The following is a 121,896-nucleotide window of genomic DNA, read 5'->3' on the forward strand; positions in this document are numbered from 1 at the left end:
TTAGTAAATTTATATGTTATAACATTTTTCCTTATTGCTGAGTTCCACCCAAGATTGTCCCTAGCAAGTTACATGACAAGATGCAAATGTTTGGAACAGGCCACTTCACTGTGCAAATGAATCACACTCACTACAGAGTTTTTGCTTCAACAGCTTAGCCATTGCTAGATACTGCTGAGGCCATATCCTAGGTATGACTGAAGAATACCTACTCCATTTTCTGTTTTCCTTTTTAATCAATAATCAGCACAAATCAGCACAAATGCTAAACCTTTAGATAGAGGAAGGTGAACACCATAGATTTTGAAGTTTTGTTCCTAATCCTAAACTGGAAACCTCACTGGTAATATTTGCATCATTGCTTATACCATCCTGAATTTTATAGGTTCCACTTCACTGGCTTTAACAAAGAACCAAATAAAGAAAGCTCCAAATTGGCAATTTGTTGAGTTCTTTTCCCACCACTTCTTAAACTGAGCTGAAAGATTGCATTTTGTTTGAAATGTGAGAAAAGATGCAGAAGTCATTATGTAACTGATGCCAGTACCAAAACATCCATTTGTTTCAATAGGCCCGGGATTCACATGAAGTCTGATTTTCGTTCATAGGTATTTCACTATTCATCACAAATCATGGACTCACAAGCCCAAGGTCCTGCTGTTTTTGATGTTGTACAAATGCAAAAGATCTGTTCACTTTCTGTCTCTCTCCAGAACTTCACTTCATAATTATATGTAAGATACAAGTCTACGTAAAAGAGAACTCGGTGTCGTGTGAGTCAGTTGTAAGAGAGAGATGGGGCCATGTTTACAGCCAGGTAAATTCTTTGTTGTTAGGAAACTTACAGTATATTTAACAAGTTTCACAGAAGCATTCAAGGTAAAAAAAAGGCCTCCACCTCCAGTTGTTTAGGAGCCTGTGTGTAACAAATAAAATGCTGTACTTCTTGTGCCTCGGTGCAGATCTGCCCAGAGCATTGCAGTGCCAATCGTGGACAGCTGAGCTGCCTCAGGTGCCAAAAGGAGAAAGGCCACGATGGCTCAGTGCTGCCCTAAGGTGGACAAGCAGGCTGAAAATAAGTCACTTGTATGCTCTGTGTGACAGGAGTACTCAGAGAGACATCAGTGCCACGCAGCACATGCAACCATTTTGTCCATATTTTTTCTTGTAAAAAAGCAAAGTCACATCAAGCTTGAGGGCTGTCCTGTGCAGGGCCAGGAGCTGGACTTGGTGATATTTGTGGGTTGCTTCCAAATCAGGATATTCTACAATTCTGTGATGCTCCACAGAAACCCTGTTCTAAAGGGTAAATTTGAAACTTATATCAAAAGCCCTCATTTTCTAGAAAAGTTATTTAAATTAATTAACAAGAGACATAAAACCAAACTCAGCCCCTGAGCTGCCAAACACTGTGACAGGGGCATTTCCTTGCAGAGCTGAATCTTAGGGAACTTGGAGAACAGTCAGGAAAACCCATCAAAGAGTATTTAATTTAATTCTTACTAATGAATCGACAGGGGTTTCACTAGAAGACTGTGTGTGGAATTATTTTATTCCTAGCTTCACTATCCATGTTTTCTGTCCAGCAACACTCACTTTTTTGAGGCCTTGTGATTAAATCTGACCTGCCAATTGCCTGGAAATTTCCTCTCCTGTTTCTGCTCAGCCTCTTTGATGCCATGTCTGTCACAGCAGCCACTTGGTGCACCTAGAGAGAGAATATTCCTCATCTTGACAGAGTATGTGGATAGCCCTACACCAACACACTATTATGTTGAAATTTGTCCTTTTTTAACCTTACTGTTGCTATTTAAAGAGCAATTTTCATTTTTACAAATTAGACCTAGTGAAGCATGCAAATATCAAATAAATGTGAACTCATGGAAATTTCTCCTTGCTGAACAGCAGCATTTGAGCAATTCAGAAGATTTGTATTTCCTGTTCATAAATAAAAAATATCTAATTTTATGTTTTTCCATAGTCTATTTTAATTTTCTGTTCTTCATTTTCATTCAAAATATTTATCCTCATAAGACAGCTTGAAGTGGACATTAACTATAAAATGTACCAAATGCTTGGTATGGAAAGACTGTCTCAGACCAGATTAAGACAATGCCACTACCTTTATTTGCTTCCAGTGTTTTCTGGCATTTTTTAAATATTCTAAGAGTAAAAAGAAGGGTAATAATTTAGACAGGAGCTTGCTGCCTCTGCCCCTTGTCTGTCACAGTCATTTTGGCATCAGCAGATTTCTCTTTAACAAGAGAAGAGAATTAAATGAGATCTGTTTGCTGGTAGGATTAGAATTCTTAGATCAAAGCCACTCAGAGGATCTTGACGTCATGCTATACAGCCACAAGAGGTTCAGAGTTGTATAAGGTAGAAAATAAGGTCTTCCCCAGGCAGTTATTTCCTGAAACTAGTATGTAGTCTGTGTATTACTCCTTGGAAAAAGGAGTGGGTACTTTTTGTTTCCTCGATGTTTGCATCTGCTATTTGTGTCATTTACACTGTTTAAGAGGAAGGAAATTCAAGACATGTAATGTGGTGCAAATGCCCCAAGGAAAGTAGCAGACATGGATGTAGACCTGAGTCACAGAATCACAGAATAGGTAAGGTTGGAAGGGACCACTAGTCCAACCTCCCTGCTCAAGAAGGGGGCATGTTGCTCAGGATTGTGTCCAGACAGCTTTTTAACACCTCCAGGGAAGGAGACTCCGCAATCACTCTGGGCAGCCTGTTCCCGTGCTCAGCTGCCCACACACTAAAGTAGTTCTTCCACATTTTTCAATGTTTAGAGACACATTCTACCTGCTCACAACACACCTGTTACTCCTCTATTAACCCCAAAAAGTTACTGTCATATGTATCTTAAAATATGGCTTATTTAATTTTCTGGATTATTTCATTGTTTGGTAGTATTTGGCAGTAACACTCTGATAGATTTTCTTTAAATTGAAAATTTCTGAAAATATGTTAATTTGGACTAAACTTTTATTGAGAACCAGGAGAAAATTACAAAGGTAAGTCTCTCTGCCTTGCTTGCAGAGGACAGACCACAACACAGTAACTGGAGTGCTCTTTAGGATATCAGAAACCACTGAAGTGGTTATTTGTTAGTGTAAGAAGGGCAGGAGATAAGAAGATATATTAATGGAGAGAATTTCATTTCAGGGAGAAATTGTGTGGCCAAGGCTTGTACAAAGCTCTAATCTCTTAACCTGGGCTTTCTTCCAAACACATTGCAGTAAAGCATTCTTGACATTATCATTCTGAGTAACAGCCTCAGCAGCTGAAGCAGAGGATGAAGAATTTTTTTATTAATGCAGATAAACTTTTACACCTTGATCCTATTTGTTCAGTGTCAGGCATGCACCTACGAGCCCTTTGCTGACTGCAGCATCTCTGAAAGTGTATTTTCAACGCAGATAGCGAGAGTAAAGGGCAGTGTTCCTTTCTTTTCCTAAATAATTTATTTAGTAGTTTATTGTTACAAATCTTTGGGAATACACTTGAACACTGAAAACTATTAAAAGCTGAGTAAGTAGCAGTATGAGTGGTTTCCCTCCTAGTTACAGTGTAGTTTCTGGTCTAGAAACTCTAGAAGTAAATACTCTACAACTAAGAAGCATTTAATTTTATATATGGTCTATTAAGGTGGGCTGTGAGAATTCACACCAAATTATTTTCCTCACACTGTGTTAAATTATCACATTTCTGAACCTGATTTTAAAAGGTTATGATCTGGGTTGGTGACAGCTCTTCACCAAGAATCTGGGGTCTGCTTGCAGTAGAAAGTGAGAGAAGTGTTTCTCCAGTCTCCAATGCTAGTTCTTGATATGTGCTGTGGCCTGTTCCATTAACTGCGAACTGGCTATGCTCAGAAAATTTTCTTGCATTCCCTTGCCTAGAAGTTGGATTTGGGGAAAAAGAAGAGCAGCTCTCAGGAAGGAAATTCTTATCCTGAACTTGAATACAGAGCCAGGCAAAGCATCTCACAGATTACTGCTGTCTTGGTCCCTAGAGCAGTTTACTGTTGCCACCTGATTTGCAGTAATATCTGTTCACCTTTGTACTTTTCCCTGCTCCCCGAGTTCTCCTTCAAGCCCCATAAGAGCCCCATTCAGTGATACTGCTGCCTCAGCCACAGTGAAACACTACTCCTACTACAGGAAAAAAATTATTAACAATTGCATCATGACAAAGTACCTGAATTTTCAGGAGTTGGCATAAATCAGAAAAAAAATTATTTTTACCCTCAGAAGAGGCCTTAGAGCAATAGGATATTATCAAGATATGGACAAAGGAAGTAGATGTTAAAAAAGAAAGGAGCACATCTTGCAGAGGAAGAATTTGCTGAGAGAGAATAAAAATAGCCTCAGTTTTCATCTGCAGAATTCAAATTATTGACTGAGTCCTACAGCTTCTGGCCAATTACTTTGACTTCATCTGACTCTAAAAATATCAAGATAAAAATTTAAGGGATTTAGGAACAGAATAAAAATAATAAAGATGGCTTGGTTTTCAGCCAGACAAAAGTTCAGTGGAGAATTAAGCTGTGCTTACAGCAACCTGATAAAGGAGTGGGGCCTGGCTTTTCTGAGCTTCTAAAAAGGAATCAGATGTGAAGGGTGAACAGAAAGATCATTGTGTTTTGGAAAGGGGACCATTTCTAACTGATCTTTACTTTCTTGTTCCTATCCTGAGAATAAAAAAAATAATAATAGAATATTAAAACTCCATCTGAAGACTGTCTGCTCATCTGCTGGTTTATATCCATCATCTCTAAACTCAGGATCATCAGTAAAATTCAGACTTTACAGAGCACTGTGTCAGTTTGAGGGGTCGCTCAGGATGGGTAATTGGCTCAAGGACTCTCGCGCCTCAGCTGGAAACTGGAGACAGGATTGCTGTTTGGGAAAACAAGTGCTCGCAGCCCTGGGGGGCCTGACATTTTCTGAATAGTTGGTGGTAGTATCTTCTTAAGGAATATTCAGCTGGGAAGTTCATCCAGAATATTGAAATGGTTACCTGGAGAGCTGACGTAACAACACTCTCCTTGCATTATTTTCCATGACTTGGAGAAATGTTTCACTGTCCCATAAGGCTGAAAAGTATAGTTAACTTTGTTCCTAAATCCCTTTCATTTCTATCTTGATATTTTTAGAGTTAAAATAAAGTTAAAATAATTGGCAGGAAACTGTAGAACTCAGACAATGATTTGAGTTCTGCAGATGAAATCTAAAGTTATATTTCACAAAATAAAGTTAAATTTCCCAAAATATATTTCCCATTTATACAATGCAATATATAAAAATGCCTTTTATAATGTAATACATAAGTGAATTATGTATTTTAATATTGATTGGCCTTGCAACACATGTTTGCAATTATCTATTAAAATATATAATTTTTTGTCATACAAAATATAGCAATATATTAAGCCATTGAAAATTATAAGTCTAGAGAATCTGAAATGCTAACATGCTGTACCCAACTTCCACAATTTGCAGGCTATTCCACAAGTGATCTTTTCAGACCTTACTTGAGAAAAATTCAGTGAGAATGAATTTGATACTTTATTAATCAGTGGTTTTTGTCTAGCAGGAAAGTCTGTTATTCACTATTTAATATGATCTTGATGATAACTGTGGCCTCCATGGAGCTCCAGTCCAAAAACACTCACAAAGTTCTGGTATCTTCCACCAAAGCTGAATGAGTGTGCTTAGTTTTAATCTGGGAGTAGGAGATGAAGTTCAGCTGCAATCTGCATTTGTTATCTCATGGAAAAGTACAAATGAGGAATAACTTTTTATGAAGTGGAAGCTCAAGTGTTATGTGAGTGTATGGTTGTTGATGCCAAAGGGAAGAATTTCATATAAAAGAAAGTCATGACACTGCAAGCAAAGTTTATGATTTCACTATCTATAAAAGGGGGCTGAAATATTGATATAAAAACAAAACACTAACTTTTTTTATATGTATTGCAATGTATAAGTGTTGTCATTTCCTACTTTTCTCTTCTTGAGCTCTATTACATGACTGTTTTATTGGGCAATTTATGGTCTGGCAAAATCTGTTGATCCCACAACAAGCAACAATCAGTCATACACCTTGTATCTTAACCTGTAATCTAGAATATTTTGTCTACTAATAGGTGTGTGTTGGGGGTTAGGTGTTGAGACATTGTGTTTGGAAAACTGTTACCAGAGGGACAATGGATAATATAGAAGTCCAGCTTTATACAAAAAACGTGTATGTTATTCTTGTTATGCAACAACAGCAAGCAAGACTTGACTCAAAATGGGTCATGTTTTGCATGCATGGTGACTATAATTCTGAAGTGATACATTTGATGATTAAAGAGCTGGAAAATCTGCCCTGTGAGGAAAGACTGAAGGAGTTAGGTCTTTTCTCCCTGGAAAAGAGAAGATTCAGGGAAGAGCTTCACCACAGAATTTCAGGTTTTAAGGCATGGCTACAAAGAGGGCAGAGGCTCTCCCATCTCAAGGAGCCAAATAAAGAAGGGGCAAGGGATACCAGTTGTCCCAGGGGAGGTTTCCCTATAAGAAAGAAATCTTTCACAGTGAGTACAATCAATAATGGGAATAACCTCCCCATGTGGTAGAGCTCCCACCATTGGCAGTTTTCAAGGTGCAAAGGAACAGGATGCTAGTCAATCTCACCTGGGCTCCATTTCAACATGAAAGGCTGTATCAGTCTTCTCATGTCCCTTCTAACCCAGGCTGTTCTGTGATTCTCAAAAATTACCTTTTTGTAAAAAAAACCCTCCTGGCGTTCAAGAATTTAATTTTGGATGTGTTTGAAAGTTTCTGGGCAATATGGGTAAATGATATATATCTACAGGTATTTTTATTTCCAAAATTTTAATTCACAAAAATATAACAGATTAAAAGATCAGGGATTCATACAGGCAAAATAATGAATAAAGACATATTAAGACAACAAATACAAGGCCAAGACTGGTGGGAAGAATGAATATCTGTACTGTAGAATTGAAGCAGTATATGATTTTACAGTTACAGACTAAAGCACAATACATATATAAAAAGATCATCCAGGAATGTAAGTGGTACATCCAACATTAACTTCTGAGTCTGAGTAACTGAGTATCTTACCATGCAATCATAAGGTACAGGTGAGGTGAGGGAGAGCATGGACAATCCTTATTTTTCTACATCAACTCCTCTTTGGTTTGGGCAATTTCTTCCAAATCCATACATTTATCTTCCAGTGAAGGGAAGAGGGACAGAGTGGTTCCCTTGGGCCCTTGTCCCCCTGTGCTTTTTGGACATTAAAATGGGTGAATGCACCACTAACACTGTCAGCTCTGAGTTCACCAGACAGGTAGCCCAGCCAGCCCACAGCAGCAGCACCTGGGTTTTAGGGAATTGCGGGTGTTTCCAGCCTGATAATCACGTTAACTTGTGCCTATATTTTCTTAGTCATGTCTAACACTTAAGAACAGCACAAGAACAGTTACATTTCTAGTAAACATGTTTTCTTATGTCTTTACAAATTCTGAGTCTGACTAACCAGTCTGAGTTCTAGAAGGAAGTAAATACCATGATGGATGTTCTTACAAACTGCCCTAATATCCAATGAGTCACATCTACAGATGATCAAGGGAAATTATCACCTCTCAATTGTGGCTGTTAAACACAAAAAATAGGCCACTTGGCCTGTATGGATGAGAAATGAATTTAAAGAATGAAGAAGCTGCACATGTAAGCAAGACACTGAAGCTTAAGGAAGACCATGATTTACTCATAGATGGAAGCAGACTGCAGAGACTGAAAACAGAGGTGTGTGAAGTCTAGACATTGTTTTCTGGCATAATCTTCCACAGTTTTCCTACTCTGCCTCTGTCTAAGGGAAAAATCAGATTTGTTACTCTGCATGTTGTATGAGAAGGGACAGTACCCTGGGAGATCTTTCCTTGGAACAGAAAACAGATCTTCATGAAATAGAGACACCTCTTTCTGAGAGGAAAACAAAGGAAAAAAAATAGCATGTGGGCACTGACAGCACCAGAGAAAATTAATGTGAAGTTCACAAGAGGCTGAGGAAGGATGCCAAGGATTTCTCTAGAAGCCCTGGTTTGTGCAGACACCAATACTCTCAGCCTTCAAGTGACCCTCCCAAGCTACTTTCTGACAAGCAGGAGAAATCCAACACACACAAACCAGTAGGATTTGAAAGGAGCCCAGATGAGGACTCAGAATCTGTTGTTTATTTTTTCCCATTTTAAGAGTTCATGGCTGTTTTAGTTCCACATGACACTCTTCTCAAGAGAGAAGGTGCTGGGATGGTCTTTAATGAACAGTAGACATTTATTCTGGCTTATCCTTCAAATTTGAACAAAACCCTATTTCTTAATATGAGCGTCATATTTCCACCTTTGGCTTTCACTTTGCTTTTTTCTTCACATACTCTATTTTACTTTTGTTTTGAGAGACAAACTCTGCTTTTGAGTTTGAACTTAAGTTTCTTTTTTTTTACGTGCCCAAAAGAAACACTTTGAGCTAGAAAGGCAGGAGAGGCCGGTAAGTGCTCATAGCCTTTAAACCTCTGTCCAGTTAGTCTTTGTGCAGTATGGCATGATAGTGAATATCAGAATTGTGGACTTTACAACTGCTATGCTTCAGTTTCCTCGTCTTTAAACAAGGTTTGTTGATAAAAGTACAGTTATCCATGTACTTAAATTATATGTAAATCAAACATCTAATATATGTATAATCTCTCAACCTGAAGACTTCTTGATTTTAAAAGGTACTTGAAGATCCTCTATAGGTTCATTTCTATCGGAGGGAGAAGTCTCCCTCAATTCTATATCATTCTACACAGAATCAAAATATTGCCACTGGCAAGCTGCTGGCTGAACATCACAGTGCTGGATGGTAGCTGAGACACCAGGGAGCTCAGCTGCTGTGCAATACACAGTAGAAATGAGCATTTGCAAATTCCAGAGCAGTTTGGGAATGGTAATGGAAGGAACTGAACCTCTGAAGGCAAGAAAGCTGCCTGTGGGCAGAGGGGGAAGTAAAGGGGAGATGGCTAATTAAGAACCAAGTGAGAAAGATTAAAGAGCCATGAGAGTCCTCATGAGCAGATTGCATTGGGCAGCCAAGAGGACCATCATCCCAGCTTCTTGCTTATCACAGAATCAAGTAGGGTCAAAAAGACCCTTAAGACTACTGGGGGCAAGGACAGCTGGCTATTATCATATTAGAAAGGTCAGGAATTCAATGGATAGGGCTCTTCCTAATCATGTATGATATGTTAGTGCCCAGCTTCACAGAAGGATGGATATGAAAGATATGAAAGCAGTATTAAATGTAGCTGGACTAGACAGAGAGAAGAGTAAAAACCCAAACAGCAGGAGAGAAAAGATAATGGTAAATAACTCTCCAATTGAGTAAGCTAGATAATTGCAAGAGAGGCTAGTATTAGGCTAGAAAACATCTTTACTTTCTTTCTAGGAGCTTTCTATTAGTCAAAATAACTTTTAATATGAAAAGTCTTAGTAATTTTTTTCCAACTCCAACATTCAGACTATTTCTAAACTTTTATCTCAGGCTTCATTTACAGACTACCAATGGCTGGCTTTATCTGCAGTGCAGTGAAGCTACAAAATGGAGCAGAAATAAAACATTACTTAAGGTCATGGAATCCATGTTGTGTTTAAAATTTATCAAAGACATGTCAAACACAGTCAAATGTATAGGAATTGGTAACTTTAATCTTCAGTCCCCTTTTTCCCAAACCTAATTGAGAGAAAGTTAGTTGACAGAGAATTATATTTTTGTGGTCTGTCTAATGTGGTCTGATGACCAGATAGTTCTGTCTTTTAGATTACTAAATGATATGGAATGTAATTTAAGTGTCAATTTGGAATATACATCCTGATCCTTCCTCTCCTACATTTTAAAGAGCTTTGTAGTTTAGATATATGATTGAATCAATTACTTCTAGAATAATTTTGTAAGTTGCCTGGAACTAACTCCTCAAAGTATGGACTTGATGATGTCTATGGTGGTTAAAAAAGAGTTCTGAAATTTTCACTTTGCCTCAGCAAAGTTCAAGATTAAAAGAAAATATCACCAGAAGACTATTTGTTTTAGGTGTATCATGTATGATAGAAAAAAAACCACAACAAAGGCAGAATATATTTGGAAGAATGAAATCTAGGAATAGACAACAAATCAACTATTTCTTGCAAATGTGGGAATTTCCTGTGACAGTGAGCTTTACACATGTATTAGCCAGAAACCAAACACCTCAAAGTCGAGTGGGGAATGACAAATACCCTGAAATATGCTGTGGCTGTTAATGTTTTTTCCTCAATACTGGATTTGATTTTTACACTTAATCACAAATAATTAAGATTTGCACATGTGCTATCTTCATGCTGACCACTGACTACAGATTTGGACTGGAACTACAGGAGGCAGTTGTCAGTATGACAATATCTTCATTGGTTTTAATAGTCTGACTGCTTTTTTGGTTGTTATATACAGGAAGAAACCTAAAATAAAGTGAAGTTCAACAATTAGAAAGTACTTTTGGCAGTATAATTTATTTCCTTAAGGAAATTTGTATAATTTATGTTGTCAAAGGCTTTATCTATTAGAATTGTTTTGTCATACAATCATGAAATAATTTAAATTGGAAGGGACCTCTGGGCTTCACCTAGGCCAGATTTCTGGAGTAGCAGTGTTCAGTGCTAAAGCAGTTTTCTCAGAAGCTTCTCTGGGTACCTCTTTAAATCATTGTGAACATTATCTTTTCTTATATACAACCAGAATTTCCCTTTCTGCTTCAAACAAGAGTGTGTTCATGTCCTTTCTCATCTCCCCCTACCTCATGAAGTGGAAGACAGTAATTAATTTCACTCCTAAGCCTCTGTTTCTCCAGACTGAACTCCTCCGGACTCTGCCTCTACATTCGATGTTCCAATACCCTGAGCAGCTCCTGAGCTTCCATCCATCCATCCATCCATCCATCCATCCATCCATCCATCCATCCATCCATCCATCCATCCATCTCCCTCTAGTCCCCAGGGACCAGCGCTTGACAGGTACTGCAGAGGCAGCACTGCAAATGCCAGATCCTCCATTATCATGTCCCTTTGACTCCCTGCCGAGGCTGCCATTAGTCTTTCTCCTGTAATCACTTTTTAAGACCAACACTCATTCATATAGAAATTTCTTTGAATATTGAAGAATTGAACTAATGAATTATTGAAAAGATCCCAGAGGTATAATTTTTCTTTGAGAATCTAATTTGGGAATTTCTCTAGATTGTGTGAGTTTAAAGATTTGTTTTTATATCTCAGAGTAGCTAAATCCCTACCCTAGACTAATACTGAAATATAAGAGGTATTATGAAATAAACCAGGATTAACTTACCATACATCTAAAGAAATCACAAACCATTTCTTATAGGGCTTTTTTGCCTAATTTTGCTTTGTTTGGAATCAGAGAACTTTTGAAAATACTAAATAAAAGACAAAATCTTATGCTGTTTTTTTCTTTAAATTGAATTTAATTCATATGATATTTTAATTTTTTTTTTCAAGATCAATATTCGTAGGAAAGTGCTCAAGGAAATTGTTCCATTTTTCCCAACAAAAGCGCAACCATTTCTCTCAGAGTGGGGTTGAGTTCTTCCCCTTCCAGGAACAACTGAACAGAGGAATGCAGCTCAACAGCTTTGCTTAATTAGTCAGTTTATCTGAATTAAGGATGGACTAACACTCTTAGAACAAGCTGTATAAAAGAAGGTTGGCAATGATGAAGAGGAAAAACTGAAGACGTATTGAAAGACTGAGTAAGAGAATAAATTTCATCCTGAATTAAGACCTTAGTAAGTAGAATAATATAGCTTAAAAACCCTTACTTTTACACATGTATTTGTGTATTTTACAAGTTGGGATATTGAATTGGGGCATTCTGAACTAGTTAAGAGAAGAGTGTATGTGTGCCGGGGGAGGTGGGTGGTTTGTGGCATCTTCATTTTATGCCCTCTTCACCTGTGTATAAATACAGTATATATATATATATATATATATATATATATATATATATATATATAAATCATACATTGTGATCTGTTTAAAGCTTGTATGGGCAGACTCCATATGAGCTGACTAATACTGTCTTCTTATAATCATTTGGATTTCTCCAAGTATATATTTTTGTCTTTGATTTTATTGGGTTAATTTATTGGATTTGCATATTTTTTTTTAACATATCTACTACAATTATCTTGGCACACATCAGATTCCAGGTCTTTCTTCCATTTGTATGTCCATCTTCACATCTGTTAATCCATTATCTTGTTCGAATAACTCAGGATATAACCTCAAGGTCAAAGAGAAAAACATTGTTAAGTGATGGTAAACTTTATTTGATTTGATTTGATTTGATTTGATTTGATTTGATTTGATTTGATTTGATTTCATTTCATTTCATTTCATTTCATTTCATTTCGTTTTATTTTGTTTTGTTTTATTTTGTTTTGTTTTGTTTTGTTTTGTTTTGTTTTGTTTATAAAATACCTTTAAACTGTGAAAAATTTTTGTTCCTTGACCTGCCTACAGAACTTGGGCAACTTGCAGGAAGGATATTTTCCTTTGGATATCTTTCTAATTACTATCACTGCTGAATAACTGGTATTACAGTTGTTTGAATTAGCCATGAGAACCCCAGAACTGCCATCCTTTGAGGCAGATAATTAACCACAATTTATTCTTGAATAAAACTTAGCATTTGCCATAAAATCCCAGAGGCATAGTTGTATTTCACAAAATCTTAGTTCATCACATGATGCACAATGGAGAATATTTATTAGCATAATCTAGTCTAGTACTGCTACCTCTCACATTAGCATGTATTTAACAGGATCAGAGAGGACTGCTAGAAAGGAATTTCTCATGCAAGACTAAACTCTGCTTTAGGGGTAGATACACTTCCTAGAAGAAGAAAAGACAACAAACAATGCAAATACTAATAGGAGCAGAAATATCTGTTAAACTGATGTTGCATTATGAAATAACGGATGTAGCTTGTTCTTTTTATATTTTCAAGTAAATATTTGTGCATAGTTAATATGGTTCTTGAAACAGAAACCAAGTTAATTTTAAAGGCTGGGTCCTCAACTGTTCAAAGTATAAATATTATACCCTGAAAAGAAGTTTGGGCTTTTACTTATCTTCCAGGGTTTCTAGTTATCTTCTTCTCCTTGGTGTGTGCTCCAGAATTAAGTATGGCTTGTTCTGGTTCAGCCTAAGATTCAGATATGTATGGAAAAAGATGTCCTGTGGATAATAAGAACATGTGGCTGGATTGCAAATATATTTGAGCGAATATTTAAGTCCATGAAATTTCTTCATTTCATCAAAGTTTTTTTCTCTGAATTAAGTTCTTGGGTATTTCCATAGAGAAGTCATTCTGGTACAGGAGTCATCAAGTACGTGAGCACGCTGTCTTTTGAGATCAGGGATTAATCACTGGGTTAAATACCTGACTCAGTGGTGAGGTCTCAGCTCTGGTTCTGTCCTGAGCCCTGCCCCATGTGCAGCTCTATAGGCATGGGGCTGCTGTGGGCTGCTGTGCCTAACACTGATTTTTGTCTCTGAGCCAGTTTGGAGACTCTCCACTCTAATCTCCTGTAAATCCGGCTCCAGGGTGGAATGATGATCACTTGGTGTCTGCAGATTAACAAGATTATATGGGGGTTTATTTGGCATATTAGGTTAAATTCATCACAGGACTTAGATGGAATTGGAAGATTCAAAACTGACTTTAAAGCCAAATTTTGTTTCAAAGTGAACTGGATAGCCCTAAACGCAATATACAACTCTGTAGCTTGCTGTTTCTGCAGTAGCCACAGTGCTCAGTTTGGGGTGAGGTGTCAGATTCCTACAGTATCAAGTAGGAATCTGCTCTGAGCACACTGAAAATCTCCCTAACCAAGTGCATTTACTGCATGACTCAATGCAGCAGCTAGGAGCAGACTTGACAAAAAAGAGGCAGCCATGGACATGAGCTAGAGGAGCAGCTTCAGTGACCTCTTCACTCCAGTGGCTCTCAAAGGCTTGCTCACCCCAAGACACAGGCTGTCAGCTGCTCTTGAATGGCTGAAGGGATTAGGACTGTATCACTCTGCAAAAGTCATGCCAAAAGCAGCCTTTCCTTAACTCTGTGTGGTGAGAGTTACAGCTCCAAGGCTCTCGACCTGGCTCTGTACTGGAGTGCCATGAACAGTTCTGACACAGCCTCAAGCTTTCCTTTGGCTATACTTTTTTCCCTAGTGAACCTCCTCTTCATAGCTGCACACTCGGTACCATTTTTCCAGGACAGGCTGTGGCAGTGCCTTTCCAAGTCGCCACTAGTCCAAGCCTGATCTATGGGAACTGGACTGAATCTCCTTATGCTGAGTATGAGACTGGAGCAAAGTTTCCCATTTCCTGATGTTGTTACAGGGAATTATAGTGGCATTGCTAGAAAGTTAACGCCCTAATTTTTTAGGGGAAAAACAAACAGGTGGGTGTTAGTCTGTTCCTGCAAAGAATGGCTGCTCGTATTGTTCTCACGTCAAGCTCTTAATCTCTGAAGCTCCACATATGTCCTGGTTACAAGAGACAAACTCAGCAGCACATTCAGAGACTCACTGTCCATGGAATGTGTTTGTCCCTATAACCTTTGCATAGTCTTGAGATGAAGACTCCTCAGCAAACTCCTCATGGCTCAGCCACAGTTTTGAAAATTAGCACAACTGTTCAGTACTTTCTGAAATACCTCACTGATGTTTTAGAACAATCCCATACTATGATGGTCAGAAAGTTCCAGCAGAATAAGATGAAAGTGTATTTATTGCGTGACTGACTAACTTGTCCTTTCTTCTTTTGTTTGTTTTTCTCATACTCTTTTCTTCACCCCAAGTATGGTGAACTCCCTACAAAAAAGCTCTTTATCTGTTGGATAGTGAAGCAGAATGCCAAACCTGGGGTTTGTAGTCACTACCGTGTAAATATTTAATATCAGTTATAATGGTTCTTTGGAAATAAAGGGTGTATCACCCATAATTGTTACTGGCATTGCTATTACAGTCTCCTGGATCCAAGCCAGGAGGTCTGGCAGATGCTAGAGGAAGCACACTTAGACCCTTAAGTGAGGCACTAATGTAAATACAACAGTGTGTCCTCTGTCAGTGCCTATTCAAGCACTGTGTGGTCCATTTGACTGGACTGTGCTGAGTCTGAGGAAGTTGCTGTGATAACTGTGAATCCAAGGCTGAATTCCAGTAAAGTTCAAGCAGAGAAAGATATTGGTTTGAAAAGAGTTCTGAGAAAAACAACTAGATTCTGGAGTCAGCTTTGCATTTACTAAATTTATTAGCATCCATATGACTAAAGCTGATAAATGCAGAATTTCTTAGATATGTCAATTCTTTAAATGTTCAGCTTGTGTGGTTTTCAGAAGGCTCTGTAAGATAAGATCAAATGAAAAACAGCTAGTACAGAACTGGGTATTTCAATAAATAATAATTCTGTATTAATGTATTAATGCCTAATTTTAAATGCCTGTTGTTTTTTTTTTTCTTAGCTCAAAGGCCTCCTAAGACAGGTGTTTATTGTTTTTCTAAGGCTTTTGTTATAGTGAAACAGACTGTCTGACATGAAAACTAATGAAATGAAAAAAAAAAGTCTTGTTTACTCTGAGAAATTACCTCACTGATTTTTCTTCTTTCAACTTTATTCCACTACAATTAATGGCTTAATATTAAGGCAACAGATTATCTTATCACCTGTGCATTTTTTCCCCCATCAGCTGACTTTGTTCCTTACCTATTATCCAGTTTCTTCCCTCCTGAGGAACTTAAGGTGGAGTGCTTACCATCCCAGTTCAGGGAGGGAATGCGCAGGACATAGTGAGAGCTTTCTTGGGGAGCAGGGCGGCGTGCCTTGTGATGCATTTAGTTACTGTACATAAGAGGGACAGAGTGAGCCCTGAGCAGTCTCTACCCCATTGGGAGGGCAGTCACGCCTCCCCCGCCCCCATCAGCCATGCACCGACTGAAATTCGACTTCTGGGCAGAGGGGTTGGCAGTTCAGAGCCCTTTCTGCTCACTGGAAGGGAAGGAAGAGGTTCTTCACTTTGTCATCCTTTCTCTTGAGTGCCAGCACAGCAGAGGATGCCCAGCAACCCCCCGTCTCTTTACTGATTCACTAAAGGTTTGTTTATATGGGGAATCTTCTGACTGAGAAGAGTCTGTGCATGTAATGTCACAGCTTTTATCTTCTGGAGCAACTGTTCTGTAACTATGGCATTCCTTGGAAGCAAAAAATTCTTTAGTGCTTTCTTTAATTGATGTAAGTATAGATTAATCATACGCTACCTTGGCAAGTGCCTTTATAAAAAGTAATTTCTGTCCTCAAGCAGTAGAGCTCATTATGAAAAATAGTAAAAACCTCATTATAAAAAGGAAACAAATTCATGGGGAGTTTCAGCTCCATGGCACAAATTCTGAGCTGTAAACTTGGGGTCTGACAAAAGTATTCTGATCTATTGGTTAGAAGGGAACAATCTTGCAACAATAATATCCAAAGAAAAGGTATGGTGATTTCTTGGAGTGTAGTAATTTTTGTGGAAACTCGGATAGATGGGGGACTCTTGTATCCTTGTTTGTTTGTATTTAAGAGGGATGATCAAATATTTATGTTAATGGGAATTTATTATCTCAGTCTTATGGGATTTACTCTTAGTCTAAATACATTTTGAGAAGAGTGAAGGATGCTCTCCTTGCACAATATCCTTCTTTACAAAATAAATTAAGCATTCTTTACTCAGCCAAGGGTCCTAATTCTGTTTTACATATGTTGCTTATGGTGATGCAATTTAGGGGTCAAAGATTTACACTGATCTCCTGAAAGCATTGAAAAATACTGTAGGCTCAAGTTGAGGTTGCGATCTTGTATTTTTTTTATCCATTATCTTTTTGAGTCCAAAGGTAGAAGAAAGTCATTTACAGAGAGCACCCTTTGCTTAGGCACACAGTGTGAAAGGCAAGCAAAGACCACGGTCTGCCTCAAGTCTGTCGAGCATACCAGAAGAACAAACCCATCTCTTTAACCACCTTCAGTATTAACTGATTTGGAGTATATTTTCACTTCAAGATTTTTGAGAAGAACAATACCTAACACCTGTAAAATACTTTACTCCTGCAAGCACTTTTTGGACCATCTGTCCTCAGAGGAAGGAGACATTAACTGGTAGTACCACAGACTTTCTTACCTGCTTGCTTTGAATTTTGCTTCTATGTTTCTGTTCTAATGGTCTAATGTTCTAATAGTTCTGTGATCTAATCAGCTGTCCCCAGTCTTTTGGAGTGCAACATTATGGCTAAATAATCAAAATTCTTTACTTGGAAATAGAGTCATAGAGTTCAAAACTCTGGGGCTGAAAAACTGGAAGTTAGGCAGGCCAAGAACATGGTTTGACAGTGGGTACTTCCCTCTTATACTGGTGGACTTTCCTAGTGAATGTATTTAATGCTAATCATAAGCAGGTGAATCAAAGAGAATACAAAATACGTATAAAATCCAAATCCTTTAGTCTCAAATAACTGTGGTGGTTGGTCTGACTCTCTCAGTCGCACTGTCAGGGAACAGGACAGCCAGCTGATGCCAGGGTCTGCACACTACCCTGTTTGCTCCTGAAGCAGCCTGATACCTCCCAGGCTCCTAGTCCAGACAGGACTGATTCTCTGCACCTGTTCTAGTCTCACTAACCTCATATTTGTCATTCTTCCCTTCCTCTGCTCCTCATGTGAGGAAAGGTTTTGTTCCTCTGCCTGAAGGTGAGATTTGCTCTTTGTTGCTCAGTGACAGTGCTGAGAGGGTAGGGATAGAAAAGGAGGAAGCTGATGGCTGTATGGAGAAAACAAAAAAATGGGAAAAAATCTGCTTCTCAGCTCTCATAATCTGGGGTATGTGTGCTGCTGGTGGTCTAGTGGGTTTGTTTTGTTCTGTTTTGTTTCCCAAAACAAAGCTTTCAAAATAGCACTATGCTAAAACATGGAGTAGCCCTCCCTATCCATTGCCACATCCTAAACACCTGGTTATCTCCCTGTACTTCAGAGACATGTGTTTCCCAGTCAGTCTCATGTTATAGAAACAAAAAGTCAAATTACAGGTTCTGTAATTTTTACATATAAGTACAGAATATCAATGAAGATTAATCTTCAGTCTTTCTTCACAGGAATAAAAGGGGCTGATAAGTAACAGAAATTAACTACTTATTTCTGCTGCTAATCTATGACCCAAACTGCTTAAAGACAGTTAATCTCTATTTCTGGATTTCCAATCAGACAAAACTAGTCCATGAATGAGAAGGAAGAAAATGGTCAAGTAATGGAACAAGGGGTTTCCCCTCTTTTCCCCACTACACTGAAACAAGGAATCTTACCAAGGGATGCAGCTCTCTCATGGCTTTGTTTTAGCAGACAGAAGTTGTTCCTCATTCCTAAACTGTGTGTTACAGGGGAAGGGGCAATAAAGCTTTTGGCTCTTATTAGAATTTTACTAGGAAGGTATTTTATGAACAAACATCATAGACAATGGGTAGAAGGAAATGTGGTAGAGATTTGTTTAGAAAGGGAGTTGTCAAATCAGCTTTCTTTAATTGCAAAAGGATTTTGAGGTGTGCCACAAAGTTTGGGGAAGATGTTTATTACTGTTCCATTACTTTATTACTGCTTCTTAGTTTACAAATTGGCAAGAGAATTTTGCAGTCATACAATGATACATTTTAATTTAAGCTGAAAAGGAAGAACAAATAGGTAATATTGAAAGCTACCAGGATTTCCAGCAAAAAAAACCCCAAACATTCAGATTCTGATTTAGGAAGCTATTCCAATACAAATCTTTTTGACTGGAGACTGTTTTTAAAAGGATTAAAAAAAAAAACAAACTATTTGAGCTCTTGAGCAATAAAATAAAAGTGAAGCAGATAGAACAAGATCATACCACAGAGCAAGGAAAATTTGAAGGGAGTGGTATTCAACTCTTAGTCTTGGACAAAGGGCTTGGAGTCATTCTCCACTGCTACAGAAACCGAGTCATTTGATTTCATGTAAAAACACCTTGAAGAGGAGAAACTAGTTAAAAAATGTTTTGTCTGCCAAGCTGTCAGTGTTTCAAGGCAGTACCTGCAAACATGAAAGAACATGTTGTAGAGAAGAGGGCAACTTGAAACAACCAGATTCCTCCCTCCTTGTATTTTTGAAAAAAATATTAAGCCACATGTGATCTAAAGCTGTGAGACCTTCTCTGTCTCCACAGTTGCTTGCAGTTGTCAGTTATCCCTTTTGTTGTTTTCATACCCACAAGATTCCTCACTTTGAACTCCAGGTATTTCCTTGGGAATTTGGGTAGAAGAATCTGTATCAGTAGCTCAGAACATTTTGGTTTAAAGGCAACAGTGAATTACGATAGGTTTGGATGGTGAGTGTCCAAATGCAGTTGGAATCTTCTCCATGTTTGCTTTTGTGTAAAGCTTACCACATCAGAAGGGTAAATCCGAGGAGTAAGATCCGAGAAGTAACATCACATGTAATCTGCTATCTCTAAAATCTGTGGTCAGTCAGGGACTGACAAACAAGACACAAACAAGTCTTGATTTGGCCAGAGAGGGCTGTGGCTTCCATGTAACTATGTGTAAAGGCATGAGTCAGAGCAAAGATGTGCATGTAAATGTGGTGCAATCTAACCCCTGATTTGAGAGATTATCTTGTCCTTGGTATATCCTACCCACAAAGGATACTAGACCTTAATCACCTGATGTAGGTCAGGGCAGAGGTCACTAAATGAGGCCTGAATGTCATAGGGCCTGGTATGGTACCCAGCTTTTGGCTTTGGTATCTGTTGTGGATTTTCGGGTAAAGAATCAGCATATAGTAAAGTCCCCATGAAGAGAAAAGGAACAGCAGAGCATGTATTAATTCCAGCAGGAATAAATTACTTTCACACAGAGAAATGAGTTGAAGAGTTAAAGTTAGGGTTTCAAACAAAATTTAAGCTGGGATAATTGCAGACAGCAGGATATTGAGGGAGTGCTTTGCACCTGGAGGGAAACAAATATTAATCAAAATGATCAAGAGACAAATCAAGCCACAAGGATGGGGTGATCATGAGGCAGAACCGAGCCTCAGATAGCACCATGTTATGGTCTTGCAGAAATAGGAAGAAAGGCAAGATGGAGGGAGCAGCTTCAGGAGTTTAATGAATGAATTTCATTCCTTAACTAAATCATTTGAGGGGTAGACAGGAAATTATAGTAACAGAAGAACAGGAGAATGAATGGAGAAGATCACAAAAATTTTCCAAATTTCTGTTTCAAGACAAGTGCAAGATCTCTTATATGTGAAGAATATAGTATTTCCCATACCTTGCTGCCTTGAGGACTGTTGAGAGCATATCAAACTACAGCTGACACCCGCATTTAACCATTTCAAGCAGTTAGATATATTCAGGGTGTTCCATGAAAATGGCATATATATTTGTACTCTATAAGCTTATGTGTCCACCCAATGCAGCTTTGATGGCAGGTCCTGTAAACAGAAAAGTTACTATGGTATGTCATAGTTTTCTTTCCTTTGAGACAGTAAGAATTCTTACAGGAGTAAGAGGGACTACATTAAATGTTTGCCTACCTTATTTTGGCACACCAGCTGTTTCTCGCAGGCTGGATAGAAGCTGCAAGCCTCTTTTGCAACAGCAATTACGCAAGTCAGTTTTTTGGTGTTCCTGCTTCCCTGGGTTATATTTTTGCACTCTAATGAAACAATCAGACAAGTTTCCAGCTGTTAATTAACTGCATGTGAATTGATTTTTTGAAGAAGGGGAAATATCAAACAAAGCCTTTACTAACTAGGGAAACACCATCATGAGTTTCAGTTTAGACAAATTCACGGTGTTTCCCTATTCCATGGTGATTCTTCTCTCAGCATCTGTTAAAATCTTGAGTACAAAGTTGGAAAAACTGAATGCAGTGGCATTATTATCATGTTTGCTTGCAGATTATTAGCTTTCTCTCATGCAGCTGATAAAACAGCAATGGTTCTATCTAAATGTCATACCATTTGTTGATAATCAGTTATTTAACCACAGGGTGGATATTTGCTCTCACTACTTCTGCAGAACACCATATTATGCCTATTAAACTGTTTAGTCTGAAGCTTAAATGCCACACAGAAGATTATTTCAGGGACAGGATTAATTATGTTGTCTTCATCTCTCTAATTGGTAAATGATGTATTAGGGAACATCAACAAACTGTTTTAGAATTAACCATCCATAGAGCAGACCTCACGGCTGCATTTCTGACAGTTTTATGTTCACAATTTAGCTGTCAGGAGGGTGGGGAGAAGAAGAAGAGAAAATGTGCATAAGACCAGAGAAGGATTTTACTGCACCTATTGTTAAAAGCTCTCAACCATTCCTATAAGATATATCTGTTTCTGCTGCTACAGTTACCTGCCTGGCTGAGCTCTTGTTTTTTGACCAGACCTAGTCTCACTAATCAAGAACCCACTCTATTTTATAAAATTAATTGAAGGAAAAAGGTTAATGAGTTTGCCTATTTCCCTTGTGCCCCTCCATAGAGAGATCTGTGAGTCATGGTATTGCAGCAGTTTGTGGGGCTCCAGAGCACACTCAACATTCACAAACCTTTGCTGTGCACTGCCAGTGAATAAGAACCACTCTGAAAGCCTGATGTGCACACACTCCTCTTGGAGAGGGGCTGGGCAGGGGGGAAAAGGGAGAAGGCATGCCAAACACTGGTGGTATGTAACACCCTGATGGGTTGTGTTCCTCAGCCACAAAACCAGCCAGGTATAAGAATCTCTACATTTTTATTTAATTACCATATTTCTTTTTCCAGGACTTAAGAATAGATGGTCAGAAACCTGTGCCCTCTCCTCCAAAGACACTACAAATCTGTTGTATCACAACTGAAGTAGAAAGAGCATAAGGAGCCATCAAATAAGATGAGTGTGAAGGCAAGAGAACTTTAATTAAACCTTTTCTGAAAAGGAAATAAACAACTGAGCAAGGAATTTCTTTCAGGAATGCTGAGAGAATGAAAGATACGCAGAAGAAAGAAATTAATTAAATATTGTCCTAAAGGCAAACTAGTAACTCAGAGTAGTCTGATAGAAGTCCAGTCTTCAAGATATGCTTGACTGCCTCTGCCCTTCACTTCTTATTCTCAGCCTCTTGCTGTAAGAGAGTATTTACAGTGAAGACCCTACCAGCAATAGACTGCCTCTGTAGGCTGTAGTGCTCCATTTTGTTGATGATTCTCCTTTGCTATTTTGATGCCCTGCTTTTCCCTGTCCTGGAGTATCTGGATCCAGCTCAGGTTTGCCTCTGCTCTGAGTGATCCCTTGTACCAGTTCCTGGTGCTACTGCAGCAGCTCAGAAAAAAAAAGTGAAGAATTTTACCAAAACAGAAATTTCCTGTCCAGAACAATTAATTTTTAAAATAAACACACCGCAACACTCCTGGCAGCAGAGAAATCCAAGGCTGAGGTTGCCTGTTACAGCATTAGGTGAAGGGAGATTCCTTGGCACATTGGGGAGATTATGGTGCAACCACAGTGATGTTTTTGCTTGAATTTTAGTAAACCGAGACATGTTCTGGCTTGTAAGGCAGAGTAGTCTTGGAGCATGTGAACTGGATGTCTTGTAAAGTTTAGGAAAATGAGAACTATTTCAGAGACTAATATAGATACAGCCTGTGAGGTATAACTGCTAATGTAGCACCATCGGAGTGTGCCCAGGGAACCAAGCCCATAATGTAGGAATGTGCAGGTAAACCTGCACACCTTCACTTAGGAAAGGTATGGCTGATAAGTGTCACAACACAAGAATTAGGGAAATTCCAGATGAGTAATCAGAAAAGAGGTTAAAATGGACAATCTGATGAATGGATGCTGTCAACCCATTGCCACAGGAAGCTGGAACAAACAATGTCAGTGAAGTGAGCATGTGACCCAGATGAATGGAAAGTGGATCCAAACACATATTCTAATTTAGGAAATTGTTAAGAAACCAGAATCCAGAGACAAACTTTCTTTGTTTCTCATTGCTTGAATAGCCAGTCCTAGCCATTATAGGATGTGACTACAGGGCTGATCAAAGGCAGTGCTGGCAAGTTTTATGGAAATGAGATTCTTTGTGTAATTGTCTATACCTTGTAAAGGCTCTGCAAGGAAAGGACAACCTGGGGAAAAGGACACATCTCCCTTCTAAGTTAGCATGCTTAGTCCAACATCCATGATTTCTGTCCTCTGCATCTGCTGGGAGAGTAAAGGCCTACATAACAGCATCTACTGTTGGCTACAGTCTGAAACAGTATCAGCCTAAGAACTCCTTTATTAGGATTAATTTCATTGTTTTTCTTGGGTTTTTTCTGCCTCAGACAACTCAACTGTTTCCTTTCTAAAACTATTCACAATGGTTTCGGGATCTTTAAAAAAATAGCTACATGTGAGTCCATTTCTGTGTATTTATTAAGGGTTTTTCTACATAAATATGCATGTAAAGCAATCCATTTTATCTGCCATTTAATGCATAAAGCGACTTTCTACAGCTCTTTGCAAGCAGCCTTAAATTTGAGTGTCCCTAGTACAGCTTTATGCAAACTTTCTCCTCACAATTGCTCTCCCTTTCAAAATAACTCAATGATAGGTATACAATTCTGAGATAGCCATATTCTTGTGTCTTGTTATTTCTTTTAATGGAATTAATTTGACACAGAAATAACTCAATTCAGCAGTATGACCAGGATCCAGTTTAGCATGGTGCTTTAGCACTTGTATAACATGTTTGTGTGCTTAGCAGGGGTTTACTTGCATCCCATACTGGTCTGGAACAGTGAATGACCTTTCAAGTAATGAAGCCACAGGAAGTACTTAAAACCCTGGTTTTTATTACAACCATAAATGGGAGCTAAGGGGATCTATAAGCAAAACTCTGCTGTGCAGCTACCAGTAATTTCAATAATGGATATTGGAATAAGAAGACTACTTTGAATATTCTTCTCAATGGCTTAGTATGCGCTGCCTATAGATTCCTGCTTCTGTTCTCAGGTTAATGTTTTATTAATTGCCAACATAAGTCTTAGCATGAAAGTAATGCCCCTTGAACGAACAGCATAGTAGAAGGCAATAACATAGTGTTCTTACAGGATTTTTTTGCCATACATGGCGTGAGTCATGCACTTGGACATAATTCAGCCACTATCACACCCTGTTCATATAATTGGCAATAAAACTAGGAACAATCTCACTGATAGTGACTTGCCTTATGTCAGTGTTCTTGCTTTCACATACTAGTTTATACCATGAAATTACAGTAGCTTGTTCAACTTTCAAACCTTTAATAACAAGAGTGGGCAGAGGTCAACTCCAGCTGAACTTTAAAGCCTGTACTTAAACTGAAGAGATCAAAAGGTGGCTAAAATGGGAAATGCAAAAAACAAGGGAAGCAAAAAAGCTGGAATCCAGTAGCTGATAGCAGCAAGGCAAACAGAGGATATTGGGCTATATATGATGTTACAAGAATTTATAACTTGGGGATTTCATGTTGCCTAAGAAGCTGTGCATACATCTCTCTGGATACTTGTACAGTTCCAGAGTAGGCTATCACAGAATCATAAAAGCATTTAGTTTGGAGAAGATCCAAGAGTGATAAGGTCCCTCCTGAGCCTCCTTTTCTGCAGGTTAAACAACCCCTGTTCCCACAGCTGCTCCTCATAAGAGGAGCTCCTGCCCCCTCATCAGCTCCTTTGCCCTTCTCTGAACTGGCTCCAGCACCTCAATGTCCTTCCCAAACTGAGGCTATGTGAGGCCTCACCAGTGCTGGGTACAGGGGGATGATCCCTGCTCTAGCTCTGTTCTTTCTCTCCATAGGAAAGATTGGAGCCAAAATGATGGTTTTCTGTCAATGTCTTTTTATTTCAGAAAATGAGAAAAAGGGTATTTTATTCACTTGAAATTACCGTGACATTAATTTAATTTCTAATGTTTTCCTAGGATATGCTGTTCTGCTTACATAATTATTTCTATGAATTATTAGACCATCTAAATAATTAGGTGGTTAAAAAGTATTACTTACATTCCTAAGCAAAGATTGACAATGAAGTTTACTGTAGAAATTTTTATATATGTTTATTTATGTTTTATAATTCAACTGCAACTGACACAAAGATGATCTCGTATGGAGAATTCCTTTTGCTGTCAGTAGTTCTCACCAGCTGAGAGAGTCCTGCTTTTGACAAAGATACTGTATTAAACTTTTGTGGTATCTTCTACCTCCCTGTTTGGACATCACAGTTCCAATGGCTAGCTTTCAGAGCAGAAAAGCATAGAACAGAAACACTGCTCAAAGCATTGTTTATTGTCAAAGACGAAACACACCTTAGATCTATTAAGAATTTACTGTTAACTGTGAGCCTGTTTCTATAATTGAGATTTTATGAGTCTTGATATTAGTCCAGATCTACTCACTACAGAGAAAGGAAGAACAACAATGTGTCAGCAATGCTACCCCACACTGCTCAGATCCCCTCCTCTCCCTAGCATTGCACTCATCCATCCCCTGCTCCTCCCAAAGTTGATGGTTTCACCCTCGTGGGGGGTGGCTTATGACAACTCCTACAGCACCTACAAGTCCTTTGGGGTTTTTTTTTTTGCCTACAACTCCACAGCTTCTGAATTTATGATATAAATAAATTCAGATATTTATGCATGTCTGCTACTATTTCTTTGACACTGAGTCCCAGTCACCTGGTAGCAGCGCTCAGGCTCAGCCAGAAGCCCGACCTGCCCTGGTGATGAGGCAGGTCTGGGGTTCAGGCGTGAGCTGAAGTCCCCAGGTCAGGGCAGATACAGCCCTGTCCTCACCAGGCAAGTCCACAGTGACGAGGCAGGGCTGAGTTAGCCAGGGTGAAGCTCTGGATCAGTTTCACCTGGACTGAGGACAAGGGTTGAGAATGTCCCCTAGCACGCTCTCCTGAGGGAAGTGGAGGGGAGTCTCTGCTGTTCCAGGAGGCTCTCCTCATGGCTGGCTGCTGTGAGCTGCTGAAAATGGTAATAACTAACAGACTTTGATCCCAATTTGTTTTGAAATGCAAAGCAGGCACTTCAGCCACCAGCCTTTCCAATGTTTCATAAGCCTTGGCAACATAAGGCAGTTTTGTATAGTTACGTTCATGTAATTGAAACTTACTGAGTGTGACGAAGCATTTTTTGTACCATTTTTTAAACTACAACAAAAGACATTTAAATTCCTCTGGAAATCACAGATGAAGCTTGAGAGAGGAGGACCTACCTTACTAGCTTTTCCTTTTATTCCCCAGTTCCTCAAAATGGAAGAAAAACACACGTCCAAAACACGCAGAATTTTACCATATTTTCATATCAAGATATAATTACACAAATTAAGGTAGTGATACACTGAAGCCTATTTTTGTATTAAATTACCTACCCCTACTTTTAGAGGGGAATACTTTGATAATATCTCTTAACCTTCAAGAGAATAAATGGTGAACCACTGCTTGCCAGGTTTCATGAATCTGAGAGTGGGAGAATAATTTGTTACACAAATATCTCTGATTATTTTTAGTCCCTAGATGAAGAAAAATGAAACTTCAAATCTTAAACTACAACTAGACAAACTAAAACGGTTTTGTAGCTTGAAGCAAAGCTGGTATTGGGGTTATTTAAAATAGCTGGACAGGTTGGATAGAGCAGAGTTTGGCAAAGTTTATTTTCCTAGCTTGATTTCCAGGACTGACTTTCACAAGAAAGTAACATAAGCATATATTTCTACCCTGGGCTTGCTCTGCATCCTTTTTAGGCACATTCAGCCTTGCAAGGAATGTTGTACTCCAGGCTCAAGCAGGGCTTGCTGCTCTCAGGGGACTGGAGCCTTGCAACTCAAGATTTGAGCAAGCTAGTGACTGGCTGAGGTTGCAATGCATGTGAAGGCATTTTGATTCTTCCCTCTCCACAGAGATCAAGAGTGATGTCTAAGGCTAGAATTCATTATATCAGTGAGGATGATCCTTGAGTCAGGACACACAGCTTGGTCTGTAGGGTTAGCAATTCAAGTGATCTTTCAAAAAGATGAACAGTTCTCTGAAGATTTCAAGAGAAGTAGTGAACAATTCCTGAGTGTAATAACATTGCTTAAGTGTGTTGCTCTTAGAAATTTTTAAATATTCTTTGATGTTCAGCCAAAAGGAACTTAGATGCTGGGTACTCAGCCTTCAGGATTGAGTCCTAAGAGGGCTTCATTTTGTGGCACCATCCTTCTTTATAACACAAATTACTTTGAAAGTGTTTCCTTTCCACCTGGAGTGAACCTATACAAAGCAGCAGCTCTGGTCTTACCTCAGGGCATGACCTCACAACATAAAAGCCTTCACTTGTCAATATTTAATTCAACATTTACTAAATGGTACATAGATGCTAGGCTGATTTCACTGAAAATAACTTTGTAAAGATTAAACTAGGTTTACTCTACATGGAGGGTAATGTTGAAAATAACTCTAACATAATAAAAACATTAAACTCATGGCTCATAAGATTTTTCCTAAATGATGACATACTAGACTTGCATGTGTACATAAGAAAAAATGGTTAAAACAACACTAATGGCCAACACAGCAAAGGTAATTATTAACCACTTTTTTTTTGCAAAATAGCTAGAAAATACTTTGCTGTAGCTGATCCAATAAGCTGTCATAAAAATCAGCAAAAACTATTTTAAAATATTCAATATTCTTGTTCTGTTCCCCCCAGATTTGTTTGTTCTCCTTGTACAGAAGTGTAAGTATTCAGAACTTTGAGGTTTTAAGATGGAAGGACTAAATAAAAATGGTCAGTGTCCTGTTTTTTCTCCCAAAACTGTGGTTTTAGCAGTGCAGGAAGCAGTGTTTTGCCATCAAGGACATACAGCCACAAAAAGACACCAAATTCTAGTTTTGGTGGTTAGACTATGTGAAACACTAAATATTTTCTCTTTCACTAGCAAAGTATTTATGTATATGGTTAATTTTCCTATGGAATTAGCTTAAAACTAAACTGTATGCTACTCCTTTGCTAGATCAGAACATTTTTGTAGACCCAAAATCTTAACATCAGTTTGAGCCTGCATTTCCAAGGGGACATATCTGCATACAAACCAGCTACATCTTTATGTGTGAATGAGCATTCACACACATAGTGACAGACACTGTACAATCTCTGGTTATCATATTTTCTCTAGCATTTGTGTTTCCAACTTCCTAACAATGAAAAAAGCATCACAAACATTAAAATTTCACAGCTTTATGTTTGAATAGTCACTTTGTATGTTTTTAACGTAGACGTGCTTGTAATATTCTAATTTTTCTGCTTTATGATTTCTTTCTTGTGTGGTATCTAACAAAGTAATTCATGGTTTGGTTGTGCTAGTTCTTGGTCACGTCTGTGTAAGTTGCTCTTGGGATGTTTTCTTTGTATTCTTGCTCAAAATAAAACAAGGCAAATTAATAAACCTGAATATATAGCTTGGGAAAACTTGGATCAAAGAGAAAGTTTGTTTAGTCTGAAAGGATTAGTCTTATCATAGAATGAGCTGCTCTTCAATGATCATTGAATCAATGCACTTTGAACATGCATGTGTGTCCAAAGCACACACAACTATGTAAAACTTGTTTTATAATGTAACACTGCCAGCTTTATATCCCTTCTTTCTTATTTTCCTGTCCCTATGCTAATCATGGGACATCTTGAGCAGCAAATTCTTTCCAGTAGTGACTGATGCTGCCAGGAAGTAGAGCATCTTGGTTTTAGTTTTCATAATCTAATCACCTGGGATTAATTTTAAAGTTGTAAAAATTTCAGTTAAAATGTAGATTATTTGCAATGAAAGTTAAATGTATACAATGTATACATTTGTATAAATGTATAGGAGCCAGGAAGGTATCATCTCTCACTTGTAGCTGAGATATAAGATTTGTTTGAAGCTCACCTGTGTGCTCCCTCACTCTCACTCCAGAGAATGAATCTCCTATTTTCTTTTAGCCATCATGTTACAAAGAGCTAAAGTAAAAGGTCAGAGGTGATCCGTAGGAGCTGCCAGAACAATTACAACTTGAAATACAAGTTGTAATTAATAATTGTAATACAAACCAAGAACCACATGCTCAATAATCCCACTTTACCCAAAAGAACAAAGTTATTTGAAATTCCAGCCAGAGTTTATGGGTTCAGCCAACTCACCTTTGTACAGCTGCTTCTCTACCTAACATCTCTTGGATACTTAACATCTGCAAATTTAGGTATAATCCAACTAAATTACCTATCAAGGTCCTTAGAAAAATGCTGATAAGACTGATTTAACATACATTGAACTTTCCAAGAGAGCAATATGTGTACAAGCAGGGAAAAGTCAAAGCAGACAGCGCCTTTTCAGAATGGAGTGCTCTTATCTCTCTTAGCTTTGGATGTAAGGCATTTATAACAAAGTCAGAACATCTACTCCCTTGTCCTGATCCATATTTTGTTTAATTTTTAAACTAACACTGATATGGAGCTTCTCTCTATGGCACAAAGAAGATGCTTTACAAGATAAATCTTTTTTATTAACTACTGTGAGGTTAACTACTGTACAGTGTATTCTGTACAGTACTGTCCCAGCCTTCTATAATCTTGCAAAGGGGTGACTCCTCCCACATCATCTCAGGTATTGGCCACTCTTAAAAGCTATTTATAGCTCAAGTATTGGCCCAATACATCACTGTTAAAATCTATTTATAGCACATGGAATGCTGTGGGTGTTCCTCAGTATAGTCACTTGTAATCAGGTAAAAATATAAGAATGCAAGTCCTAGCCTTAGGCACTTGCATTTCAAATGTCTAATGGCTCAAATTCAGGAAGCAAAGTTTTTTCACGGTTTGTGGTGTCTGAAACAAAGACCTCTTGTAGGGTATCACAGCCATACAAGGCAGTTTGTTTTCTATTGGGCAAAAAACAGACATTGCATGAATTCCAGCTGAAGCGTCATACTATTCTTTGTTTTTACTGTTAATTATTTATTACTTCTGAAACGGTATAAAAGAGTTAAACCTGGCTTTACATTCAATTTGACAACTTAGTTGTCCCTATTTTAGAGAAGAAGGCAGCAGCAGCAATTCTGAAGAGGGCTGCTTATGAGCTGCATTGAACTTTGCTGGAAGTGAAGAATACTTCAGATAAGTGGTGAGTAGCATCTAGAAATTGGACTTGACACTTTGCAGCAAATTTGACAATGTTCTCAAGGGGTTGACTTGGGGAGGGAAGAATAGATTTATCTTGGTATACACCAGTGTTTTGAAATTTATAAACAAATAATTTCCTGTGCTAGCCAAATATTCAGCTTCTATGTAACTAGTCATTAACTCCAAAATCTTCCTCTCCTAATGTAACACATTTCTATGGAAAATAGCTTTAATTTTCACCAGAAATTTTTAGAAGAAAATCCACCAACACCCGACAACAACCCAAAACAGGACACTTCACTTTGAGATAGAAACTCAATCTTTCCACCTCTTAGTATAAGAGATCAGATCATGACTTGTATGAAATATTGAAATGCAAATATAATAATTTATAATTTTACAAAGGCACTTTAGGGTGGATACTATGGGTACAGGAAAAAAAGACATGTTTTTTACCGCTATGTAAACTAATTACTTAAAATACAGGTATTTCTGGGAGCCGGGACGTCTACAGTATTTGAGAATAACTTCTTGTAAATAGTTCAGTACCATGGGAATGCTGTGTCTAATTAAAGTCATACCCCATCTGATTCCATCAATGGTATTTTAATATTGGGACTGCTAGACATTTTTCATAAACACTATAGGAAACATTGATTTGTACCATCTCACTAGAATCAGAATAGATCTAAATTAACAAAACTGCTTGGGAAGAAAATAATCAGTTCTTAATGGAGTTCCATTGTACCTATTTTAATCAGGTAGCTGTGTCATTTACCAGGATCTAAATAAGCTGTTACTGCTTTGAGGACACAGAAACTCAAAATGTCTTCTTCACATTGAATGTTCTAATTAATCAATCTTTCAATTAATCGATGGTGGATTTCTTCTGTGTGAGTGTGTATTTGTGCTTTAAAGTACCAGAGAGAGGAGCACATTCACACACCATAAACTAGGAGCAGAGGCATCTGTATGAAAGCACAGGCAAGTCCTCAGCTTACATCTCTTACACTGCAAGAGCAGCTCCATTTTTGAAAGGCACAAGCACTCAGCCATGGAAAACTTCTGCTATAGCCGAGTAGAAAAAAGATAGCAACACACAAGGTGTGGAATAAGAGTGAGGTGCAAAACTTTTCTCCTCCATGCTCTTTTGTCAGAGATTTAGTGGTGAATTAAAAAAAAAAAAAAAAGGAAAAAGAAAAAAAGTATTTATGAAACATGGACTTATTTCCACTACAAAGCATAGAACACCAAAGTAATTAAGTTGGGAAATTTTGTCTCCCTAAGGCAAAAATTATTAGATGTCAGTCTATCACGGACAATAAGACTTACTGAGTCTGTTTGGGTTATTTTTACACCAATGTGTTTTCCAAAGCTTTGTCATTCACACCTTACTCTGGTGTCTCTCTTGGTGTTTCTTTTTCCTGTTGTTAAAAGAAAGCAAACTATTCTGTGCTACAGTTGAGAGAAGTGTGTCCTGAGGGGTAAAAAGCCCTTTCCATCCCTAAGAGGTCATATAAGTTTATAAATACAAGTGAATTTTGTCAGCTGGAGGCTGTTCTTCCACATTTCTCCCTTCCAAAGTAGTGTAATGTTGACATAGACATTATTTTTCTATGGAGAGAGTATAATTTTGTACTTGGGAGACAGATAGGGAAGCTGTTCATGCCCATCAAGAGGAATTTGTGACAGGAGAATCTTTTATATCACAGATAAATTGCCTGAAACTTATTTGTATTTTGCTTTGGGTGGAGTGACCGAGGCCTTGGTGTTAGCCCACGCTCACCTGATGAAGATGGCAAATGGGCCCTCACTGGCCACTGAACCTTATGCTCAGACTGGACAACAATAATTGATCTAGTCTAGGTTTTATACACTTTTTAGTCTAGCTTGGTCTTGTTGGGGTTTTTTTAACATCTGTGTACTTTAACTCAGCTTTCCTGAGGTGGTCGTCTCCTTGTCGATTTTATCATTCAGCTTAGCAAATATGGCTGTTTAGAATCTTAGTTCACCTGAACTGCTCCCTTTGCATATTTGCTTTTTCTGAACATGACAGCTTTCCAACAGCTGTTCTTTTCCCTGACTTGCAGTCAGTAAATGAAAGTTGAATGTTCAATAGAAGTTCAGAATTAAACCTGGATTTCAGTAGGTTTATTCATACCTCTCCCAAGTCAGTTTGCTGTGCCAGTCATAATGTTCCATTTTTGTGAACTGCTGAGACTTCCTTGCCAAGGCTAACAATTCATAGGATTCAGTTGTATTCCTTATCCTACCAGTGAACTCAACTCATACATTGCTAAATAAACTGTTGGATAAGTAGATAAGCAAACTAAACTAGATTAGAAAAATCTAATCTGCTGTGACAAAGGAAAAATAATGAATAAATATCTTTGGATTGACAGCTTTAGCAACTTTACCTGGTACTAGCAATATGAATTTCAGAGGGAAGGAATACTTTTCCACACTATTAAAATTTTTCAGTGAGTGGTAAACAACAGCATCAGAGCAACTATGAGCTTTTCATTCCCCTAAATGGATCATCCTTAGATTTTGTTGAACTCTGCAATCTGAAGATCAGGTTTCTGCTTGCTGCAATCATGTCTCTCTTCCCTGCACATGAGCCAATAAGATGCAAAAATAACATTGACAAATCCATGCAGGATTTCCGTGGCTTCTACTCCAACCCCAGCCCAGATATCTTATTTTTTCCATCAACTAGAATGTCTGTTCTGGATATGGTAACATTCCTTTTGCTACAGTAAAGCTGATATCTCAAATAAGTAAAAGAGAGTTACCTGAAATATAGGAAGGGTAGCTCAATTTTAGCACTTATGCTGATGGTGCATTGCTAGCAGTTAAACTTTCCAGACACACCAGACATATCTTAGAATGTTTTAAAGATGTTCTGAAAAAAATTCAGCAACATAAAAATAAGTTCAGTGAGGGAAGACAGACACAAGTTATCCCTGCTAGTGGCTTAGCTGTTAGGTTATGTCTCCTTAGATGCTTAGAAGTTTCTCACTCTGTTGTTTCTGTTTCAGTGCTATGACCCATATACTCTTTATCAGCTTTTAAATTCCAGTTTGATGATGCTTTGTTTGTGCTCTGTCAGAACCTTCATTAATTTAATTATCTGTATTATTCATATATGAAATCTGTATGAGATGTGAGATCTTCAATGAATAGGTCATGATATTTTTCATATACTTGTTGAATGTGGCATGGGAAAGAACTGTTTGACGTGACTAATCCTCTATCCTATAAAGTGAAATACTTTTCCATGAAAGCCCTTTCTGAAGAACAATTTAGCAGTAATTCACTAAGGCCCCTTGAAGCAGAGGAAAAGGAGGTTTGCAGGTTGTTAGTATTAACTGCACTGGTAAGTAGAGAGAGAGGAAGGTAACTTTTCTGGCTTTAGTACTTCAAGGATGTTGTTACATCTCTGGTTTCTCTTACTTAAAAGCTTAGACTGATTGCTTGGAACCATCTGATATAATGGCCCCAGTACTGCCAATGTCTCATAGAAGTGATTTCACCCTAAAAACCTCTTGTAAGTGTCATGGCCTCAACCATCCTGTGTGCTGCTTCACCAAACTGCCTGCTACTCCCCACATCTCATAGCTCACTGTCTTGTAGACTCCTGTCTGGAAGACAACTTGTTTTCAGGACTGGATCTATCATTACCATAATGATAGTAAGCAAAAATCTTGAAATGCACTGTCATCTCAAGGTGTTGAAGCAGAACAACACAGTAATCCATGCTCCAAATTAACTGAACAAACAGGCAGACTGCCCAAGATCATACAATGAAGCACCATGTAAATATCAGATCCCCACTGAAACACCAGAAACCAGTTTCATTTCTTTATAAATTAAGATTAAAATGCCCTTTAACATTATTTAAGTACATATGATGATGTACAGGCAAGAATTTTCTTGACAGAACAGTAAATAAATGGACTCCTCCTTTGCAAATGCGCAATGACCTAGCTCACAAAAGGTCTAATAATAATTAGAATCACACCAACAATTAATCCAAATGCCTTGGCTGGAACTCAGCCATAGTAATGTAGTTCCACCTGACTAAACTTCTTTTATAGTTGCAGTGGGTCTGATGTTCCTTCTCTAATAGTGACAGCATGTCTACTAAAGAGGCTGTGTCTTTTTTTCCCTCCTGAACAGTAGCACAACTTTCCCTCTTTTCTTCCTCAGATATTATTTAACAAGGTGGAGAGCAAACAAGAATTTAGCAAGAATGGAGAACAAACAGCAAAGCAACGGCATGACAAAAGAAAATAATGAAGTCAAGAAAAAAGTGGTGAGTGAATTCCTCAAATCTTCTATCAAGGCATTTGTTTTCTGTTTGGAGACTGGAGGCAGAAAATAATTATAAAATATGTTTAGTTTCTGTAACTAACCAAGAGTGGTTGGAAAGGATCAAAAATTGTGAGTGTGTTAAGAAATTATGTACATATTAATCACATGTAGCCATGGTATTTCTATTTGAGTATGAACTGAACTACTTGCACTGCTATTTAACATGAAACAAAACAAAACACAGGTGTCTGATTCATCTTAAATACACTCCGTATATTCCATGGACTTGATTCTCCTAACTTGACTCTTTTACTGCTTATGACAATTCAAAGAGGTTATAAATGGTGTCCAGATCTTCTATCAACATGTACAATAATTGTGCACATTAATGAGCAGAATCTGGCTTTCTTTTCAACCAGTCATCTTGATCTGAGCCAGTGACACTTCAAAGTTATTGCACCATAAACTGCTTTCCAGCCTCCATTGTTCAATGGCATTACTTACTTTGTCTTTGAGAGCTCTAAGCTAGTTCTGAGATGTGCAACATATCAGAAGCTCAGATTTACACCAAAATCAGCTACAGTCTCTTGGGGACAATTCCCAGATGGACTTAATACTCATCATTGCCAACTAGAAGGTATCATTTAACTCCTAGCAGTTCAAAATTCCATGCTTGCAAGTAGCTGCTTTCAAATATAATAGCTGAAAGCTTTTATCTTCCCCAGGTGGCATGTCTAATCCCCATCCTTAACACAGCAGTAGCGTGGCGTGTCAGATCTAAACCTCCTAACGTTGTGGAAACATCCTTAACATCTTAATTGGCTACAAATTTTGTGGTATCTTCACTTTCCAGCCTCGGCAACACGGGAAAAGTCTTCCCCACCTAGGGGAAAGGTCTAGGGTCTTGCTCACAGAAGGGCTGCCCAGGTCTCCAGTCGGGACCGCGGCAGGGGCCCCTGCAAGCCGTGGTCCCCCAGCCCCAGTGTCACTCTGAGGCAGGGCCGGGATGGACAGCGGGCCGTGACATTCCCTGCCCTGCCTGGATAAATCCCCGCGGAGGGACGGGCAGCCCCAGGCGCGGCGGCGGGCGGGCACGTTCTCCTAAGTTATGTGCGAGCACGCACAGAAGTGAGCTCGTGTTCCCTCCCCATCGCTCGAGTCCTGCCCGCAGCCCCGGGCACCGGCTCTGTCCCCTCCCGGGAGCCGCGTCCTCCCACGGCTGACGCTGCACGACCGGGGCCGGGACAGGGGCTGGGACACGAGCAAGGACAGGGACAGGGGCAGAGAGAGGACCAGGGGCAGGGGCATGGCCAGGGACAGGAGCAGGGACCGGGACAGGGACAGAGACAGGGGCAGGGCAGCCGCGCCCCCGGACACCCCCGAGCTCCCGGCGCGGCCCCGCCGCCGCCCCCGCGGCCGCTCCCCCCGCGCCCCCGCTGCCCCGGAGATGCGCGGCCGCTGCGCGCCTGCGGAGGCGGCATGGACGGAGCGGCGCAGCCCGAGGCGGACACGCTGGTGGAGCGGGGAGCGGGCGGCGCCCGCCGGGGCGTAAGTAGCGCGGGGCGGCTCTCCGTGCCGCGGAATGCCCGCAGCCCTTACCGCGGAATGGCCGCAGAGAGCCCGGCGGGGCGGGAGGGGAAGCTCGGCCTGCGCTGCCCACGCCTCGAGGAGGATTAACGGGAGAGGGGGTGATTCCGATCCTCTCGGGCGCCGTGGTGGAGGATGGTGCACGGAGGCTGCGGGAGCCGGAGTAACAGCCCGGGGCTTCCCCCAGAGCCAGGCGGAGCTCGGGCTGCACAGCCCTTCCCCGCTCGGAAAGTTGTTGGTGCCGGTGCAGGGGAGGCCGGTGGTGGGCAGAGCTGAGAACACGGCAGCCGCCGAGCCGGGACCCGGAGGATGGGCGGGGGTCAGCGCGGGGCCGGTGCGTGCCCGGCCGGGGAGCGCTGCCGCGGGTGAAGCGCCGGCCGGCGAGAGTAGAGCAAGGCGAGGGCACTGCTGCTTCCTCGCTGCTCCCCAGGACCACCCGCAGGCTCTCAGGGCAAGGGCAGAGCCAGGGAGAGGGGGACGGAGGTTTCCCTCATCTCCCGCAGCCCCGAGGGCAGAGCTGCCGGACGGCGCCGGCTCCGCGAGCACCTGCCGGGAGCGCCTGGCCCCGCGGGACCTGAGTCTCAGTAAGGGTATCCCCAGTGTGGTGCTCCAGGGACCAGCCTTCCTGTGTATTGCTAATTGTAGCAATATCTATTTAAAAATATTAAACTTCCTTATGCATGTATGCAGTGTTTACCGCTAGCAATAGCGTTTAAGTTTAGTCTGACGAGGGGGCTATAACTAACCAAAGTACGATAGTCTAACCTGTGTTTTGAAAACTGAAGTGCAAACTGAAATGCAAACTGTCATGCAGTAAATGAAAAGACAGTTTGAGACTCATGGTAGCCAGCACAAATACTTCACGGCATGCTGAACAAGGACTGGAGTTGAGAAAGGCATCTGCAGACCATAGTGCCTGGGATCTGTGATTAGACCAAAAACGTGGTCTTTCATAAACAAGCAGTCCTCGGGTATCTGCAGGTCTTTGCTGTGAGCTGCCATGCAGCTTTTCTGACTGAACACTTGTTGCTGTGGTGATGGTCACACGTTCTTGCCTTCGGGCTGACAGTAGTGATGCATGGGCACATGCATGGCCGTGAGGCCAAGGAACACCTATGAAGGAGGCGTGATTGCCTTCTTGATTCCTGGCCATTGTAAAAGACACTGTGGGTTGTGTTTATCTTTCCTTTCCTTTTTCTAATGTTGCCACAGGGTAAATAGTTTTTTGAGCAACAGTTTGATTTTCTTTTACATTCTTGCTTCATTGTGCTTTTGTCTTTATCTGGTGTTACTGAAGCCTGAGCAAATATTTAAAATAGTGAATGAGGAGACAGGTCATGGAGAAGTTGAATTTCATATTCCAAGTTCCAAAACCTCTGAATTGACTGAGCCTGAGGTTTTCTGCAGCAGCCTGTATGCTTAAAAACTTCATGGTATTGAGTAAGTTTCTAAACCCAGTTATTACAGTGTGAGGCTTTCGAAGCACTTCTGCGATTTGCCCTGCATTATCTTCCACTATGCGTCATGTACATATAATTTGCCTGTACTGAAAGTTTTGTGCCTTTATTGATGTTTTTAATAGCCATTAGGCTATAAGTTCCAAGTATTTTTCATTGCAGGATTTTTCTGATGTGTCTAATGTTGTTGGAGTAGAGCCTTTTAGGAACATTGCACCAAGATTACTGCATGACACTTGGGAACTCACACTTATTGTTTGTGAACCCTTTGGGAGCAGCCTGGTAGACCACCAGAAATATTTCCTCCAGCATCATTCATTCAGAGTAGTAGCAATTTCTTCTAAGTGCAGAAATGCTTGTGCATAGCAGAGAAATAATAAGCACCTAATATGGGGTGTTATCATCAGAAGTTAAATAAAGCTGTGTCAAGTTCCTACATTTTGTTAACAAAGTAATGTGCAAACTCTGTGTGTGTGTGTGGCAGGCTCATTTTAAGAAGCTGGCTAATAATAATAAACTGTGTTTGGCTTATGTAATGATCTCAACGGGATATATTTCTTACAAGGCTTTTCACCCCCTGTACACTTCCTCCTGACCTGACCAAAACCAGGCTGGTTAATGAACTGTGTAATCTCTTAAAAGGTTCCCACATCATGTGGAAGAAGTTAAAAACACTCAGCCGTCCTACATGGTACATTTTGAACGCTCAGAGTTGGCAGCTACGAGTGCCGCAGACCCCACGTGCTGGGGTACACTGTGCTCTGTCCCCAGCACCCGGGTGTCTCATCCTCTCCCCACAGGGCACAGTCTATGCCAGCAGGGTGGCACAGGAGCTCTGGCACATGCCAAGAGCCGTGGTGTGCTCACCTGCCCTGCTGTGCCCGCAAGGCTGCTGGAGCTCGTTCCACTCCGCTGTCACTGCAGCTATGCCATATACACAAACCTCCTCCATGCTCAGCACCTGCATTTTCCATACAGCTTTGTGCAGTTGACAGAATGTATCCACTCATTAACCTGTTGTGGTGTGGTGAGTGATATAACTGAAGCTGAGTTTCTTAGTCCTGATTAAGCAGGTCTTCCTCCTTTTGAAAAGATTGAGGCTTCAGTGACTGAGGAGGCTGGGCACAAACAGCAGTGAACTGTGCCTGAAATTCTATATTCTTATCATAGCTGTTTTTAAAATTGAAACCACATTAAAAATACATCAATTTTAACACATTCAGAGTTGTGTTTCATTATCTACATAACATTATTTGCAATTGACCAGCCACCAAAACACTAATGTCTCTTGGGAATGGCTGGGAATCGTCTCTTTTGCCATAATCTGTAATCCAGCAGGAGAAGTAATACTGGGGAAGTTGGAAAGGAATGCAAATGCAAAATCTCTCAAATCAAAGCAGTTCTGCATTTTATTCAACAGCTGAGGTGGAAGCAGAAATTGCAGATTTGGGCTAAAAAGAGTATGAGGAGGATGAGGTGGGAAGACCTGAGGAGGGAGAAGTACAGGTGTGCCATTGGGAAAACGGGCACTGGAGAGTGTGTGTGGCAAAAAGTTATTGTTGGAAACTTGCATTTAGATTACAAAACCTAGTTTGTAGGCATAATTTTATTCTTTTTGGTCACAATTTCATTAATCCTTATTGTTGAGGGGTAAAGGGCAGGGTGCATGCCATCTCATGAGTTTTCATCCAAGTCAGATCTACCCCCAGACTTCTTGTATCACCTTATGTAGTAAGGTGATACAAATAGATGTAACAGTAAGTATATTATATGTTCTATGTTATATATTATAGATTATAGATATACTATGTATATATATACTATAACAGAAAGTAAGGTATGCCTTATTTCATTGTGCTAGTGATATACTGTCAACAATTTCCTTTGCTGAGATTATGCTTCCCCAGCATTTTACTTTTTGGTGTGGGAGCTGGCAGAATGCTTGCAGCAGAACTCTGTGAGGTTGAAAGAAGTTCAAATGTTCACTTATGCCTCCATAGATGTTAAGCGACATGCTGTCACTTCGAATGTAATGTGGCTCAGATTGAGCAAGGAGAAGTGTTTCAGACTATTATTCTGGAGCAAGGGCATCTGCCTGCAGGTGCTATGCAAGATAGCTAAGGGGTGTTTAAAACCCGAGGTACATTAATTTTGAGTGTGTTAACAATGGCTGCATCTTTTCTTTGTTTTTCAGAACTGGTCTGGGAGTCTTATTTTAGCCTCCTTAACTGGTGCTTTTGGGTCGTCTTTTCTTTATGGTTACAATCTGTCGGTGGTGAACGCTCCCGCCGGGGTAAGTGACTGGCTAAAGTGGAATTTAATGTCAGTAGAGGGCAGCCTTGTCCAACTATTGTGCTCCTCAGCACCCTGCCTTTCTAGTCCTCCTGATGACATAGTAGGAGGGGATTAAATCTCGTAGAGTAAGGTTCCCTTGCCCAAAACCTTCTTTCTGCTTCCCATGAGGTCTTCACGTAAATTCAGTAAGTGTCAGAGAGCTAAATGCTGCCGTTGAGGTGAGTGGGTGCACATGGTTTGCTTCTTATTCTCCCAGATCCAGGCTAATCCTGAATCTTCCTGCACACTTTTATGTGCTAAAGTATTTTTTATATCTGACTAGTGAGAGTATTCAGTAGCTGCATGCACATGTTCAGCAATTTCTGTTCATGCAATTCAATTCTAGAGGGTTACACAACATTTCATTCCCACAGCACTGATATTATAAATAATGTTTCTGGCTTCCTCTTAAATAATGAGCCTCCTCTTCTGTGTTTTGTTGTGATGCCTCAGTATACAAGAATTGTGGGGATTTCATTAAAACATCAGTTATTACAAATGAAAACCAGAACATTTTCTTTTTACACTGGCTGTCTAAAGACCCTCAACACAGTCAAGCACAGCAGGAAGCAATTCAGTGGAGTTGCAAATAACACTATTTTGAAAAGTAGTTAGTAAATATTGGGAATTAACTGTGGAAATTCCATTTCAAAATAGTTCCTTTCCAAAGCTAATCTCCTTCTTTTATGAAAATATCCTATTAAAATATGTGGCTAGATTTCCACCTAAACAGGTTTTTCATGTTAAAGCTGGATGAAATATTTATGCAAATAATGAAAGAAGCATTTTTTAAAATTTATGTTTCATATGTGGATTTTATTTGGTAAACTGTTGACCCAAAGGAGTAGGAAGAGACTCACGCTACAGAAATTTTTAATTGCTCACTTCATAACTTTTGGGAGTTTTCTTCAAGTTCCTGGTGTTTTATATACTGGTAATTGCAGGCTGGATAAATTGGATGTTAGCATGACATGTCCAGCCATCACGTCACTTTGCAGTCATCAGAGGATAAACACAGCTTAGAAAAAATCAGCAAGAAGCTCTAATTCTGTGAGCAATGGTATTGATTGTCCTGATGGAAAAATCCTTCCTGCACTGCCTTGGGGCTGTCAACAGAGCAGTGAGAGTAAGCCAGTTTCTAAACCTTGATGTACCATTTGAAAAATGGGCTGTCCTGGCAGTCAGAGCTTTCCTGTCACTTTCTGCAGGTGTAAGGGATGGAAAGGGTGTGCTCCTTGGCAGCACTCAGAAAGTTCTCTTTGAACTATGCAAGAGATTCCAGAGGTGTGGGTGGGGAGGTTGAAGATGCAACCCCGTGACAAATACTAAATTCCAGGTTTTGTACTTAATAACACTTCCAGAATTGTCTGGTTTTGTTTGAAATCTTTAGTGTGACTTTTGAGCTGAAACTGGGCACTATGCTGATGGCTTACACCATTACAGGTCTCCCTTGGCGTTTCAGTGTTTGATTTAGAATTTCGTATCTCTCTTATTCATATTAAGATGTACATTAGCTAAGGCTAAGGAGTAGTTCTACTGACAAGGAAGTTGTGTAGTTCAAGAATAAAATATCATTCTGTCCTCTGACCCTCTCTCTAGCTCCAGGATTAATTGATGTGTGTCATCCATTTGCCTGAGACAGACCACTTTACTGTCCCTGTCCCTGGGGCTGCAGTGACTGGGTTGAGGGGAAGAGCATAGGCTGAGGTCACAGCGATGGTGGGGAGCAGTGAGCCATATCAAAGCTGTGCTTCTTGCAGAAAAAGAAAAGGAACCTTATCAGTCTGCTGCAAGGTGACCCTTTGGGAATACTGTTATGACTGAGAAACACCAAAGCAGAGCATCTTGTAGCTGTAGATAAAAGCAGCCTTGTAAGAGGTTATACTGGGAGGGCAGTAATTCCTACAAGTTGTAAGCTGAGTTTCATTTATAAACCTGGTAGGACAAATAACATCTTGTGGTGACATGCAGCTTACAGCCGACATCGTAAGATTTGCCTTCTCTCCATAGGATGCTGGGTATCTTCTGCCCCTCCTTACTTCAGTACAATTCCTCTTGATGCTGAAGTCATCCAGCCTTCCAGAAGGGTTGTACGCTCCTTTGAGAAGTAGTGAAAAAAGGCTTGATAATGGCAGTTAACTAAACCCCAGAATGTTTCCAGGATCCTCAAACTGAGCGCGTAGCAGGATGTCAACAGGAGCTGATGGAGTGAAGGAAGTTAATTTAAGACTGAAATGTTGAAGAGCTATTTGTAAATTCTTGTGTCCATTCTCTTTCAGTGCCACAATTTGTGTCACAAACTTAATGAGTGACAGCTCATCAAACCACAGGGGAATTCTCCTATAGTTCTCACTGGTGGGCTTTACTTCAGGTCATCTCATGAGGGAGAGTTAGTCTAAGTTCTTGATTGTTGCAAGGATGAAATAAGCTGCACATACTCTGTTCAGAGCTGAGATTGCTTCCCACTCAGTTCCCTGTAGTTCTGTGGGAAAGAGCATGGCCCATCACAGGTATGATTCCCTGAGAAACCCAGAATTACAAGTTTCCATGGGCTTGTTCAAAGAGTTACCAGAATTTATTAAAAACATATGGGAGCATTTGCCAGTAGTAAGACAAAAGATTTAATTGAATACAAGATGAAGCTGTCTTTTTCTGAGCTGCATTTCTACAGTTCATTTCATGGACTGATTGTGGACGGTGCCTGTGAAACAATGATGTGCTTTGTGCTCTGTGCAGGAAGCAAAGTCCCTGCTACTTTCTGCTTTGTAGCCCTTGCCCTCTTCCTGCAGGAGGCTGCAGCTCTGAGTTCCTATGGCACAAACATACAGCCTGCTGTGACAGCAGTTCAGTAGTTGTCACTGTGTGAATGACCTCTGTAACTATGGGAAAGACAAGGAAAATATTTCTCTGGTTTTTAAAATATATCCATTAGATTCATACATATAAAACTTTCTATATTACTTATATCCCTCTTCTCGTTCTCATCCCAGCACCACTATCATCATGAACTGAGGCAGTTGAGAAAATAAGATACTGATACCAGCCACCATTTTTTGTAGGCTTTGTTAAGGGCCTAAAATTTTTGTATATAGGTTTATGCCTTTAGTGTTATTGAGACACCTGATCAAAATCCCAAAGGAGCTTTTACACAAAATTCAATAGATTCAGATTCAGTGGATTTATTCTACCAGGTTAGTTTTGTTTCATGTGCATCTCCTGAAAATCTCTATGTTTTATTAGCCTTCTGTTTCTTGGCAATGGGAGACCAGGGAGAGATGCGAATACATGTCAGAATATCCATCTATCTGTTACCAGTGAGTGATTTAGTTTGTACTTTATTTTCTTGAACATTTGCAGTTATTTGATGCCTCCTTGTAAATAACTAAGCTATGCTGAGAAAATTAGTCATAACACAAGGGGAGAGTAATTTGACTACCTATTTTTAGCCACTGTCATTAACAAGAAATGCTAATAATATTCTAAAAGTGTTTTCTCTTAATATTCATTACTATCAGAAATTAATTTCAAATAGACAAGAAGATGTCTGAATCTAAATATAATCTGAGTATTGGTGTTAAAGAACTAAGATGCTTTTTCTTGATTTAATGGCAGATCCATCCGGAATTTTGCTGTGAGACTTCTAAATTCTTCAAGCCCCAAATGGACTTGGTTTTTTAAAATTTTTTTTCCCTGTCTATTTAGAAACATTTAAGATAGGATGGGAGAAATAACCCAGTTCTCCTTTTAATTAAGGGCATGAGAAGTTTACTAGAAATTTTATAGATGGAAGACAGAAGATTGTATATTCTACCTTCACTTTTCTTAGGTATTTTGTAGGTAGAGAAGTGATAATTCAAACTAAAGGCCCTCAAATAGAATATTTCATGTGTTCAAGGCCAGATTTTAGGTGAAGTTTGAAGTTCCTAGTTTGAACAGGGAAAAAGTAGTGGCTTATTATGCTGCATCCTGTCCCAGGATAATTTAGGAGCTCTTACATTGTGAAGAAAATTGGAGAAGAAACTGGGAAGAAGTTCCAAGATTAAACTTTTGGTATTGTAGAGCTTGAGAGCTTTTCCCAAGTGTGTTGTGCCCTTCTGCTGTGATGACTGCAATTTCCTGGTACTGTATCCTAGCCAGAGCATCAGACACCACAGTGGCATTTCCTCAGTGCTGAAATGGGAGCAGCATAAAAACAAGGAAGCTTGACTAAATAGAATATTTAGTCACTAAACAGGTGATGTCTCTGCAGGCAATACAGAGACTATGTTTAAGTGCTGTCCTGGAGCTATGACATCTTTACCTTTTAAAAAGATGAAGAACTTAGTCTAATTAAATATTGGGGAAGGGAAGTTGTTAGAAGGCATCTTTCAAAAACCTGTAGTTGTCCTCATGTGAGGAAAGCAGATGAAGAGCATAAACTTTGACACATTAAAAGCTAAAGAGTAATCATGTCCTGCACATTCTTGTCTACCTGTGGGGCTTTTTCCCCTTCTGCTTTGGTACTGCCTTGTAGTTACAGTATAGTATATATACTAGGACAGATTTAGTTAGCTTTATTGCAGTTGTATCTATAAATGAGGCCCCATTTTTTTTGGAGGAGAGAGACAGAAGAGCAATTCCTGAAAGAAAGCTACTCTGGGTTTTCTGGGTTTTTAACTGTTTCTGTTTTGCTCAGCTGTATTCCCAAAATGTGATTTTTTTTTTTTTTCACATATTTTTATTATGTATTTTCTTACAGTATATCAAGAAGTTTTACAATGAAACCTGGGAGAGGAGGTATGGCTTCTCAGTGGATGAAGGCACGCTGACACTTCTCTGGTCCATAACTGTTTCTATTTTTGCCATCGGTGGCCTTGTGGGTGCTATTATTGTTACTCCAATTGTGAAGTTCTTTGGAAGGTAGGTGTTCTGGAAAACTTGCATTTTCTAAAGTAGTTTCTTACTTAGTCTCTCTAGAAAGTTTTACTTTTATTAAATAAAAAATAATTTTAAAAAACCCAAAAAAACTTTCAATTCTGAAAATTTACTGTGCATCATTTGAGTCACAGAAGCCATTTATCCTGAACGAGCAGTGGGTTGAGATGTCAAGGAGTGTGACTCGTCAAGTGTGACAAAGGAAAATACCCTAAAATAGAAATTATTTCACAAAGGACTGACAGAATCTTGTTTCATGAGTCTACTGAGTATCTAACTGTAAACAAAGAAAGATATCAACATATCTCATTTGCTTCTTAACAGCAATTGCTGTCATGTGATAATAAAAATTTACTTTGTTTTATATCCTTCAAATTCAATTCAATACTTCAGATTTTTTTCAATCCTTGTGTCAACTTATAATACAGTTTGAAGAACTGGCCTAGGATGAAGTTCATGTATGGCCATCCCCAAGAAGGGGTACACCATCCATTCTGTACAGTGCAGCATTTGACCAAGTCTTGACCATAGAGAATATGAGTATTTTAGGAGTGCTTGTGTTGGTGTGTGCTTGCATTTTTGCTGCAGATACTATTTCTGTCAAATTTTTGTGTCATACAGTCTTCTGAAAAGAATTTTAAACTTAATTTACTATTTATCTATATTTAGAAGGGCGTGGAAAAAAAAACCCGCTATCATAGCATTCATCATAACCGCTCATTTGGATTTTTCTTAATTGTAAATTCAGTATTATTTGATATCTTTTGGTCAGTTAAATCACAGGAGAACATCATCATGGAGGCTTAAATATAAGTGTAAACCTCCAGTGTTCTTACATTTTACATCTTACATTCATACATTTTGACAATTTCCATAGGACTGTACTTTCCTAGGTCTCTTTCACCTTCTCCCAACTTGTCCATATATCATTTTTCATCTCAAAGAGGGTATTTTCAGGTTTTTCCATTTCATGCTTACAGCAAGTCAGTATTCTTAGCTGTTATCCATTCTTCATGAATTTATTTTGTCACTTCAGCACTTGATTTTCAATTTTTAAATATTTTCCATAGTTACATTATTTAATTTTTTTAGGTTTTCAATTTCTTCTGCCAAATCATATGTTTGGCTTTAATATACTTGTTAGAAATATTTAACTGTGCCTGACTCAGACTGATTAATTGTCAGAATATTGCTGAGTCTTTATTAAAACAAATGAAGTAAAAATGGGTTCACAGAGGCTAGAATTTTCAGTGAGGAATGGAACACCGTTTGTGCAGGTTTGTTAAAATGGTGGCTGATCTGTCGTAGATACACCACTTCTACTGGAGCTGGTCACGTTTCCAGGGCAGGCCTTTACACTTGCAGACTCTGCCCCTGTTGATTATGTTTGTCTCCATTAAGCCAGGAGAACAGCTCAGTTACAGATCCAGTGGATGAGTGATGGAATAGAGATGGGAAGGGGCTGTGTGAAGAAAAGCTGCTCACCAGACTGGTTCTTGAGTTTGCTGTTCACACTGCAGTGTGTTTGTCTGGTCTAGGAGCCCAGACTGACACATCATTATGGTAATTGAGGAGCACACAGTGAAATGTTGACAGAACAATAAAATACTTTGCTGTTAAATTGCTCAAGTGTAGGTTGGAGGGCTGTAGGTATGATGAAGCTGAGCTCCATTTACACTGACAAAGAATAATGAGCTAAGGGGGATTAAAAGCACTAGTCAGAAATAATGTAGGAATTTAAAAGAACACTTTTGAATCATATTGCTGTAAGGCTAAAAACATAAATTCCAAATTTCTGGATTCATAGGCCCTATTTACTTCAAGAGACATGCAGAGTAATTTTTTTGTAAGGGAACCTTCATCCACATAAACATAATTCCCATGTTCAGATGTGGCTTTGACACTTGGTAATTTAAATTCTCCTCTTCTGATGAAGAGGGTTTGCTGCTGTTTATCCTGAGCACCCAGACCAATATGCTCAAGGAATTGTTCAGGTCACTTTTAGGGAGACATATTAGGCTGAGCATCACAACAGGCTTCTCTCCTCTTGGTACCACAGGCAATGGTCACACTCAAGTGCCTTCAGTGAGAGAAAGGACAGTGCAAGGGGTCAGGGTCAGTGTGCAGCAACTTCCCTGTGCCATTCCTTGCTCCTCACTCCTCCTGTGCTCCAGAGTGGATCCCCATGAACCACAATCCCTCTGGGGATGTCCTGGCTCAGTTCTGGATCACCCACTCTTCCACTGACCTTGCTACAGCCTCGCTCCATTTCCCCACAGAAGCCACCCCTACAGCCCCAGCACTTCCAAAGCCTTGCTACTGACACTACTTTCCATAGTAACACTCTAAATAGAGTGTTTTCTTGTTTTCCTTCCTTTTCAGCCTGCCAAAGTCTTTGTTCTTATCATGTTTAGTTAGGCTGTGCTTTTCTCAGCTGCATAGTATGAGAGTTTGCTGGCCAACTTTTTCTCAAAATATATGTATTTTATAGTTTTTGTTTAAATTAAAGGAGAACAAAGCAATGTCTTCAGATGAATGTATAAAACTTATTTGACCTGAACAAACATTTTCCCCATTTTTGTCATTACTTGTATCACTTCAGCCATCTCAGAGTATATACCCATCTGAAAAATCTGTTCCAAATAGTGTAGTCATCATTCTGACAGTTATGTTGTATAGATTTTAAATTAATTGTATCCCGTTTTTCAAACTTCAAGCCATGTTATTAATTCAGTGTTCAAAACTCACTAGAAAGGAGGAAGAGTAATTAAAAATACAAGTGTGAAAAATATTTCCTTTCAAAAAGGTATGCCTCTGTTGTGAGAAATTGGCTAAATTTTTCAACGGGTGTAGTAAGTTGATACTTACATGTTGAAAAAAATAAGAACTGGTGGGAGAGTTTTTCACCTGCTCTAGAAAGGAAAGGGGTAGACAGCCTTCCTAGTCACTCCTTTTTAATTAATCCCTCAAACTTGAACGGAAAGTTCTGAAAAATGAAGACTAAAAAGAATTAAGCTGTTGGCAAATGAGAAACTTAGATGTTTTGAAAATTTTAAAATATATTGTCGTGATTTTGTTTATACTTTTTAACAAAGTAATAATTTGCATTAAGAGCATTTATTTTATTTGAAAAAAACCCTAATGTTTTATTTAACTTAAATTAATTTAATGTTTTATTTAACTTATCTGTTATAGAATGAAATAATTTTAAAAGTGGGGAAGAAATATGTAAACCTGTATTTTGGTTAATTCCAACAATTTTTAGAAAAGGGTCGATTTTTATTACTTCAATGAGTTCAAATATTTTTCCTAACTTTACAAGTAGGAAGTAATTTTCCTCAATGTATGGTTTTAATATCAAGTATTTACAGATGAATTATAATGACATAGATGATGTCACAGCTGGGAAGTTCTTGAAGTGCCAAAAACTGTATGGAACATTAAAGTGCCTGTAGTTATATCAGCTTATTGCTATTTGAATGATATTATTTGGGTTCTCCATACAGACATCCATCCAGAGTATGCTTATTTATAGCCATGTACAGGGCCTCAGGCCTGGCACTTGTGTTTTTAGGATACATAAGTTGGCTTTTGGAGTACAGCTCTTCAGCTATCTACATTATGTTTTCTTTTAAACTGTGGTATAGGTTTGAAACTGTATCCACATGCGTATACCGCTGTTTTTCAAAACTCTACTCATCTAAGAAGCAGCGTTTGTTAGGCACTTTTTATTTATAGATATTTAAGAATAAGAGCTTAGTGTGCTTCTAATACAACTAGATTTAACTGCCATGATGCTGGTTTCTATCTAAGCCATCTTTGCCTTTCAGGAAATGCACGTTGGTGCTCAATAACGTGTTTGCAGTGGCAGCTGCGTTGTTGATGTCCCTGTCCTTGCTGGCAGGGTCGTTTGAAATGCTCATACTGGGCCGCATTATCATGGGTGTTGATGCAGGTAAGCTTTGGTCACACTCTACATGACTGAAATGCTTGTGCCATGCACACACTTTCTCCTCTTCCCCGGTTAGAATTTGCTTGACATCAAAGAGGTATTTCAGGGACTAGCTGTAGCCACACTGATTTCACTGGGACAAAATGGCACTTGAAGAGCTGGTGGATCTGCTTGGAGGAGACACTGGAATGGATGCTCACCATGGCTGTTTCCACACCTTTCCTCTTCCTGCCATGGTAGAGTGTATTTATTTGTTTCCATGCCATGAAAATCCCTTGACTAGGAGAGTGTATTCTGTTTACAAACACTGCTTTTTGCTGTGTTTACAAGTTGTTGGATCCCATGCTAATGCACCTGCAGGACTAGGGAAGGTTTGGCACCTCATCAATTGTTCCTAGCACTATGGTCTTCCCAGTCTGAAAATAAACCATGGAGGCACTGCAGCTCCAGAATAATCTTGCAGCTAGAAGGAAGGGTTTCTGCTAATCTTTGTCTCAGATACCATCAAAAAACCAAATTTCTGGAGCTGTGCAAATGTTGTCATTGCACAGACCAAGCTCATGCATTTGTTTGTTCTGCTCCTGGCTTTAAGCAGTATTCCAACTCTTATTTCATGCCTATTGTGAAGAGTTCATTGTAGCTATAAGCCTGTTTTGAGAGGAACATCTGCTAATACTGTTTACAGTAAAAATACTTCATATGTCTGCTCTCTCTGACTGATGCATTGGGCTTTTTTCCCTTTGCCACAACAGTATTAACATGATTTTGCTTGCTTTGGGATAAGCAAATTTAAAACATAAAATCTATTCTCCTGGAGATTCTCATCTCTGAGTAACCTTTGGTGCTTCACATCAAAAAGCAGCCTACACACATTGCTGTAGATCTGTAACAGATAATCACTCCCATAGATATTAAATGGTGTGAGAGTAATTAGACATACAAGGAAAATAATTCATGTTATGTGTGAATAGATACAATTCTGTTCCTTGCATGTTTTTATGCCACTCTTGTGAGTGGATTATCACTCAGGTGCCTTTCAATAGAAATTTGTTGCATACCAGGCATAATAAAAATGTTTTGACTTAATATATGGGTTTTGTTCTTCCTTTGTAGGCATTTCCTTAAGTGCTCTCCCCATGTATTTGAGTGAAATATCTCCTAAGGAAATCCGTGGTTCATTGGGTCAGGTCACAGCAATTTTCATTTGTATTGGTGTTTTCACTGGTCAAGTTTTGGGCCTTCCAGAAATATTTGGGCAAGTAAGTATTTAAGAGACCTTTTCTATCAAAGAACACAAGCATGTTCTAAGTGTCCTATTTTCATGTTTTGATTAGATTATTTGCAAAAGTGGAAAACAGAAATATTTCTTTTTTGTTTTGAAGCACTTTGAAAAGTAGTTTCCTCCATGTCTTCTAGAAGCATGTACTAAAAGCATGACTAAGTTTGGTAGATGTGGCTGGCAATTTCAACAGCTTGAGTGCCTTGTGCACTGCCTTATCCAGATCTCCTTCTCCCCCTTTCTTGATGTACATCTATTTTTGCTAGTTTCCAGTTTCTTTGGGCACCATGGGAATGCTTAAGAGTTTTTATATTTTTGATCTCTAATTTTTCAATGTGAGATAGAACTAAAAAAGGCTTGATTAGAGTTATTATGGGAACCTGAACAGAAAGACTCTTGCTTGGTGATTATAGCGTACCTTTTAGTGCAATCCTTACTTGTCCTGTTTTCAGACTGATAGAAAAGCAGAGTTAACACACACCTTTATGGAAAGATTATCTATTCAGATAAGACTTGTTTTGCTGTCATAGGCTGAGATTAACTTGGTGGCCACTGGATGTCATCATTACTCTGAATAAATGAACTTGAGTTTTATCAAGCTGGCAATTGGAAATACAGATTCACACAACAGGTGAAGTTGGAAGGAACCACAGTGGTCGTCTGATCCGACCAGGTGCTTTCCATTCAGAGATGAATCTTCAAGGCAGTGTGGAGGAAAGGTCTGCAGCAATCCTCTTACACTGAAACTTAAGTACAGAATCCCTTCTGACAGCCAGAAAAAGTAGCAAGGGGTAGGAAAGTGAGAGGAGCTTGTCTTTCTCTGTCTATCCAAAGGCAACTCCTTTGTAAATACATGATACCGTTCTCCCTGACACTTTTATTTTTGCCTGACCAGCTTTCTTATTCTGTCCATTTATTCTGTTCAGCTGTCCTGAGGGCAAATTATTTGATTCAATTTACCCTTTATTGAAGGATAGATTTTTCCCCTGCCCATCCAAAGCAACAGATTTTAGGAAAAAACTTAAGATAGCTTTGATTGAGTGGCTTCTACAGATGTCCCTTCTCTTGCCTTGGAAGCAAGTCTATTACAGATGAGTGTATGAAATTTCAAGGGGCCAATTTGATTGCTTAGAATATGGCAGCCCTTATGTAGGAGAAGTTTTTTCTAATTTGGGTTTTTGAGACATGCATACACTTTTAAAGGTGAGATGTCATGAAAATTCTTATTCCTTGATTCCAGCTCATTCTTGCAGGTTTTATTTCTCTTTTTGCCTTCCTTTCATCACCATTGTTGCCACTACCAAATTATGGAGGTAATGGTTCTGCTTCTACAACCTGCTTTAGTGTGAAATTAATGAATATCATGCCATTAAAGACAGACATAAATTTATGTAAGAAGAAATATGCTTTATCTGTAGAACTATTTTTTCAAGATGGGTAACATCAGCATGTAAAAGAAGCAAAGTTTTGGCTGATGTGAATTACAGTATTTCCAGCCAATTTATTGGAGGCAGCTTGAACATTCTAGTTTATATGTGGGTGGGTCTTTCTCTTTTAATTTCTCTTGGTTTTAGTCAAGCCAGGATTTTTTTCCCTAGATTTGTGGGGTTTCCATTGAAACTCCTTCAATGGGAGGCAGTTTATATTTTGCTGCTCTGTAGTTGTTCGTTTCTTATCAGAATTTGTTGTGAATGATACTAGTTACTAATACTCGTCTTCTGTCATGTTTTTGTAAGTTTTCTGCTGAGATCTGTCGTGTGTCTGTTACTTATAAGTTGAGCAAGTATCTAAGAGGTTTTTAACCTTAGTGTCTAAGCACTGATGGTTTTGAAGAAAGGAGGGACAAAAACAGAGCTGAGTGTCTTGCTGGAAGAGACTCTTTGAAAAAGGAATGGACATGAGAAGAGGTGTCAGCACAGCTGAGGTGCTTCTTGTAGGAGGAGGTAACAGCAGCATTGCTTGCGTGGTCAAGTAAAAGGGAGGGAAGGGAGAGGAACTGACTGCTCCTTGTTAACATGAGAAAGAAGGAATAGAGGGGCTTAATCTCAAAGACAATATGGCTACAAGAATGATTTTTTATAAATATTGTGTGAATAGTTGCATGCTGAAATTCACCAGAGTGATGTTTGGAACAGAATCCTGGCTGAAGTAGCTTGAGCAGAAAATTTAAATTTTAAATTGGAGCTTGATGCAATTATGCGGATTATATGAGGTTGCTGCCTTCAGTGGTTCTGTAGAAGATTCCACAGAAAAAGAAAGTGTTTATGTTGGTTGTGGGGCATAGTGTTAACAAGCATTTATGAACAACCTAAGTGATGACTTCCTCTGTTATCAAATGCAAAAGTGTCTCTTTAAATGTGAAACTGTGATAAAAATAGTTCTAAAGCAATGAGTATTACTTGAGGCAATTCAAAAGTCCTTACTGCTTTCTGTATCAAGTAGGTTAAGCAGACTTAAATCGATTTTTAGTAATCTTTTGTTTGCCAAGATTGGTCGAGGTGCAGCAGGAGGCATGTGGGCAGCCCCAGGTGCAGTGCTGAGGGTCAGCTCTGGCTGGGTTAGTGCCTTAAGGCTAGTTGGCTGTTTCCTATTCCTTCCTACTCCTTCAGTTTTCCCAAGCTTTCTACAGGAAAGGCTGAGCATTGACAATCTTCTCACTTCCTTCTGGTATCTTTGCATGCCAGTTCTGTCAACTTACTCTCATTAGTCTTTTGAGCAACTGTTATTTATTTATTCCTTAGAACCTTTCTGGTTTTTTGGTTGTTTTTTTTTTCCACCACCTTCTACAGTGTGCTTCCTCTCTCCTCCTCCCATCACTTGTGATCTTTGTGTTTCAGGTTAAATTTCACCTCTTCTAGTAACACAAGCTCTTTAATCTCTTTCTCACTGTGTAAGCTATTCTCTTGAATAATTCTTAGTTTAAATTTGAACCTAGTAGAACAAGATTATACAGCTAACCCAGATCAACTAATACTTTAAAAAGTAGAATTATATTAAATATTTCCTGTTTTTCCTGGAAATGTTCTGTCTGAAGTATTCATTTCTGTGTCCTGCCATATTGAAATGAACTAGACAAATATGACTATGTACAATTTTTAAATTATAGTATAAAAGAGCAAATGCAACAAAAAATTACAATCTAATAAAGATCGTAACACCTAAATACAGGCATTTTTTTGATTCTGAATATATATAATTTTATTGTATTTGTCATCAAAGGTACTAAGTTTAGAATGTGTTTCTTCAGAATGCAGTGCTTACCAAGAGTGATTATTTGAAGGAGAAAAGATGCAGTTGTGACAATAGTCCTCTGCTGCAGTTACTTGGTAATCTTACTTGCTTTCCACAGCCCTCATTGCCTCCCATCCAACAAATCACAGTAATGCTTTTTATTCAAGATTCAAATTTGTATAGGTCATAACCTATGAGAAAACCTATCTGCAATGTCTCCACCGAGGTTTGGGAAATGCCACCCATTTGGTAAAGCGTGGTCAGAGTACAGAGCACGATGACTTCATGTGCTGGTGACCTGCTTCTCCCCATCATCCCAACTGCTGAGAGCTGTGTGCTTATTTTCATCTGCTGGCATCTTGTGCTCTGTAAGCCAGAGTCCTTAATTCCTCAGGAAGCCATGGCATCTGCAGATGACAGCTCGGTGCAGGCCCACAGGTGTGCAATGATGTTATCTGCTGTAATGTGGGCACTGCTGAATTATTGCCACTGGCTACATGATTATTTAATTCAGGCCATTTTTGGTTGCACAGCATGTGCAGCTTTCCATATATGTGACTGAAGGAAAAAACCATAATAAGATAAGGACAAACTATCCTAGACTGTCACTTCTTCAAGCACTGCCCTTCAGGTATTTTCGTTCTCTCTGTTTCTCTGATTCTGCAATTGAATCACCCAGCCTATTTTTCCTGACAGATTGCTCCTGCAAAGCAAAGGCCAGTGCACTGTCAACTTCAGTTTTGAAAGTTCAAATTTACACTTACTGTCTTGGGGGATATTGTCTGGCCTGATTCTGGCATATTCTGTGTAACTTTAGCTCTCCCTCTAGCTAACTCTAGTTCCTCTTGCATGGAATTATCTGCTCCACAGGTTTTCCTTAGCATGGTAACATTTTCTAAACTTTGTAAACCATCAGACTGTCTATTCTACAGTTTCATTTTATTTAATGAGAGTGGACTTTAATCTTCCCTTAAATTACAGAGGATTTCATTTCTGAATACATTTTCAGTAGTCACAGTGTTCTTATTGTCAATATTCATTGAGCTTCAGTATTTCTCTCATCTGTGTATGACTACAAGAGAGAAAAAAATGTTTCACAGTGTGTATATTTACTCAGGACAGGTAAAGCTGAAACAGCTGCCATTGCCATGCTCTCCTCAGACCTCTGCTTTGACCCCCTTTTCCTGTGCCTGGTGTCAGGCTTTGCCAGGCTGCAGTTGTTTTCCCTGGAATTGGCCCCAGTGGCTGGCCTGCTCTGGCTGCTTCTCTGACTGAACAGCTGCTTGCCACTGGTACACCAATGGAGAAATAGGAATTTGTTTGTTTGTTTGTTTGCTTTGGCAACCCTCCTCTACACTTTGGGTGTTTCTAGGTCATGTACCCAGGAGCTTGTCTAACTACATGGTTGCATTGTTTCCTAGTGGATAGTATGTTACTGTAAAAACCTTGTTTTGCTTGCATCCTAAGACTCACCAGGGGAACCTTTCTGAACAAATTCTATTAGTGTGTTAGTGTTTAAAGGAAAAAAAATTAAAACTAGACTGAACAGAAAAAAAATAAAATTCTCGATGTGTTCATCTCTTGAATGTTGCAAGTAGAGTACATTTGGTCATTCTTTTTCTGTAAGAGTGTAATCAAGCTGTACAAGGTACAGGAGCAAGCAGCAATGACCAGATTTGGGAAGTGGCTTCTTGAGGAGAAAAATCAGGGTTAAACAGCTCTTATGGGTAACCCCATGCTGGGAAACACTCAAAGCATGAGTGCACCAGAAACAAAGAGCACCAGAGAAGGTTTAGTATTTATCTTGAAGTGACATGCTGTCTTTTCTAGACTCTTCTCAATCTTTCTTCAAAAGCATTTGGAATTTATTGCAAAACTCTAATGTACATGGTTAGAATTATAAACTTTATTAGTTGGATGTTGTCTTTGTCATAGAAGACATATTAATTAGCCTAATTACACATTTTTGAGGATTTTTAGCAGCTTTAATGCATATTTGGCTAAGGAACACCTGTTTTTAAGAAGGTATTTAGCTGGAAATAGGTTTGTGACACATAATGACACTGGCCAAACTCCTCACAACTCATTATTTTAGCAAAGAAATTCTGCTACTGATATAAATATCAATATCAATTTCTGCAGCAAATTGAGCTAAATGTGGAAAAGAACCAATGAACCCCATAGACACACACACTGTACTATATGTCTAGTAAGGAAACCTCTCTGTGATGAGTTCCTGTCAAGTTTTTTTACACAAGTGAACTTTGCTGAGGAATAGTTGAAATAAAACTAAAAACTTTCATAGATGCTGTGTCAAACTCTAATTTTCTTTACCAGACCTCTTAAAAATTATGTATTTGATGTGAAGGATCACTGTGGATTTAGAAAAGTTTATATAGGAATTTTTCATTTTGCTCTACCAAGGTCTTTTAAAAGTACTCCTTCACCTGCACAAAAATAGACAGTGATGGAATACATTGTACAACCCGTGCAGCTGAAGACTGTTCTGAAAATGAGCTTTGATTTTACTTGTCAAAGCTTCATTTTCAGCTTGATTTTTCCTTTGTTTTTCTTTTTTTTTTAACTGATCCTTCTTCCTAAGGCTCTTGACTCAGATTCAGGAATTCCTTAAAACCTGTCATTAAATTTTAGATGAGTACAGAAAGCTATTCCAAAGCACTCTAGGGACCTGAAACCTGCAGGTGGACACCAGTGGCAAAATGGTCTGTTGGGGGTGCTCTTGAAATGAATCTGACACATTAACATGATAACACAAAGTATGAATCAACCAGTTTCTTAATATCTTTCTGTGAGCTCTTCTGTATGTTTACCTTCTCCTTGAGTGACTATAGTTAAAAAAATTCTTCTTTAAAATACAAGTGGGAATTTTGAAATATGGAACAGAGAGCTCTTGTGGCAATAAGAGACAGGTGAACTCTTGCAGCTTCAGGCAGAGTGTTGGAAATTAAAGCAGCTTATGCCTTATGCTGTCAACAGAATATAAAAAGGTGTTTGTATTTTCCATTAAAGACAAATGCCTCCACCAGTTTAGCATTTTCCAGGATCACTTGAAACCCTAAAATGTCCTGTTTATAATAATTTCAAACATCTGGCTATGTAGAATAGAAAAAACCTCATAACATCTTCACTCTGCCTAGTTATATTCTAAAAATACCGTGAACTGAACAAAGTCTAGTTTGGAAGCCAGTAATTAGTGGTGTAGCCAGAGTTCCAGTCCTGTTCAGTATCTTCATTAATGACCCTGATGATGGTGGAGTTGTTTGTATCTGTAGAAACATGCTGCTTTGTGGAGTTTATTTTAGTATATACATTGCTAGTTCTTAATGAGTTCTTAAGAGCAAAGGTTAGTGTAGGACTTGGGAAAAATCACAGGAATTTTTCTCATAAGCTCTGGTTCCCAGTTGTGGGGATTTTGGTAGGGATTTTTCAAAGTTTAGAGCAAGAGTTTGCGGGTGTGGTCTCATGGTACTCCTGGAAACCACTGTGCTATTGAGCCAGGCTTGCAAAAGTGACTCCAAGTTACCCTGGTCCCTACCAATTCACTGGACTGCTGAGTCTTTTAAAAACACAGAAACAAATCTGCTTTATATTCGTGTAGTAAAATACAGAGCTTGGAATGAAAAGCTAAAGCCTTCCCTGGAGAGTGTTTTAAGCTTCTGCTAAAGATACAGGAGACACACTGGTGTAAGTGGCTGCCCAAATCCTTAAGGGGATGATATCACTAAGAGTAACTCAGAGAAACACAGGGAGGGAGGGAGGGAGGGAGGGAGGGAGGGAGGGAGGGAGGGAGGGAGGGAGGAAGGAAGGAAGGAAGGAAGGAAGGAAGGAAGGAAGGAAGGAAGGAAGGAAGGAAGGAAGGAAGGAAGGAAGGAAGGAAGGAAGGAAGGAAGGAAGGAAGGAAGGAAGGAAGGAAGGAAGGAAGGAAGGAAGGAAGGAAGGAAGGAAGGAAGGAAGGAAGGAAGGAAGGAAGGAAGGAAGGAAGGAAGGAAGGAAGGAAGGAAGGAAGGAAGGAAGGAAGGAAGGAAGGAAGGAAGGAAGGAAGGAAGGAAGGAAGGAAGGAAGGAAGGAAGGGAGGAAGGGAGGAAGGGAGGAAGGGAGGGAGGGAGGGAGGGAGGGAGGGAGGGAGGGAGGGAGGGAGGGAGGGAGGGAGGGAGGGAGGGAGGGAGGGAGGGAGGGAGGGAGGGAGGGAGGGAGGGAGGGAGGGAGGGAGGAAGGGAGGAAGGAAGGAAGGAAGGAAGGAAGGAAGGAAGGAAGGAAGGAAGGAAGGAAGGAAGGAAGGAAGGAAGGAAGGAAGGAAGGAAGGAAGGAAGGAAGGAAGGAAGGAAGGAAGGAAGGAAGGAAGGAAGGAAGGAAGGAAGGAAGGAAGGAAGGAAGGAAGGAAGGAAGGAAGGAAGGAAGGAAGGAAGGAAGGAAGGAAGGAAGGAAGGAAGGAAGGAAGGAAGGAAGGAAGGAAGGAAGGAAGGAAGGAAGGATTCAGTGCTCATTCAGATAGTCACTAATTTCAGCAGGTGTTTGGTATCTGCCTGCATTTCCTGCAAACTGCTATCAGGCATGCCAATTAAGAATTGCTTGAAGCAGTGATTTTGAAGGTGGCAATCTTTTTTCAAATATTCTCAGTTATTTTCTTTTCTAGCAATGGGAAGTTTCCATCCTCTTCTTACAGTAACATGTAAGGCACAAAGTTTCTTGCTGCTGAAACAATTTCCAAGTCTTTTATCAAGACTCAAGCACTTCCATACAAGCTGTGAGTTGCTGATCAGGGACATGAAGGTTGACTCACCCAAGGGTTGGTTTACCCAGCCAAGGGAAAATGCTGTGCAGGCACCACACACAGCCTTAGTGGTGCTGATAAAAGTACAGAAATGCTACCAGGACCCTCTGGGCTGTTGTATATTCATAGCTCAGTAGGACCTATAGGAAGAAGTCTAGTCTGTTATACCAGCCCTGCTGGGGGAATGTGGTGCCTGCTGATGCAGTTCTAATGGAGATATTAAGTGCAGTACTTTGTTTATATCTATTGTGGATCAGCTCAGATTATGCATTTACTGGAGATTATAAATCACCTTTTTATTGATACCCTGAGACAGACACAATGATATTTATTAATTCCTTTTCTGTACAGAACTCATTAAGTAATGCATGGGAAAACATCTGTGTATCTTCATATTTGCAAATGAGTTTCAGTCCATTAAAGTTGTGCTGTGAGGCTTCAATTCCCAAAGTTTTAACAACATATGGCTGATGGGCCATATGTAATATTGAAAGGTTGCAGTTCTGCATTTGGGCAGGAGAACATCTTACAGGAGAGGAGCTGTCAGAAAGTGGAAGTGTGGTTATGGAAACAAGAGCACAATGGAGGTAGATATGTAATTTAGACTCAAGAATGAACAAAAGACTTAATGGCTGAGCTTCTAACATTGGGATGAAAGTTTATCATCAGTGAGGACTGCTACTCATAGACAGTGAAACAACACTTACCTGGCTCTTGAGAAGATTTCTATGTAGCTGTTCTCTGCTGAATTAGGTCAGTTGGAAAAGCAGTAGACAATTTTCCTGGAAAGATATCCTTCAATAGAGATGAAGAAAAGAAAGACATCAAAACACTGTGGAGGCAGATAGCAGTTGCTTATAATTTTCTCCTTATCCACTGAAACACATGTAACTAAACTTAGAGTATTTGTTTATACTAATATTTAAAATATGACTTTCTGCTACTTTATCAGACTTTAAAAGGTGAGTTTTTCACTCACTGTAGCTGACCTAATAACAAATAGTGTCTGTCTATAAAACTTATCTTACCCTGTGTGAGTTGGACTCTGCTTCAGATGTTTAGGAGCAAGTGAACATTTCAGATTTGCCTGTTTCCTTAATGCTTCAGTACTTGATAATATTTACAAATCTGTTATTAAGTAAGAAATCTAGAACATTTTGACCTGTGAGTTCCTTCCAAGTGTGTTTCACACACTGGGGAGATAACCACCACTTAAATATTTTTGAAGGTTCTTAACCTTCAAGATTAACATTTCAGTTTTACTTTCTATTATACATCGTAAGACTACTCACTATTGCAAATTCATGTCCTAATATGTAAATTTGGCCTTTACAAATTAGATATTAATGCCATGGTAAGTTGGTCAAGCACTGTAAGATAGCATGCAATCATCATATTGAGTAGGAGGGTATGTTTTCTACTCTTGAGTGTCTTTGCTTTTGAAACTGCTGGCAAAAGGAAAAAAAATGGGTGGTATATTCTTGATTAGTATTTTGAAGTATTTTAAAAAAATTTGAAGTAAATGTCAGATTAAAATTAATTCAGCTTTGTTTTTTTTGAAGTCCACACCAGACTTTTTGTCATTAAAAAAATGTTAAGATTAAATATTCAGCCATTTCAGTTGTTCTTAAAACAGCGAACAGCGAACATGCTTTGGGTATTTTTATGTTTATTTTTCTCTTAACTTTGATATACCTTAGTCTAACTTTCATAACTTCAGTCTGGCAAAATATAATCACATAAAAAAGATTTGCATCTAATCCAATTTCTAGATGCCCTGGAGCCCTTTTCTTCATCTCCCGCTGCAGTCCCAAAAGGATGCAGGTCTCTGGAGTTCTATGTGTTGCATCTGCCAGTCCCACAGGGACATCTGAGGTACCCAAATGTATCAGAATAATAGTATGTTCTCATGTTTGAAAAACTGAGTCTTATCCTCCTCAATTATTTTAATCTACTATTTTTATATTTTGTTATTTATGGATGCTAACTGGAGTTTAAATGCATCACTGAAAGGAAGTTCTATCAGAAATTTTGCCTAGCTCCAGCATACCTCTAATATTTCTTCCTAAAGAAGCTGAGTATATATGCTGGCTGCTGATAATCCCATGTGAAAGCTTCCCATTCCCCCTTGCTTTTTTTCTGAATTTTTTACTTCTCTTGGAGATGAATAAGAAATGAAGACAAATTATGTCATATAAGTGTGCAGTAAAAGGTTAGTTCTTACTCCAACAAAAAGTTGGAGGAACTTGTAAGAGATACTTTAATTCTCCCTTTCAGTACATGATCTAACATGCCATTTAGTGAAGAGAAAATCGTGGGACTCAGACACCAGACACTTTCAAAGCTGTTTTAAGTTCTCATCCAAAGGCCATTTACTCAGTAACAAAAATCTCCTGCTGATTTCTGTGAATTTTGCATCAGACTTGTACAGCCTTAAGTCTGGTGACTTTCTGTGCTGATTATTACTTGGGAAGATACTGATACTTGAGTAATCTTCTTGTCAGATCTGTAGCTGTAGTAGTGACCTGTAAAAATACACATCTGGGTACAGAACAGAGGTGAAATACACATATTATCTGAGTTGCCTCTGTTTTAAACAGGAAGGTAAGCAATTTGTAACTGTTATTGAAATATGTTTTGACAAATTGGGTTACAGAAATGGTCATGCAAAGAGAAAATTGTGTCCAGCAGGGATATAGCTGTGAGATTAGCATCCTCTGCAGCCAGAGGAGGATGTAGAGCAGTGTTTGCAGGGGTACAAGGAAGTCAATTGTTCTGTACCTTACTTGAGTAGCTGCTCTGAAGCCTGATATGGAGAAGTTCTCTGTTCTCAGCTGCCTCCTGATCATCATCTCTGTACCATACCCTTGACTAAAGGAAGAAAAGACAGTTCTAATGCTAAGAAATTTGTTCCATCTCAGTGCTTTTTCAGTCCCTGGCCCCAGGCCAGCGTGGTTGTCCTTTACTTTTAGGAGTGTTTTATATGGTATGGTAGCAGATTAACAGAGAAATGCTGAATTTGTGCAGTATTCTGGGCTTTGTATGCCTAAGTAAGTTTACCCTAATTCTGTTCTGAGCAGGGATACAATTTTTTTTTGTGGGGAAAATTGAATATTTCTGAGATGCATTTTTTGTGCCAAGTCTCTACAAGAAAGGACAAAATTCAATTACTTGAATATAAGCACATAGTATCATCTTGATGCCCTACGGTACCTTAGATGTCCCTGTGGGACTGGCAGATGTGACACAGAATATCACAGAGACCTGCATCCTTCTGTAGCTGCAGCAGGAGGCTAAGGCAAGATGCTTCAGGTCATCTAAAATTAGACTAGATAGAATTCTTTCTGTCTGTGTGTGTGATTATATTTTGCCAACTAAAATTTTAAAAGTGTTCCTGCTTCTTATAGAATATGAAAAAGAAGAGACTACCAAATCACTGTTTCCTGGATATTTTCAATATCTTGCATTGGATGCCAAAGGCTTTTGTCTCTTTGTCCCCCACATACAAAATGAGTAAAATATGTCATTTTACACGAGAAAGTTATACAAAAAGGTCATTTCTGTTTACAAGTTGTTCAGCACTGTAGTAAACTCATCACAACCCCATCCCCAAGGAATTAATTCAAGGATAACTACTTAAATGGTGACTATTTAATAACTGGTAAATAGACTTGCTCACTGAGAGATCACCGTTCATCCTGTGCACTGAATGCTAAAAAGGGGAAAAGAGTATTTATTTTGATACCAGCTCCTGCAAGTGGTAGAGGTAGCTAAGCCCTTGGCAGTTCTGTGAGGCAGCATGGTGGTTACACAGGGATGCAGATCAGGGCTGGGGAGTGCCCTGTGCTACTCCTGAGCCCAGGAGAAGGTGTTTGGTTATGGGCATTTCCCTGTGGCTCTAGAATGGACAGGAGACAGGATGTGGGAAGCTTGCCCAGGAACAGTTGGGGTCAGGATGCTCGATGGGACATGGGGATCTCCACAGCACAGAAACCCAAACTCTGGGCAGAGAGCACACAAGGAGCCTGACTGTGCAGTAGTGGCTGACACTCAGTTGGGAATGGGGAGTGGGATCTATGTCCAGATTACGCTTTTAAAATAAATACATAAATAAAATCGAATTATTAAACTGAAAGAGGAGGGGTTTAGCACAGATGTTGGGAAGAAATCCTTCACTGTGAGAGCACTGAGACACTGGACCAGACTTCCCAGAGAAACTGTGGATGCTCCAGCCCTGGAAGTGTTCAAGGCCAGGTGGATGGGGCTCTGAGCAACCTGGGATAGTGGAAGGTGACCCTGCCCGTGGAAGGGGTTGGAACAAGATGTCCCTTTCAAACCATTCTATGTTTCTCTGTTTCTGTGAAATTCTTTGGAGAGAAACAGAGAGTGAAGCCTGTCACAGTTGCATATTTCCTTACTCAGTCTTTTTGATCCTGTTATCCATCTCACACTGGGATATTTAATTGGCCACACTAGATCTTTCAAAAAATGGGTGTCCATATCCAGGGCACTACAGCACTTCTTCCCACCTCTGTTGCATGACCCCATTAACAATTCTGTTCTCCCTTTAAAATTTATCTGTGTTCATATTGTTAACCTGGTCTGTGTTGAGTGTCTTCACATTTCATCAAAATCTTCCTAATTGCTGAGAATATTAAATGTAACTGGTGCTTAAATAGGTTATTGAGTTTGATATGGATAGTTCAGCAGTCAGCAGTGCCTGTTGACTTTTCCCCAGCCACTTTCTTTTCCATCTTTTGATGGCTACAGTAAGTTCCATTTTCTGTACTTTAGCTGATGGTTTTCTGACATGGCAATGTTTTCTTATATGTATTTCAGTGCACCTTAATCTTGTCTCACTCTCAGCTGATAAATCCATGTCATGATTTATCTCCCTCCCTTCCACCCAATCTTCTGTCTCTGCAGTTTTGCACTTTATTGCATCAACCTTTGAATGAGTCTGTGGTTGTCAAACTTGCTCTACTGTTTAACTGTCTTTTGTAAATACATCAAAGCCAGGTTTTTCATGCTCCAGCCTAAGCAAATACCCATAATGTGACAGTTTAAAATGAAAATGTTACCATCTTGACATGTTATTAGTACCAATTCTGAGTGGGTGATGAAATGAAGTCCCCTGTAATTAAAACATTTAATGCTCTTTTAAATTTTTTCCTGAAATAAAATGGGATGTAGTAGTTTTCATTTCTCCCAGCAATGCCTATGTGCTTCTCCTTACTGCTGACAATTGAGGTAAAGCCATCTACACTGTCTTTTGCCTTTAGCTTATTACTGCTTCTGAGCACTGTCCCAGTATATGTCCCATTCTATTCCTTCTTAAAGAGATTGTGAAACCCTCCTTTTCCCTGCTTCTCTTAGTTCTCTTGATAGGGTCATGTTCAGCCTGATTTCCAGCAATTTTAATGAATCCTTTAAACTTATATTAGTCCTACAATTTCTTTTCTGTAGTGGGAGGAAAGAGCTAAGATTGTATAATGTAAATTAAGAGAAAAGCAAGTAGAAGACACAATCCATAATAGAATAGACATGAAATCTTTAGAAATGGATGGAGAAGTTTCCATTGGCTTCAGTGACTTACACAACAATTAATGCCAAAATGGCAGATGGAAGCATATTTATTAGTATTTACCTTAAGATTTTAGAAGTTAATATGATAAAAAGTAAAACAAAAATCTTTAATAGAGGAAATAAAGGAAACTCGGTGTCCTATGTAGCAAAAATAAAGGACTTTCCATTACAGTAGCAAGGTTTGCCATTTATTGTGAAGGATAAGTTCAGAGTCTTGTTCATACCTTTTTCAAAATAACACTTGCAAGAAGACTTATTTGAGATAAATGTGACGAATTTATAAACCATACACTATGGGACACTTTAAAAGGAGTGTAAACTTATTCCATGGAAGTCTCCACAGGTGGGCAAAATGCTGATAATAACAGTATACAATGAATACTTTTTTTTCCTTTAAGAAATATCCTTGACATTCTGGAAAAAAAACCTACTGAAAATATGATGTACTGATCAAGAGTAAGATTTTTATCTGGAAGTATTGTCAAAAATTCTAACACACTATAAATTTTTCCTAACTTATCCTTTATAAAGCAGTACCCACTTTGCTTATGTGATTACTGACTGGTTTTAAAGTCTTAACCTTAATTTTTTGTTTGTTAAAATAAGATCCAGGTTTATTTGTCTATAAACAGTATTAACCATTTTTGTTTTGCCTTCATTACATAAAGTTTTCCACTCAAGTGAAAAATAAAAAGAAAAAAGGAATGAAAAAATAGGGTTTTGAAGCCTTCATGGTAATGCAGGCTTTTAGGGTGACTGATTACCTCAAGCTTTAAATTGTTTGAAAAAACACTTTCTCAAGTTGTTTTCACATCCCATGAGAATTTTTTTAAAATACCTCTCTTACCTAAAAGGGCAAGAGAAAATTTTGGTTAAGAGATACCCCACCCATTATTTCTGGGAGTTATCTGGTTATCTTGGCTCCATTTCAGGTTTGAGGTGTGGGTTACATCCCATACCATGCAGAACATGGTGCTCTAGGCTTTGCTGAAGTGAAAGAGTGTAAAATAAAAACTGCCAATGGAAAGTTGTTTGGGGGCTTGGCCCTTGAGTAAGGTGATCTGAGAGGGAAGTTTTCCAAGCACTTGCTAAGCTTAGGAGGAGCATGTCATTCTGGTGGTGGACACAATACTTTGAATGATGAAAAATTAGTATTTCCTACCAAAGCTATTTTTCTTTCAAGTGTCACTATGGGAGAGTACTACTGACTCCTGTCTGCATCCATTTGCAGGAATCTCGGTGGCCTTTCTTGTTTGGAGCAATCATTGTTCCATCATTGATACAAGTCGTGATTCTGCCTTTTCTTCCTGAAAGTCCTCGGTACCTCCTCCTTGAAAAGCATGACAGGAGCAAGGCAGAAAAAGGTATGATATGTTACTTTTTCGCAATAAAGAGTGTTTATTGTAGGGATTTAGGCTGGAGATCACTGATTCTGATACCACACTAGAAGCGGAATATTCTCATAGGAGAGGATTTCTTGGCAATAATTTTTCTCATCTTTTTTGTTTGTCTCTGTATGAATAAATATAGCTGTAGCTTTGAAGTTTTTATAAATTACATTCTTCAGCAAGGTAACTTATATAACATGACACATGGTCATACAGACCTAACCAAATCATCCTGCTGTTGTGTGCCAGCCACTCTGTGCAGGGTTCATTTGGAAGTGAAAGGTGATTTCAGTCATCGTGACTCCCCTTTATCTACAGTCTTTGCACTTTGACTAATAAAAACACTGATTATGCTGCTGCCTTTTTCCCCCAGTAGTCACTGTGTTTGACCCTGTGCTCTGTAACTCAATAACCTTTGTAGATCTAATAAAACCCCCATACATCTGTTTAACTGAAAAATTCTGTTTAACTGAAGCTTCCATATTGCTTCAGCTTCACAGACACAGAATATTTTGTCCTTACTTTAGGTTCTAGGTATTAAATTATTTTCTTGTGTGATCAGAGTTGCTGCATTCTCCACCCTATTACATTTACTGTGGTCCCAATACAGCTGAGAGAATGTTAAAAATTTGGTTTAGTTTATTATAATGACATATGAAAAACAGGAGTCTACAAAAAAGGAGCCTGATTATAACACCAAAATATCAAACATAAGTGCTTTACAAATTATTCTTAAAATCTTTGTTTGAATATGACCCTTAAGCTTTTCAGTCATGAACTAGTTGCTTGCAAAATTACTTGTAAAGTGTGTATCAACACCTGAAATATAAATGTATTAATCTTTTAACATTAAATTAATTAACTCTATCCAATTTCTTCTATTTGGGAACAAAAAACTGGCATTTTTTTGTTCTGAAGAGCCCTCTGAAAAAGAAATAGCACACTAATGAAGTTGTCCTAGTTTGGTGTTAAATGAATAATTCTATAAATTATAAATTGGAGCTTTATATATTATATAAAAGTATATATTATAATATATATATATTCTATATAGATGTAATACATTATATATTGTATTATATTATATTATCTATTATATTCTATTATATATTCTATTATATTCTATTATCTATTATATATTATAATATCAATTATAATTTCGAGCTTCAGACACTTAGAGATACGGTTCAATGTTTTTAAAAAAAAAAAAGAGTACAAAAGCAACAAGGTTTTGGGGAGAGTTCTTTAGCTTCACACAATCAGCAGAGTTTTGAGGAGGCAGAGAACAGCTTTTCCAAGCACCATGAAGCAAGGGCTGCCCTGCCAGCTGTGCTCAGAGCACCCAGCAGGGGTGCAGGTCCCAGCTCAGGATGGCTGTTGGGTGGAAACTTCTGCAGAACCATGGCTGGGTAGGGAAGAAATGCCTTTGGGTGCCAAGTTTAAACTGGCTATTTCCTGCCTGATAAAACTGTAGATTTCCAGAGCTCTGGGTGGCAAAGAGTCTGCATGTGCAATGCTATTTTATAATGTCACATGTGCTATGAGGAGCTACTGAAAATCCTGCTACAGTACCTGGAGACCTCAGCACTGACAGTGAAACTGGACCTCTCATAGGTAGAGTTTAAAAATTATAAAACTTGGAAGTAAAATGACACCACCTGCCTTAAAATCCACACCATTTACTGTTGCCGGTAATGTGCCAGCTGCACTCCGGGATGCTTTCAGCATGTATGTTCTGAAAATAATTTGAAATCTAATCCAGAGGCATTGGAGGTAGGTTTTGCAGTAGAAGGCATCAGGAGAGCAGTTGTCTGGGTAAATGAACTTAAGCTGCTGGCTTGCTGATTACAAGAAGATGGCTTTCATGAGCCACCCTAAGGACTATAAATTTAGATACTCTGAGAAAAAAGAGACAACTGGTATGAAAAGCTTTTCAAAGTAACTGCATATGCATATATGCTTTTGGATTTTATTAATTCTAAAAGAAAGAGATGTTGTAGTGTAACTCATTTTGAGTGTAGTCTACAGTGGAATTCAAAAAATAGGAGAGTGAATCAACAGTCAAGACAAATCATTTGGATATTCACATTATCAGCAGAAATGGGGGAGGAAAAGTCTAGGTATTAAGGAGACTGGAGGAGTTGTGATTTATTAAAATGCCCTTTTGCTTGTAAGTGATATAATGACAAAGCAGAATTCTTCATTTAATGATGACTGCAGTAATGCTTTTAAATTATTTGCCTCTTAGCTTAACTCTGCATATTAATATCGGAAATTTGCAACTCTTTCTACTGACTAAATCCCTTTTCTTCCCCTTAATGGATCAAGGCTATTCATGCAAATATATATTTCACTGTGGATTATACCTTGTCAGAGAAATAAAACTATTATTAGCAAAAGGTCCGCTGTGTTTAAAGCAGATGACTACGTTAGTCTTTATGAAATACTCTAAAGTATGCATGTATATCAAAACTCCTAAAATGGAGCTGACACCATTAATCTTCCTAATTGTTTTAGAGCAACAATATCCAGTGAGATAATGTAGGTCACTGAGTTTCCACAGAGTTTTGCCCCTGCTTTCATCCCCTCCTTTTCTTCTCTGTCTCAGGAGATAAACAGTCTATCACTACCAAAATATAAGTGGTACCTTTTCTGGCAGACATCTTTAAGGGGTAAATAAGAGACTGAGAGAAGGGGAAGGACCAAAACCTGTTGTGTAAATTATGAAAAAATGAAGGAATGGACATAGAGGTTTAGAGCAGAGAGGCATTGTGTGCAAGCCTAAACCACACCTCCGTGAGAGAAGCTATTTTTTGGGGTACAGGGGCAGAGGTGCCTCAGATGAGTGAGATTTCCTGAGCCCCATTAGCAGGGTTTTTCCCAGTGCCCTGCTTTCCCCTCTCCAGCAGTGCAGGCTGTGCACGCTGTGGATGGCTGAGCTGACCTCTGGCCGATCAGACATACGGACATCACATCTGACTTGCTGCTGTCTGCTGCCAAAAGCAGCACTGACAGAGAGCTTGGCTCATCTTCCTGGAGCTCACCAGCCTGTGTCCTACTCCCTGAGACACAAAGGAACTGAACTACCTCTCATATTCCTGTCTCACTGCTGAGTGTGGGAGAAGTGATCCATGTGTTTTGGAGAGAGAACAATCCACTGGAACAACAGCATAATCTGTAAACCTGCTTTGCCCAAGAAATTAAGTCTGGTAATGAAGCAAGGGCAGAACCATCCCAGCTCCTCTCCCAGGTCCCATAACTAATATTCTTCTCATTTGATAAGAATAGAAGGAAAGAAATTGCCTAACTGGTGTGATCCTTCTTCAAGGCCAGACAGCAGAGGAGAAATGGATATTTAAGTGGTTGAAGAGAAGGACTTTGGAAGGAGATTGTGGAAATGGAGAGTGACAGGGATAGAAACAGGAAGAAAAAGAAAAACCTGCTAATTACATCAGTTTACCATCCAAGTTCTAGGACAGTAAGTGAGGGATTTCACATTAGCTATTTGCTGCATGCCAAGTGCACCCCTGATCTGTGAGTATCACAATGATGTAATATAGATAAAATCAGCAGCAGTGATAAAATGGAACATTTTTTATGACTAAAAACATTGGTTATAAACGCAGTTGGAGAGTTGAGGTGTCTTTTTTGAAGTGCACTTTTACAGGGGGCAACCTTGCATTTTCTATGCAGCTACACTAGCAGCTCATGTAAATCAATAATGGAATTCAGCTGGTATCCCAGCTTGCCAGAGAACAAGAATATTGTTATGTCTTAAGGGTCAAACGACTTGGACAAAATGTCACAGCAACATCTGTTGGTGACATACAAAATCTGTTCATCTAGTATGTTCAGTCACACATTGAATGTCCCATTGTTATGAAAGAAGCATTACAATAGGTATAATGAGCAGCTTAGATTTAAATTTTTAGAAAGATGGATTAGGTTTGATATCTTATCATGTGACAAAAGAGCAAAGCCACTCCTGATTTAAAAAATCAGGTAGTGAATTTTTTACAAAGCCCTTCAGGAGGCCCACATGGACTGGAGAGATGTTAAACCCAGAGTTCCAACAGGAACAAGTTACTGAAAATCCAGTGATTAAAATAAGTTGTTATGACTGACAACAAGCACGTGTATGATTCAATTTTGTTTCTCTGTGCATTTTGTATATCTGTAAGGATTATAAACTATTCTTACTGGAAAGGAAGAGACAGCCATGACTACTACACTTGCTGGCTTACAGTAAAGGTTTCATCTCAGATGTTTGCCTGCAAAAGCTGGAGTGATTGTGGTGTGTCTCATTTGTTTTTAAGCTTTTCTTAAACCTCCTGTCTTTTAGAAAGGGTATTAGGCCATTGGAACTTTAATACAACACTGTTTACCAATTCTTGTGTTATTTAAGGGTGGTGTATATATGTTTTGTTTTACCTGTATATCTTGGCTAGTCTCAGGTGAACCTGAACAGGCCTGTTGGTGTGTGTAAAACCACACATACAAACAGATAAAGATGTAATTCTTAACTAGATAATAACTGAAAAAAACCCCTGTGTGTTCTTTACTTAGAAGAAGAGGGAGGTGACTTGTGGGAAAAGCCTAATGCCATTTGCCTGCACTTATATTTTCTGATATTTTTTCTTAAATTTTGCTAAGCTGCATGCTAGTAGATGATCAATATTTTTCTAGATCTAAGTAGCATTGTTATATCTCTTCTAGGAAGATACATCTGAATTATTTTTTAGGATAGTCAGTACTATAATAAAATTAGTTTATATGAAAATAATTTAGTTCATTTTATAAATTATTTCTGAGTTGACATGGAGTTATTACAGGGAAATTTCTACTGTCTTCAACAGTGGACAAAGAAGATGCTGTTTAAGCAGAATTTAGACAAAGATGTGTGTCGTGGTTTTGAACTAGTAATTAACAAACAAGGGGGAAAAAAAAAATTATTTATTTCTTGCTGTGAGATATGGATTAAAATAAGAGCAAACCAGGCATAAAACTTAAAAGGAATAAAGAGAAGTTTATTGACAAACTACAAGAACACCAGAATAAACTTTTAGAAAAAACTTTTTCATTTCTCACTGCTCACTATTCTTTTGTTCACATGACAACAGAGACAAAAACTTTATAATTTTGATGGTTTAAATAATCTTAATTCTCTTTATAGTCTTTCCACCAGTTTCTGTAAAGAAACAGAAGTTCCTTTCTGTTAATTTATGGAGTTTGTCACAAGAAAACTATTTTTGTTATAGTTTCTCGTTTCTCTGATATCAGCTGTTCAGAGCTACTGTTATTAAAGCCCACCCCTCCCATTCCACATCACTCTGAAATGTGTTATGGGTCATAAGTTTGAGGATAGCATTTTTAAGGATAAGTTAGTCAAAGGTAAAAAAGTATTTTTCATCTGCTCTTGTGAGCTTCACCAGAAAACAGTTTTCTCCTTGCCTCTCAAGGCTTCAAATCTCTCAGCACTTCACTATACCACAATTACTCCACTTTTTACTCAAATTTACACTTTGAACACCTTATTCCTCCTCATACTCTATTATGAATTAAAGGAGTTCTTTTCAGGACTTCATTGTCTATCTCCATAGTTTTAACAGAAAGATATTTCAGCTTAATTAAAGCATCTTCTTAATTCTCTACCTTTCTTGAAGTCTCTTTTCTTTCTTGCCACTAGTAGTTTATAAAGTCTCTTTTCATGTTGATCACTCTCCTTTTCTCTCTCTGGATGAAAAGATTAATCTGCAAGTTTCATCTGGATAAGAAAGAGTTAAAATCTTGCCCAAGCTTTCGTAGATGGTTCGGTGATCTCTGCTGAACAGGAGCTGGAGCTGTCTGCGATAGAAAGTTCTTCATAGTTGCTCTAGAAAGCATAGTTACTGTCTCTGCTTGCAGCAGGCTTAAAGCTCTTCTTCTTCTTTACTCGGCAGTTTTCTGGTAAATTCTATCACAGCAAAACCTGCAGCTAAGCCAGGAACCGGCCTGGCCCGGCTTAGCCCGGGGCAAGCCCCCGCCGGCCCCCATCTCCCGGCTGGGAGAACGGCAGGCCCAGCCCGGCCCCCCACCCAGGCCGCGTGGCCTGGGCAGGGAACGGGAGGCTTGGAGCTCTGCTACTCTTCACAGCCAGGAAAAAAAGAGGCACCACAGACTTCTGGGTGTACACTTTAAGGTGGGGTTCACAAGTTGATTCTACTTTTCAATGGCTAAAACTGCTGTCAATTTTCAGCAATGACCAATAATTGGTCAAGAGAAAAGACTCCCAAGAGCCCCCAGCAACTTTAACTTCCTTAAAGGTAAACTAACCTCATGACAATGTGTGAAACAGTGTAACATTAGATTTAATATAAGTAATCATCAGGAAAGTAAACGTGTCCATGGGAAACAGATGACAATAATACTTCCACAGCTTATTTTAATTTTTTGTGTTTCTTTTCAAAGGATAAGCCCAAAAAAACTTTGACCACTTCTCTCTTTTTCTGTATCCTCTTGCCTGGTGCTGGTTTTATACTGTAAACCATTCAATAGCACTTTGATATTTTAAAATTTCTTCTCAAAGTTCACATGTTAATTCTGTTGATAACAATACTTTCTTTGCACAGTCCTGGAAGTACTATAGTGGAAAAATAATTAGTAATTCCCCATGTAGCTGAGATGTTGAGTGTCCATCTTCAGTTAATCTAAAGACCTGATTGGTTTAGACATGGTACCAACTGACTTTTTTTTCAGGTCTTTGAACCTCTTTCAGGTGTTTCACCTTCACTTAGGTGAGATGAATAAAAACTGGTGGTGTAAATGGGTTTCTTGACTTCTTTCCCCTTGAGTGGAACCATCCGGTTCTTTTGCTGTTTATGAAGGCAGTATTACAACTTCTGAAGGCTGAGCTTCTATATTCCCTTCTGATCCAAGGGAATTAAACAGGAATCTGGAAAGTTTTAAAAGTTTCTAGACTTGCAACTCCTTAGATGGTTTTAAGTGTTACATGAAAATAAGGCTTCCCTACAGAGAGAAGCAGCCACTCACGGAGGGAAATGAGTCATTGCAGCAAGGAGAGGAACGACTGCTGTGCTTCTCAATGTCAGTAATGCCAGGGTTTAGAATGTAAAACTAATAAATTGAGCATTGCACATTGAAAGACTTTTGAGTTTTCCTATGTCCCTGCTAATGCAGAATTTATTTCCACATTATTTATATGTAAAATTGTGATTCTTATGGTACTGAAAGACTGGTAATGGAAGAAAATTAAAGACATTGAGTAGCAGGAAAATGTTTTTCCAAGAAGGTTGGGTGATGTCTATTCAAAGCTATGCATGTAGAGCATAGTAACTTCTTAGCATTTCTGTACTTGTTGATAATTTTAAGTATCCACCAAAGTTGCCTAGTGGCATTTACATCTCTTTTCTTATTGCCATGAAGGAAAGAAATCGGCTGTTTATGTTTTTTCTGCATTGTACTTGACAGTTTTGATAATTGTAGTTTTTTGGTTCCTGGTCCCTCTAGAAATACAGCAAGCTCCCTTGTGCAGGAAAGACAGATTGCTATCTTTTTACTTGACTGCACCTATATTTTTGACTTGTGTGCCCTAAAGTAATGATGAAGATTCTAAGGACAGGAAAAATAAAGGACATTGTACACTGACCTAATTTACACTGATAAAGCAGATGTAATGGAAGACTTTGGTGATATATGTTCATGGAAAACTATGGTGATATATGTCATTTACATGTACATTTCTTATCGCTGTCTTTGAATACATCACATTCATTAAAATGAGTGATTATCATGTTAATTACTAAAAAATGTGCAACAACAAAGGACAAAACTGAGCAGCTTAAAGTTTTAGTTCTGAGGTCTCACTTTATTAATTCATTTCTGACTCTACAACCTGTATGAAAAGATAAATCTTGTGCTTTTACATAGAGATTTAAAACTTCTAACCTCTCCTCTCACAAGAGAGAAACTGGTTATCAGAATATATGAATGTTATGAATTGACTCAATACACAGAGGTAGTTCATCCTTTAAAAAAATCATCCTTCTTGTTAAGCAGAATCATTAAAATGCATTAGAAGTGCTAAGTGCCTCAGAAAAACTTGGCCCAGAGCTCAAGTTAGTTCCCTGCACCTCCAGACTGGGAGGCAGGCAGAATGTGCAGCCTTGTACATTCACCAAAGTGTCAGAGAGGGATGCTCTGGGGAGGCCACCAGTTCATTTGTGTGACCTATCTCTCACAACAATGAAATGCCACTAATTGGCCTTTTCACCTATTGGGTAAAGATAAAAATTTGTAACCTCAAAATCTAAATAGAGTCTGGATATATTAACCATGACTAGTCAATATCTCTAATTTTCTTGACCATCAAAGTACTTTTTATGATCCAAAGGTGTATCAACATAGTGAAATATGTGGTCATTTGGTTATAGGCAATGTCATGCAAAGCTGTGGATAAGAAAAATTGATTTGGCCCTTAGGTGAAGTAAATGAACTTATTCATTTAATAAAAATAACAATTTAAAGTGACCTGCTGTGTAAAGGATTGTTTTGAGTGTTAGCATCCTACTGGGTCACAAAGCCTTGTTGCAGGGGTGTGTGTAATGACATTGTTTCTCTGCAGTCACTCTGAGATGATGAGCATTTTAAACGTCTCTTAAAATGCCAACCCCTGGGGTATGTTCATTAGATGGAGAAAAAAGTATTACCTGCATAGACAGAATCTGTCAAACAAGGTTGGTGGAGACACATCACATCTGGTTGGAGGTATCTCTGTCTTGGAGGAGGTGTGAGGTGGAAAGGCTGTTTTATTCACAGTGGAAGGATATTTCAGTAAGCTATCAGTGTGCAATACTAAATAGTGTCTTTGTGGGGAGATGAGGTTTGTTGGTTGGTTGCTTGCTTGCTTACATTGGCCATGTAAATTTGTTCCCATGACTCCAGAATTGACAAATATAAAGTCTTTAACTGCTCTGGATGATTACTGATAATACTAACCTGACAAAGTGAATTCTTGTCTATATGCTAGTAAAAACAAGAGGTAATATGAATTAATAGTAGCTATTCCTTTCCAGTATCTGCCTTTTCTTGGTTTACCAGACTTATATGAATTTTTACATCTTACTTCTTTCCTGACCAACCTATCTCCAGCAATGAAGCCAGCTATACTGTTAGGCTGTAAAAGTAGCCAAGTCAAATAATGTTCAGAGATGCTTTAGTAATAAATATTTTTGAGGGTTTTCACTCTTCACTGGACCTTAGGCTATATTATATATAAAAAAACATAAAAGAGAGGTCTTGTAGGGAGACAAATAATCTATGGTTTTGTTTCCATTTTTGACCCTAATAACAGGGGTGAACCAGATCACATCCAGAGCAGAATGATATTGTTGTCAGAAGAATAATTAAGTAGTAGCGCATGTATGCCTCCTGTTTATGCCAAACATTTCCATTTTAAAGAAGCAACACAGTTATAAATGCACACAGTGCCAAGTGTCTGGCCTAAAGTACATGTTCTGTCTTTGCAGCATTTCAGAGATTTCTTGGGAAAGATGACGTGTCTCATGAAATAGAAGAAGTTTTGGCAGAGTCTCGAGTGCAAAGGAACACCAAGCTGGTGTCCATTGTGCAGCTCCTGAGAACCCGCGCGGTGCGATGGCAGATCATCACCGTGGTCGTCACCATGGGCTGCTATCAGCTCTGTGGGCTAAACGCTGTAAGTGTCCTTCCTCAGGCCATGGCATCCCCTGGGGACCTCCTTTTCTTTACTGCAAGGCTTGGGTTACACCATTCACCAACCTCTCTGGGCTCCCTCTTTTGGCTGTTTTGTATTACTAATGACTCCCACTTGTGTGTGGGAAGATCCACAGAGATCTGTATTGTTTGGGGGGTTTTAAAACAAAAAAATGTTTGAGGAAAGTCATGTTGCGTTAACTTTGAGGGAATACATGAAAAGGTAGAAGAGATCAGCAAAGAAAGAGCATGCAGCTTTTACTTCTGATACTCAGATTCTCTGTTTCTGGATAGAACCCATGCTTATTCAGTTTTTTCAGTAGACATTTTGGCTTGGATTCATTCAGTTCAGTACTTACAAGAAATCATAAGTGATATATAAGTGATTTTAAAATGTCACACTGCACATTTGATTTTTTTGTTGCTTCAATATTCCTGTTTTGGAAAGTGAAGTGAAAGAGGGAAAAGACATAAAACTATGGATCCTTCTGACCATTAATATGTGCGAGGTTAATGGATATGAGAAGTCTCCTTTACCATCTATCTGAGCCTATATGGGAAGGTCACAGAACCATGTAGGCTGGAAGATCCCTTCACCTGGGCCAAGCCCTTGCTTAGAGCAGGAATGACTTCAGGGCTGTCTCAGGCTCCTGAGGCCCTTGTGCAGTTGAGTTTTAAATATATTTAAGGGTGAAGAGTCCATAACCCTCCTGAGCAACCTCTGCCAGGTGTTTACACCACTTACATTGTGAAAAGTGTTTTATTTATATCCAGCCAGAACTATCCATGCTGCAGCTTGTGGCATCTGGCTTAGATGCTTTATTCTGCACAAAACAAATATTCTTGTGAAGCACCTCAAAGTGAAAGGGTTTTTGTCATAGGTCAAAGGCATTGCTTGCTTATAGATAGGAAAAGCAATATTCTAGCTGCTGCAAGGCACCCACCCTCGTTGTGCTCTGCAGCAGGCTCCAGCTAGATTTTCCCCCCAGGACTAATAAGTCCATGTGCTTTTGTATCTATGAACACTAGCTCAGGCCTATCTCAGATATCTCTATAGTTTTAAGACTCCAAATAAATGTAATTTGTCCAAGACCATTTAAAAGATTAATGCAATTGGAACTCTGATATCTAAAAGCTTTTTAAGAAATACTAGGAAGGAATTAGAAGAGTTTTTTCATCCTGTGGGGTAATCTATAATACTGTTTATATAGGTGGTATTTTCCTCAAATGGTAGGATTTCAGTGCTAATGGCAGGTTATTTTATGCCTCATTGTGGATTCATTTTTGAGGGAAAAAACACCAGAATTATCTTGTCATCCAGTCTTTTTAAGATTTATCAACACATAAGGGAAGAAATGTCACTTATAGTAATAAACAGACTGTTCAAATAATGAAGCACATTGCCTAAAAAAAAAAAAAGGTCACAGCTAAATTTTCAGGGGAAATGGAAGAGTTTTGTGACTTTGAGGATACTTAATTGTTGATAGAAATAGTCCAGTATCATGGCTTAAGTGAGAATGTGGTTGGACAGTCAGACATGTCCAGTCCAAAATGGATGCCAGAGTTACTTTAAAATGTCATTAGACAGCCACTTTCTGAAAATATGCCTTAGAGATATAGTCTTTGTCAGGGAACCTGTGTATTGAGTTGACTATTTCAAGGCTTCCTTTTTTATTATTACTTTGTTTCTCCTCTCAAGTAATGTCGCCAAACATGAAAAAAACTTATTCACACAAAAACTGTGTTTTGAAATGGCTTATTGAAACAGTTGTTAGTTAACAGTAAAACCAATAAAATTAAAAGATAGGTCAAGAGAAATAGCTGGACACTTGATTAAGACACCAGGCTTTGAAAACTTGTCTCTTTTGCTTGGCTTTCCTGGCTGATGCTGCTCGAGTCACCCGAAGGTCCAAGATGAGAGGACAGGTCTGGGTGTGACAGACACTGGTGAACCTGGGTCTTAGTTTGCCTGAATTCATCTGAACCAATGTTCTGGGTGTGAGCCAGCATCAGCCAGGTTTTACTGGCAGGGAAGGCTCCTTCTAACTCATTTGCTTTGTCTGTAGTGCCCTGTTAGTCAGTCTGGTCTTTTCCACAACTACCATCTGGACAGGGCATATGGGAAAGTTTGGATTCCTTCAGGCGAGAATCTCAGGACGTTCTCCAGGGGAATTGCCAACTGGCAGATTGCTGTAATCATGCTGCTGGTACCTGAGAACACTTGCTTCTTTTTAAGGATTTTACTAAAAAAAAAATTGTTTTGCTTAAAACAGTACATTTGTTTATTTCCACATGGAACAGAAATCATGGTGAAGCTCCGATCATGTTAGTGTTTTCAATTATAACAAAATACCAGACAGCCTGACCTAAACTGACATAAATAAATTATTTCCTATTAGTCTCTTTTACTCTGTTAACATTTATCTGATGCATATAAGCCATAATAAATTTATTTATCCTCCACCATTTTATCTCAGTTGTAAAGAAGTCACAAAACTACGGCGAAGTTTTCATTGGTGAAGATTATACTTTTTCATATCAAGGAATACACTGTGTGACATATTGCTCTAAGGGAGTCATTCCCGAAGTGGGATCCCTAGGCTTCTGTAAAGCCTGTTCTTCAGGCTGTATTTCGGTGCAAAGGAATTATTCTGGGATGGATCTGAGGAACAGTGCATGTTCTCAATATGCAAATGATCTGTCATGGTGTGCGCTTCACAGCTGGGGTGGATTTGGCAGATTACTTCATGTAGAGAAGTTTGTTGCTATCATTTCTTGTCACTGCATCTGTCCTGGTGAAAGCTGATGTGCCAGCAGTAGGCATAAGTAAGGTGATAAGGTGACTTTTTACTCCTTGGTGTGTTACTTTGCTTTGGGTTTATGTAATATGAGTTGGATTTTCTTCTTTGACCTAGGGCAAGCATCTTTGCTGAAGGTCTAGCTGGAAATTTAGAAATTTAGAAAAACTTTTTTTTTCTTTTTTCAAAACTGCTGAGTTAGTTTCTTGACAAACAGGTGTAGCAAGTGCATTGCATACTGGCAGGTAGCAGGGTTTTCCTCATGCAATCGTAACACATCCATCCATCAGACAAGCCTTGTGTTTAGCTGTGTTTTCCCTGTTAGGGCTTGTACCATTGAGAGTGGATGGGAAAAGATATCACTGCTACTTTAATATTTAGTGTCATCTTTATCTAGGGCTTTAAGTTTTGCTGTCACAAATTGTTGTGACAAATTGTTGTTGTCAAAATATGTTGTCACATATAAATTTTCTGTGGTTTAGAACTTTATTTTCTTTTGATAATCAGTTATTTCAACCATTTGTCATTTCATTCTACTAAATCATTTATCTATTTGGCTCCTCTTCTTGCATGCTTTTGGCAGCCAAAATCTTTGGCTAGTTCTTTCCTGTCACCTTGAGTCAAACATAAATATATGGTTTTTGAACACAGTTGGGGCTCTGATGATTACCAAACTTGATATTTTAGAATGTTGCCACTATATATTCTCTGCCTGGATATTGTCACTGCTGGATATGGTTTTACTGACTAAACATGGTTGCCTTCTTCTAAGTCATACAACCTGTATTTCTGTCCATTAGTGACACCTACTTCAAGCCTATGATTAATTTCATCCTAAACACAGCATTTTGCTTTTCCTCAGGCAACTCTAGTCTTAAAAGTATCTTTTCTTTTTGTGGATAATGATGAGAGATTGGGGGGATGGCTTGACTGTCCACACTCCAGTAAGGTTAAAGCAGAAATAACACCTCACACCTTCTGTCCAAAAGTGAGCAGCTTCTTCGTTGCCTCGCAACATCTCTTCCCTGCTCTCGCCTCTGTTGTTACACGCTATTGAGGTATTCCATAAAGCTGCACAAACCTGCTTGGTAAGCCACACAAAACCTATTTGTACCCCGTCGTTCAAGCTTAAAGTGAATTTCTTTGATTTACTCCTAAAGTGAATTAAATTAAATTGAGTTGAAGCTGTTTGTAATTCTGCCTGGGTCTGCAGGTGGAACTACAGCAGCGTTGTGCCTAATCCACCTGGAATTTGCACTTTCCCTACATCTGTTGTCCTGTTTGGCCCTCAGTGATTTGGGAGTGCTCAGAGTTTTAACAAGTCTCGCCTCGAGCAGATTAAATGGTTGAACTGAATATCAATATATTGCAGTTCAACCTATAATGATTAATAACTCATTTTATTCTGTCTGATACAGATCTGGTACTACACAAACAACATCTTTAGTGAATCTGGGATCAATCATGAGACAATCCCTTATGTTACACTAAGTACTGGCGCTGTTGAGACTCTGGCTGCTGTATTTTCTGTAAGTATGGTTATAAAAATCCATTAGCATGCTTGATATTTAAATATTATTAGATTTCATTTTCTTATACAGCTTAAAATATAGAAAGAATAACATGTTCATTAAGTGTAATGGTTGATAATTCAATTCAAAATATTATTTCTAATTTTTATCCTAAAATAAACTTTTTTCTTGGAATATTTTTAAAGATGCTCTTTAATTTTAGATCCATAAAAGGAACAGAAAAAGTTAGTACATCCTGCAGCCCTTTGTATGCATGAAGAGAAAGAGGGCAGTAACAGCAAGGGCCAAAGTATACTAAGTGGTAACTCATAAATTATTTCACCAGGTTGAACACCCTTACCTGGTAGCAGTTTATTCACATCTCACAGTCCTCTCGTGTGCCTGCTGGGCAGCAGCAGTGCAGCTCGGATCAGGCTCAGGCACAGCTCAGCTACAGCTACAGGTGGTGTGTGCCTGGCAGGGGAGGTGGAACAGCAAAGGCAGCCTGCCAGAACAAGGGACTCCCACGTGGTGTTCAATTCTGCTGCCTTCCTCAGGACAAACAGGCATCCTTTCCTAATACACCAGCTCCAGAGCAGGTCCTTTGCTCTGAATGCTGAGGAAGATGTTAGTAGAAAAACTCATCCATGCACATTTTTCTCTTTCCTAATTCAAAATGGAAAACTTGACAAGGGAAAAAAATACACTAAATGAGCAAACTAAAACTCCAAGTTTTTGTAGGTGATAACACAATTAATTGCTAAAGGAAATACATTTATGATTGAACTGCAATACATAAGAAGGAATGAGACAAGTCTTTGGAAGGGAAAGTTGCAAACAAGCAAGTAGTCTTTCTTTGTTTGAATTTTTTCTTCGTATATTTTATACCAACACTATTTGAACAATACTGAGCACAGCAGCAAGCATTTTTAAATGTCACCAGAATGGTTTTGAAAAAAGAGTCCTTTTCAGTGGCAGAGTAACTGATTGTGACCTACAAAATGCTAAACTAAATCCAGCTATCAGGTATGTTTTTTTAGCCTAGGACATAAGGACTCTATAGGGTCACAAATTTCTTCTGTTGCTTGTGAATTTCCACAAATCTGGTTTTGGTTAAATTTATTTTTTAAAAAAATTAAACAGACTGATTTTATGATTCATTTTAATAGGTAGAAATAGAGAAATATGAAAGTGTCTACCTCTTATCATTTCTTTTTCCTGATACTGCAGACATGCTTCTTTGATTAAGATATATGGAAAAATAATAATGATACTTCTACCGCTGATTTAAGTGCAGAATACACCTCTTTAATATGAAAACAGATGATAATTACATGGAGATGATTCCATGATATTAAAGCCATTCTATAAATAGGGTCTGTTATCTTTTCAATTCTTTCTGTGCTGTCAGTTTGTGGGGCTTATTCAGAGCACACTCTTCATACATAATGAGGTGGATGGGTGAGATCTGGCTCCTGGTATGTGCAGTAACTTTTGTACTCAAGAGGAGATTTTTTATTATTTCTTCTGTTAATGCTGCCTGCTGTGCCTCTGGAAATGCTGATGTACCAGTATCTCTGTTCCCTTCCAATTTCTCATTTCAAGACACACTGCTTTTAATCTTAATTTTGTTTCCTTAATCTTCATAAATGTTTCATTGTTGTTGTTGAAAGGAACAACAACATGAATTTAGTTTTTCAGTTAAAGTTTTTGCAGCTTATTTATTCGAGTAATTTCCCATCAAGTTTTCATGCCTAGCACTGAGGACAGGGGATTCCTTCCACTCCCAACCTCTCCCAGTGTCTCCTTTCGATATTTTTTAAAAAATCAACCAAAGCTTTAAATGTTAAGCCAGGTGTATGTCTTTTGTACTACTCAGGGAAAAAACAGAAGAAAACAAGAAGAAAACTTATTTTTTCTGGTATTTTTTAATATGTTGTGTTTGCTAGCAGAAATCAGATTTTACTCACAATAAACTACAGGATTTCAGTAGAGGTAATCAGTCATACAGGGATAGTTTCTGCCCTCTTAAATAAAATGGCAATTGGGAATGTCCACTAGAAATCATGTACCATCTGTGATCATTATGAATAAATCAGGTTTCATGAGATTGAGCCTCAGGAGTATTGATGACCTCCATTGATGTGACCCTCATGAATGCCAAAGAAAAACAGTGAAATAGAGCTGTTTCATGGAGAAGCAAAGTAATATTTAGGAGATAAAATACGGAAACTGTGAAAATTTTTGAAAGTCTCCCTTTAATGCATCTCTTGGGAGCAGCAGCACAATAGTAATAATGTTGATGTGGTCCATGAGGAAATACAATTAATATTCCATCATTTTCATTGCTCTGCATTGCCTCACATCACTTGTAGCATGCTTTGCCTACAGCTCCATAGCTCTTCCTCTCCAGCAAAAGCCATATCAACAAGACACTGAAAGATGAAACACGTATCATAATTCTCCTTTCATTCACATAATTTGGCTGCAACTTCCGCTTACACCAACACTTCCTAATTTACTCCATGAAATACGTGTGTTGTAGCATTGCACACCTGATGCCCTGGCTTCTCTCTGGGGAGACAATAAAAACTTTCTGTACATTTTTTTTTTTTTTGGTTAATGGGAGAGAATTCCACCCATTGTACTTAACACAGATTTGATTTAGAGGACTGGATAGACAATTACTTTTTAATGGGTGCCCATTAATTACAGTTTATTTCTGAAGTTTTGTATCTTTTGGAATAAAATGCTGAATAGATTTACTACTCATAGACACGTTGCAGAAGTAAGTTACCTAACCTGATGCAATTCTTTGAAGCTGGATAGAATATACCTAAATAATTCCTGTGTTTATTAGAAATCTGTTCTATAACTTCTAGGTAAGGGCATACCACAAACTTAGCTATTCTTCAGCAAGATTGATTACTGCTGCCATTTTTTAATTTTCAGTCATTCAGGTTAATTTTAGTTGTTGTCTTACTCTTAGTGGGCAAAGAGAACAATTTTCCAGTGCCTTTCTTTAGCACAGCATCAGGGTGCAGAGAAAGGGAGACAGAAGTAAATGTCTGAAAAGATTCCTTCCCTCCTCCATGAAGCCAGCATAGAATAAAAGGGAATGTTATTCAAATTAAGCATCCCACATCCAATTTTGCCATCTGTGGCACTACATTTGTTTTTCTTATAATGTTCACAGAAAGTCTAGATGTGGCTATATTGAGAAGACTGTGCCCTAAGTATTTCCCATAGGATGATGCATGAAGGTGTTACTAAAAGCCTGTGACAGAGACAAGCTCTGTGAAGCCTGGAATGAGTTAAAATACATTGCAGTACTAAACCATTAAAGAATGTAGGAAATCCTTTGCAGTAACACACAGAAGTCAGGGGAGCCAGCCTTCTTTAGTGAGATGATTTTAATCTGCTTCAGGATGTCATAAGAAAGAGTTCTTAGACTCATTCTTTGTTCCTTTTACTGTTAATAAATCTCAGTACAGAAGGAAATATTCCCTCCTCAGGGCATGGCACATCTTAAATAAAGGGTATTCTAGACATTTCCATAGGTGTTCTTGTCTCCAACACATTTTCTTCATGGTTTCTACAGGAAGATGCAAGATGTCTCCACTGAAACTCTGGGTCCACTATGGTCAGAAGAGAAAGAAATATGTTCCAGTAACAGCCAGTCTTAGCAAGTGAAAAAAATGGGGTGACAAATACTAGAATCTCAAGGATTCTTACAAAATTATGTTAGAATCTGATTTTTAGTAAAACTTTTAATGCAGTCCCATGTGACATTGTTCACACTAAGTCAGAATAAGCATTCACATACCCATAATTCTCAGTAAGATGTAAGCAGAGAGGGCAAGAATGGGGCAAGCATGGCATTTCCCCCTCTTTCTCCCCTCACCCTGACAAACTCCTTGTTGCTCAAGGATTATCAGAATTTGAAGGTAGTATCTTGGTCTGTAGCAGGCCAGAGAGACAGCAGCAGAAAAGAGATTGGGCAAGCAGCATCTCAGATCATGGGGTTTGTCAAAGGCCAGAGGCATTTGTGCATATTTTCTCTGCAGGGTAGACTGCAGAGAGAGTGTGTTAATGCACACTGCCTTAGCCCACAAATGATCAACAGGATTGCTTTTAGGTAAAGACATTATTCCTTTTTAATTGTTTTAATACACATTGACTTTTGAATAGATGAGGACAGCATGTGTTGAAGTGACCATGTGGTGCCTTCTAGAAGAAAAAGTCTCATCATGAAGTTCTGCCTTACAACACCTCTCCTAAGACCCAAGGTGTACATGGTTAAAGGCTGCATTTATGTAGTACAAATTCTTTTGTAGGATATATTCAGAAATTGAAAGTTTTAAAGATGTATCTCCTGCTGCTGAGGATTAAAAGCATTGGGTTTGAGTAAATCTTTTATCAATCTATTCAGGACGGTCTGCATTGGACCACTCAGATGCCATCATTAGAAAATAAGACATCAACCACAAAGTTGTCACAGATCAAGAATGAGATCTATTCTGGCTTTTATAGCACAAATATGATAGCTTAATGCTTTTAACAACTAAATCATCGCTAGAAGGAGCTTTGCCTCAGAAATATCTACAGTTTACTGAAGGGACAGAATAGGAATAAGGAAATGAATGTTCTTGTGCTGCCCTAAGGGCTGTTGCCAAGCACTGCTGAGGCAAGAGTGGCTGGCTAAGTCCTTGCATGGGCTAAGTCTTGGCTACACTGGTCTTGGCAGGTATCAAATATGGAGAGCACCTTTAGTGAATAGAAAATTTCAGTGCTAAATGAAGCTGATTAAGGGTGCCTTACTGCAAAATACTTCAGGCTGAGCTTAGAAATGTAGCAGTAAATTCCATGCTTTACTGAGAGTAATCTTTAGGCAGGTACCTGCAGAAGTTGTATATGATCTTATCCTGGCATGGCTTTAATACAGATACAGGCAAATTGATGTGAGAGCCTTGCAGACAGAGATTTATTTAAGGCTTGTGCTTTTGTGGTCAAAGTTGATGCTAGGCCTCTAAATTCCAATTTAGGTACTTAAATACAATAGCCCCATTTTGTGTTTTAAAATTAATAATTCATACATTAGACTAATGGATATACGTCAAAATATGAATCAAAACCCCCAATTTATAATTCTTATTGTGCTGTTCCTCACCTTTGCAAGATACTACACATTGTTTCATAACAATATATAAATGATATAAATGAGATTATGCATTTTAATCCTGATATTTAAAATGGAAATAAAAAAGTGTTAGCTTGCCATGTAAAGTCTGAATCTAGTCACAGAGTCTTACTCAGACCTTTATCCAAAATACATGAGAAAGAAAGTGTGGGTATTCTTGACATTAACTTATAGAGCAAACTTCTTCACAGGGCTGAGACATCGAGGAAACCTGATAGGGTTTGCTTAGTATAATTTAGGGCCAGGATATAAGTAGGGAATAGTATGCAGCGACATCCTGTTTGGACTGCAGGACTTGCTTGCACATTCATTTTATCCAAGGAAGCTTGTCTGATCTATTTTAATGCACTCTGCTTTCATTATGTCAGCCCTGGTATCTGCGGCTGACTCAAGTGAAAATGTTGACATTTGCTTCTTTAACTTTATTCACAAGTGTTTCCTGACAGACAGTTGTGTGAACTGTTAATGTAGTTTGTATATCAGTTGCCTTTTTATCACAAAACGTTTGTGTTGAGAGAATTTTGGTTGCAATATTTTTTACACATTTTCAGTAATTTCAGCTGTGTTAACCATCATGACTGGGTATAGGTTTCTACAAATGCATGTTTATGATCACACAGAAACAAGTATCAGCCTACACAGCCTGGCACATAACTCAGGTGTTATCACAAAAAAATATTGTAATGTTCTTTTGTTGTCTGTACTTGAGCATGTACTGGATTTCTTGTTATTTCATTTATTCTACTGTAGAGTATATTTTGACCTGCTATGGATCTTCAATAGGTAACAGTTACCAGTGCATAGCAGTGCAGCATTCAGAACTATAAATACTTGGAAACTGGTGAATCATCTTCCCCTTCTTATGAGTCATAAGCATCTCAGTGGGTTTTGCAAGTGAACAAGTTTTGGATTTGTATAATCATAACTAAAAATTTAAGTTGTTGTCTGTTTACAACTTCAAAACGAGCATTGATTTCACCAGGGAAACCTGCTGTTATGGAAGACTGAATCCAAACCATCCTTCCTGGAATTTGTTTTGCTTTGAGTTTCACAAGTGAAGACTATATATCATATTTTTTCCCATGTTTTGTATGAGAGGCATACGTGAACTTTTTCCCTCTAAGAGAAGCATCACCCCTGCCTGACCTTGTTTTAATACAAAGGCCCCCAGCTGTGTAACACCAAGATTGTTTGATCATGACCATCAATCCAGCACTGAAAAAAATAAGATAAATTGCACAGTATGTCAAATTACATGTGCAGCATTTATTGCTGAACATATCATCCACTCCAAATTACATGTGAAACATCTGTTGCAGAAGTCTCTTGCAGAAGTTGCAGAAGATTGGTCTTACAGACCTATCAAATAATTTTTTAGCCCTCAAAGCTATTGAAGCTGTCTCTTGGTCCAGTGTCTATGTGGTCATATGTGTTTGCAAGATGGATTCATTTATCATAATGGGAAATAGCTGCCATCTTGTAGAGGTTTTGACAGTGAAACAGGTGCAGTTATGGAACATTTGGACCTCATAAGATCTTCCTAATATCAGTGCAAGTCTTTTTAAAATTCCGTAATTCTATAATGGAAGGCATGGAAACTGTCCAAATTAGTATATTTCACCATTTAAAGAAATAAAAAATGCAAAATCTTGCCACAGCACTTCTTTCAGTGATCTGCAGCATCACTGAGCATGTCTCTGCTGGTGAAGTTCAGCTCAGGGTGCAACATCAACATGTGTTTAGGACAGACAAGCCTGTACTGAAATCTACTGGTGAACCCCAGACTGAGGGAGAAGCATTTGCCTCTCAAGGCATTTCATCCGTGGGTGTCTCTGTACTCTGATTTAACACATTTCATCTAGATGCTCGCAGTGGATTGATGTGTGTTGTTTCCCAGAATTAAGGGTATTAGTCCAGATTTCATTTTAGTCGCCCATTTTATTTTTTACTCAAAGGATGTACAGAAGTCTCCACTAAATAATGATATGGCAAACAGTTGTGTGATTCTGACTTTAACTTATTTCAAGTGATGCATTTTAATCTCCATTAAATTATTCTGTTTTTCTCATAAGAAAGCCAAGTGTAATTAGTAATTTTATTAGTTACCAATATGAAAAGTACATCAGCTGCTATGACAAAATACATATCAGCCTATTTTAATGAGTCAGACCAGCAGAGATTCGAGTTACAGCTTTTTAAGAAGTTCTTCATTGTGTTTTTCTCTAGCAGATAAGTATTCAGATTTTGTGATTTATATTCAGATGTTCAATATAAATTCAAAATGGGTGTAACTGCACAAGTATCAGTGTTAAAATCACTTGTCTGAGCAAAGTTTTCTGCTGCATGGATTTCTTTTGTTTGGATATTCTAATTACAGTAATTTTCAAAAAAAAAAAAGACTAAATACTAAGTCTATGTTTGAGAAAAAAAAAAGTTAAAATAAATTTTGGTTTAATTAAGATGCATTTTATGCTAAAAATACTTAAATCTCAAATTATAAGTATTTTAAGCTTAAATTCAGAGAGATGTTGAAATTAAGAAACAGTCAAAATGCAAAAGCAAGAGACTAATTCACTTCAACATACTGACAATTAAAAATTGCATATTGTAAGAACATTGCCATAGAAATTTAATGCATATTTATAAGCCATTCAAACAATGAACAATTTTTTCAGTGGTCTCAGATAATACTAGGCTGACTTGTTTTTTCAAACATGTTAAATTTTGTAAACATAATTGTGAGAACGATTATGAATGTTGTAGCTTATGAAGAGTGTAAAATCAACCCTCATGGTTGTAGTTTTGATCTTCGTATTTACTAGGAGAACATATTTCATGGTCCAAGTTATTCAGTGTTTTCTCAGGAAAGTCGAACGCCACTTTTTGTTTTCCAGGGTTTAGTTATTGAGCGGCTTGGACGCAGGCCTCTCCTCATTGGAGGTTTTGGGTTGATGATCGTCTTCTTCGCAGTACTCACTGTCTCCCTGACTCTACAGGTAACACCAGGGCCACTGCACATTTTTACTTTCTTTTACCTATTTCAAACATGCTTGATATTGGTTTGTTTCTATATTCCTTCAAAAGCCAATCCTTTCAATCAGTTTGGCATAAGGAATGAAAGGTCTCTTTTACTAATTTATGAATCTGTTTGCTTAAAAACTTTTGCATTAAAAAGGAACAGAATCTTTCTCACATTCTCTCATTCAGACTCTTTAATTCAAAAATGTATGCATATCATGAACTATTTTGAAGACAATTTTACCAACAGTTGAATAAACAGTATACCCATATTCTGTGGGTGTATCTTTGTTTGTAATTCACTCTCTCTGAGATTTCTCTCATGTTTTATATGTCATTCCTATTTTAGGTTTGGAATTTTTTGTTAGTGAAAAATTTCCACATTTGATTTTTCTTTCAAGTAACTTTTCTGGTATTTCTATAAGCAATATAAAGACTTGTCCTTTGGAGAATATTTGGCCTTAGAAAAAAGATGGGAATAGACATTTTAGCAGGGCCTGCTGTGATAGGACAAGGGGTAATAATTTAGAAATAAACCAGGGTCAATTTAGGCTAGATATAAGGAAGAAGTGTTTTACAATGAGGGAGGTGAAGTGTTGGAACAGGTTGTCCAGAGAAATGGTTGATGCCCCATCTCTGGAAACATCCAAGACTAGGTGGGACAGGGCCTGAACAAACTGATTTAGTTGAAGATGTCTCTGCTTATTGCAGCTGGATTGGAACTAGATGAGCTTTAAAGGTCTCTTTCAATCAATATGTTTCTATAATTCTAAGTTATCAGATGCTATTAGCACTCAAAATTCAAATTAAAATATTATTCACACTTTGCTGTGGTAAAACTCCACCTGTGGGACAGAGAAGGAAGTGGGCATCCATGGATTTTTCTCATCTATTAGTATTAGAACCAAGCATTCACATATATGATTAAGAAACAGTGTCCTGCAAACTCCACAGGAATTGCCCTCGTTTTTCAAATTCCTGACATTTAGAGATCTCAGTTGAGAAAAATCTAATTAGAAGTAGAGGAAAGATAATATATACGGCCTTCCTTGTCTGCAAAATCAGATTACAGCTGAAAAGTCCTAGACTGTGGCTTTCTCATGCTTTGCCGAAGTTCAGATACCTGGTTCTCCTACCAAATATCAGCCTCTTGTGCACTCAGCCAAGCCTTTGACTGGTGAGCATTGAACCTCCAGAGCCATTTAGATGCTCTTTTTAAACATGGCTGAAATACCTGAGGTGGAGAGAGGTACTGAATGTGTTCAGTCTTCCAGGCTGGCTTGAACTTTAGCACAAGCTGTGATTTTTTAGAGTTCTGACTCTGTGGTACATAGCTTGTCTAGTGTTTCTCTACAGGGATTTCACAGAGACCAAGGCCTTTAAATACAAATCATCGAATAAGGTTCTACAGAAATGCTGTGATTTTCTAAAGTAACCCCAGACTAAATTCTGAAATATATCAAGAATCATGAAAAACACTATCTGTGAGGTTTTAAAAATATTTCTGATGTGTACAATATGTTTGAAATCAATGTCTTTTATCTACCCAGAGCTCTGTGCATTGGCTTCCTTACCTCAGTATATTTTGTATCCTTGCAATCATTGCATCGTTCTGCATTGGACCAGGTATGTCTATATCTATTTTTTCATGTCTCTTTGTGCGTCTAAGAACAGGTATTTTTGCACTGGCATTATTAGTATATATATATATATTAACTATATATATATTATTATATATAGTTAACAAATCACTTGTACAGAACTTCACTTTGACAGCAAGCCAGAAAGTAAGACTTTTGTTCCCTTGAGCTTCTGGAGCTTTTTTTTAATGGACTATTTATTGCCTCTTTTTCTTTGTAAGGAGTTTGAGATTAAACATTAATCAGCTGTTTATACATCTTCACCACTGAAGTGGTCTAATTGATTGATTGTGGTTTATTTGGGGAAGAGTTGCTGATGTTTGATGTGACTCTAATGAAATGCTGCTGTAATTCTGTGGATCTTCTTTTGAAAAGCTGAGAAAAAAACATGCTACTTTAGAGAAAAATGGGGAGAAGACCAAGGTATTTCTTTTACCCTTATTTCTGGGAAAAGGGTTTGTCACTAATTTCTGTCCAAAACACTGTGAAAATACTGAAAAAAATAGCAGTGCCTTTGTCCTTCTGTAAGGACAAATCTCAGTTCAGCTAAGTCCACTGTACTGCTGACATATGTTTCTTAGACTGAGATGGGGGAGTGGGTGTTAAACAATTCTGCAGAATACAACTTTTCTTGAATTTTAAATACCTTAGGTATGTCAAATGTTGACTTGAAACTTCTTTAAAACTTCCCTTCTGGTGTTTTATGTGCCTCAGAGGTTTAAGTGCAGCTGCATGCTATGTCTATGCATGCTATGCATGTTATGGGGTTTTTTTTTAAATCTCTGTTGAAACAAACTGATTACAGATATGTTCCACCAATTTTTAGAACTTGCAGATCAATATGTTCTTACATGTTATATTTCCAGCATATGAAGATTAACCCTCTGCTTTTCTTCTTCACCTCACCAGTCTTCAAAATGGATTCTAGTGTTCTTCATTTGGATTCTTTCTCTTTACTGATGTTATTCAGGATTTGTGTTGTACTTCACAATCTCTTTGAAACAGAGTGTCTGCAGATACATCCAGGACAAACAGCTAGTGTTAGAAATTACTTGCTTTTTTTTTACAGAAATTCATTAAAATTAAAGCTTTGATTGTGTTTTTTACTGTGCTCAGTGTTGTTAAAGCCAAAGAACATTAATAGTGTACCAGCAGCTAGTTAGTTGGCCTCTCCCCTTTTCCTCTGTGTGTTCAGACATTTCTCATATCTGACAATAGTGGGAATATGCAGGTAACACTTAACATTGAATTGCTTTTAATGAAAATCTCAGTATCTGACTCTTCAGCTGTTAAGAAGGAGCTGTGAAGAATCATATTCTGATATCTCTGCAAATGAATAGTAATATTTTAGCTGACTTTGATGGGGGCTAACTTAACTTCAATGAAACTTCTCTGTTCTCTTTAGAGGTGCTTAGGAAATGTGAACTACTTTTCTACCTTTTAGCTGGACACCTTCCATTATTAGCAAAGTTTTAAGAGGATTGAATAAGAAGAGAGCGTATATTTTTTTTTTCTGAACAAAGAAATTATTACCAAGAAGTCCATTGTATCCATTGCTTTTTGTATCACAAGGCATAACTCAATAATTGAGTGCAATTACCTTGTCGAGTTTTGTCCCCCTTTCCTTGTCAGGGAAAGACATCAATAGCCTGTGACAAGTCCACCATGTCAGTGTCAGGAGACCTGTGAGAAGGTCTGGGTGAACTGAACTTGTCCAGCCTGAGAAGAGACAGCTTTGGGGGACCTAAGAACCATGCCACTGCCTGTGAGAAGGGTGTTGCAGAGCCAGTCTCCTGTTGCTGCATGATGAGGTGCTTGAGAGGCAGAATGCAGGTGTTAAAACAAGAAAGATGCAGAGACTAAGGAAAAGCTTTTTGCTTCCAGGCAGTCAAGCAGGCTACCAAGGATACTGAGTCCCTAATTACTACACAAAGATAAAAACTGAATAGATTGTACTCCTGTTTTTCTCCATAGCAGTGATTGTAGGGAAGTGTCCAGAGCAAAATACAAACAGGGAAAGTAGGTGATACATTTTTAGAGAACCAGTGCAATTTTTTTTCAACTTAGGGTCTTTCTGCAGCATAGCTTCTAACACTTTCATAGTCTCCCATGGATTTGTTAAATCTCTGTCTGAAACAGCAGAATTTTAGTATTCTTTGGCAAAGAAAACTACATACCTACTACCTTTAATGCACACATCCTTTGTTAGTCTTTGTGTGGTACCCTCTAGGCCTTGCAGAAACAGAGCAATAGATCCTCTTCCTCCTTTTCAATTTCCTTGTGATCTTGTCAACTTTTACCTTATCGACACAGATTTTTCTGGAATGAAAAGCTATTTCTTATTGCCAACTTTTCAGTGATATTTTATGACACCCCTTTAACAGAAAAATTTCACACTTTCATGTTCTTTTCTAGCACTCTGGTGGTTTAATGGGACAAGATTGAAGTTCAAGAATAACTTTCCCACCTTTCTGGTAGTAAAAATGGTTTTCCCCAAGAAAATTAAGAAATATGCTTTATATATTTTATACTTTTAGCCTTTTGTAGAAGTTTTGCCATTCCTTTGTATTGGTTAAACAGGGGCTATTGTCAAGTAATCCTCAGTATCTTAGTTCCTCCTGTAGTTACACTACAAAAACAATTTGTAATGATTCCATTGGTACAAAACTTAAGTTAGGACAAATTTAGTTTATGTTCATTGAGCTATTGGTACTTGGAAAAATTATCCCATCTAAATAATAATAGATACTAGATAATAGATAATAGATAATAGATTACATGAAGAATTGAATTTATAAAAATACTGCTTTAACTCTCTAGAGCATGAAATTTTCTTTAAAAGTACAGTATTTTCTCTCTTGTTAGAACATCTAATATCTTCTTCATAGCTTAGATGTTGTGTAACCATTTTCTGACAGCATATACATGGGTCCCATCTGCTCCTTTTCACTGAGGATCAGCTGTTACTATAAACTGTGGAGGGTGTTTATTTGTTTCATTTTTCTGAACTCGGCTTTTCAGCTTGCAGATATCTTTGAGGACTGAAACAGTAATGCTAGCAACAGGTATGTTCAGGCATGTGTGTGGTTTGGTGCATCATCATTTTTCTCAAAAGCCAAACAGCAGAAAGCTTTCACTTTCTAAAAATTAAAGGGGCCCTTATGCTTGATACAGTCAATCTGTGATCTGAAAGAAATTAATTTATTTTCTATAAACTAGGGAGCCATGCTGGTCCAGACAGTTGCTTCATTGTGCCTATTTGTTAATAATATGCAAGTTAAGATATTTGCTGGACCTGAAATAAACATAGGATACATTTCAAATGAAGAATTGTCATCCTGCAAACAATAAACTGAAAAAAAAAAAATGAGGGGATTGGTTCTGACTCCTAAGGAGACAAAAAGCAAAAAGCTGAAAATCAGCTGAGAAAACAAATCAAATAATCTCAAATCAAAGAATTTCAAGATCTGCAGAGAGCATTTGTGCTGTTCAGGTTATACATCATGAGAGAATGCATTGATTAAATGATTTAATGCCTTTCCAGAATGGGTAAATAATATGCAGCTTCTTGGAAACTTGGATCATGATAGACAGGTTTAGGTACATGTGAAATGTCTTCCTTCTTTGACTTAATATTAATAGTTAATATTTAAGAAAAGAGGAAAACTAGGATTTATTCTCATTTTCTCAGTTAAACCTGCCTCTTCATGGACTGAACATTCATGCTCAACTGTGCCTGCAGAATCTAATATTTCAGGAAAGATGGTCTGAAGTCTGACTTAAACAGAAAAAAGAGAAGCTTCTGCTTATTTTTAGCTATTTTCTTGAATTCCCCATTCACCTATTGTACCTTTACAACAGTTGCTGTGCCAGCAAGTGATTTTTGAGTTTTCTGGGATAATTGAAAAATGTGCATTGTAGTTTTAAAAAACCTGCTGCATATTTTCCCCTTTTACCCCCCAGCCAAAGATTTAAAAAAAAAACCAACAACTGAGCACCCAAAAACCAACACAGAATGTGTTCCATCCATTTTCCTGATCTGTCTGCAGGGATGTTGGCCCTGCTTGTCAGTGAGTCTGTCATGCATTTTTGGATGAGGGGCTTGCAGGTTTTGGTTTTGAAGTTTTTCCAACTCACATCCTCTGAACCAGAGAATGGCTTTTCTTCCATCTGTCAAGATGTGTCAGAGAGTGGAACATGTGGAGAAAAAAACTGATCAACTGATCAATTGGGGGTTACAGAAACATTGGTGTGAACTTCTGGATAACCTTCCTAAATGTAACAAAAAGATAGTCAAGACCTTGAGAACTTGGAAATCTGGCATAAAGCATTTCCATGCATTATCTTTGTATGAAGTGATTTATTGGTATTTCCTCCTTAGAAGCATATTCTGTTTAAGTGTAACCCCTTTCTATCCAGCTTTGTTAAGTAGAGAAGGCACTGCTGCAGAGAAGGGACAGGAAACCATGGTGGCCATGGTGAGGTATGATGCCTGTCTTTAAATGGAAGGATGGGAGGAGGTGGCAGGAGGTGGACAGTTTTGATAAAATACCTAGCTTTGAAACAATCTTCTTTTACCACCTTCTTTATTCAATACTTGAATAAGTATTGTTGCTTTCAAATTTCTGCAAATTTTCTGGCTCTGGAAACATGGTGCACTGGGGCACTGGACTCCTTTTACCACTGGAAATAAGTAAAAATAACCCCAGACCCTAATTGTGGCAGTAAGATCTGTAAAAAGTGTTTGTGTAGCACAAGTGTGTCACCCACCTTTTCACCACTGCATCTGGGAGGGAGATCAACCACAAGTGGGCACAGGAGGGCATGTGGCAAAATTCCTTCTTCCTAAGAATTCCTTGGAGTCCTTTGGAAAGAAAAAAAATCATGTTTTATTACAACAAACAGTAATACTCATGCAAGTTCCAAAAATCTGAGGAGTTGATTTTATATCCATTACCTGATCATGATAACTCAAGCCATCCTCGTACTGGAAATTTGTGTTATTTTGATGGCACTTGAAGCTAGAGATTACCGATTTTATTGAAATCTTTTGCATTTTTCCAATTTCTAAGACTGGGACATAAAAGCCTGCATCACCTGGAGAGAAAATGAGGCTTAGAAACTCAGAACAGGGTGAGGATTTAAAGATGTCTGAAAAATGTCAGTTAGCTAAGGAAAAAATACAAGAATAATATCTCTAAGTATCACATGGAAGACTTCCACATACTTGATTATATATTATCTAAGTAAATTGAAAGATTGTTTTATATGAACACTCAGTATGCACATTCTTTTACATGTTTTCTTAAAGACCTAATACATCATATTGTCATGCATTGTCTCACTGTATTGCAATGTGAAAAATGCTCATTGTGCTGTCAGGCATCATGTCATCATTTATGAGATGACTTAGAGCTGAGTATCGGAGCACAAAACTGCTCAGGCAGCAGTTAGCAAAGAAGGGCTGCAAAGAAGGGCCACTGTGAAGGTAAAGAAAATAGATTTATATATGAAAAGATCCAGAATAACTTCATAGTGTCTCACAGAAAACGCTGAGACTTAAATACTGCCTGAAACAACTGAAGATTGTATTTGAACCAGAAGATCTAATATGATCCTGGATTCCTTTATCTTCTGATCTTGTGTTCTTTATTTATCTATCTCTAAGTGAGATGTTCGATCCTCAGTATAAAGTCTTACCTTGTTTCTACCTGTCTAAAAGCCCACAGTGTCTGCAAAGATGCACATGTGGCCAGAGGGATTTTCTATCTGGCCATTGTAATAAAATTCAGCCCCTGACTTCATTTCTGTCAATAGCTGCTATTTTTAAATCAGTGGCACTAGAGAGAAGAAAGCAGGAGTCTCTGGCTGTCATACACAGTGGTTTCAGGCATTTTGGCTTTACAGTTGTATGCCACATAACATCTTAGAAGTAGTTATTCTGGTATTGAATCCTGGAAGTATTTCTGTGGACAAGTAGCAGTTTCCCCACAGAAGTCCTGCTGAGTTCAGTGTAGCACGAAAAAGGCTGAATTTAGTGTGATCAAACATGAGTCTGTGTGATTTTACTTAAATTCCTGCTTCTAAAATAGGTTTCTATTTAGTATGCATAAGGATGAAAATCAGATCAGTGGTATGTTTCCAGTCGCACTCTGATTACAGGAAAGATAAATCAGTAAAATTCAAACTCAGATGAATTTGAAAAAAATAGTAATTTTATGGCATCAAGATCTTAATTTTTCAATTGTTACTTTTTATAGCAATTGCATTTTCATGGGCAACTGAGAAATATATCAACAAACCAGTCCATTCTAGAAAAATCTTTCACTTATGCTTGTCTCTTTTTTGAAAGTTTTGTAATATTTGTCATGGCTTATGGAATGTGAGTGAAGTCTTCCTTAACACAGGTGAATACAATGAATACAACTGAATACAATTTTAAAATGACATTATAAGATAAACAAAAGAAAACTCAGAGGAAATCATTGCCCTAAGGTGTATCAGAGATTCTTTGGTATTTAAAGTTTAAATCAGTCCCAGCTCTTACTCTGAATGCCAGTGTGCAGCTGCACTGACAGCAGAGCTGTTGCCATAAAAGGGTCACTTTGAAAGTCATGAGGTTTGTTCAACCTGAAATGTCATGAGTGAAGAACATAAAAATCAGCTCTTGGATGTGAAACCACCAAAGATGTGATAGCACACATGTAGACATGAAAATACTGCAGTGAAAGGCAGCATCAGTATTATTGCCTGATATAGGCATTTACAGAACCTTTGTGTGGTGTTTTACCTTCTCATCTTGGTGTGAGATGTAAAAACTAACACTCATGGCCTCCCACAGAGACATTATGCCAGTCCACTCTGAGAAAGAGTTTCAGCCTGCTTGAGTGCAAAAAAGCCCCACTCTGTACCAGAAAACTATATGAGGTTAAAAAGAAACATAATCTGTGTTATTCTATATTTAGTTAAAAAGTAGTAGATATGAAAAGTTAAGTAAATTTTCAATTTATTTTTTTTTTAAATTCTATAAACTAGAAATCTTTACAGTCTTTCCATCAGATAGGCATTCTTTGATAATGGCCAAGTAGTTCCTGCACTGGATATGGAGAGTATTGGTGCAGAAATAACCTTTAGTTTTCCCAGGTATTTAGGAAAAGGCTTGATTTGTTGATAGTTGCAAGGCTTTTGTGGGCACAACAGCAGAATAAAAATATGCTGCCTAAATATCAGTTAAATACTCCAAATGTGAGTTATGGCTCAATACAGAAACTTGTCATAACCTGGAGACAGGCTCAGCAGAACATTTCTGAGGCCTCTGGCCCCACCCCCTGTTGTGACACTCCCTTGCTGGGGGCTGCCATCCATCATCCCAAGAAGTACCCTTAGGATTGGTGCCTTGCCCTCCTGTGTCAGTGCCATGTCAGTGCCATGTCAGAGCTGTGTCAGTGCCGTGTCAGTGTCATGGTGCAGGCTGTGCAGAAGTCCTTTTCTGGCTTCTTCCCTTTTCTGGCTTTCTCTAGAGAAGGAAAAAGCTCCTGCTTACCCCTGGGGGAAGGAATATTTTCAACTACTTCTACCGAGTACTTGAGAATTTATATTTTGATTACCTTTGAGTGAACAACATGATTTTTTAGGCTGTTAAGAAATAAGACTAGAATTCCTTTCAATATTCATTGAAATTTATTTTTGGTGGGGGGGGAGGATAACATGGCCTTTGAATATATTAAATACAATGTCATTCAACATATATTTTGGGATTAATACCTAATTTTACATTTTGTTTTATTTCTTCTCTCTTAAAGAGGAGCATAGAGAAAATGCGTAGCTTTTAACAGTTCGGTAGCAAAAGTGATTTCAATTCTTTATAATTAGTGGCAGTTCTAAAGAAAAATGAACCCCTAGTATTTGAAAGGTAATTGTATCTGTTGAATAAAGGAGTTGCTGGAGGTGACACCTGGAGTTCGCAGCAACAGGAAAACTTATGAACTTTATTCTGCTAACAATAGATTTTTACAAATTATCTTAATTGAAGCTTTCAAAATGTGAATGCTTTGACACTTGACAGCACTCCTCCTACCTGAACTAGCAGCTTTTCCTGAATGATCATTAATTACTTGCTGATAGCTCACAACTCGTAGCCTGAAGAAATTTATTGCTGCAAAAGTGCACACATGTGTTTTAGAGGTTCATGTGACCATGAAAAAAAAACATTTATTCAAAAGCTGTGTAAGTGACCTAGGTACATAATTCAGATTAATAGGGATTGGATATGGAAAGCCTAGTAAAAAAACCAAAAACCAAACTGGTTTTTTCTGTGAATTTGTATAAAGCAGTTATATTTGCAAAAGTGCAAACTAATAAATACATAGAACAGTAGATGTAGAATTAATGAATGTAAGGCAATGCAAATATTTTATTTCCCTTATGCCCAGGCACAATGCACAGCAAAGTTTTTCTGTTCATCTCATCTATTTCTGACTAATCTCCACAGCTAAGATCTAAATGCAGATGTTTATTAGTTTGATGTTGCAATGAACACAGCTCTGGAGTCCAGAGAGTGTTTCTTGGTAGCCAAGGTGCTGTGTAGAAAGATGAATAAACATCAGTGACAGACTGTCAGAGGAAAAACGTAGGTCAGGAGAACTGCATGGACAAGGGTAGTCAGTGGCCAAGCAAACAGTCAAAGCAGTCAAAGTTGTTTCCTTTAAATCTCCAGGTGTTATCTGTCCTACTCCAGAAACTTCACTTTTTTGGAAACACTGAGTTATGGCTTTGGTGACCTCATTCTGAGTTTCATCAGAAAGAAGCCTTACATAGTTCATCACAGCGAGCCTGTTACTGTCTTCAGCTGGTACATCTAGTCAAAGTGCATCTTCTGAGTCTCCCTTTTCCTTTCTGTTTATTAGCAAGCAGACACTGCTATTTGTTTTATTTGTTTTGGTTATTGGCCACAGTAAGGAAAATATTTCTTTGTTACTGTCCCATCAGTTCTACAATTATTGCTCCTCATACCCTGTCCACCTCCTGTAGCAGCAAACAATTTCTTCAATTCCTAAAAACTTCAACAGTTTCCAGAAATCATAAACAGTGAAGACATAATCTGTTACCCACCTTAAACAGGAGAAGGACAGGGAGAACTCTTTGGTTCCAGCTTCTCTCAAAATTTTTCCCACTATTTTTACTGTTGCCTTCCTTCAGGATGAATGCAGATATACAATGACATAACTGTGCACTGATAGCATGAATATTTTTTTTTTGTTAAGATACAATGACTTTTCAAGATTGCTTTAGCCTGGAGGTTCACAACCAGCAGCATTTTGTGCTAGTGGTCTGTCAACTTGAATTCCTGATGGGAAATCATGTCTGATATATTTCTTTCAGAAGATTATCACAGAAGTAATAAGCCTAGAATAGATAGGGGTTGGGTTTTTTCTTCTGTTCAATCCTTATACAGTACTGTGACTCTATGAATATTTCTCTTACCTAGGACTGGGCACAGTTGAGAGTCTTTAATTTGGCTATTTCCACACTGCTTTCATCTGTATAGTGGATGAATACATAAGGGATATTTCTGTGCTTTTATTAAAGTAAAAACTCTCTCATCATTGTTCTCATCATTGAGATAATTTAACAATTTCATATGAAGAGAGTGCCTAATCATCATTGTTACTGAGAATAATTATAAATGTAATTATATTATATAGACTCATACCTCAGTTAAAAAAAATTCTTTACATTTAAATAGAACAGCAAGTTGGGCTGTAATTAGGGTTGTGATGTTATTAAGTGGATATGAACACATGTCAGAAATTATTAAAAGACTATTAACTATTTATGTAGTTATAAGTTGAGTGTATTTTTTTTAATTGCATTTTATTCCTTGGTAGCTATGTAGTGTAATTGTGAAGCAAAAAAGAACCACAAGAGAAATTTAATGTTGATATTCAGTTTCTACAAACAAAAGCCAAGACCAAAAAAAAAAGTCAAACAACAATAATAACAACAACAAAAAACCCCCACCAAATATCCCAGTAGACCAAAATTGTTAAGAAAAACCAAAAAAACAATGTACTTGTTTTGTTCAAAATTTGCCAAAATGGCCTACATACTGCTGGTTTGTCTTACAATAAAAGATGCAAAAAAATTAAATAATGAATTAAATTAATAAATTAAAATAAATTCAAAATTAAATATATTCCTCACATGTACAGCCAACAGTTGTATCTCAAAGGGAATTCTTATAACTTATCTAAGGAAAAGTACCTTAAAAGTACTGAACTTATTTGGATTCATTAATTATATGATAAATATTTTGTTGAACAAATTTTCAGAGAAAAAATCATTCCGTCAGTAAAGGATTGCTCATAAAATTCTGCTCGAGTTCACTGACTTATGGAAGTAAATATTATAGAAAACACACTAATTAATATTCAAGAGGGGGAGAATTTCACTGAAGAGGAAATTACCAGATGGTTCAAGTAAGGCTATTTTGTCTTTTTTGCATGGAATATCTGCTGTGGAACTAGTTAACTAAATGGACCTAAAAAGAATTTTATGTGATTTTTTTTTATATTTTATGCAATAACCTTGTTGTATGTCAACCTTTTTAGTGTAAATTACCTGAGAACCAAGAAATAATATTTTAACTACTGAGGTTAGAACAGAGTGAATCAATATTTTTGGTCTGCACCATTGCTTTGTTTGTTTGTTTTATTTACCTTGAATGATAGTGTTTGCCTTGCACCAACAAAGTTCAGAATACCTCCAGAACTGTCTTTCTAAATGCTGTTGGAATAGTAGGTTTTATACAGATGTTAAACCAAGATGTTGCAATTATTCACTGCAAAAAGTCTTTCACACAATACTATATTAAAAACTAGTCCTTTAATAATTATAAATACTATTTATTACAATATCAGAGTTTGCAAGGTTTTGTATTATTTGGGTGTTTTAGTTTGGTCTTATAGTTTGCACTTTTTGTTTGCCATAGACTGACTGCTTTAGATGTTTTTTACTCAAGTGACCTTTAATCTGAGGCAGAAAATATTCAAATGGTACAAATTAATGTGGTTAATGAGCTATACCATTTTCTACAAACAAAGTGCCTTTTTTACTTAATCATCCTGTGGAGAAGAGCTGCAGACAGCAAGAAAAGTCTGTAGCATGAGGCTGTGACTCAGTACACCCCTGTCACTCCTTCTGTTCCCAGTTCTCTCAGCAGGATTAGCTGGGAGTACAGCTGTCATATCTGACTGTAATGTCATATTTGGTGGGGTATTATTCAATCAAATACAAAGTGCAAGTTAAAATAATCTAACAGGTGACAGAACATCTCTATAAAGATTGAGCTATCTATTTTGCAAAATTCTTATTCTATCTGTAGACCTACAGAAATGGAAGAAACTCAGTAGCTGCATTGCATCACTCCCTCGCAGTATCCCTGAAATACATTTTGGGTTTTGTTGCACATTTTTGGGGGTTTTGTTCATTAGTTAGGTTGGGGATTGTTTGTTTGTTTGTTTGTTTGTTTGTGCTTTTTTAATAACTGAACTCTTGATAGTAGCTAACCGCATTTTGCTCTCTCACTGAAGAGCATTGGATTGTTTTTCCAGTAGTTATCTTCCAGGAGTTTTGTCTCACTTCCACTGCCTCTCTCCCAGAGTTGCTCTCTAGAGGGCCCTTGAATTGCAAATAGCAAAACCTTTCATTGAGACAGTACTTTGTCCCCCAGCCCTATTAGGATATATCAGTCTTCCCTACATGCCTGGCCTTGCAGACAAAGCCATTTTGCTTGACCATGTCTGGAGCTCCACAGACTTTCCCCTCAAAACAGAACATTGTTGCAAGGTAATTGTCTCAAAACACCTCCCTTTGAAGACTCCTTGTCTCAAAGCATGGAGCTGGAAAGTCTGGGAGCTCTTTCCCCAGTCAGCATTGCAGGATTCCCAGACTTCCCCCTGTATGGGCAGCACTTGGAGAGCTGAGACCTGCAGGAGGTCACTGGGCTGGGTGGCCACTGGTGGTCCTTCTGGTGGGGCTGGAAACGCTCTGGCTGCCATGGGGCTGCTGCCTGAACCCGCATGGGTTTGGCTTGGGTGGGTACTGAAAGGTGAGCTGCTAGTTCTGGGAGGGGCACATTGTCTTTAGTGGTTCTTAGGGCACAAAATTTCTGTCACCTTTAGAAGTGATTTACCACTATAATAAATCTCCCTGATTTGTATTAGGCATTGATTCTTGTAACAGTCTCATTTCGTAAATCACATAGCTATGGCTATAACATAAATTCCCAGTTAGGTACTGGATAAAAACAGAATTAGGAGTTCAGCATTTTCCTTCCTTCTTCATGTTTTCTGTATTCAGGTTTTTGCACTGGCTCATGTAAATTCTGCTATTTATTCTGCTAATATTTATTTGTAACTGCTTACTGAACAAAACAGTAAATATGTGCACCTAATTTTTCCTAAGAAAACACATTGATACTTCTGTAAATTTAAATGTATATTTGAAAACCTATAGCAAGGATACCAAGAATATTTTTTCTGTTCTAACATTCCAATTTCATGCATAAAAGAGTACTAGATTGAGAGTCTGGATTTTTACCAGCACATTACATTGATTCTATGTGCAACTGGACTAATTACAGAGATAAATTAATAAAGAACATAGAAGCAGAGGTATCTATGCATGTCTAATTGTGTCAAGTGGGTTTAATCTAGTTTTACTAAACAGTTTGTTGATATAAGTAAGTCCTGCTGTAAGACGTTTGTAGTTCCCAATAGATACAGAATCCTAACAGATATAATAATCTTTCTTTACTAGCACTGCACTATGTTAAGAGTTTTTCTATTATGTTCTCTGTAATGCTGGAAAGAACAAAGTATTAGAAATTAATCATTGTAATTATATGTTCAATGCATTACCCATTTAAATTCATGTTTGGAAGATACCTTGTTGAAAAACTCCTATGGGAAATCCTAATATACATTTTTTTGTTTTATGATCAGAGCTAAAATAAAGCTGCTTCACTGAAAATTGTATGGAAAGCCTTCCAGGGGAAAAGACAATGCCAGGTTCATCCTCCATGAGAAAGATCATCAGGTAGCTTTTTGGTGAATTATTTCACCCACATTCAAATACATGTAACATTTGCAAAACTCATGACAAAGCATTTAAAGACTGTTCCAAAAATATAGTCTAAAAATACAGTGGTTTGGTTGGATTGCTTTTGGCAGTGGTTTCCAAGCTTCCATGTTTGAACACAGGAAGGTACAGACCCATCTGGCCTAGTGATTATGTAGGGTACCTTGCAGAGGCTGACTCTGAAAAGTGGTTGGTAAGAGTATTGTGATCTCTGCTCAGATCCAACTGAGGTAGTCAAAGCATAATAGAGCTTCCTTCAGCACCAGGCACTCAGATTTGTATCTCAAAGAATAGTGAGTTCCAGCAGAAAGGGAGTCCTTGAGCACATCTCTGACACCTTGAAATGGCTGAGGATGGAATCCTGGGGCTATATCTCAGGTGCCTTCACTGGCTGTGACTTTAAGACTTTACAGTTTTCCTTCAGCTTTCCCAAATTTCTTTTTCACTTCTCTCAGTTGCAGAGTTGTTTTTCACGTTGGTGTGGCCCTTGGAAGGCATTCACATGTCCTCCTCTTCATCCTCATAAAGTCAAGTCCATGCTCTTCCAGGCATACAGCAGTAGACAGCAGTGACCTGGCTTCATTCCATTTCTTGTGTTCTCAGACCTGACCTGACTTTCACATAACTCATGTACCACTTCTCAGGCTCCTTGGTTCCTCCTTATGACTCTTTTAAGTTAACCCTCTACAGAAGCTGACTCTGTTTTGTGATGCTGTGGATATACTCCTCTAGACCATGAGAAACCTGGGAGGTCTGTCTGTGCCACCCTTCCCATTCCTCCACAGAATTTTTGAAAGTTACTGATAGTTGATATGTTCTTAGAAATCAAATTGGAATTTCAAGGAACCTGTACCAAGATAGTGCCCATGTATTCTTATTTCCATTACACTTATGCTTTCTGATAGGTTTCTGTCCTTTTGTTGTTGGGTTTTTTTTGCCTCTGGTTTTTTCTCTCTTGTACAATATGTATTTTTCCAAGTGCTGTTTCCAACAGCATATTTTATTATACTGACAAGAACAGCAACACCTCTGTAGATTGTCCTACAGCAAAGGCATGACAGAATAAATGATCATAAATAAGTCATCTTACATGATTTCTGTGTTTCCAGTCCTTCAGTTCCTCTCTCCAAGGGGCAAGTGTCCTGGCAAACTGCTGCCTCATATGACACTAAAAACCTAAGCCACAGAAGAGATGTGTTTGCTGCCATTTGAACCCAAATCACAAGGGTATGATAGAATGGCCACTGGAAGCCATCAAGCGTTGATAGACCCCATGTTTCTTGAATTTTGTTAAATTATGGGGGTTCAGATACTCATTCTACATATTCAAACTGCTGGTGGGAGAGGTTACTTTGTTTTAGTCACAGAATTCTGATACTACATATGTCTTGCAGAAAGATACAAAACTGCACTTTGGATGGCTTAAACTCTCCATATCTCATTTTCCTATGTATAAAGTAGGAGTAAATAAATATATTTATTCTCTACTATTTTTAGTTTAATTTATAATAGCACTCTTTGGCACAGAAAGTTCAGTTGAAGGCTTTGCTACCACTTTAGATACATTCTCACAAAGTCCCTCTGGCTCGTGATGGAGAGTAGCTGTTTGCTGCATCACATTGCCTTTCCTTTATGCACATATTCATGGCTTCTGCCTCTGGAAGAATGCCTGACAACATGTGTCATCTGCATGCCATGTTACGTGTTTGCAAGTCCCTATCTCACTGCTCACAGGAGCTTCTGGTGCATGTGTTAAAGCTCAGGGCCATTGAGCACAAGGGGCTACATAAGGATGCATCCCTATAATGCACTTAGAGATGTATTCACAAATGTCCAAGGGTAAAGGTGGTGCAAAAGATTAGCCCAGAGACCAAGATATGCAAGGAGAAGACCCAGTGGATGCACAAGTCTATAGTGGTGTTTTCTTATTAATTTATAAATCTTTTGGGGGTCAGTATTGCTATAGTATTGCTATATATTTTGAAAGTAAATGTATCTATGAATATGGTTTTGGTTGTTTACACTATCTTGTTAAAATGCTTAAAACAGAGGAAGGACTTACACAGTCTTGCACAGTGTATATGGGTGTTGCCTACAAAGCTGAACGGTGAGACAGGTAATACCAGCACACTGGAGGACCTAGAGGCAGAAAGGAAGGAGAGGAAAGAAAGGTAGGAGCAGAAGACTGATGTTACTAGTTGTACAGTTCTTCAAACTCTAATGAAATAATTCTGCACGTAGATGTGTGTAACATTAACTGAATTATGTATCCAGTCAGCAAATAAAATAGAGGTTTTATTCTCTAAAAATAGAAATATTTCTATTGATATATCAGATGGGAATGAAGGAAGTTAAAGATCATAAGTTGAGACTTTCAGCTACTAGACAGCTACTCCCTGCGGGTTACTGTCAGGCCAGCAATATGCCAGTGCTGTACAAAATAGTCTGCTGCCTATGTGGAAGGAAACATGAGTCACAAATGTGGTATTCAACTGCAATTGTTATTATGGAGGTCAGAGTCCTTGGCTGATGGGAGAAATAGACCTCACTGACAGTATCTGGTAAGGGAATGCATGAAATGAGCATCATTGACAAGTGTACTCATAAGGAGGCAAAAGTTTTCTCTTTTTTATGGCTGAAATAAAAAAACAGGAGTTAGTCTCTTTGGAGCCTTCTTTCCAACTGTTAAGATTGAAAAGTATTTTGGAGTATCCCTGTATTTTCAGAATTTCAAGCATTTTATTAGAAACAATCATTCTTATTTTTAATAAACAGCTCATCACATGATGCTCTGGAAACTGGTTTGTGGATTTGCTGCTCTGTTTCCTGCATGTAACTCCTGAAAAGAATGCAAAACAGGAGATGTGACGGCATGATAGAAAGAAGTGTCACTTCTCTAAAATATGGTTTTAACAAATCTGTTTCAGAAGGCCCTGCAGAGAGCTGCAGAGCAGTGTTATCATGGAGGCGTGCATCATGAGGCTTGTTCATCTCTGCTGATGGGTGGGGGACTTTACTAAAACCACTGTCTTGTTGGACCCTGTTTCAGGTGGGATTCCCTTTGTCCTCACTGGAGAGTTTTTCCAGCAGTCACAGAGGCCAGCCGCATTCATGATAGCTGGGACAGTGAACTGGCTCTCCAACTTCGCTGTGGGACTGCTCTTCCCCTTCATCCAGGTACTCAACATCCTTCATAATTGATATGCTGTGATATTGCTGGTAGAGTGGGACAGATGATGTTTGAGAAGAAATTTCAGGTAGTAATAAATGTCCTGTTATTGAAGTGGATGACACTCCCGCCCTGTGTGCAATACAGATCAGTTGTGATACCCACATGTCTCCTTGCTGGGGTGTGTTGGAAAAAAGCTGTCCTTCAGTGGAAAAAATATTGTAACCATGGACAACCCTCCATGGCAAGTTCCCCACAGGAGTGTTTAAGCTATGCAATCTGATGGTCTTGTCTGGGTTCACAGTCACTGATTGTGACTGTCGCTGCCTCTTTCTTCATGGTCTAAGTTTGAACTAAATTTAAAATTTCTTCTAACAGGGACAAGTCTCTTGTAGTTTTGATTACTTGGATCACCTTCAAAATTTAACATGAATATAAAGTCTGTGATCTTCCCAAACTCTATACATTTACTAATGTTAACTGCAATTACACTGCTATATCCTGAGAGCTTCTTTTCATGCTTACTGAAATTGATGAGTGTTATCCACCAGTTTCATGGTGAACACCTTTCCAGCTTAGACACTTCCAGGTGAGATTTCCAAAAGGAGGTAGAGAAATAATTCCTTTTCCTGAGGTTGTTAGGACATCAATAAAATGATTGAAAGAATTAGACAATTCCCTTGAAGTTTTGAAAACCTGACCTAGTCCATGGGGCAGCCCCAGCTCATCCAGCAAATGGATGCTCCTGTGTAGTTTAATAGCTTTTTCTTCCAGAAGATGAGTGACTTTTAGTAGCATTGGACCTTCCCTTCCAGCACAACTGGCCAGCTAGTTCTGCTTCCACCATCTGCCTCCTTGGCAGCTGGGCAGGGACAGAGAACAAGATCTCAAATCTAGGGGCATTTAATCAGAAGACCTTTTTTTGGGTTGTTTTTTTGGGGGGAGGGAGGTATTATTTTTTGTTGTTTTTTTTTTTTTTAATTATCCAGAGACATTTAGAGAACAATCACATTTCTCCAAAACTGCAGTTTCTGCCTCCTTCTGCACAAAACTGGGGATTAACCTGAGTTCTGCTTAGCTGTCAGATTTGAATTCACACAACTCAGGACACTCCCTACTTGTTGTGTTATTGCTACGCAAGAGATTACCTAGTAAAAACTGTTTAAAAAGACTCTCAGTAAATTCAAATTAAAAGGCAAACTACATTCTCTAATTTTCCACATGCGTATTAAAGCTTTTTGAGTGATTTAGTATGCATCCATATGAAGTTTGCTGTAGCCTTGGGGAATTTATCATTATGTGTCATAAAAATATCCAGTTGTGTGATTACAAAATTATCCAGTTTAGTTTTAATGAAGATAAATTGTATTTTGAGCTTGAAGATTTTTTTTTTATTTTTCTTCTTTTAAAGAAAAGAGAAATAAAACAGAGAAAAAGCTTAGAATTTGCACCTAAAGATGAAAGCAGTGTTACTCAGACTTTGATTTTTAAAGCGTTTTCCAAGATCAAACTAGAACATCTCCTTTTTCCCAAGCTTTAACTTTTTTCCTATTTCAGTCAACCTTATTCTCAAAATTCAGTTTATGAGTTACCACTTTCTTCACATAAAGGCAATATCGTCTTCTTAGCTCATTTTATAAACCTAAACCAGGAAAAAAAATCTTTTAGTTGCCTTCACAGGATGAATGCATAATCCTGTCTGTGTATTTAAATACTAACCTGATTGCTTGAGAAACAGTAGCCACATTTTTTGATCCTTGGTGTACTTCTACAAAATTATCCCAAACATTTGGGAAACAAATCTGGTAAGTTTAGAGTTACTAAAAAATCAACCAGTAGTTAGTTTTCCAAATGTCACCAATTAACTAATTTGAATGACTAGATTTTTGCCCTTCAACCATATGTAGATAAATATAATCAAAGAGTGGCTTGAGTCATACATTAAAATATATATGTGAGATTGAAAAGCTAGTATAAAAATCAATTTTTGACAAATTAAAAAAAAAATTGAATGCAGCTGCTTTTCCAGGCCCCATAACTACCTATTTGAGGTGCTGAAATGTGAACAGGGACACAGGAAATCAGAAATTAGAATGTAAAAATATGTGGGAATGGGTGCAATGAGCTGAAGCAGGCACAGGGAAAAACAAACCAGCAGAAAAGTATAACCTAAAAGGCTGGAAAACTTCTCGTGCCATAGAATAGGCTTCTTGCATTAAAGTAATAAACTTCCTTAGCAATAAGTTTGCAGGGATAGACTTCAGTAATCCAGTGGTGTCGCAGGACTTGAAATTACATGTTATCTAGAAAAAGTTTCTGTTTACTTTTTGTAATGTGCTGCATAAATACAAAGAATTACTAAACATCAATAATTAACAAATAATTTCCCAACATGCTATTCTCATTATATGCTGATGCATTTTTATTTCATATTTCATTATTTCATATTTCAAGATTGCTATGAGGCACTTAAAGACTGCATGGTAAATTAGTAATATACTGTAGGAAAACAGCAGATTTCTCCAGAAGTTTTCTGTCATAATAATTTCTCTTTCTAGAAGGCTGTGCAGAGTCTTTTTTTAGATGTCAGTCACATTGTATATAGAGCATGTATTCAAGAAATATTTAAATTGCTTTCTATTTTATATTTTTAATTTTCAAGAACAACTCATCTTCAGACTTTCCTCCTAATACAAAAGGTTCCAATAACTGGGGAATGCAGTGGAATATCCCGTTATGTTTAGAGAACTGCTATATAGAAAACTGATTTTACTTTTAACTAGGGTTTGACCAAAATAATCTGCTTAGATCTGTGATCCAGAAGGAGCTCAGTATTATATGGAATAAAGGTGCTACAAGCCTTGAAGCTTCAGTTCAGATTGCTTACTAGTACAATGCCAAGACTTGTATGTGTGTTTATTTTCCTCCTTTTAGAAACTAATTTATTTGCGCCTGTGAAGAAGTACTTCTGAGTCATTATACTGGTTCCTGGAGGTTCTCTTTTATTTCTACTTTATTTCTTCCTTAGTTTTACACTAGAGACTTTCATTCTCATGCCTCAAGATTCATTTACTTGCAAGATTGTCTTTTGGTTGTCCTTATTATTTCCTTACTGTGTAATAGTATTCCTTCACTTTTTCTATTACTCAGCACAGGGATTTCATTAACAGGTGTGCACAGAAAGTTATGCATAGTTTCCCTCAGCCAAGCTATTTTAAGCTTCTTCAAATGCATTGGATGTTCCATGCAATGACAGTGTCCCTGTATTAAGGGAAATGGTTAAAGTTCCCCTCAAAGATGAGAAAATGAAATGTGGGCTATCAGAGGGTTAGATGTGCTTATCTTCATTAGAATCAACCCACTTCAGTGATACACTATAAGGATCTGTTACATTTTTATGAAGAGGTAGTGAGTGTGTGGGGGTCATGATTGAAATTGCAGCTCATGTCTAAAAATGTCTCTATTTTTTACTTAGGAATTATGTTTCATACATTACACTTTAATGCTCTGTCCTTCTTCATTGTCCTGCACTTTCAGCAGCATCTTAAATTATGTCTGGAACAGAAGAATGACAAAGGGTAAAGGACACAAGCCCTTATCCATTTGTTTCACTGCATTTTATCAATTTGAAGCAAAGTGAAGTCAAATGTCTGCATGAATAACAGTTTTTCTGCTGATCAATTTTATAAGACATTGAACCATTATCACTTGACCTCACCACTTCAAATGCCAGTTTGACCCACATCTCGTGACACTAATCTTCATGGCAACTTCCAAATGCAAGGACCCATTGCTAGTGTCAAAGGATGTGACTTTGCAAGTTGAGAATTTAGAGTCATGTTTGACATTTGCTGGAAAGAGCCAAAAGTTTTGATTTAAAAATATTAATGTGTTACATTTGTTAAATTGATTCAGAATTTGTTCATTTGCTCATTAATTTTGCTGCATCTGCCCTATAATATATGTTTTCCTGTTTCCAGTATCACAGTCCTGCTTAGAATTTAACCTTTTCTACAGAGTGTGTTAAGTCAGCAAGCAACTATTGCTAAATAGCATGTAATGATCCTCTCAACTACTTTTAGATTCCTCCAGAGTATGGTGTTCACAGCATGCAATCTATTAACAGGAAGACTGTTCTCAGCTAGATTACTTCTAAAAGTAGCAAATTGTGCAGGTTTTGTAATTAAAACCAGAATTCTGACCATTTCAATGTTAGGTGTTTTATTTGTTTCAGTTTACTTTTAAGCTTTAAAAAAAATGAGCTCTTTTGCTCATTCATGTTGGACACATAAAGTCAGTTCATAATGCTAAAAATTAAATATTCTTTACTCTTGTATTTGAAGGGAGGTGGGGGAAATGCCTGTGCATTCTCTCTGATGTGTATAGCAACCCCTCACAAGCTGGGGGTATGCTTGTTCACCTCTTTGCTAAAGAAAAAGTGGCAAAGCTGCACCTATTTATTCATACACCTTGCATATGCAGCTCTATCTTATCCTCAAAGTCAGGACTGATTGCTTGCCATGACTGGGATCTAATCTGGGGGAATTGCCTGAGTACTTCAACTTTGATTCTTTTTTGTGGTAATTGCATGTGTGTTGTAGGTAAATCACTTCTTAGTTTTCTTTTTTATTTTTCCACAAATAGAAAGCCTTGATCATCTGCAGAAAAAAGACAAAAATGAGTAATTGAGGATTCAGCTGGCCAGAATTTCCAGAAATGTTGTTTTTCAAATGGCCTCCTTACAAAACTGGTATTAAAATAGAAGGTGATGCATTTAAAAGTTAAAGCTTAACTATTAAATATCCTGTATAGCAATAGCCCTCACCAGCCTTGAAAAATCCAATGTAAATCCTGCTTTGAAGAGGTTTTATTAGTCTGCTGACTTACTAGGTACTTCCCTCAGGAGATTGCATCAATAAGTGTGTCTGCTGTCCTTTTGCCCTCTCCCGTAGACCTGACTGGGCAGGTGACCCTCAGTAACCCCAGCCAGCCTGGCCCCTCAAGGACCCTCACCTGGGTGTGTGCCCCTGGCTCCGGATGGATATCTGTCAGGAGACAGCTGCTGCTGTTTGGGAAACCACCTAAACCCTGCTCACCTCTGAGCCTTGGCTGCTCCTGCAGGAGGTTATGCTTAGGGAAGTGCCAAGGGAACACAGCTGCAAAACAGGGGCTCTTGTAGAGCTTAATTCTGAATTCCTTCTGACCTTTGGGTTTCCAACCCTGTACGCAAAAGCCTGGATTCGGGTATTGCTAAGGAAACATTCCTAGCTCTGGCAAGGCTGCCTGGTGCTGGGGGAGAAGAAGCACCTTTGTGAAGGTGGCAGCGTGTTCTGAACCTGAGCAGTCTGTGCAGGCAGTGTGAAGAGACCAGCATGAGTGGATGTGTCAGTGGGATATGGACAGAGCTGCCTCGGTGCTTCCTGAGCCACCAGGACTACTGCTACTGCTGCTGCTGCTGCTGCTGCTGCTGCTGCTGCTGCTGCTGCTGCTGCTGCTGCTGCTGCTGCTGCTTGGAGCAGACTGTGAGGCAGTAACCTGTCCTTATGTGAGGAAATGCAGACCTGCAGAAATCATACACTTTCCTCAATTTTTTTCTCTGTTTTTTTCTCTATCTGCTTAGAGCTTCCATTCAGAATTAATCTGCTTTTACTTCTTCCTCTGACATTCCCTTCCTCCTTGAACTACCCCTTCTAGCTGTTCAGAGGTGCTATGTTTTGATAAGGAGTTAAGCTACTCTTCTGGTGGATAACAGTATTCAATTTTTTGAACACTGAGGCTTCTACTCCATGTACTAGGTGAAATACTGTCACAAAGCATAGAAAAAGGATAAACCTTTTCAATTTTATCATATATATTTTCATTATTATATATTATCATATAAATATATGATAATATATTTCATTATCATTGACAATGCACATGTCAGTGAAGAATCTTGAGGCCATCCATGTCCGTAAGCCCAAATACCCACAGCTGCAGAGAATCTGTGCTTTGCCACCAAGGACTTTAAATTAAGTTCTTCCTCAGCTTTTTACTCTCACCCCAGCCCAGGATAAGCAATATTCTGTGCTTTTACCTCTACAGTAGAATCAGCAGGCTCATACCTAGCACACTGGAAGGTGTAAAATGACAGACTTAGTTAGGAGGGTTAGTTGGGAGACTGTGGTGACTAGAGATAGCGAGGGAGGTATACAGGTTTCATGGACAGAATATAAATAATATCCAATATAAATAAAAGAAAGTACAATAACCTCACGGAACAGAGACTCTGTTTCCTGTCAGATCTGTCTATCAGTACCTTCTCTGTAGTAGCCATTGTTAAACAGCTCAGCATTTACTGTTTTTTTACCACATTATCTCACCTTCTAGATTCCCTGATGGGCACATCAGATATTTTTGGGCCAATCTATTGCTTGTTCCACCTCTCAGATCTTTCTTCCAGCACCAGGCAATTCAAAATACTTCAGAAACAGATAAAAATTAATTAAACATCTAGGCTGAGCTGTGTCCCACCTATGTCCCACTAAAGGTTCTACTGAGTTGAAATTTGTTTTAACATTTTCCGCCCCCTTTATCCTGTATTTCTGTCCTACAAGCTTTATCAGTGTGCAGTGTGTATAGAAGGTTCCATGCTTATAATGAGTAATTTAATTAGTATGTGATGTTCTGTGCCAAATGCAGGTTTGGGTGATATAAATTGAACTCTGGATGAGTTATAAAAGGTTTATGAATGAGTGGTTTTCTTTGCTGTGAGTGTAAAATAATAACCAGATTCAAGGAAATATTATAACTGAAGAATGGCTGGAGACAAAGGGGCTTTTTGTGGTCACCCTGCAGTGTTTTCTGTCTGGGAATTATGGGCCTGTTGGACAAATCCTGCAGGACACCAGTGCAGCCTTGTATAAACCCAACAAAATCCACTTGTAGGATTTAGAGCAAAATTTAATTTTTGGCTTATTCTCTGTGAAACTTCAGTTGGAGGTCCTTGAGGGCTACTTCTTAAGGGATTGCAGAAATTAGGAAGAATATGATTATTACAAATAAATATAAATACATTAGGTAAAATAATTGCAAATAAAACACACTCATGAGTGTTTAGTTCAATTAGAAGAGGTTTACAGAGATATAAATCAAAGATAATAAGGACTAATTTATTTAGCTCATGGACAGCAAAGAAATAAAGAGTTAGAAAGGTGGGACAAAGTTGTCGCTGCACCACCAAGAGACACAGGTTATTTACTGCCTTTGGTTGCCATGTTTATTCATATGAGAGATTAATGGTTCATTTTTATCATGGAGAATATTTAATTCACCGAAGTTTTACAAAGTGAAAAACATGATTCTGGTTTGAAACTCTGTCATTCAGATGAACAACAATTACAAATGCAGAAGATCCAGATGTAAAATTTAAATTCTTAGCATGACAGGATGATTTATGAGGCACTGCAAAATTATTTTCTCCTGTCTACAATATCCTTTTGCTTCTGCCTCTGTATAAGCTTGAAGGTTCTATTTGCCAGAATATTTTCCCCCCACGTTTCCCATGCTGTTTGGCTTGTGATTGTCAGCTTGCTAGGACTTCATGCTCCTAGGATTTAATGAAAAAACAATGATGATCTCTAGAGTCCATAGACAATATCAGAGGATGCACTTGCTAGCTTTTCCTATTACAGGCAGGATTTGAACTAGGTAATGAATTATCCACGGAAACAGAGAACATTGTGGCTAGGCAGGCTGAAAATCAGCCATGTATTGAAAAGCAGCTGCAGGAAAGGGTTTTTTCCATTTCTTCTTTCTTGTTCCACCCAGGAATTAATGTTCTTCTCGTACACCACGCATAATGAGCAAGTGAAACAAAAATAGTGCTAAGAATTGCATACACCTTGAGTACCCAAAGCAGGGAGTTAGACCAGCCTGCAGCGTAGGACTGGTGTGACTAACGATGATGAGAGTCTGTTGCAAAAATGTGCAAAATGAAGGTTTCCTGGCTCTGTCTTACTTGTTTCAGCTACATACCTTTAATGGTATCTGTAAACGTGTATGTTTAGGAAGGCAGGTCTGCTTCCTCTGCCCTGAGTGGTTTTCTCTGGGGTAACTTCAGCCTTGCAGCACCTCTGGTGATATGTGAGGAGTCCAGCTCTCCTTGGGTTTGCTACTCATGACCTCAGGCAAGGCACCACAGAAAGACCACCTTATTTTTGGAATTGGAGCCACTCTTTCTGGTTTAATTCAGCCTTGTTAATAAAAGCAATTAGAAAAATATGGGTACATTGGATGTTTGAGAGTGTAAATCAATAGAGGAGGAAGGGAGGTTTCCTCAAATGTTGCAAGTGGCTTCCCTGGAGCCCTAATATCAAACCTCTTTCAAGTTCAACAAAGCTCAGTTGGCAATATGGTATTTATCAAATTATTTTTCACAACTGTACTGTTGAAAGGTAACTGGTAGCTGCTAAATGATCTAATAATCACCAGGCAAGAAATACTTAGGTTTCAGTGAAGTACAACTTCTACTGGCTGGTTGGAGCCTTTATAATCAATTTATAAATTAACTTCTTTACATCTGTTCTCTTCATTTTTGCAGTGAAGTAAAATCTATAACATTCAAATATGGTCTGTACTTTGCATTCCCTTGACTAACTCTTACACTTTCTAGCACGAAGAGAAATGCATTTTATGGATTATTTTTATTGCTGTGAACTCCCATAACCATAAGGGTGATAACAAATGTGCGCTATTTGGGGTTTTTCCTCATTTATTTTGTAAATCTAAGCACCTGTAAATGCTATGATGAGCATGACAGTTTTTCCATGGGTCTTGTAGAGGTGCACAGCATTTTTAAAGCATGCCTCGGTTTCTGTACCTAGGAGCAGGGAGGCAGTGTGCAGAACAACCCAGGGGAACATCTGCCTCATTTGCAGAAGGCCCTGGGTGGTGCCAGGCTCAGTAGAGCACAGTGCAGGATTCCTGTTGCCACCTGCTCTCCCCTGCTCTCCCCGTGCTGCCTCAGCTCGGTCTGTGTCTCCCAGCACCACCCAGATTGCAGCTCTCCTGTGCCAGGAACCTGCTTTGCTGTCGACAAGCCACAGGCAGTGTTGGAAGAACCAAAATTTCATGCATTTTTATGAACTTCTCAGTACTCAGTACTCAACTAGCAATGAGTGCCAGCATGTACTGTACGTGGCTAAAAATTGCTCCATGCACCCCACTTTTTCTGTTAAACCATCCTGCCTTACTTCTGAATTTTTTCTGTTTTGTGATGACCATCTCCTCTGTCTTCTATTCACAGGCTGGTTTACAGACCTACTGCTTCCTAGTGTTTGCTGGCATCTGCTTTGCAGGAGCGACCTACCTGTTTTTTGTCCTGCCTGAAACAAAAAATAAGACATTTCATCAGATCAGCCAAGCATTTGCCAAAAGGAATAAAGTAACCTTAGAAATGCAAGAGATGAACCACTATCCAGGGGAGAGGAAACCAAGCGAAGAACAAGAATCAAACTTCACATCTTCAGTGGACAATGGGGAAACCAAAAAAGGGATTGTGTAAACCCAAGATGCTCTTTCAGGGGATGGGGGAAAGCATGCTCTTTACATTCATAGTGGTACACAACTTGTATATTTTATGATCTCATTAACTGCTTTCCCCCGAAAATGTTCTGAGTGAGTATGGGTGAACTCATTAGCAGCTGGGGTCATGGCAGAGACAGTGAGGGGTGGGAGGAGCAGCGACTGATAAAATAAATGAGATGGGGTTTCCTTGCACCTGTGAAGCAAATGCTGTGGCAAATGGGATGGGAAATACAGACTTGGAGCTGTGAAGTGGCAGTGGGAGCCAGGGTTTTGAGCAGCAGCTGGCTGAGCATCCCTATGTGCTCACAGGAAGGTGTGCGTGCTCTCTCCAAGAGGAGGAGGAGGAGGAGGAGGCAGGGACAAGGGAAGAGATCCCAGTGGGGGTCTGCTGAGAAGCAAACCTGAAATGGCACCAGAATGTATTTCCCCACATTTTCCAAGATGTCATTCAAGCTGCCCATGTGAACTGACATGACATTTCCTGCCGTCCCATTCCTTTTCTAGCTATTTTGACTTTCAGTTGCATTGTTTGAACATCTCCCACCTTCCCACAAATGGGTAGCTCTGGGTCCTGATGAGTTTCCTTGTCTCACTTGCAAATCCTGATTCATTAGCAATAAGCTGCCTCTAGTTTCTGGGTTTGCTGCCACTGCATTTCTCTGAAGATAAGTATTTACATAATTTTATTTTTTAAGAACAAACTTAGAGGCTTTAATATGAAAAGAAAACTAAACCTCATGGTGAAGTGAGAAAACTGATGGTATGTGTAGGGCATAGTATTGAAACAAAAATTCAAACATGAAGTGTTCCAAGGGTTGGGGTTTTTGATTTTTTTTGTTTGCTTATTCTTTTTCTTTTCAAATTCCTTTTAAAACAAGTCTTAGGAGCCCAGATTCCCCTGAGACCTGATAACTTCTTAACACTCAGGCACCCTAATTCCTACGCAGGGATCTATTTCTTACTTAAACACTAATTTTTATTCGGGCATTAGATTCTGAAGCACCAGGCCTAGTTCACATTAAGTTGTCTAAAGCTTTGTAAAATTGCTTGATTTCATAAGAGAAAGACTCAGCAGGCTCTCAGTGGTTCAGTGAACAATTAATGGGACTTTTTTTCTTAATGAACGTCATCTTTACAGTTTGTAATTTTGATAACAGTTTCGCTTGATCCCTCAAGGTACCTGGATGTTGAGTAATAATAAGAATTTTAAAATTAAATAGCTGTTTTATTTGAAAAGTCAGTAAGTCTTTGAGCTGCTCTCAGGAGTAAGACAGAAGAAGAAAGTGCAGTATATAGGTAGAGTCAATAAGTTATATTTACTAATCTAGAAATTCATGCATTTGGAGCATTTTTGCGAGAAAATTTGCACATATATTCATATATGTGTTCATACATGAATATATACATTCCAAGTATAGATATATATTAATATCCAATGGCTTAATACTAGTGGCTTCAAGGTGAAAGAGGATAGATAGAGAGTGTATATTAGGAAGAAATTCTTTTCTGTGAGGGTGATGAGATGCTGGAAGAGGTTGCCCAGAGAAGCTGTGGCTGCCCCATCCCTGTAACTGTTCAAGTCCAGATTGGATGGGGCTTTGAGCAACCTGGTCTAGTGGAAGGTGTCCTTGCCTATGGTGGGGTATTGGAACAAGATGATCTTTAAGGTGCCTTCCAACCTAGGCTATTCTATGATTCTGTGATTTATAGTCATATATATACACATACCATGGATCATTATCTTCCGGTGTCTGCAGGGGAGGGGGCGAGTGTTGGTTTGTATTTCTACGAGAGATAAGCTGGTTGCTTTTTTTTTGTTCTACATTGTAAATTATTCTGTAAATTAAAATCAGAGATCCTAATATTCAGCTGTTACTACTAATTTGTGTATATAGTTTTATACTGTGATTTATTTGTATGTGGCATATTTACCACAGACATTGTAAAGTGACCTAATAGGGCAATTTCATTACTAGGTAATTGACAAAAAATTGATGGCTGCTTTTATGCCAGACTTCATGGTTGGTGGTTTTTTTTACTGGGATAGAGGTACAGCAGTAAGAAAATGAAATATATATGAGAAGGAGAATTAAGAACAAAAAATTAAAAATGTATGAGTTTGGTGCTACTATTAAGAAAGACAGCGAAGCAGGATTATACCAACTGACAGTCATAAATGGAAGCTAATCAAATACTGTGGAGAAAACTGAAGAAAAATATTATTTTCATAACCACTTGTAAAATTATATATACAGCAAATGAAAATATTACCTTTCAGTGCCTTTAGTTCCCTATGCCAAGGGTCACATGAGGCTTGCTAAGTGAATGGCTATGTAAACATTGAGTGCAAATGTCAGCCCAGAAAATTTTATGAAAAATTTCTTCCTTTTTTGCCTGCAGGGTGAGACTGGCAAATTTTGACCCTGTCCTTCAGACTGGGAATTACTTAAGAATTACTTAACTACTTTGTAGTTAGGACTATTAACATGGTATGATGAGATCTGATTTGAGCCAAGGTGACAAGATTGGAAACCAATACCACTAGAATGAGAAGAATTTAGCACTTAGTGTTGTTCATTAATGTACATTATAGACACTGTTGAAAATGTTACCATTGGATAACTTCAATTAAATATCCTGCTGACCTGATACAGCAGTTGTATCAGAAATCAGGACTTCTGCAACAAAATAAAATCATCTTCTATTTGCCTACAGTTGCATTTGGAGCCCAGCTCAGAATGCATAGGTAGAGATGTCTTGATAGAATTTCCTATCACAGCTCAGGGGCCTTGTACAGCATTAGCAGCAAGGGGTCATGTTTTCATTTCTGTAATCCCTTTTGCCCTCCTCTTGTCTTACCTGAGATGGGCACACACTCTCTGTGTGGCTGCAAAGAGCTGCTGCGGACTGGGTACGGTGTGGGGCTGGAGTTCCATATCTCACCAGATTTTTGTTGCCATCCATGGTCAAAGCAATTCCAGGCCAGGCTAGTGCTTTTTTTCACTGGCCGGGGAAGTGTCCTCTGCTTGGGCTGTGGAAGTTTCAGATGTGCCAGTAATTCATTAACTTTCTGGTTTCTAACCCTAATGAGAAGTTTGTTTTCTTGGAGTTCTGTAAAGATTTTTTCCATTTTTACACTGTTATAATTTCTCCAGCAATGAGAGGACAGCATGGAGAATATCAGCAATTTATCATTTATTTTTTATTGTTTAATGTATTAAACTGTCTAGAGCCTGTGTGCTTGTCAGCCAGTGTTTTGTGGTGCCACATTCCCTTTTCTTGTCTGCCACTGGGGTGAGGTACTGTGAGGTGGTTGTATGGGTATCACAAGTCTGTGTGATCAACTATGTCCATGCACAGTGACTGAAAAATAAACCTTTGGAATAAAATTTGAAATTATGTGGGTTTTGTTCTGGGTAAATTTGAATCTCCGCACATGCATGTGTTTCAAATCCCTGGGGTTTTGTATGTCCCAGTACAAGACTGTTCAGTCCTGTGTCTGGATGACTCAAGTCATTGTGAACTCTGCAGATGGGTGGTTGGGAATTATGGGAAGAAAATTGTCCCTAAAACTGTATATTTTTTTAAGCTTTATATTTTGATTCTCAAATCAGATTCCACACTTCATTCTTTCATATGTTTATACAGGGCTTTAGAAATAAAAATGCAGACAACAGTACGAAGAAAATTATTAAAACTGGCTAGTGGTAGTAATAACAGTTTATAAGAACTGTTTAAACTGGTGAGGCTTTTTACAGAAAGTTGTCATTTGCAATGGATGAGTTTGAGTTGCTACAGCTCTACTTTTTGAGGAGAAGTTCAGTCAAGTGACTATTTCTGCTACAAGAATATGCAAAAACTGAATCTGAAATATGTATAAAAAGTTGAATTTCATACTTCAGGTTTTGAAGCCAATTTTCTCTCCACAAGGATCTGCTTTCTAGTGGGGGAAGATGTGAGTAATAATCCATATGGGATAATTTTCATCTTCAGAGTAAAAAAAAAAAAGTAATAAAAGAAAAAAAAACACTCCAAAACCAACTCTTTGAAATTTTCTTTCTTTCATTTGACCATTTTTATGTGCTTTTTTTTATAGACATCACCATACAAACTATTGGAGCTCACATCACCTCACACAGCAGGAAGAACAAATCCAAATAAATCATTCTTAGGAAACGCCTGCAGACTTTTCCTTTCAGTTTAACTCTAGCAAACAGAGTTCAGATGAAATCTAAAAACCTGAAATACATAGGCCCAAACTGAAGCAGGTTTGTTAAGGTAAACACTTGTGCAGTTAAAACATTCAGGTTTGAGTCCATACTTAATTCTGTCTACAAGTGATTTTATTTGAAAGTGAGCTCTGTGGAAAGGTGAATTTCATGGCAAGTGCTTGGTGCTTGGACTCCTAATCAAGTTATCCCAGCTCAGTAAGCAATCATGCATAACCTGAGTCACTAGAGCCCTCTTCCTTGCAGGCTAAGCGGCATTAACCTTGCTTTTGCCATGACCTAAGAGAAACATGGGCAGTGGATAATGGAGCTGTTTATTGAGATGTTCCTGCTAAAGCTTCACTACAGTTAAACTCTTTTAAACCTGGATTTTGAGGATTTTTTTTAAAAGTACGTAAGAAAAACTTTCGGGAGACATTTACACAGTGAGAAGTGAAGTCAAGAGGAATCTTCTCCAGTGGTTTCAACTACACAAGTGTACCCAAGAAAGACAGGGTATACATATGGCAATTCTAAGCTTGGGAAACCCAGCATATTTTTATCTTCTTCAGATAGTAAACCAGTGGCTTATTTTCTCAGTCTGGGAAAATAATGGTATGATTTAGAGGCTGCAAAAGCACTGATCTGAGGCATTTCTTCTGAATTTGGGAACAGGGGGTTGGGTTGGGTTGGTTGGTTGGTTGAATATTTGTTGCAGTTTTTCTTTTAAGAGAACACTTTTAGTCTGGCTCATACACCAAAGCAGGATACCAAGAATGAGATTGCTGGAGTTGTTGGTTGTCTTAAGATTATTCCCAAAAGTTATAAAGCCAAATATAACTCTGTCAGACCCTTGAAACACAATCCATTAAGAGCATGATCTTGCAAATGCAGGAGGTAATTTGTCTCCTGCTGTGTAAGGTGCCATGCAGAGACATTGATTTTTGTTTCATTTTCTCTTGGTCCTCTCAGTTAAAAAAGTCAGTCAAGCTAAATGCAATGCTCACCTCTACATTTGTTCCACCTTTTATTTCTGACTTGTTCCAACCAATTATATAAAAATTTTTACAGTTCACACTTCAAAATCAGAAAGCAATAGTTACTTAGGAAAAGCAAACATGCCAAAGATTGCAAAAGTCATAAACACACTTTTTTCTACTGGCTGACATTTTCAAAGTCGAATTCAAGAGTTAATCCCTTAAATCCAAATTTCATATAATTTCATCTCTTTGAATTAAACTACTGTCTATGATTATGTATATGTATATATATATAGAGACACATTTATGTTATCATGGAAAAAGTTCAGCAGCTTTAATTCTTCTACATAAAATAAACTGGACCATTTGGATACTAAATCAAGTTGTGAACTGGACAGCTCAGACACACCTGGACTCAGACACTTGTATTAACAAACTTTGCTGAAGTTTGCATGATCTTATATTTGGAAAAGTTGTCTAACAAAAAAAAAAAAGTTGCCTCATTTTGGCCAGCCTTAGATTTTTCATTTTCCACTTTTCTAAACTGCTAGGGAGAGGCTATGATGCCAATTTGCTTAAATTTATTTTGAGGCATCAAAGAAAAACATCAAAACTCTTTTCATCCAACTAGAGAACAATTTGTATTGGATAGTCTCAAGAAGCAGCATGTATTAGAATAGTACTCAGGCTGGGGCCAAGCTAAATATACTCTTCCAGAATCTAATGATGTATTTTGTACACCAGAATCTCTCAGCCTTTCAGTGGGGAGGCCTCATTGCCTGCCCTTCCTTTGTTTCCCTCCTCTGTCTCCGTGTTCCCCTGACATGGGCTGTGCTTTGCCTCTAGGTGTGCCAGCACATCTTTAGAAACAGCATTTTCATCGACTGAGAAGCAAGAGAGTCTGAGGAGGCAGCAGGGAGGGGGTCACCTCTCAGTGGGATGGAAGGGTGGCACTATGCAACCATGGCTCTCTTGCAGACAGCTACAGCTGCACTTCTAAACTTCTTTTATGGACTTCAGAGAGGCCATGAGCATTGCAGCCACAAGGAAGGTGGAATAAACTTGGGAGTTTGTGACTAGGCAGCTGCTGATGAAATCTGTGTCTGAGAAATCATCCAAGTGGCTTAGACATTGCTGCTGTTGATTTAATTAGTATAAAACATGTAGGTAGGCATCTGAGGTATCACTCTGAGATAACAGTAAAAGCACTGCTCACTTTGCAATAGTAATAGTAATCAAAGAAAACAAAAGGCCAAAGGGATAACGGTGGACATCACAAGAAAAATCTAATATTACAAATTAAGTTTCCTAATGTAATATAAATTAACAATAAACATGGCCAAGAAAGACAGATGGCTTATTTTTCAGTACATGGCACCTATTCAATGAGCAATTAAATATTAATTTAAAGGTAATAGAAAAGTTCAGAAATGCATAACCAAAGCTGTAGACTTTATTAGCACAAGTTAGAATTAATCAATTTTTATAGTAGTTACTTAAATTTAAAATTTAAATTTATGATAGCTTTCGTATTTCATTTAGGCACTAGAAATAAAGAAAGGCTATAGCTAATAAGAGCTAAGAAATTTCTCTAAGGAGCTGAATTACCTATAATTGGACATTAGATCACATTTTCACTTTCTTTTGAGATCTACAGATAAATTATGGCCACAAGATGATGCTTTTCTGGATCATTCCTCAGACATGCTGTCACAATCCTTGCAAGTTGCAGTGAGCACTATTTCCTGATCCAGAAT

General features: G+C 38.4%; 1 protein-coding gene across 1 annotated transcript; it reads left to right on the forward strand.

The window, feature by feature from the left end:
• The first annotated feature begins 36,008 nt into the window (after positions 1–36,008).
• Positions 36,009–118,973, forward strand: SLC2A9 (solute carrier family 2 member 9). Its single transcript, XM_058838873.1, has 12 exons — positions 36,009–36,207; positions 39,898–39,996; positions 44,776–44,936; positions 48,782–48,906; positions 50,017–50,162; positions 65,023–65,155; positions 74,704–74,891; positions 79,125–79,235; positions 87,312–87,413; positions 88,986–89,061; positions 105,265–105,392; positions 114,671–118,973. Exons 1-12 carry the CDS (start codon positions 36,139–36,141, stop codon positions 114,926–114,928), a joined length of 1,596 nt encoding a protein of 531 aa, XP_058694856.1. The 5' UTR covers positions 36,009–36,138; the 3' UTR covers positions 114,929–118,973.
• Positions 118,974–121,896: the final 2,923 nt, after the last annotated feature.

This window comes from Poecile atricapillus, chromosome 4 (genome assembly GCF_030490865.1).
Source record: "Poecile atricapillus isolate bPoeAtr1 chromosome 4, bPoeAtr1.hap1, whole genome shotgun sequence".
NCBI classification, from domain to species: Eukaryota; Metazoa; Chordata; class Aves; order Passeriformes; family Paridae; genus Poecile; species Poecile atricapillus.

What these genes read in the sequence shown, in the direction of transcription:
- SLC2A9 (XM_058838873.1), top strand. Translation starts at nt 36,139, where the DNA reads ATGGACGGAGCGGCGCAGCCCGAGGCGGACACGCTGGTGGAGCGGGGA. An exon ending in CAGGAGCAAGGCAGAAAAAG is followed by an intron (nt 65,156 to 74,703) that starts GTATGATATGTT and finishes CTGTCTTTGCAG; the next exon opens with CATTTCAGAGATTTCTTGGG. An exon ending in AGCTCTGTGGGCTAAACGCT is followed by an intron (nt 74,892 to 79,124) that starts GTAAGTGTCCTT and finishes TGTCTGATACAG; the next exon opens with ATCTGGTACTACACAAACAA.